Raw genomic sequence first — 144,179 nt, 5'->3', positions numbered from 1 at the left:
TATTTCACCTTTCACCCTAAACCTATGACCTCCCGTTCTAGTCTCACCCAACCTGAGGGGAAAAAGCCTGCATGCATTCACCCTATCTATACCCCTCATAATTTTGTATAAAGATCTCTCCTCATTCTCCTGAGCTCCAGGGAATAAAGTCCTAACCTATTCAATCTTTCCCTGTAACTCAGGTCCTCAAGTCCCGGCAACATCCTTGTAAATTTTCTCTGCTCTTTCAAGCTTATTGATGTCTTTCCTGTAGGTAGGTGACCAGAACTGCACACAATACTCTAAATTTGGCCTCACCAATGTCTTGTACAACTTCAACATGACATCCCAGCTCCTGTACTCAATGCCCTGATTTATGAAGGCCAAAGTGCCTGAAGCTCTCTTTATAACCCTATCTACCCGTGACGCCACTTTCAAGGAACTATGGATCTGTATTCCCAGATCCCTTTGTTCTACCGCACACCTCAGAGCCCTACCATTCCCTGTGTAAGTCTTACCCTGGTTTGTCCTCCCAAAGAGCATCACCTCACACTTGTCTGCATTAAATTCCATCAGCCATTTCTCAGCCCATTTTCCCAGCTGGTCCAGATCACTTTCTCCACACCCAGAGCAAGATCTTTCCCTGCTCCTCCCTACTCCGTGACCCTCAGTCGCCTCCCCGGTCTACAGAGGTGGCCCCTTTGCCTAGACTGAGGAGGGTCACCTGGTGCAATGATGTTGGGGTTCAGCACAACTTTGATGTTCTTCGCCGCGGAGAGTTTGGCGTACGGTTTGGGGGCAACAGCTGGGCCAGACCCTTTCCCAGGCTGCATGATGTGCACCTCTGTCCTGTAGTTCTCCTTCATCCCTTCCACGTTCTGACCAATGCCCTGTGGAGCAGGAAAGCAGTGTTTGGGATGCACATTTGACTGAGTTTTTTGAGGAGGTGTCGAAGTCAAAGTCGAGTTTATCGTCGTCTGCACAAGTATGTGTAATGCAAAACTTACTTGCAGCAGCATCGCAGGCTCGTAGCATCAGATAAGCAGCATTCACAGGAAAAATCAATTAACAACATAAATTATACAAAATTATAAAGAAAGAACACAAGTAGAGCAAAAAAAAGTCAATTTTAGTGCAAAGTGGTCACAGTGTTGCTAAACTCTAGTGATTAGGGTTGTGCTGGTTGGTTCAAGAACCGAATGGTTGAAGGGAAGTAGCTGTTCCTGAACCTGGTGGTGTGGGACTTCAGGCTTCTGTACCTCCTGCCCGATGGGAGCTGCGAGAAGATGGCACGGCCCGGATGGTGGGGATCTTTGATGATGGATGTTGCCTTCTTGATACTACCGATGGTGGGGAGGGATGTGCCTGTGATGTATTGGGCTGAGTCCACTACTCTCTGCAGCTTCTTACCATTCCTGCGCATTCGAATTGCCGTACCAGACCCTGATGCAACCAGTCAGGATACTTTCAACAGTGCATCTGAAGAAGTTTGTTAGGGTGTTCGGTGACAAGTCAAACCTCCTTAACCTCCTAACCCCCTTGATGAGGGTAGAGCGGTGAATGTTGTCTACATGGACTTCAGTAGGATGTTTGACAAGGTCCCTCATGGTAGGTTAATCCAGAATATTGAGACACATGGAATTAATGGTAATTTGGTCATTTGAATTTAGGATTAGCTTGCCCTTAGAAGACAGAGGGTAGTGGAGGATGGGACTTGTTCTGGCTGGAGGTCCGTGACCAGTGGTGTTCCACAGGGATCGGTGCTGAGGCCTCTGTTTGTGATGTATATAAATGACTTGGACGAAAATGTAGATGGGTGGGTCAGTAAGTTTGCAGATGACACAAAGATTGGTGGTGTTGTGGACAATGTAAGATAAGATATTTATTTATTAGTCACATGTACATCGAAACACAGTGAAATGTGTCCTTTTGCATTACTGAGAATGTGCTGGGGGCAGCCCGCAAGTGTCGCCACACTTCCGGCGCCAACATAGCACGCCCACAACTTCCCAACCTGTACGTCTTTGGAATATGGGAGGAAACCGGAGCACCCGGGGGGAACCCACACAGACACACGGGGAGAACGTACAAACTCCTCACAGACAGCAGCGGGAATTGAACCCGGGTCGCTGTTGCTGTAATAGTGTTATGCTAACCGCTACACTACCATCAAGGGATACAGCAAGATATAGATCAGCTACAGATATGGGCAGAGAAATGGCAGATGGAGTTTAATCCAGGTGTGTGTGAGGTCTTGCACTTTGGGAAGTCAAATGTAAGGGGAACGTACACACCTAATGGCAGGACACTTAACAGCACTGATGTGCAGAGAGATCTTGGAGACCAAGTCCATAGCTCAACAAAAGTGGCAGAAAGGGAGCCAGAATTTTTAGTGGGGTAGAACTGTTGAATACTAGATGTCATGGCTTAAATGTGAGAGGGGGAAAGTTTAAAGAAGCTGTGTTGGGTAAGTTGTTTTACACAGAGAGCAGTGGGTACCTGGAACGGGCTGCCAGGGATGGTGGTGGAAGCAGATACAATGGTGGCATTTAAGAGGCTTTTAGACAGACACGTGAACAGGCAGGGAATGGAGAGATGTGGATCATGTGCAGGCAGAAGGGATTAGTTTAATTTGTAAGATACAGCATTGGTGCAGGGAATCTCCTTACGGATCAAAGTCATGTCGGGAGGGCAGCCCAAGTCCACTGAGATGGCGGGGATGACTGATTGGTTAATGGGAATGACTGCCCCCATCTCTGAAACACTAAACAATCATCCTCCAATATACAAGCACAGGAAGAGGCCAGTCAGCATCTCTGCTACTCAGTGGCTGATCTATAACTAACACCATGCAGGTTTGCTCCTTTATCCCTTGTCCGATAAACATCTATTGATCCCAGACTCACAATGATCAATCAAGCAAGTATCCTCAACAACAGAACACTACGGACCTCTTCTTGTGCTACCATGGACTTGTCTAATTGTGATTTTGCACTAATGTCTTGTTCTGCAGTCTTTTCTTCACTTTCTTGTATAATTTATGTTCTGTGTGTTGTCTGTACCTACGTGCCTGTGATGCTGCCGCAAACAAGCTTTTCATTGTACCTGTACCTCACTGTACTTGTGTGCACGACGGTAAACTCGACTTGAATGGACATTCTGTATGACTGGTTATTTCTTTGTATCTGGTTGTGACATTTTTCTTAATCTGTATCAGGGATCCCTTTAATCTCAGTGGATCCCAAGTGATCAGATCCCTTGACCATTTAAGTGATCCATGGAGCATCAAAAAGACTTCCATTCCCATAGCAGCTTTCACATCCTTATTAAGAATGTTCTGAAGCACCTTGCAACCATTGAGCTGCTGTCGAAGGGTGGCTTCTGTTGTAATGGGAAACATCATGGACAATTTGTGCACAGCAAGCTCCCACAAACAGCAATGTGACAATATTGATAAATGTCAGCTAGGACACTGGGATGAACTTCCCTCTTCTTCTTCTTCCGAACGTACTATGGGATCTTCTCTATCCACTGGGAATTCACCCAGTGTTTTAGTTTAATGTCTTTACTGAACAAAAGCATCTTCCACAGTGTGGCACTCCTTCAGTACTGCCTGGGAACATCAGGCTAGATCCTTGTGCTCAAGTCTCTGGAGTGGGATGACCTCAGAGCCTGAGGCAGGGTTGAAACTACCCCATCAATCTCCCTCCACCCAGGGACCATCAATCCCCCTCCACCCAGGGACCATCGATCTGCCACCACCCAGGGACCATCGATCTGCCTCCACCCAGGGACCATCGATCTCCCTCCACCTAGGGACCATCGATCTTCCTCCACCCTGGAACCATCAATACACCTCCACCGTAGGACCATCATTCCCCTCTACCCAGGGACCATTGACCCCGTCCACCCAGGGCCCAGGGGCCATCGATCCTCCTCCACCCAGGGACCATCATTCCCCTCCATCCAGTGACCATCATCACTCAGTGACCATTGATCTCCCTCCACCCAGGGACCATCGATCCCCTTCACCCAGGGACCATCGATCTCCCTCCACTCAAGGACCATCGATCTCCCACCACCCAGGGACCATTATTCCCCTGCACCCAAGCCCCAGTAAGCCCCATCAATGTCCATCACAGCAGCGTTGCTTTACCATGTGGTGTTGGCCTGGGTATTCTCCAGTGTTTACGCCACCTTTGAGGTCACTCCCTGCCACTGATCCTCCTACCCCTTCCACCGTAAACTTGTCGACCCTCTTCTGTCGCATCTGGAACATCTTGGATCCTTTGTTGGAGAGAAGCGAGAGTTCCTCCATCATCACGTCCTGAGGGACACTGACCTTCTTGCCCAGGTCAAGCTGGACCACTTCTTGAAAACACGGAGAGAGCACAAGTTTTAGACCAGAAACCAGACCGACAAATAAAACACGGCAGACGCGGAGAGTCTGAAATAAAAATAAAAAATGCTGGAAACACTCAGCGGGTCAGGCAGCATCTGTGGGGAGAGGAACAGAGTTGAAGATCTTTGTTAAAGCAGGGAAAGAGCATTGCAGAGAGGGTGGCGGAGGGAGGGAGAGAACAAAGGAATTATTTCTGAAAGGGTGAAGACAGGGTTGCCCTAAAGATAAGACGTTGATGAAGTCATCTGGTTGGTAAGTTACCAAGAGAGAGAACATGAGCTCTGGAACTTAGGAGCAGTGAAATGAGAGCTGGTGGAGGCAGAAGGAAAGGAGGGAATGCGGGGCTGTGGGACATTGGTAAATTAAATTTGTTTTTTTTATTGTCACACATGACAACATGTACAGTGGAAAACATTGTTTTGCATGCCATCCATGCAGATCATTTCATTACACAGTGCATTGCGGTAGTACAAGGGAAAACAATAACAGAATGCGGAATAAAGTGTTACAGTTACAGAGAAAGTGCAGTGCAGGCAGACAATAAGGTGCAAGGGCCATAACGAGGTAGACTGTGAGGTCAAGAGTCCATCTTATCGTACTAGGGGACCGTTCAATAGTCTTATAACAGCGGGACAGAAGCTGTCCTTGAGCCTGGTGGTACGTGCTTTCAGGCTTTTGTATCTTCTGCCTGATGGGAGGGGGGAGAAGAGAGAATGTCCGGGGTGGGTGGGGTCTTTGATTATGTTGGCTGTTTTACTGAGGCAGCGGGAAATGTAGACAGAGTCCATGGAGGGGAGGCTGGTTTCCGTGATGCGCTGGTCTGTGTCCACAACTCTCTGCTGTTTCTTGCGGTCCCGGGCAGAACAGTTGCCGTACCAAGCTGTGATGCAGTACTGATGGAGGGAGATAGACGGATCCAATATCACAGATGGATGGGTTACAGCAGGACTGGGCAGCTCTGGCGCAGAGAGAGTGAGGTATCTGAAGTTGACGAACTCAACACACAGTCTGCTGAAAGAACTCAACGGGTCGAGGTATGAGTACTGAAGGCAGAGAGGTGACATGGCCAGTATAGAGAGGGAGGGAGCGGTGAGACAGGAGCCCGAGGTGCTCAGTGGACTGAGGAGGGGTGTAAGATGATGGGCAAGTAGTGCCAGGAAGGGGAGGGGAGAGAGGGTGGAGTTGGGAGGTATTGGTAGGTTGGTGATAGAAGACAGAGAGAGAGAGATAAACAGAGAGAGGGAGAGAGAGATAAGATAAGATATTTATTTATTGGTCAGAAGTACATCGAAACAAACTCCTTACAGACAGCGGCCGGAATTGAACCCGGGTCGCTGGCGCTGTAATAGCGTTACGCTAACCGCTACACAGAGACAGTGACAGAGATGGAGCGAGGTGGGGGTAGGGGAAGGTGAAGGTGGAGACAGCTGCTGGAGAGAGATAAGCAGGAACACAAAGGGCTGTAGAACTCAATATTGACTTCAGGAGGCTACAACATGTCCAGACAGAAGATGAGGTGTTGTTCCTCATGCTTGCATTGGGCCTTGTTGTAGCAGTGAGGAGGTCACAGATAGACAGATCAGAGTGGGAGTGGGGTGGGGAATTAAAGTGACAGGCAACTTGGAGCTCTGAGTCAGCCTCGTGTGACTGCATGTAGGTGCTCCCCACAACGATCGGAGAGTCACTTGCTTTCTCTGGCAGAAGTGCCGGAAGTGATGTAGTCAATTGGAAGTAAATCTCTGCTTCACCTGGGAAGTTTGGGTCCATGAAAGGGAAAAGGTAAAAGGGCAGGTGTTGCATCTCCTGCGGTTTGCTTGGGAAAGCGTTGTTGGTATTGGTATTGGTTTATTATTGTCACTTGTACCGAGGTACAGTGAAAAACTTGTCTTACAAACCAATCATACAGATCAATTCATTACACAGTGCAGTTACATTGAGTTAGTACAGAGTGCATTGATGTAGTACAGGTAAAAACAATAACAGTGCAGAGTAAAGTGTCACAGCTACAGAGAAAGTGCGGTGCAATAAGGTGCAAGGTCACAACAAGGTAGATCATGAGGTCATAGTCTATCTCATTGTATAAGGGAACTGTTCAATAGTCTTATCACAGTGGGGTAGAAGCTGTCCTTAAGTCTGGTGGTACGTGCCCTTAGGCTCCTGTATCTTCTACCCAATGGAAGAGAGAATGTCCTGGGTGGGTGTGGTCTTTGATTATGCCGGCTGCTTCACCAAGACAGCGAGAGGTAAAGACAGAGTCCAAGGAGGGGAGGCTGGTTTCCGCGACACGCTGGGCTGTGTCCACAACTTCATGTGGTCCTGGGCAGAGCAGTTGCCATACCAAGCCGTGATACGTCCAGATAGGATGCTTTCTATGGTGCATCAGTAGAAGTTGGTGAGAGTCAAAGGGGACAAACCAAATTTCTTTAGCCTCCTGAGGATGTAGAGGCGCTGGTGAGTTTTCTTGGCCATGACATCTACGTGATTTGACCAGGAGAGGCTGTTGGTGATGTTCACTCCCAGGAACTTGAAGCTCTCACCCTCTTGACCTCAGCACCATTGATGTAGGCAGGTGCATGCACACCGCCCCCTTTCCTGAAGTCAATGACCAGCTCTTTTGTTTTGTTGACATTGAGGGAAAGGTTGTTGTCATGACACCACGTCACTAAGCTCTCTATCTCCTTCCTGTACTCCGACTCATTGCTGTTTGAGATACGGCCCACTACGGTGGTATCATCTGCAAACTTGTAGATGGAGTTAGAGCAGAATCTGGCCAGCCTTGTGGGGCACCAGTGTTGAGAATAATCAGTGTTGGAAGGGGAATGGTTGGTGGGCATGGAAGGATGGACCAGGGAGTGACGAATGCTGAAAGGGGAGGGGAAGATAGATCTTAGAGCAGGATAAAATGTCGGCACAACATTGTGGGCTGAAGGGCCTGTACTGTGCTGTAGTGTTTGATGTTCTACGTTGGAATCTCACTGAGTGTGGAGGTTGGAGGGTGGAAGGTGAGGACCAGGAGAACTCTGTAGACCCAGAGGAGATGGAGAGAGAGCAGAGGTGCGGGAAATAGATGAGACGCGGTCAGGGACTCTCTCATCTACAGTAGAGGGGAAGCCATTGTTCAGAAGGAAGGAAGACATTTTAGAGGCACCTGTGTGCAAAGTCTTGTCACAACGGCTACAGAGGAGAAGGGAATGGAGGCTTTACAGAAGATTGGGCGGGAGGAGCATTGAGATAGCTGTGGGAATCTGTGGGCTCGTAATGGATGTTTGCAACTGGCCCTGTCCCCTGAGATGGAGCTGGAGAGATGCAGGGAGGGGAGGGAAGAGATGACAGTATGCAGGGTAGAAACTGGCAGCAAAAGTAATGAAGTTCTCCAAGACTGCAGGGAGCAGCAACAATCAGTGGTCGATGTGGCAGAGAGAGAGTTAGCAGTGGTGGATCCAGGTAGAACTGAAACAGGGATGTTCCACGTATCCCACAAAAAGACGGCCGTGGTTTGGACCCATATCTACAACTCCGATCTGGAGAAGGTGAGTGGAGCTGAAGGAGACGTTGTCCGACGTGTGGGCAAGTTCAGCCAGGTGAGTGAGGGCAGGTGAGGGGGGGAACTAGTCCAGCCACTGCTCGAGGATGAGTAGAGGGTCCTCAGACCATCCTGGTGTGGGCCGGAGGTCCGTATCCGACCCTCGAGATGCTGTCCTCAGCACAGCCTGAGATCTTCGCGTAATACCTCATGTTGGCACAGTCAGGGTGTTGAGTATAGGAGTCGGGACATTATGTCGTAGTTGTACCCACTCGGAGTATTGTGTACAATTTTGGTCATCCGGTCATAGAAAAGAGGTCATTAAGTTGGAAAGAGTGCAGAAGAGATTTACAAGAATGTTGCCAGGACTTGAGTTACAGGGAGAGGTTGGGCAGGCTGGGACTTGATTCCTTGGAATGTAGGAAACTGAGAGGCAAGCTTCTCGAGGTGTATAAAATCATGAATGCACTCAGTTTTTTTCCCCCGGGGAAAGAGAACCATAATCTAGAGGGCATAGGTTTAAGGTGAGAGCAGAAAGATTTAAAAGGGACCTGAGGGGCAACTTTTTCACCCAGAGGGTGGTGAGTATATGGAACGAGCTGCCAGAGGGAGTGGTTGAAGCAGGTATATTAACAACATCTAAAAGGTACTTGGACAGGTATATGGATAGGAAAGGTTCAGAGGGATATGGGCCAGATAGGACTAGTTTAGGTGGCTCCTTGGTCAACATGGACGAGTTGGGCTGAAGGGCCTATTTCTGTGCTGTATGGCTCTATGCACAAGCTTGACCTCTCCCTCAATACTGACTTACTCTGTACCAAGGATGGCGTGATCCTTACCTCTCTGGGAGAGAAAGTGCCAAAGTCGGACAACCTCCAGATGTGGGAACTACTCCTCATCTCAGTCCTAACCAGTCACTCCCCTTTCATTGAGACTTTGTCCCTTATCCTTGGACTGTCCAGGGAGGGAATACCTCACAACATCTGCTCAGTCCTATCCCTGACAGTGGTCAATGCTCAAAACTCCAAGGAATGAAGGCCATCTCCACCCAGTATCTTCTCGTGGCAGCTGCTTAACCGTACAGGTTTGGAGGGCTGAACAGTCCACTCCTACCCCTGATGTGAATGTTTGTAGGTGCATTGTTGCCCACATCTGGCGTAATGCCAGAATCCTTCTTTTGCTTTGCAAGTGAGAGTCAAATGTTCAACATTAAACGCACTCCCTCCTTGCTAGTAGCATTTACCCGCAGCCAATCGAAGCAAGGGTTAAGTTAGGCGCTTGTCATCTGAAACTCTGCAGCTGTGCAGAGAGGAGGAGAGAGCAGTAGATGCCGGGACTTCTGTCCCAGACGAGAGTCGATGAAACTGGAGAGCGGTCTGTGACCTGGGTGCAGGTCACGTAACCGGGACTGACACTACTTTCTCCTCTCCCCCTGATCTACCCAGTTCGTCCTACACCCTCCCCAGCCCCCATCACCCTGTTCCTTCCCCCCCCCCACCACCCACACCATCCACCTGTCACCCACACACCCCTCCCACTGGGTCCCCTCCCCCCCACTGTTCCCATCTGCCCTCCCCACCTCCCTTATTTGGTTCCAGGCTCCCACCTTCCTCTCCCGTCAGATCCCACCATCTGCAGCCCTCTGTCACCTCCACCTGTCCCCTCCCAGCCTCTGTCGCTGTTCTCACCCTCCCCTCCTCACCTGGATCCACCTATCACCTGCCAGATCTTGCCCCACACCTTCTCTTCAGTTCTTGGACCATAAAACCATAAGATACAGGAGCAGAATTAGGCCATTTGGCCCATCGAGTCTGCTCCGCCATTCAATCATGGCTGATTTTTTTTTAACCCCATTCTCCTGCCTTCTCCCCGTAACCCTTAACCCCCTCACCAATGCAGAACCTATTACTCTCTGTCTTAAGTATACCCAACGACTTGACCTCCACAGCCCTCTGTGGTAACAAATTCCACAGATTCACCACCTTCTGGCTGAAGAAATTCCTCCTCATCTCAGTTCTAAAGGGACATCCCTTTATTCTGAGGCTGTGCCCTCGGATCCTGGACTCTCCCACTGATGGAAACATCCTCTCCACGTCCGCTCTATCCAGGCCTTTCAGTCTCTGGTAGGTTACAATGAGATCCTCCCCTTCATCCTTCTGATCTCCATCGAGTACAGGCCCAGAGACATCAAGCACTCCTCATATGTTAACCCTTTCATTCCTGGGATCATTCTTGTGAACCTTCTCTGGACCCTCTCCAGGGCCAGCATATCCTTCCTTAGATACGGGGCCCAAAACTGCTCACAACATTCCAAATGTGGTCTGACCAATGCCTTATAAAGCCTCAGCGTTACATCCTTGCTTCTATATTCTAGTCCTCTCGAAATGAACGCTAATATTGCATCTGCCTTCCTCACTGCCGACTCAACCCGCAAGCTAACCTTGAGGGCATCCTGAACTAGGACTCCAAGTCTCTGCACTTCTTGATCTCTCCCCATTCAGAAAATAGTCGACACCTTAAAATAGCCTCCCCTTTATCTTTCAGTCTTGACCCGAAACGTCGACGGTCCATTTCCCTCCACAGATGCTGCCTGACCTGCCGAGTTCATCCAGCAGTTTGTTTTTTGCACCAGATTCCAGCATCTAGAGTCTCTGGTGTCTAACCTATTTTCAGATGCATTGTTTTGGTGCTGGACTGTGGGAAGGGTGGTACTGAGGGAGGGTCACACTGTGGGAGGCACAGTACTGAGGGAGCACTGCACTGTGGGAGGGGCAATACTGAGGGAGCGTCACACTGTGGGAGGGGTGGTACTGAGGGAGGTTTTGAACAGATCTCCTGTCTTCATCTGGAGACCTGTGAGCTTGCTGCTGTTTGACTGCACTCCCCTTCGAGGTCCAAAACCTTAGAGCGAGCTCAGTGAACCAGCTGAAACCAGCAGCCCAACAGAACAGGTATCAGGGTGAAGAATCGATCGGCTGGTTTTGAAACCATCTGGTCTGGATGTGATTCCTTCTCCCTCCCTTCTCAGCACTGCTGGCTCCAAAGGTGATGAGGATAGATTGCAGGGAATATTAGCGCGGGAATGAGATTACTTTGTGCACCGGTGTAGGTTTGATGGGCCAAATGGCCTTCTTCTATGCCTTAAACAGAATCATAAAAGATTTATATAGCATGGAAACAGGCCATTCGGCCCAACACCTCCATGCTGACCACACTGTCTACCTGAGCTAGCCCTATTTGTCTGCATTTGACCCATAACCTTCTAACCCTTTCCTATCTATGTCGTTTAAATGTAATTGTACCCGCTCTACCTCTGGCAGCTCGTTCCATAAACCCACCACCCTCTGTGTGGAAGCCTTGCCCCTCAGGCCCCCTTTAAATCTTGACAACACAAGGAACTGCAGGTGTTAACATCTGGGGCAACACACAATCTGCTGGAGGAACTCAGCAGGCCGAGCAGCATCTGTGGGGGGAGAGGAATTGTCAACATTTTGGGTCGAGAGCCTGCATCAGAGTTTTGACCTAAAACGTCAACAATTCCCCTCCCCTTTAAATTTTTCCCCTCTCATTTTAAAGCTGTGCCCTCTAGTTTTAGACTCCCCGACCCTGGGGAAAAGACATGACCATTCACCCTATCTACGCCCCTCATGATTTTATAAACCTCTCTAAGGTCACCCCTCAGCCTCCTTCGCTCCAGGGGAAACAGGGACATTAGGGACATTTAAGAGACTTAGATAGGCACATGGATGATAGAGAAAGGGAAGGCTATGTGGGAGGGAAGGGTTAGTTTGATCTTAGAATAGGTTAAAAGGTTGTGCTGACCTTTTATATGCCTCTACCAGTACCCCAGGCAGTACGTTCCATGCACCCACCACTCTCTGTGTAAAAAACTTACCCCTGACATCCCCCTTATACCTTCCTCCAATCACCTTAAAATTATGCCCCCTCGTGTTAGCCATTGTCGCCCTGGGAAAATGTCTCTGACTGTCCACTCGATCTATGCCTCTTATCATCTTGTACACCTCTATCAAGTCTCCTCTCATCCTCCTCCTCTCCAAAGAGAAAAGTCCTAGCTCACTCAACCTATCCTCATAAGACATGCTCTCCAATCCAGGCAGCATCCTGGTAAATCTCCTCTGCCCCCTCTCTAAAGCTTCCACATCCTTCCTATAATGAGGTGACCAGAACTGAACACCTGAACACAATATTCTAAATGTGGTCTAACCAGAGTTTTATAGAGCTGCAACATCACCTTCCGGCTCTTGAACTCAGTACCCTGACAAATGAAGGTCAACATGCCATATGCCTTCTTAACAAGTTTATCGACTTGCGTGGCAACTTTGAAGGATCTGTGGACGTGGACCCCAAGATCCCTCTGTTCCTCCACACTGCTAAGAGTCCTGCCATTAACCTTGTATTCTGCCTTCAAATTCGATCTTCCAAAGTGCATCACTTCACACTTCTCAGGGTTGAACTCCATCTGCCACTTCTCAGCCCAGCTCTGCATCCTATCAATATCCTGTTGTAACCGTCAGCAACCTTCTACACTATCCACAACACCACCAACCTTCGTGTCATCAGCAAACTTACTAACCCACCCTTCCACATCCTCATCCTAGTCATTTATAAAGATCACAAAGAACAGGGGTCCCAGAACAGATCCCTGCGGAACACCACTGGTCACCGACCTCCAGGCAGAATACGCTCCATCTACCACCACTATATGTCTTCTGTGGGCAAGCCAATTCTGAATCACACAGCCAAGTTTCCCTGGATCCCATGCGTCCCGACCTTCTGAATGAGACTATCATGGGGAACCTTATCAAACACCTTACTAAAATCCAGGTACACCACATCCACTGCTCTACCTTCATCAATGTGCTTTGTCACATCTTCAAAGAATTCAATCAGGCTTGTGATGCACGACCTGCCCCTCACAAAGCCATGCTGACTGTCCCTAATCAGACTATGCTTCTCCAAATGCCCATAAATTCTCTCCTGAAGAATCTTTTCCAGTAATTTTCCCACCACTGAAGCAAGACTCACTGGTCTGTAATTCCCAGGGTTATCCCTACTCCCTTTCTTGAACAAAGGAACAACATTTGCCATCCTCCAATCATCTGGCACTACTCCTGTGGCCAGTGAGGACTCAAAGATCATCGCCAAGGGCTCAGAAATCTCTTCCCTCGCTTCCCATAGTATTCCAGGATGTATCCCATCCGGCCCCGGAGATTTATCTATCTTAATTTTTTCAAAAGTTCCAGCACATCCTCCTTTTTAACATCGACATGTTCTACCTCATCAGCCTGTTTTACGCCATCCTCACAAATGTCAAGGTCTCTCTCTCTGGTGAATACTGAAGCAAAGTATTCATTAAGGACCTCCCCTACCTCCTCTGACTCCAGGGACATGTTTCCTCCTCTGTCCCAATCTGTCCTACCTTCACTCTAGTCATCCCCCTGTTCTTCACGTAGAAGTAGAATGCCTTGGGATTTTCCTTAAGCCTAATCGCCAAGGCCTTCTCATTCCCCCTTCTAGCTCTCCTAAATCCATTCTTAAGCTCCTTCCTGACTATCTTGTAACTCTCTAGAGCCCTTGCTTCCTAAACCTTGGGTAAGCTTCTTTCTTCCTCTTCACTTGATATTCCGCATCTCTTGGCAACCATGGTTCCTCACCCTACCATCCTTTTCCTGTCTCAGTGGGGATTGAGGGGAGATTCAGCCGAGGTGTATGAACTATGAGAGGCAGGGTGTACAGTCTTATTACCTTTAGCCAAAGATTTAGTAACCAGGCAGCAGCGACTCAGTTGGGGAGGGTCATAGGGCAGCTGAGTAATCAGTTCACTCCCTAAGAGGTGGTGGGTGTCCAGATCTCTCAGCTTGTAAAGCTGCAGGGGCAGAAACCCTCGCTACATTTAACTGGATGTGTTCTCGTAGGTGTATGGATCAAGAGCAATACAGCACGGATACAGGCCCTTCGGCCCAACCAGTCCATGCCGACCATGGTGACCACCCAGCGAGTCCCAATTTCCTGCATTCAGCCCATATCCCTCAAAGCCCTGCCCCTCCATATACGTATCCAAGCGCTTCTTAAATGATACTGTTGTACCTGCCTCACCCACTTCCTCTGGCAGCTCGTTCCATACACTCACCACCCTCTGTGTGAAAAAGTTGCCCCTCAGGTCCCTTCTAAATCTTTCCCCTCTCACCATGCCTATGCCCCCTAGTTTTGGACTCCCCTACCCTGGGGAAAAGACTGTTACCGTCCACCTTATCTATGTCTCTCATAATTTTAAACACTTCTATGAGGTCGCCCCTCATTCTCCTACGTTCCAAGGAATAAAGACCCAGCCTGGACAACCTCTCCCTGCAACTCAGGCCCTCGAGTCCTGGCAACCTCCTCGTAAATCTTCTCTGCACTCTTTCCAGTTTAGCCACGTCTTTCTTATAACAGGGCGACCAAAACTGTCCACAGTTTTGTTCACAGGGAGAGATGGGAAGTGGGATTGGTAAATTGGTTTATTATTGTCACATGTACTGAGGTACAGCGAGAAACTTTGTTTTGCATGCCATCCAGACAGATCAAAACATGTACGTTGGTAGTGGAGGCAGGTACGACAGAGGCACTTAAGAGGCTCTTAATAGGTACATGAATGTGCAGAGAAAGGAGGGATATGGTGCAGGCAGAAGGGATTAGTTTGGTTTAGCATTTAATTACTAGTTTAATTTGCTCAGAACATCCTGGCTGGACTGTTCTATGTTCTACATTGAGGAAGTACAAAGGGAAAACAATAACAGAATGCAGAATAAAGTGTCACAGTTACAGAGAAAGTGCAGTGCAGGCAGTCAATAAGGTGCAAGGGCCACGACGAGGTAGATTGTGAGGTCAAGAGTTCACCTTGACCTCATTAACCTACAGTCTATTTTTGTGTGGGCATGGAAAAGATGGATCGAACGGCCTCCTTCTGTGCTGTAAATAACTGGTCCGACCGTCCTTACCTCCCCCATGGGCCTCACGGGCAATGGCCGATGCCTTCTCCTTCCTCTCCCTGATCAGTGACGAGTACGACATTATTCCCAGTGCTTGCTCCGGTGACAAGAGGCTGGGGAGAGAAGGCAGATGGTGGTGAGTCACCGTGTGGGTCCAGACGCACTCTATACTTGCCTGTGGGTCTCAAAGGCTGCAGTCTCACTGTGGTAATGTAGGGGGACCAGGAATATTGATTCAGACACCTGCATCCATCAGCCCATAAGAAAAAGGAGCAGAATTCGGCCCATCGAGTTTTCTCTGCAGTTCGATCACGGCTGATTAATTTTTTCCCTCTCAGCCCCATTCTCCTGCCTTCTCCCCGTAACCTTTATCGCTAATAAAGAACCTATCAACCTCCACTATAAATGTACCCAATGACTTGGCCTCCACAGCCTTCTGTGGAAATGAATTCCACAGATTCACCTCCCTCTGGCTAAAGAAATTCCTCCTCATCTCAGTTCTAAAGGTACGTCCTTCTATTCCGAGACTGTGCCGTTTCCCAGCGTAGCAGCCATGTGGTGTGAGTTCGGTCCTTTACAGTAACAAGCTAATCTCAGTTCTATTGACCATGACTGAATGTCAGAGTCCGACAGCCCAGAAACAGGCCCTTCAGCCCACTAAAGCCATGCCGACCTTTATCCCCATCTATGACAATCCCATTTTCCCACATTAGGACCATATCCTTCTATGTCTATTGACGTGCCTGTCTAAATGCCTCTTAGATACAAGTGATTGTATCTGACTCCACCACCTCCTCTGGCAACGAGTTCCAGATATCAACCACTCTGTAAAAAAAACTTACCCCTCAGATCCCCTTTAAATCTCCTCCCTCTCAGCTTGTTCTGCCCTCTTGTTTTTGACACCCCTACCATGGGAAACAGATTCTCACTGTCTATCCTATCTGTCCCTCTCATAATCTCGTCCACCTCTATCAAGTCACCCCTCAGCCTCCTTCGCTCCAGGGAAAACAAGCCCAGCCTGCCCAATCCCTCCCCGTAACTGAAGTCCTCCAATCCAGGCAACGTCCTGGGGAATCTCCTCTGCACTCTATCCAGCGCAATCACATCCTTCCTGCAGTGTGGTGACCAGAACCGCACCCAGTGCTCCAAGAGGGGTCTAACCAGTGCTTTGTAATGTTACAACATAACCCTCCCCAATGTTTATGTTCTGTGCCCCGACCTATGAAGGTGCCGCGTGCTCCTTTCACTACTTTCATTGAGCTGCGATGTCACTTTCAGGGAACTATGAACTTGAACTCCAAGGTCCCTCTGTTCATCAACATTCCTTAGTATCCTGTCATTTACTGTATATGTCCCAGACCTATATGACTTCCCAAAATGTATCACCTTGTGCTATCTGCATTAAATTCCCACTGCCAACACTCCGCCCAACTTTCCATCTGATCTATACCCTCCTTCAGCCTCAGAGAACCTAGCCTATTTGTTTTTTCCTACTTTTCTCCCCCTCTCTCTCCTCACCTTTGCCCCATCCCCCGGTGGGTCTGCTCTCCCCTCCTCCCCCACACCTCCCCATCACTATCTCTTACCTGCATCTACCTATCACCACCCTGTGCCCACCCCGCCTCCCCTCTTCTGTCCACCTATCACTGCTCTGCTTTTCCCTCCTATATATCGGGCTTCCCCTTTTCCTATCTTCAGTCCTGAAGAAGGGTCCTGACCTGAAATGTTGACCGCCTGCTTTTCTCCACAGTTGCTGCCTGGCCTGCTGAGTTCCTCCAGCGTCATCGTGTTTTTCTCTTAGACAACCTTTGTCGCAATCTACACCACCAACTTTCGTGACCTCCACAAACTTACTAAATCGAACTGCCTGTGCTGTGGTCCTTACGAGACCAGAACTATATGTGACTGCAGACCAAACCCATGTGGTTGACCCTTGGCTGCCCTCTAACTTGGCTCAGGAAATAGGGACAACTATGGGTGGTCGACAAATGGTGGACTAGCCAGTACCCCCCACTCTCGTGTGTATAATGGAGACCACAGTCTGGATGAGGGTGTGGGGCACAGTGTGTGTTGTTGGTTGTTTCAATGCCAAGTTCACAAGAGTGGAAATTTGCATTAAGAGACCCACCAGAAGCAACAATCAGAAGAACACAACAGGAGCAGGAGTAGGCCCCTCAAACCTTCCCCTCCATTCAATATGATCCATTCAATATGGGCAGGCACAGTAGTGTAGCAGTTAGTGTAACGCTATTACAGTGCCAGCAACCCGGGTTCAATTCCAGCCGCTGTCTGTAAGGAGTTTGTACATTCTCCCTGTGTCTGAGTGGGTTTCCTCCGGGTGCTCCGGTTTCCTCCCACATTCCAAAGACGTACGGGTTAGGAAGTTGTAGGCGTGCTGTGTTGGCGCCGGAAGCGTGGCGACACTTGCGGGCTGCCCCCAGAACACTCTGCGCAAAAGATGCATTTCACTGTGTGTTTCAATATACATGTAACTTATGAAGATATCTTAATATGATCTGCCTCAATTCCACGAAAATCATCTACCTCCATTTTAAACACCTCCAATGATCCTCCAATTCTCTACCAGAGAATTCTAGAGATTCACAATCCTTGGAGAGAAGAAACTTCCACACAACTTAGTTTTAAGTGACAGGCTCCTCACTTTGTATCTATGTCACCTTGTCTGTGACTTTCCCACTGGTGGGAGCATCTCAACATTTAAATTGGTAAATTGGTTTCAGAATCCGATCAGGATCAGGTTTATTATCAATGACGTATGTTGTGAAATTTGTTGTTTTGCGGCAGCAGTGCAGTGCAAGGCATAAGATTACTATAAATTACAAAAATAAATAAATAGTGCAAAAGAGGAATAACGAGGGAGTGTTCATGGGTTCATGGACCGTTCAGAAATCTGATGGTGGAGGGGAAGAAGCTGTTCCTGAATCATTGAGTGTGGGTCTTCAGGCTCCTGTACCTCCTCCCTGATGGTAGTAACGAGAAGAGGGCATGTCCCGGATGGTGATGGTCCTTAATGATGGATGCTGCCTTCTTGGGGCACCGCCTCTTGAAGATGTCCTTGATGGTGGGGAGGGTTGTGCCCGTGATGGAGCTGGCTGAGTCTACAACCCTCTGTGGCCTCTTTGGATCCTGCACATTGGAGCCTCCATACCAGGCGGTGATGCAACCAGTCAGAATGGTCTCCACTGTACATCTGCAGAAATTTGTAAGAGTCTTTGGTGACAGACCAAATCTCAGCAAACTCCTAATGAAGTAGAGCCGCTGGTGTACCTTCTTCCTGATTGCATCAATGTGTTGGGCCCAGGATAGATTCTCTGAGATGTTGACACCCAGGAACTTGAAGCTGCTCACCCTTTCCACCGCTGACCCCTCAACGAGGACTGGTGTGTGTTCTCCCGACTTCCCCTTCCTGAAGTCCACAGTCAATTCCTTGGTCTTGCTGACGTTGTGTGCAAGGTTGTTGTTGCAACACCTCTCGACCAGCCGATCTATCTCAATCCTGTACGCCTCCTCACTGCCATCTGAGATTCTGCCAACAACACTGGTGTCATCAGCGAATTTATAGATGGCGTTTGAGCTGTGCCAAGCCACACAGTCATGAGTGTAGAGAGAGTAGAGCAGTGCAGAGGATTCAGTTGCAGAGGGAGGTACAGAGGCCCAGGTTTTGAAGCTTGTTGATTAGTACTGAGGGGATGATGGTGTTGAACACCGAGCTGTGATCCATAAACAGCAGCCTACTTCCTCAGGAGGCTAAGGAAATTCGGTATGGCCCTGTTCACCATCACCAACTTTTATCGATGCACCATAGAAAGCATCCTATCCAGATGCATCACGGCTTGGTACGGCAACTGCTCTGCCTGTGACCACAAGAAACTGCAGAGAGTTGTGGACACAGCCCAGTGCATCACGGAAACCAGCCTCCCCTCCATGGACTCTGTCCACACTTCCCACTGCCTAGGTAAAGCAGCCAACATAATCAAAGACCCCACCCACCCCGGACATTCTCTCTTCTCCCCCCTCCCATGGGGCAGAAGATACAAAGCATGTACCACCAGGCTCAAGGACAGCTTCTATCCCACTGTTATCAGACTTGAACGGATCTCTGGTACGATAAAGAATAACTCTTGACCTCACAATCTGAGACACAAGAAATTCTGCAGTTGCTGGATGTATCTGGAGTAATACACAAAAAGTGCTGGAGGAACTCAGCAGGTCAGGCAGCATCCGTGGAGGGAAATGAACAGTTGACGTTTCGGGCCGAGACCCTTCATCAGGACTAGAAAGGAAGAGGGCTGAATCTACATTGTTTTGACCCCGCACCTTGTTGTTTGCCTGCACTGCATTTTCTCTATAACTGTAACACTTTATTCTGCATTCTGTTATTGTTTTCCCTTGTACTACCTCAATGCACTGATGTGATGAAATGATCTGTATGGACAGTATGCAAAGCAAAATGTTTCTCTGTATATCAGCATATGTGACAATAATAAGCCAATTTACCAATTCATCGAGGTAGTAAGAAGAAAACAGAATGCAGAATAAAGTGTTATAGTTACAGAGAAAGTGCAGTGCAGGCAGACAATAAGGTGCAAGGGCCACGACCAGGTAGAGTGGGAGATTAAGAGTTACCTTTAGCGTATGAGAGGTCCGTTGAAGGGTCTGATAACAGCGGGATAGAAGCTGTCCTTGAGCCTGCAAGGGCGAAGGTTCTTGCTGGTCGGCAGGGACGTGTTGGGCCAAAGGGCCTGTTTCTGCTGTCTGACTCTCCGACTATCGCTCTCAGATCCAAGTGCAGTTCCACAGCTGGCTGCAGCTCTGCTAACCCCCCCCCCCCCCCCCTTTGAGGCCGATCACATTTCCCACTGTAAGCAAAGTATAAAATAGGAGCTGGAAGATGGGAGATAAATCTGTCGTGTCGTTTATCATCTTTGCCACAGTTGACAGTGAATATTTATTATGCTCTTTATTTCCTCCAATGGAATGGGAATGGAGGGAGTGGGCTGGGGAGTGTTGCTCCTGGCCACAGTGACAGCCCTCACACGTTTGCTGTGTGCACCCTGTCTGTGGCGTTCCCCGTGACTGTCACCACACCTCCTGGTCACCCACTGAAGCAGGGGTTCAGCACCAGTCTCGGCAGGCATTCCCAGTGTACTGTGGGAGGGGCAGTACTGAGGGAGGGTCACACTATGGGAGGGGCAGTACTGATGGGGGCGCCGTACTGTGGGAGGGGCAGTACTGAGGGAGTGCTGCACTATCATACACACACCACTGAGGTATTTCTGGAGGTAGGATCTTTGGAACGAGATGTTAAGCTGAGGTCCTTCTAACATCTCAGATGGATTTAACAGGAGCCACAACACTGCAGTGACAAGTAGGTTCTATCTCCCAGCTGGGCCCCAAATGAAAACCTCAATATTTCTAAAGCTGATTATCTGATGATTTCTCAGTGAACCTCTGAGGGAATCACTCGCTGATTTCTTACGTTACACCAGTGACTACCTCTTTGGTTGTAGAATGACGATGTGAAAGTTGCTATAAGAATGCATTAGGTTTCTATTGAGTCAGTTTCACCCCAGCACAGATCTCCCAGGGTAGCTGTGAAAAGGAGACAGAGGGGAAGGGATGGAGACTTTCTCCAATTCAGGATCTCACACAGCTATGACTGATCCAGGCCATGCCATCTTCTCACAGCTCCCATCGGGCAGGAGGTACAGAAGCCTGAAGTCCCACGTCACCAGGTTCAGGAACAGCTACTTCCCTTCAACCATTCGGTTCTTGAACCAACCAGAACAACCCTGATCACTACAGTTTAGCAACACTATGACCACTTTGCACAAAAATGGTCTTTTTTTTGTTCTAATTGTGTATAATTTATGTTTAATTTAAGTTTTTCTTGTGAATGCTGATTATCTGATGCTGTGTGCCTGTGATGCTGCTGCAAGTAAGATTTTCATTAACACATGTACTTGTGCATGTCACATTGAGCTTGACCTTGACGACCTGGAATGGGCAGGTTGTCTTATGAGGAAGGGTTGGACAGATTGGGCTTGTACCCAATGAAGTTTTGAAGAGTGAGAGGAGTCTTACGTTGAACATAGAACAGTACAGCACAGGAACAGGCCCTTCGGCCCACCATGTCTGTGCGGAACACGATGCCAAAATAAACTAAATCTCTTCTGCCTGCACATGATCCATCTCCCTGTACTCCCTGCATATTCATATCTGTCTAAAAGCCTCTTTAACACCTCTATCGTATCTGCCTCCACCACCACCCCGGCAGCCCGTTCCAGGCACCCACCACTCTCTGTGTACATAGAACATAGAACACTACAGCACAGAACAGGCCCTTCAGCACACCATGTCTGTGCCGACATAGCTATTCCTTCCTACCTACAGAATGCCCATATTCCTCCCATTTTCCTCTCATTCATGTGCCCATCCAAGACCCTCTTAAAAGCCCCCAATGAATTAGCCTCCACCACCCTATCAGGCAGCGCATTCCAGGCATCCACCACTCTCAGGAAAAAATGTACCCCTCACGTCTGTTCTGAACCTACCCCCTCTCACCTTAAATGCATGCCCTCTGGTATTGGATCACTCAATAATGGGAAAAAGATATTGCTTGTCCACCCTGTCTAAAACCTATGTAAAAAACTTTCCACATACATCTCCTTTAAACTTTCCCCCTCTCACCTTAAATGCACACCCTCTGGTATTAGACATTTCAACCCTGGGGAAAAGATACTGGCTGTCTACTCTATCTATGCCTCTCATAATCTTATAAACTTCTATCAGGTCTCCTCTCAGCCTCCAACGCTCCAGAGAAAATATTTCAAGTTTGTCTAACCTCTCCTTATACCCTCTAATCCAGGCAGCGTCCTGGTGAACCTCTTCTGCACCCTCTCCAAAGCCTCCACATCCTGGTGATCAGAAATGCACACTTGACTGAAACATATGAGATGGAGTCATGGAGTCATAGAGCAATACAGCACGGATACAGGTGCTTCAGCCCAACCAGTCCATGCCGACCACGGTGCCCACCCAGCTAGTCCTAATTTCCTGCGTTCGGCCCATATCCCTCCAAGCCCCGACCCCCTATGTACCTATCCAAGTGCTTCTTAAATGATACTGTTGTACCTGCCTCACCCACTTCCTCTGGCAGCTCGTTCCATACACTCACCACCCTCTGCATGAAAAAGTTGCCCCTGAGGTCCCTTTTAAATCTTTCCCCTCTCACTCTGCCTGTTCCCCCTAGTTTTGGACTCCCCTACCCTGGGGAAAAGACTGTTACTGTCCACCTTATCTATGCCTCTCTTAATTTTAAACATTTCTATAAGATTGCCCCTTATTCCAAGACCCAGGCTGGCCAACCTCTCCATGTAACTCAGTCCTTCGAGTCCTGGCAACATCCTCGTAAATCTTCTCTGCGCTCTTTCCAGTTTAACCACGTCTTTCCTATAACAGGGCGACCAAAACTGTCCACAGTGCTCCAAGTGTGGCCTCACCAATGACTTATACAACTGCAACATAACGTCCCAACTCCTAGACTCAGTGCCCTGACTGATGAAGGCCAGCGTGCTAAACGCCTTTTTAACCCTGTCTATCTGTGACGCCGCTTTCAATGAACTATGTACTACTAGGTCCCTCTGTTCCATTACACTTCCTAGTGCCCTAACATTCATAGTACAAGTCCTATGTTGGTTTGACTTTCAGATACTGAGGAGTGGGTGTGGAGAGATGATTCCTCTTGTGGGAGAATCTAAAAGTATCACTGTCACTGGGGTCACTGGTTAAAAATAAGCAGTTGTTCTGTTTAGACAGAGTTAAGGTGATATTCTTCTTCTCTCAGAGGGTTGTGAATTACAGGGAGAGGTTGTCCAGGCTGGGTCTTTATTCCTTGGAACGTAGGGGAATGAGGGGCGACCTTATAGAAGTGTTTAAAATTATGAGAGGCATAGGTAAGGTGGACGGTAACAGTCTTTTCCCCAGGGTAGGGGGGTTCAAAACTAGGGGGCATAGGTTTAGGGTGAGAGGGGAAAGATTTAAAAGGGACCTGAGGGACAACTTTTTCACACAGAGGGTGGTGAGTATATGGAACGAGCTGCCAGAGGAAGTGGGTGAGGCAGGTACAACAGGATCACTTAAGAAGCACTTGGACAGGTACATTGGGGGGGTGGGGCTTGGAGGGATTTGGTCCTCGAAGGGCAGTGGGAACAGAATCTCAATATCGATAAGGCAGAGGTAAATCAATTCTTGATAAGTGATGGGGGAGAGGTTACTGGGGGACAGATGGATAAGATAAGACCTTTATTAGTCACGTACATCAAAACACACAGTGAAATGCACCTTTTGCGTAGAGTGTTCTGGGGGCAGCCCGCAAGTGTTCACCACGCTTCCGGCGCCAACATAGCGTGCCCACAACTTCCTAACCCGTACGTCTTTGGAATGTGGGAGGAAACCGGAGCACCCGGAGGAAACCCACGCAGACACGGGGAGAACGTACAAACTCCTTACAGACAGCGGCGGGAATTGAACCCGGGTTGCTGGCGCTGTAATAGCGTTACGCTAACCGCTACACTACCGTGCCTGATGGGACGTTAGATGGGACTTGCAGAGCTGAGGTACAGTCAGATCAGCTTCACACTGCAACACACAAGATGCTGGAGGAACTCAGCGGGTCGGGCAGCATCTGTGGAGGGAAATGGACAGTTGACGTTTCAGGTCGAGACCCTTCATCAGGACTGGAAAGGAGGAGGGGAGATGGCCGGTGTAAAAAGTTGGGGAGAAGGGGCGAAGCAAGAGCCGGCAGGTGATAGGTGGATCCAGGTGAGGAGGGGTGATTGGCAGATGGGGGAAGCGGGAGAGTGGGGATGACGTCAGAAGCTGGGAGGTGATGGTGGAAGTGACAAAGGGCTGAAGGAGATGGAATCTGATGGGAGAGGAGAGTGGACCATGGAATAAAGGGAAGGAGGTGGGGAGGGGAACCGGAGGGAGGAATGTGTGGGTGAGGGGCAGATGAAGAGGGCAGGGGAGGGCAAAGAGATGGGGTGATGGGGGCCAGTGGGATAAGGGGATAAAAGGGGACAGAGGGGAGTGGATACTGGAAGAGAAATCGATGTTCGTGGCGTTAGGTTGGAGACCCACAGGTTATTGGGATGTGGGAGGAAATCCCCAGAGCACCCGGGGAAAACCCACGTGGTCACAGGGAGAACGTGCAAACTCCACACAGACCGTGCTCGAGGTTGGGATTGAGCAGTGAGGCAGCGGCCACTGCGCTGTCCTTCTCTAAGGTGATGCGATGGTTGGTATGTTCACTGAGGAAGAAACATTGTCGAGGAATCCCGGGAGAGAACTTCCTTCTCTTCTATGAGGGGCATAGATAGGGTGAATGCACACAGTCTTTTACCCAGATTTGGGGAATCAAGAGCTAGAGGGCATAGGTTTAAGGTGAGAGGGGAGAGATTGATAGGAACCTGAGGGGAAGGTTTTTCCACACAGAGGGTGGTCAGTATGTGGAACAAGCTGTGGTTGAGGCAGATACAATAACAACATTTAATGGACACTTGGATAGGTAAATGGATAGGAAGGTTTAAGGGATATGGGTCAAATGTGGGCAAATGGGACTAGCTTAGATGGGCATCTTGGTCAGCAGGGATGAGTTGGGCTGAAGGGCCTCTTTCTGTGCTGTATGACTCTTCGTGCAGTGGCATCTTTTGGCTGCATTGGGAGAATCGGGCTGGAAAGGGGCTTGAACCAGGATCCTTCTCTCAGGGACGAGTGCCACCCGTGGAGACAAAGCTGAGATCTACAGGCGCCCACAGATTAAAACCTCGTCCAGAAGACTCTCCCTCCAGCAGTTCAGTTTTAACACTGAAACAGAACCCGAGTTGGCTTTGAACACATACCCCTCAACACTGATGACCACATATTAAGGCAACGGCTTGCTGCTGTCTTATACTTATCAGGGCAATGTTTGCCTGTGGTTGCCAGCAGGGTAATCTTGTCTGAGAACTTCAGCTGCTCCTAGCTCATATGTTTGTGTACACTCCTGCGGGTTTCATCATGTGACTTCGTCTCTCTGCCTCCCCCACCCTCACTCTCCCTCCCATTGGTTCCCCAGCGCCAAACCCCAGACAATCTTCCTTCTCACAACCAATCGAAGGCCAACGCACATTCCCGCATCTGATTCTTGGCTGTCAGTCAAAACACCTGGGTCCCCCATTATCAAGAATAAAACTGGGAAGCAAATGTATTGAGTCATAGAGTTATAGAGTTATACATCATGGGGACATAATTTTAAGGTGATTGGGGGAAGGTATAAGTTTTTTACACAGAGAGTGGTGGGTGTGTGGAACGCACTGCCGGCAGAGGTTGTGGGGGCAGATACATTAGGGACATTTAAGAGGCTCTTAGATAGACACATGAATGATAGAGAAATAGTGGGCTATGTGGGAGGGAAGGGTTAGATAGATCTTAGAGCAGGATAAAATGTCGGCACAACATTGTGGGCCGAAGGGCCTGTGCTGTGCTATAGTGTTCTATGTTCTATGTTCTATAACAGGCCCTTCAGCCCAGCTCGTCCACGCTAACCAGGTTGCCTACCTGAGCTAGTCCCATTTGCCTGCGTTTAACCCATATCCCTCTAAACGATTCCTATCCATGTACCTGTCCAAATATCTTTGAAACGTTGTAATTGTACCTGCCTCAACCACTTCCTCTGGCAGCTCGTTCCATATACTCACCACCCTGAAAAAGTTGACCCTCAGGCCCTTTTTAAATCTTTCCCCTCTCACCTTAAATCGATGCCCTCTAGTTTTAGACTCCCCTACCCCTGGGGAAAGAACTTTGGTTACTGTACTGAAGGATCTTGTGGACAGATGTTTCGTCTTGTGGGAGAGTCTAGAACGAGGGGGTCACTATTTATAAACAGTGTTTGGGATTCACACGGATGTTGCCAGGACTGGAGGCCTGGAGTTATAAGGAGAGGCTGGACAGGCTGAGACTGTTTTCCCTGGAGCGAAGGAGGCTGAGGGGTGACCTTATGGAGGTTTACAAAAAAATGAGGGGCGTAGATAAGGTGGACGGTCACAGACTTTTTCCCTGGGTAGGGGAGCCTAAAACTAGAGGGCATAGATTTAAAGTAAGAGGGGAAAGATTTAAAGGGAAGAGGAATTGTAGACCCAAAACGCCATTTCCCTTCCACCCATAGATGCTGCTCGACCCGCTGAGTTCCTCCAGCAGATTGTTTGTTGCACCAGATGCCAGCATCTGCAGTCTCCGGTGTCGTCAAGATTTAAAGGGGGCTTGAAGGGCAAGATTTCCATGCAGAGGGTGGTGGGTATATGGAATGAGCTGCCAGAGGAAGTGGGAGAGGTGGGTACCATTACTCTGAAAAGATGTGGATAGGAAAGGTTTAGAAGAATGTGGGTCAAATGCAGGCAAACGAAACTGTATATATCATGGGACTTTATAAATTCATGAGAAAAAATCCAAGTTTGTCCAACCTCTCCTTATAGCTCCCACCCTCTAATCCAGGCAGCGTCCTGGTGAACCTCTTCTGCACCCTCTCCAAAGCCTCCACATCCTTCCTGTAATGGGGCGACCAGAACTGGTAAATTGGTGAATTGGTTTATTATTGTCACATGGTGCAAGGTCATAACGAGGTAGATTGTGAGGTCAAGAGTCTATCTTATCGTACCAGGGGACCGTTCACTAGTCTTATATCAGCGGGATAGAAGCTGTCCTTGAGCCTGGTGGTACATGCGTTCAGGCTTTTGTATCTTCTGCCCGATGGGGGGGGGGATGAAGAGAGAATGTCCAGGGTGGGAGGGGTCTTTGATTATGTTGACTGCTTTACTGAGAGAGTGAGAAGTGTATAAGTGAGAAGAGTCCATGGAAGGGGGGCTGGTTTTCATGATGCGCTGAGCTGTGTCCACAACTCTCTGCAGTTTCTTGCGGTCCGGGCAGAGCAGTTGCCATACCGAGCTGTGATGCATCCAGATAGGATGCTTTCTATGCAGCATCGATAAAAATTGGTGAGTGTCAAAGGGCTGTATACAATTCTCATAATGCGACTTAACCAAAGTAACAGCAAGGTTAGCATAATTTCAGCAGTACTTTACAGCCTCACTTCTGCACTGACTCCCAGTGATCTGTGAAGAAATTGAACTGCTTTGTTCTTACTATTTGTGTGTATGTGTGTGATTTTTGTTCAGGTCACTTCTGTGTGATCTAGACATCTCTTTTCATCGATTACCCTTTGTTGCAGGGCCGTTTCAGAGGATGGTTAAGGATCATCGTTGTTGGTGACACTTCCAGGTCAGGTAAGGGCAGACTTCCCGAAGGACATTACTACAATCCAGTAGTTTTGTGGTTTGGGGCGGATAGGAAGCTTTCTATGTTGCATCTGTAAAAAAAATTTACAGATGCAACGGGGGACATGCCAGATTTCCTTAGCCTTCTGCGGTGTGCTTTCTTGGCCATAGTGTCCACGTGGTTGGACCAGGATGCTGGTGAACAGTTCCTTTAGTCACACCTGACCACAGCTGACTAAGTGGTACAGTTGACTTCTCTGGCCTGGAACAATCATTCACTGTCCTTGCCAGTGGAATAGACAGACCTAGGGGTGCAGGTACATAGTTCTTTGAAAGTGGCGACACAGGTAGACTGGGTGGTGAAGAAGGTGTTTGGGATTCTTGCCTTCATCGGTCAGGGCACTGAGTACAGGAGTTGGAATGTCATGTTACCACTGTACAAGACACTGGTGAGACCGCACTTGGAGTATTGTGAGCAGTTCTGGTTGCCCAGCTATAGGAAGGACGTCATTAAGCTGCAAAGGTTGCAGGAAAGATTCACGGGGATGTTACTGGGACTAGAGGGCTTGAGTTATAAGGAGAGACTGGACAGGCTGGGAATGTTTTACCTGGAGCGGAGGAGGCTGAGGGGTGACCTTATAGAGGTTTATAAAATCATGAGGGGCAGAGATAAGGTGGGTGGTCACACTTTTTTCCAGGGTGGGGGAGTCTAAAACGAGAGGGCATAGGCTTAGGGTGAGAGGGGAAAGATTTAAAAGGGACCTGAGGGGCAACTTCTTCACACAGAGGGTGGTGAGTGTACGGAACGAGTTGCCAGAGGAAGTTGTAGAACTGGGCATAATTACGATATTAAAAAGGCATTTGGACAGGTACATGGATAGGAAAGGTTTCGAGGGATATGGGCCAAACACAGGCAAACAGTACTAGCTCAGGTAGGCAACTTGATCAGCACAGACCAGTTGGGCTGAAGGGCCTGTTTCCGTTCTGTATACCTCTATAAAGCCACAACCCAAAAGAAGAGTCTCAGTTATGAGGAGAGACTGGAGAGATTGGCTTTGTTTTCCTTGGAGCGCAGGAGGCTAAGGGGGGACCTGACAGATGTGTACAATATTATGAAGTTCAAAGATAGGGTGGTTAGTGGAAAACTTTTCCCCAGAATGTCTATGACCAGAGAGCATAGGCTTAAGGTAAAGAGAAAAGGGGAAATAAGGAAGAATTTTTTCATCAAACAGCGGGTTGGAATCTGGAACGCACTGCCTGAGGGGGTGGTGAGTCAGAGACTCTCACAGCATCTAAACAAGCACTTGAATCACCAAGGGATAGAAGGCTACAAACCAAGTGCTGGTAAATGGGATTAGTGTAGATGTACTTGATAGTTGGCATGGACGGGATGGGCTGAAGGGCCTGTTTCTCTGCTCTATGAGAACTCTGGACAAATGGTGCTGTCAAAGTGTTATCATTGGGTAATCCTAATCAAACCTAACCTTAATACTAACAAACCAAAGTTCCCAAGTCCCGCATATATCTCCCATCTTTGACCATGGCAATGCTAAAGGTCAGGGAGTTGTGGTCACTATCACCAAAATGCTCGCCCACCGAGAGGTCTTTCACCTGACCAGTTTCATTGCCTAGTACCAGATCCAGCATGGCCTCTCCTCTAGGCGGCCTGTCTACATACTGTGTCAGGAATCCTTCCTGTACACACCTAACAAATTCTGCCCCATCTCAACCTTTTGCACTAAAGAGGTGCCAATCAATATAAGGGAAGTCTAGGACACCCATGACAACAACCCTGTTATTTTTGCACCTTTCCAAAATCTGTCTACTTATCTGCTCCTCAGTGTCCCGGTGGATATTTGGGGGCCTATAGAATACTCCCAATAGAGTGATCACCCCCTTCCTGTTCCTGACTTCCACCCACACGGACTCAATAGATGATCCCTCTGTGATGTTCTCCCTTCCTACAGCTGTGATGTTATCCCTGACTAGCAATGCCACCTCCACCCCTTCTACCCCTTCCCTATCCCTTTTGAAACATCTAAACCCCGGAACCTCAAGCAGCCACTCCTGCCCTTGCGACAGCCAGGTCTCTGTAAGGGCCACAGCATCGTAATCCCATGTACTGATCCGTGCTCTAAGTTCATTCCCCTTATTCCGAACACTTCTCACATTTCAACCCAGCTAACTGACCGCGTTTATGCCCCGTCCCCTGCCTGTCCTTCCTCACCTTCTCTGTACGCATGGCATCTACTTCTACACCGACTGATCCATCTTCTAATCTAACACTGGTTTCCATCCCCCTGCCGACCTAGTTTAAACCCTCCCCAACAACTCTAGCAAACCTGCCCGCAAGGACGTTGGTCCCTCTCCAGTTCAGGTGTAACCTGTCCCTTTTGTACAGGTCGTACCCTCCCCGGAAGAGATCCCAATGATCCACAAATCTGGACCCCTGCACCAACTCTTAGTCTGCTGTATCTTCCCACTCTGTCCCTTCCTGGCGCGTGGCACAGGCAGCAGTCCCGAGATTACTACCCTTGAAGTCCTGCTTTTCAGCTTCCTTCCCACCTCCCAATACTCACTCTTCAGGACCTCATCCCTTATCTTACCCATGTCGTTGGTGCCAATGTGCACCACGACCTCTGGCTTGTCGCCCTCAAGAATGCTGTGCAATCGATCCAAGACGTTCCTGACCCTGGCACCTGGGAGACAACACCCCATCCGGGAGTCTCATTCTTGTCCATAGAATCTCCTGTCTGTCCCCCTAAGCAACGAATCCCTGTCACTATTGCACTCCTCCTCTCCCTCCCCACCCCTTCCTTTCTGAGCTACAGAGACAGACTCCGTCCCAGAGACCCGGCTGCTGTGGCTCTCCACTGGTGACTCATCCCCCACAACAGCATCCAAAACGATATATTTGTTATCAAGGGAAATGGTCACCAGGGGTATCCTGTACCGACTCCCCATTCCTTCTCCCTCCCCTAACGGTCACCCAACTACCTACATCCCTCACTCTAAGTGTAACTGCCTCCTGCTAACTCATGTCTATCATCTCTTCAGCTTCTCGAACGATCCGGAATTCATCCAGCTGTAGCTCCAGATAAGATAAATATCTGACAATAACAAACCAATTATCAGTTATTAACTCCTTCAACCAGGTGAGTTTTTAATGGCAATCCGGTAGTTCCATCACCACTAAGAGAATGAAGCGGGAGGTGGCCATTCAGCCCATTGTACCTGTTCTGCCATTTTATACAATCCATGGACTCTGTCTATACCTCTCGCTGCCTCGGTAAAGCAGCCAGCATAATCAAAGACCCACCCACCCTGGACATTCTCTCTTCTCCCCTCTCTCATTAGGCAGAAGATACAGGAGCCTGAGGGCACGTACCGCCAGGCTCAAGGACAGCTTCTATCCCACGGTGATAAGACAATTGAACGGTTCCCTTATACATTGAGATGGACTCTGACCTCACGATTTACCTTGTTGTGACCTTGCACCTTATTGTCTGCCTGCACTGCACTTTACTCTGTGTGTACTTTACTTTGTAGTTCTGACACTTACTCTGTATTCTGTTATTGTACTACCTCAATGCTCTGTGTAATGAATTGATCTGCACGATTGGTTTGCAAGACAAGTTTTTCACTGTACCTTGGTACAAGTGACAATAATAAACCAATTCCAATACCAAGATTCTCCCTCAGCTCCTCCTTCCTGCACTAGCCCCATATCTCCCTTTTTTGAATGTCCTCAGTGACTGAGCCTCCACACCCTCTGGGTAGACAATTCCAAGGATTCCCACCCTCCGGGTGAAGACATTTTTTCCCATCTCTGTCCTGAATGGCCAACCCTTTATTTCGAGACAGAGAGGCCCCAGGTTCTAGACACTCTGGCCAAGGGGGACATCAAATCTGCATCCATCCTGTGGAGAGCTGTGAGAAGTCTGTCCTTCTCCCTGAGGTCACCTCTTCTTCTTCCATCACCTACAGAACTCAGGCCTCAATTTCTCCGTACAACAGACTTAGATTTTAAACTAACTTTAAGGCACATGGAAGGACAAGGAGGCTGAGAGGTGATGGGCGACCAGAACTGAATGCTCCAGATGCGTCCTAACTCGAGTTTTAGAGTCAGTGTCTGTTTCCCAGGGTTGGGGTGTCTAAAACTGGAGGGGCAGGTCTAAGGTGAGAGAGGGGAGGTTTAAAGGGGATCTGAGGGGTACATTTTTAGATGGTCTGGAATGAGCTGCCAGAGGAGATGCTGGAGGCAGGAACAACAGTTAAGAACAGATATTTGAATGAACAGGGCATCAAAGGATATGGAATTAATGCAGGCGTGGGATTAGCATAGATAGACATGATGGACACCATAGACACAATGGGCCAAAGGGCCTGTTTCTATGCTGTACAACTCGATGACTCTAATACAGGCCTAGTCTACATGATTTTAACCCATGTGGCAAAGCTAATTTTTCCCAAAGGATTACAGACCCTGAGGAAATGTTTGAGGCAGGTACAATGACAACGTGTAAAAGGCATTTGGAAAGTACATGGATCGGAAAGGTTTGGAGGGACATGGGCCAAACACTGGCAAACAGGACTAGCTTCGTGGACACCATGGTCGGCATGGGCGAGTTGGGCTGAAGGGCCTGTTTCCGTGCTGTAGGGCTCTATAACAGGCTGAGCTGTCGTTTTGCATCCCATCCGGGAGTGCAGCACTCCTGCAGTATTGTACTGCGAGTATCAGCGTAAATTATGCACTGACTTCTCCGGGAAAAAGACTGTGTGCATTCACCCTATCTATTCCCCTCGTGATTTTACACACCTCTAGAAGATCACCCCTCAGTCTCTACGTTAAACTCTATGAGCATAGAACAGTACAGCACAGGAACAGGCCCTTCGGCCCACGATATCTGTGCTGACCACAATGCCAAATTAATCTCTTCTGCACATGATCCATCTCCCTCCACTCCCTGCATGTTCATGTGTCTACCTAACAGCCTCTTGAACACAACTATCGTATCTGCCTCCACCACCACCCCTGGCAGCCTGTTCCAGGCACCCACCACTCTCTGTGTAAAATACCTTACCCTGCACCTCCCCTTTAAACATTCCCCCTCTCACCTTAGATGCATGTCCTCTGGGAAAAAGATTCTAGTTATGCCTCTCATAATTTTATAAACCTCTATCAGCCTCCGACGCTCCAGAGAGAACAACCAAAGTTTGTCCAACCTCTCCTTATAGCCCATTCCCTCGAATCCAGGCAGCGTCCTGGTGAACCTCTTCTGCACCCTCCCCAAAGCCTCCACGTCCTTCCTGTAACGGGGCAACCAGAACTGCACACAGAGTTTATGACCCTATTTGCATAGTGCTGTTAACAACATACTGTTGAAGTGTGGTCACCACTTCATTGCTGGAAACTGAGCAGCAACAGAACGTGCTTTAGTTTCCTTGGATGAGAAAGTAATCTTGTTCTCAGGACACCATGGAGACTCCCCTTCTCTTCAGGATGGTGTCGGCTGTGTTCACAGCACTTCCCTCAGTACTGCGCTGGAATGAAGTTGGTAACCGGTATTCATCTCCCTGTGATGGGATTGAACCCACGAATTTCTGACTTTCTGACAGAGACCCTTGAACAGACAGTATTCCAAGAACGATGAACTCAGACAGAGTTTTCCATTGACTGTGCTATAATGAGTGAATACACTTCAACAACCGACTTAATTGGCTGTAATCACTTTGAGGAATTCTGATAAAAAGGGATCCAAATGCAAATTATTTTCCAATAAATTATCACACTCTTGAATGGACCTCTCATACGCTAAAGATGAACTCTTGATCTCCTAATCTACCTCGTCGTGGCCCTTGCACTTTGTCTACCTGCACTGCACTCTCTCTGTAACTGCAACACTATATTCTGCCTTCTGTTTTACTTTTTATTACCTCGATGTACTTACGTATGGAATAATCTGTCCAGATGGCACACAGACAAAGGCTTTTCACTGTATCTTGGTACATGTAACAATAATAAACCAATTCTAACGCCGATACCAATATATTAAGCCACCACACAATCTTCAAACAAGAAACAAGGACAGAGGAAAGCTTTTTACTTCATGAATTATTAACATAGGCACAAAAGAGGCAATCCCTCCCTGTCAAAACTAGGGATTCATCTCCTTCCTTGAAGCATAGAACACAGAACAGTCCATTCGGCCCACGATGTTGTGCCAATCTTGATGCCAATTTATACTAAATGTCCTCCTCCTGTGTATCATCCACATCCCTCCAGTCCCTTCATATTCATGTGTCTGTCTAAAAGTCTCTTAAACTCCACCAAACCAACTGCTTCCACTGCTACCCCTGGTGACACATTCCAGGCACCCACCACTCTCTGCGTAAAAAAGACGTTCCCCTCACGTTGCCTTTAAACCTTTCCCCCCTCTAACCTTAAAAGCACGTCCTCTGGTGTTTGACATTTCTACCCTGGCGAAAAGATTCTGACTGTCTACCCTATCTATGCCTCTCATAATTTTAAAAACCTCTATCAGGCCTCCCCTCAGCCTCCGACACTCTAGGGAGAACAACCCAAGTTTGTCCAACCTTTCTTTAATGATTGTTCAACTTTTAACAAGCATTAATCTTTCTTTTCCCTGTGCTTCTCTGTTTTAGATTCTGTGCATGGTTAAAGAGTTAAAAGTTTTCTGATCTCTTACCTGTGCTTTAGTCTTTTGTAAATCCCCCTTTTTTAATAACTTTCTTTCTTTGCCGCCTAATTCTCTTCCAAAAGTCACCTCTGGCTGCTCCGACACTCACTGTGAAATGTGTGTGGGTCCTAATTCCTTTTTCTCAGTCTCTCCCAGTCCCAGAGCCGGGACTAGTCGATTCCAAGTTCTTGTGCACTCTACATCAGACTTATATTTAGTTCAAGACATCTTTGCCACCCCTTGCCTGCGATGTGTCCACACAGCTGTCTGGTGCTTTGAGCTTACACTGAGAGCTAAAAACTGCCTGAAGGAAAAGAGCTGGTGAAGCCATAGCCTTAAAGAGCCAAGAAGGTTTAACGATGTCCAATGATGCTGCCCCATAATAAAGCATGAATGAATGTACAAACATATGAGTGAGAAACATAGCACACAGCACAGTACAGCACAGGAACAGGCCCTTCGGCCCACGATGTCTGTGCTGAGCACGATGCCAAATTAAACTAAATCTCTTTTGCCTGCACATGATCCACATCCCTCCACTCCCTTGATGTGTCTACCTAACAGCCTCTTCAACATCTCTATTGTATCTGCCTCCACCCCTGGCACCCACCACTCTTTGTGTAAAAAACTTGCCCCGCACATCTCCTTTGAACTTTCCCCCTCTCACCTTAAATGCATGCCCTCTGGTATTAGACATTTCAACCCTGGGGAAAGATACTGGCTGTCCACTCCGTCTATGCCTCTCATAATTTTATAAACCTCTATCAGATCTCCCCCCAGCCTCCAGAGAGTTTGTCCAGCCTCTCCTTATAGCTCATGCCCTCTAATCCAGGCAGCATCCTGGTGAACCTCTTCTGCACCCTCTCCAAAGCCTCCACATCCTTCCCGTAATGGGGCGACCAGAACGGCACGCAATATTCCAAGTGTTATATTGTTATTTTTATATATGAGTAGGCCATTTAGCCCCTCGAGCTTCCTCTGCCATTGAATAAAATCATGGTGGCTTTGACTGTAGACCTAACTCCTAATTTATCTACCATTTTTGTTAAAACATGCTGAACAATTTCTTTATCATTCACTCAAGCGATGTGGGCTTCACAGGCTGAGCCAGCATTTAATCGCCTGTCCCCAGTTGCCCTTGAGAAGGTGGTGGTGAGCTGCCTTCTTGTGCCCACAGTGCTGGTAGGGGAGTTCCAGGGTTTTGACCCAGCGACAGTGAAGGAACGACGATATATTTCCAAGTCGGGATGGTGTGTGGCTCGGAGGACAACTTCCAGGGGGTGGTGGTCCCTGCGCTCTGCTGCCCTTGTCCTTCTAGCTGGTAGAGGTGGTGGGTTTGGAAGGCGCTGTCTGAGGTGTTGCTGCAGTGCATCCTGTAGGTGGTACACACTGCTGCTCCTGTGTGTCGGTGGGGGAGTGAGTGACTGGTGGTGGATGGGGCTGCCTATCAAGCGGGCTGCTGTGTCCTGGGTTGTGTCGAGCTCCTTGAGTGTTGTTGAAGCCGTACTCACCCAGGCAAGTGGAGAGTGTGCCGTCACACTCCTGACCTGAGCCTTGTAGATGGTGGACAGGCAATGGGGAGATCGGAGGTGAGTTACTACCACAGGATTCCCAGCCTCTGACCTGCTCTTGTAGCCAGGAATGTGAACAAGGCAGTTGTGCGGAGTTCGGAATGGTGGAAGAGCTTTGAAGGACTTTTCATCTCTTCCGTGACATTACTTTTCATATTTATATTAGACGTAGAAGGCCATTCAGCCTATCAATTCTATGTTGGCTCTCAAGCAATCCTCATTGTATCCTATTCTCTCCCCCCCCCCCCCCCCGCCGTCAACTCATCCCATTTCACTCTCCCCACATTCCCATCCACTGCCCCCAGATTCTCCCACTCACCCACACACTGCAGGCAACGTACAACGACCGACCCGCACGCCTTTGGGATGTGGGAGGAAACCGGAGCACCCGTGGGGAAACCCACGCAGACACGTGGACAACGTGCAAACTCCACACAGACAGCGGCGGAGGTCAGGATTGAACCCGGGTCTCTGGAGCTCTGACGCGTCCCCATCAGTGACAATTGGTGAGTAATTGAGAATTACTTAGAAACTTATCACAGAAAGAAATATAGACCACATTGAACCATTTCACATCCATATGTTTATATATATACCGGAGCATTTGATTTACATATTATTATAAAAAAGTTTGCAATCTTTTATAATTCAAAAACTGCTAGACAGCAAGATGCATAGAGAGGAATGGTTTGATGCAGATTATGTATTTGTTTTGTCGTCATTCAACCGGTGAAAGCAGAATTAAAAGTGTACATCGTGTTGCGATGAATTAAAACATGTCTGTTTCAGAATGGCTACGTTTGAGACTGGAGTGCTTGTGAGGAGGAACAAACTCTTGCATCTTTCCTTCCCGGCTCTACACACTGTTTTGTTGAATGCATCTTCAGGCAAGTGAAATTAGATTGCATTCAGTAACTGGCAATCCCAAAGCAGAGTCAATCAAGTCAGAGAAAAAGGCCAACCATAACATCGGTTCAGACACTTCTGGTCATGATCTTACTTACAGGCCATTCAGCCCATGCCATCACCCAACAATCCATTTCTCCTTCCGTTCCCTTGTAGTCCCGTAACCCATTCCCCCTCACGTGCCATCAATTCCCCTTTGATTCTTTTGCTACTTACCTAAAATGTGGTGTACCCCCAAGTCTTTGGGATGTGGGAAGAAACTGGAGCGCCCAGGGGAAACCTACACGGTCACAAGGAGAACGTGCAAACTCCACACACACACACACACACACACACACAGATAGCACCGGAGGTCAGTATTGAACCCAGGTCACTGGTGTTGTGAGGTAGAAGCACTAACCAAAAGTAATGGGAGGCCCTCTCAGACTCTAAACCCTTGAGCACCTCACACCATATTTACAGTTTACGTTGGAGCGTTGGAACTGAGTTGGGAAGTATCACCACACTACCATCTCCATTGTGAAAAAGGACTTGTTCCATGGCAACCCTTGCATGGTCAGTTGAGGGGAGCACATTCCCAGACACATCGGAAACCTAACACAGCCATGGATCTACCCAGAAACTTGGGAACAACGAACAATCTGCTGGAGGAACTCAGTGGGTCGAGCAGCATCTGTGAAAGGGTAGGAATTGTCGATGTTTCGGCCCAAAACGTCGACATTTCCTTTCCCTCCCACAGATGCTGCTCGACCCACTGAGTTCCTCCAGCAGATTGTCTGTTGCTCCAGATTCCAGCATCTGCAGTCTCTCGTGTCTCCAGAAACTTAGGAATCCTGGTTCCTTGGAACTGGTCTTTGTATTCCAGCGGAGGTTAATCTTGGATTTCTACTTGTCTGGCCGCAGGGGAGACCGGCTGCCAAAGATGACCCATTACCCTGTAGCAGAGGAGTGATGTTGGGCCTTGGCAGAGGCTGGCTAGGAGAGAAACTTAAAGCAGGAACTTGTAGACATTACATCCCACCAATAATGTCAAGGAGCTTCCAGGAATTGGGAACTGAGTTCCTGAAAGCTGGAAGCAAAGGTTCGATGGACTTGAGCAAAATCGTGAGTATCTTTTCCCCCATTACGTGATCAAGGAAATATTGGAGATGGGATGGGTTCATTCGCAATCCAATCAGGCAACAATGGGTCAATTTGCTATCTGATTGGCTGCTGGGATGCAGAACAGGGGCCAATAGCAGGCGAGGGGAGTGATGATAGGATAGGAAGGGAGGGGGGTGGTCATGTGATGAATTGACAACAGCCTACCAGAGATACAGGAATGAAAACCTTAACTAGAACTTTTCTCCCGAATTAAAGCCCCGAGTGATTGGAGTCCGAAGTCAAATGGAGCTGTGATCTTCGGTCCAGGGTATGTTGTGTCCATTGTACCCGGGTATTGTCCATCCTCAATGAGACGGTGGGGGTGAGACATCTTCTTGAATGGCTGCAGTCCTTCTGGGGAAGATGCTCCCGCGGTGCTGTTGGGGGAGGGAGTTCCAGGACTTAGACGCAGTCACGATGAAGGAACAGTTTCATATTTCCAAGCCAGGATGGTGTGGGACTGGGAGGGGAACCTGCGGGTGGTGGTGTTCTTGTCTTTGGCGGGGGAGGTGGTGGGTTTGGGAGGTGTTGTTGGCGGGGCCTGCCAAGCGACTGCAGTGCGTCCAGTAGACAATGGCAGAGGCAGTGAACATTCACCGTGGTGGATGGAGTGCCAATTGACGGTGTGGAGATGCCACCAATGAGCCTTTCTCCTTCAGCTCGGAACAAGTTGGCAGTCAGCAATGGTTGAGAACTGAGCCTCATCATAGCTGGATCCTGATAGAAGCTCATCAACCTGAAACGTCCCTCTCTCGTTTCCCTCTCCACAGACACTGCCTGACCTGCTGAGTGTTTCCTGCAACCCCCAGTGTGTATCTCATGGTTCCTTTGCTGTTTTTGTCTTCTTCTATTCACACCTTTTTTCAGACAGCTCAGCTGCGATTACCAAGCCTTCAGCACCCTCTCTCAGCAGGCACCACCTCAACTTCTACCATTCAGATGTTCCCTGCCCCTTCAAACACATTCGATTTCCAAGTTTGATTGCTTCTGTTTCTCCCTCCACAGATGCTGCCTGACCTGCCGAGTATCTCCAAGCATTGTCTGGTTCGATGTCAGATCCCAGTCTCTTTGCAGCCCTGACCCCACTCCTGCTGTGTTTCCCGACTGGGGGGCACGAAGGGCTTTGTTAATCACTGCTCGCTCTGCTTCGCTCTGCTCCCAGTCCATCCCCTGGGGCAGAAGTTGTGGTAGCTGGGGGACCGGGCTCCGGAATCGTCAGACCCCAGCGAGAACTCGGAGTCGGTCAGCGACCGGCGGTACATTCTGAGCGGGGAGCGGACGTAGACAGCCGGAGAGGGGGTGTGGGGTGACAGGGGGGAGAGGCAGTCGCTGCGGGGACTGAGGGGGAACGGGGGCTCTCCTGGGCTGCTGGGGGAGCCGGTGGGGCTGGACAGCTTCTTGCGTCGGGCGGCGATGACCACGTTCTTGGCCAGGAGGTCCTTCAGTCGCCGGCTCTCCGCGACCTCCGAACCCGGCTTCCCGGCCGGGACGGACTTTGGCTCCCTGGGCGGCGTCCAGCTGTTGGGTGACAGTACTCCAGCCGATGGACTCAGGGGGCAGGGGGGAGTTCGGGGACTGTGCGGAGCAGCGTCGCTCGCTGGGTCCGACGGGATGGTGTCCAAGTAGGTCCTGGGGATGCTCATTCTCCGGTCGATGGCAGTCTTCCAAGGCGGAGTCACCGGAGATGTCCATCCCTGCTGGGAGAAGAAAAGAAAACAATTAGATTTCCCAATCCCCCGAAATACCTCGCCCAAGCAGAGCAAAGACCTCACATCCCTCTCTGGACATCACAGCTCAGCACATCACAGAAACCAGCCTCCCCTCCATGCACTTCCTGCTGCCTCGGCAAAGCAGCCAACATAATCAAAGACCCCACCCACCCCGGACATTCTCTCTTCTCCCTCCTCCCAGGAGATACAAAAGCCTGAAAGCACGTAGCACCAGGCTCAAGGACAGCTTCTCTCCCACTGTTATAAGACTATTGAACGGTCCCCTAGTACGATAAGATGGACTCTTGACCTCACAATCTACCTCATCGTGACCTTGCACCTTATTGTCTGCCTGCACTGCACTTTCTCTGTAGCTGCAACACTTCATTCTGCATTCTGTTATTGTTTTACCCTGTACTACCTCAATGCCACTGATGTGATGTTAAGGTCAGGCACAGTAGTGTAGTAGTTAGCGTAACGCTTTACAGCGCCAGAGACACGGATTCAATTCCGGCCACTGTCTGTAAGGAGCTTGTATGTTCTCCCCGTTTCTGCGTGGGTTTCCTCCGGGTGCTCGGGTTTCCTCCCACATTCCAAAGACGTACGGGTTAGGAAGTTGTGGGCGTGCTATGTTGGCGCCGGAAGCGTGGTGACACTTGCGGGCTGCCCCCAGAACACTCTACACAAAAGATGCATTTCACTGTGTGTTTCGATGTACATGTGACTAATAAAGAGATCTTATCTGATGAACTGATCTGTATGAATGGTTTGTAAGACAAATTTTTCACTGTACCTCAGTACATGTAACAATAATAAACCAATTTACCAAAACTCTTTACAGCCAAGAAGCCCCTGTGAAAAATGCAGCAGGCAATTATGTACAGGAAGATCCCACAGGCAGTTCAGAGTGTGTTTGAGGGATAAATATTGGGCAAGATGTTGGGAGGGGGGCGCCACTACTCAATGGTGGGGTTTGTAATCTCTTATGAGAGGGTTTCAGGTTGATTCCCCTTGCTGACAGAATGGCAGCGCTGGACTCCGTATCACACCAGGAGTCGGGCCTGCCTATGACTTGGGAACGGACTCCGTCCAGCCTCGTTCTCTGTGCGCATGATCAAGGGGTTAGCTGGAACGTGTCAGCAACGTCACAGGAAGGCGTTGAAAGCCAAGACAACTGGAGGCTACAGCAATGCAGCACCAACAGTCCCAGAGTAAGAAGTCAGGGATTTTTTTTACATGGATTGAATTTACGGCACAAATCAGGCCATTCAGCCCTTCTTTTCTGGGCTTGTGTTTCTGTTCCTCATCAGCCTCCTCCCGCCTCTCACTGCCAACTCCTTCTGCTCCCCTCTCCCTGTGCACAGTGACTCGATGTGGTACTGAGACCAGAACTGTTCTCAGTGACTCTGGGTCTGTGATACTGAGACCAGAACCATTCTCAGTGACTCTGGGTGTGTGATACTGAGACCAGAACCATTCTCAGTGACTCTGGGTGTGATACTGAGACCAGAACCATTCTCAGTGACTCTGGGTGTGTGATACTGAGACCAGAACCGTTCTCAGTGACTCTGGGTGTGATACTGAGACCAGAATCATTCTCAGTGACTCTGGGTGTGTGATACTGAGACCAGAACCGTTCTCAGTGACTCTGGGTGTGTTACTGAGACCAGAACCGTTCTCAGTGACTCTGGGTGTATGATACTGAGACCAGAACTGTTCTCAGTGACTCTGGGTGTGTGATACTCAGACCAGAACCATTCTCAGTAACTCTGGGTGTGTGATACTGAGACCAGAACCGTTCTCAGTGACTCTGGGTGTGATACTGAGACCAGAACCGTTCTCAGTGACTCTGGGTGTGTGATACTGAGACCAGAACCATTCTCAGTGACTCTGGGCGTGATACTGAGACCAGAACCGTTCTCAGTAACTCTGGGTGTGTGATACTGAGACCAGAACCATTCTCAGTGACTCTGGGTGTGTGATACTCAGACCAGAACCATTCTCAGTGACTCTGGGTGTGATACTGAGGCCATAGTAACACGATTACAAGAGTTGGGACATCACATTACAGCTGTGCAAGATGTTGGTGAGACCACACGGAGTACTGTGTACAGTTCAGGTCACTCGGGTATAGGAAGGCTATCATTAAGGGTGCAGAAAATATTCACAAGGATGTTGCTGGGACCAGACAGCTTGAGTTATAAGGAGAGACTGGATAGGCTGGGGCTGTTTTCCCTGGAGCGAAGGAGGCTGAGGGGTGACCTTATAGAGGTTGATAAAATCATGAGGGGCAGAGATAGGGTAGATGGTCACAGTATTTTTCCCAGTCTAGGGGAGTCTAAAACTAGAGGACATAGGTTTGAGGTGAGAGGGGAAAGATTTAAAGGGGACACGAGGGGCAAGTTTTTCCACACAGAGGGCGGGGGGTATATAGAACGAGCTGCCAGAGGAATTGGTGGAGGTGAGTACAATTACAATGTTTAAAAGATATTTGGATTGGTACATGGAAAGGTCTAGAAGGATACGGGCCAAATGCCAACAAATGGGACTAGCTTAGGTAGGCAACTTGGTTGGTATGGATGAGTTGGGCCGAAGGGTCTGTTTCTGTGCTGTACAGCTCTATGGCTCCCAGAGTGATAGGTCTGTGTACAGTAACTCCTGGTGTGACATGCAGGTCAGAACTGGAATGGGGACTTTGCCCAGTGTGCATCTGCAGAGGATAGCATTGGTGGTGTAGTGAGCAGGCAGCTGCTCTTTTGCCAGTGATTCTCAGACTGCCATCCGGGCTGACTGCACCGAGGTTCATTGTTCAGTTACGATGCACACCAGAGGCGATATCGCCTCATCCACTTGCAGGGAAATAATTCCACGACTCTCTCTAGGAGAGCAGAGAATATCTCCCTCATGTCTGGGCCTCAAACACAAAACAGGTTATTCACTGCAGTTGCTGGTGTTGGGGCTTTGCAAATTGGCTGCTGTATTTGTAGAGGAAAAGATAGTTTGAAGATCAAGCTGGAGAAAATCTTCTGTCTATCATAATTTTATGAACTTCTTTGAGGTCTCCCCTCAGCCTCTGCCGCTCCAGAGAAAACAGCCCAAGGTTGTCCAGGCTCTCCTTATAGCTTATGCCCTCTAATCCAGGCAGCATCCTGGTGAACCTCTTCTGCACCCTCTCCAAAGCCTCCACCCACATCCTTCCTGTAACGGGGCGACCAGAACTGCACACAATACTCCATGTGCGGTCTAACCAAAGTTTTATACAGCTGCAACGTGACTTCCTGACTCATGCCCGACTAATGGAGGCAAGCACGCCGTACACACTATCTACTTGTGTTGTCACTTTCAGGGAGGTATGGACTTACACCCCAAGATCCCTCTGTACATCAACACTGTTGAGGGTTCTGCTATTCACTGTCTACTGTCCCCTTACATTTGACCTCCCAAAGTGCAACACCTCACACTTGCTCGGATTAAACTCCATCTGCCATTTCTCTGCCCACTTCTGCCCATTTACTCTACCTGTGCCCCTCATGATTTTACACACCTCCATCGTCATCCCTCAGCCCTCTCTGTTCCAAACAACCCCAGCCTCTCCAATCTTTCCTCTTTGCGACAATTTTCCAGTCCTGACAATACCCTTGTTAATCTCCTCTGCAGCCTCTCCACTGCAACCACACCTCTCCTCTAACGCCGTGACCAGAACCGTACGCTGCGCTTAAGCTGAGGTCTAACTCCGGTAACCCTCCTGCTCTTATATTCTGACCCTCACCCTGTATGTCTTTTCAACCACCTCATTGACCCTCTTCTCGTTACTACCATGGGGGAGGAGGTACAGGAGCCTGGAGACCCACACTCAACGATTCAGGAACAGCTTCTTCCCCTCCGCCATCAGATCTCTGAATAGTCCATGAACATTACCTTGTTATTCTCTTTTTGCACTATTTATTTTATCATTTATTGTAATTTTTATATCTTTGCGCTGCACTGCTGCCGCAAAACAACAAATTTCACGTCATATAAGTCAGTGATAATAAATCTGATTGTGACTTGTCCTGCTCCCTTTAAGGATCTGTGGACGTACACCCCAAGGTCCATCTGCTCCTCCACACCACCCAACACCCTCCCATTTATTGTACCTCCCCTTGCCTGTTCCACTCCCAAATGCATCACCCCTCAACCATCTGAATTAAACTCCATTTGCCACTTGCCTGCCCAAATGCCCAGACCATCGATATCATCCTGCAGTCTAAAGCTTCCCCCCCTGTCAACCACACAACTAATTTTTGAATCATCAGCAAACACAGAACAGTACAGCATAGGAACAGGCCGTTTGGCCTACGATGTTGTGCCAAACTAAATTAGTAATCAAATGCCCAACTAAACAACATAGAACATCGAACACTACAGCACAGTACAGGCCCTTCGGCCCACAATGTCGTGCCAACATCTTATCCTGCTCTAAGATCTAGCTAACCCTTCCCTCCCACGTAGCCCCCTATTTTTCTATCATTCATGTGTCTACCTAAGAGTCCCTTAAATGTCCCCAATGTATCTGCCCCCACAACCTCTGCAGGTTGTGTGTTCCACACACCCACCACCCTCTGTGTAAAATACTTACTCCTGACATCCCCCTTATACCTTCCTCCAATCACCTTAAAATCATGTCCCCTCATGTTAGCCATTGTCACCCTGGGAAAAAGTCTCTGACTAAACTAATCCCTTCTACCTACTCAATGACCTATATCCCTCCATTCCCTGCATGTTTATGCATCTATCTCAAAGCCTCTTAAACACCTCTATCGTATCTACTTCCAGCCCCACTCCGGCAGCCCGTTCCAGGCACCCACCACTCTCTGTGTAAAAAAACTTGCCCCGCACACCTCCTTTGAACTTACCCCCCTCACCTTAAATGCATCCCCTCTGGTATTAGACATTTTAACCCTAAAAAGATACCGGCTGTCCACCCTATCTCTGCTTCTCAACCTTATAAACTTCTATCAGGTCTCCCCTCAGCCTCCGACGCTCCAGAGAGAACAACCCAAGTTTTGCTGGGTTGTTTTCTCCGACGCTTAAACCTCAATCAGTCATCGGCATCGATGGCAGGCAGAGTGGCGCAGTGGGTAGAGACGTTGCCTCACAGCTCCAGAGACCCGGGTTCGATCCCGACCTCCGGCGCTGTCTGTGTGGAGTTTGCACGTTCTCCCTGTGACCGCGCGGGTTTCCCCCCGGGTGCTCCGGTTTCCTCCCACATCCCAATGTGCAAGTCGGTAGATTAATTGGCCGCTGTAAATCGTTCCTAGTGTGTGGGTGAGGGGTGGAATCTGGGGGGAGTTGATAGAGAGTGTGGGGAGAATGAAATGAAATTAGTGGTGCAATTGGGTGGTCGGTCAACATGGACTCAGTGGGCCGAAGGGCCTGTTTCTGTGCTGGATAAGGTGCAGGAAACATTCATAAGGATGTTACTAGGACTGAGTTCTAAGGAGATACTGGATAGGTTGGGACTATTTTCCCTGGAGCAAAGGAGGCTGAGGGGTGACCTTATAGAGGTTTCTAAAATCATAAGGGGCAGAGATAAGGTGGATGGTCACAGCCTTTTCCCCAGGGTAGGCGAGTTTAAAACTAGAGGGCACTGGTTTAAGGGGAAAGGTTTAAAGGGGACCTGAGGGGCAACCTTTTCACACAGAGGGTGACGGGTACATGGAACGAGTTGCCAGAAGTGGTAGCGGCAGGTACAATTACCATGTTTAAAAGACACTTGGAGAGGGACGTGCATGGTATTAGTGTAAATGGGTGGTTGGTGTCTGGCACGGACTCAGTATTCAGGGTGACTATTACCAAAGGCAAGGGGCCAAGTGCTAGGTTATAGAGTCATTGACTGACACAGATGTTTCCGTGGACCAAGTCCACGGGGTAACTTAGCGCTGGCGACTAACCCACCGACCCGCATGTCCTCAGGATGTGGGAGAAAACCGGGAGCACCTGGGGGAAACCCACGTGGTCAGAGCGAGAACGTGCAAACTCCACCAGAGGTCGGGATCGAACCCGGGTCTCTGGAGCTGTGAGGCAGCAGCTCTACCCGCCGTGCCACTGTGCACCCTGTGAAACGCTGTCCTCCTGGAGAACTTATAACAGACACCTCAAAACACTTAAGAATTATCACCAATGCAATCGCTACAACCCTCCAAGTCAACTGGGAGGACAGGCACACTAATGTCGATATGTCAATGTACAAGACATTGGTGAGGCCACATTTGGAATACTGTGTCCAGCTTTGGTCACCCTGCTATAGGAAAGATGCCATTAAGCTGGAAAGAGCGCAGAGGAGATTTACGAGGTTGTTGGCAGGACTCGAGGGACTGAGTTACGGAGGGAGGTTTAGCAGGGTGCGACTTTATTCATTAGAGTGCAGGAGAATGCGGGGTGACCGTATAAAGGTGTATAAAATCATGAGGGCCATAGATAGGGTGAACGCGCACAGTCTTTTTTCCAGGGAACTCTATCTCTCCAGCCAGAATTGGACAACTGGTCTCCCATCTTTCCTTTGTACTTGGCTCTTATAAGGATGAACTCTTGATCTCCTAATCTACCTTGTCGCATCCCTTGCACTTTATTTGTAAGTGTAACACTCTCTCTGTAACTGTAAAACTATATTCTGTTTTCCTTTGTACTAACTTGATGTACAGATGTATGGAATGATCTGTCTGGATGGCACGCAGACAAAAGCTTTTCACTGTATCTTAGTACACGCGACAATAATAAACCAATTACCACCTGAACAATATCTTGACTAAAGTCAGGAGTTCAGAGCCCAGTATAAAATGTGTTAAAGAAGCCCACTGGGGCCTGTGCTAGCTCACTGGAAGATTTCCCCCATTAACCCCCACCCTCCTGATCTTTCCCCACCATCTTCAAGCATTTGGAATTGGAATATTATTGTCACTTGTACTGAGGTACAGTGAAAAACTTGTCTTGCATGCCGTCCATACAAATCAGTTCATTACACAGTGCATTGAGGTAGTACAGGGTAAAACGATAACAGAATGCAGAATAAAGTGCTACAGCTACAGAGAAAGTGCAGTGCAGGCAGACAATAAGGTGCAAGGGTCACGACGAGGTAGATTGTGAGGTCGAGTCCATCTTATTGTCCTAGGGGACCATTCAATAGTCTTATAGCAGTGGGATAGAAGCTGTCCTTGAGCCTGGAGGTACGTGCTTTCATGTTTTTGTATCTTCTGCCCGATGGGAGGGGGGAGAAGAGAGAACGTCTGTGGGTGGGTGGGGTCTTTGATTACGTTGGCTGCTTTACCAAGGCAGCGAGGAGGTTTCCTCATTCAGCTACTTCTCTAGTCCCCTCTGGAAGGCTCCTGTTAAATCTCCTCCTATGGCCCCTTCAGCTAACACACCCACTCACAGCAACTCATTGTGTAGCAACATCCCTCGCTCCACTCTGGCTCTTTCACCTTCACTCTGGTTACCAGCGCTCTGCCCAACGCAAATAGCTTTTCCAACCAAACTCGTCCGGATGTTGAACTTCCCTATTAAATCTCTGCTTCACCACAGCTCTCAGCACCAGTATCTCCAGTGTCTCTACATGTTGCTCATCCCGAGGACCATTCTAAGTAAATCTCCTCTACGTCCACTCCAAGGTCTTGACACAGGTAGACAGGGTGGTGAAGGAGGCATTTGGCACGATCGCCTTAATCAGAATATTGAGAACAGCAGTTGGGACTTCATGTACAAGATGTTGGTGAGACCACACTGTGCGCAGTTCTGGTCACCCAGGTTCTCGGAAGGATGTCATTAAGCTGAAAAGGGTGAAGAAAAGATTCACGGGGATGTTACCGGGACTGGAGAGCTTGAGTTATAAGGAGAGACTGGACGGGCTGGGACTGTTTTACCTGGAGCGGAGGAGGCTGAGGGGTGACCACATAGAGGTTTATAAAATCATGAGAGGTGTAGATAAGGTGGATGGTCACAGTGTTCTTCCCAGGGTAGGGGAGTCTAAAACCAGAAGGCACAGGTTGAAGGTGAGAGGGAAAAGATTTAAACGAAATCTGAGGGGCAGCTCTTTTTACACAGAGGGTGGTGGGTGTGTTGAACGAGCTGCCAGAGGAAGTGGTAGAGGCAGGTACAATAACAACATTTTAGACATTTAGACAGTTCCTTGGATAGGAAAGGTTTAGAGGGATATGGTCAAAACACAGGTAAATGGGACTAGCACAGGAAGATACCTTGGTCAGGATGGACGTTGGGCCGAAGGGCCTGTTTCCATGCTGTATAACTCTATGACTCTTTAAGTCCTTGGTAGTGTAGTGACAGTTGCAGCCTAAGTTTCCCCAAAATACCACTAATGAACATAATACATATTATCTGCATAGTGAGGGTGCAGAGCTCAGAGATACAGAGGGATCTGTGAGTTCTGGTACATGACTCACAAAAGGCTAGTATGCGGGTACATCAGGTAATTTGGAAAAGATAACAGAATGTCTTTATTTATTGTGAGGGTCATTGAATACAAAGGGAGGGAGGATGTGCTTTGGTTATACAAGATATGAGTGAGACCATCTGGAGTACTGTGGACAGTAACGGTCTACTTAGCTAAGGAAGGGTGTTGATGCATCGGATGATTTACTGCTCTGGTACCTGCACCAGACAGATAACTTCATGAGGAAAGCTTGGACAGGCTGGGCTTGTATCTGCTGGGGTTCAGAAGACAGGACTTGACTGAAACACATAAGATTTTGAAAGGGTCTTGACAGGGTGGGTGTGGACAGGATGTTTCCTCTTGAGGGAAAGTCTAGAGCCGAGGGTGATGGTTTAAAAAAAAAACCCAGCAAAGATGAATTTCTCTTGGAGAGCTGTGAGTCTTTCGACCTCAGAGGACAGTGAAGCCAGACGCTGAATATTTTTAAGAGAGAGGCAGCGAAGAAAATACGTGAAAGGGTGGGGTAGACAGGAAGGCTTGAGGGTCCCTCAACTGCCCTGCCCAGGACCACAAGAAACTGCAGAGAGTTGTGGACACAGCCCAGCACATCACGGACACCAGCCTCCCCTCCTTGGACTCTGTTTTTACCTCGTTGTCTTGGTGAAGCAGCCAGCATAATCAAAGACCCCACCCACCCGGGTCATTCTCTCTTCTCTCCTCTTCCATCAGGTAGAAGATACAGGAGCCTGAGGGCACGTACCACCAGGCTTAAAGACAGCCTCTACCCCACTGTGATAAGACTATTGAATGGTTCCCTTATACGATGAGATGGACTCTGACCTCACAATCTACCTTGTTGTGACCTTGCAGCTTATTGCACTGCACTTTCTCTGTAGCTGTGACACTTTGTTCTGTACTGTTATTGTTTTTACCTGTACTACATCAATGCGCTCTGTACTAACTCAATGTAACTGCACTGTGTAATGAATTGACCTGTACGATCGGTATGCAAGACAAGTTTTTCACTGTACCTCGGTACAAGTGACAATAATAAACCAATACCAACAACCAACTTCAGCTCTTAATGTTTGTAAATAGGTGCACGAGTCTACTACCCAGCTCTACCTTCCTGGCTGATCCCAATATCCTCAGGATCTGTCAATCTCAGCCCTTAATGGGTTTAATAGTGACTGAGCACCCACAGCTCTCTGGGAGAGAGGACAGAGGTTCACAACCCTCAATCCCACCTTATCTCAGTCCAAAATGGCCAAGCCTTTTTCCTGAGACCACACCTCTGGTTTTAGGTACAAAGTCTGGTTTTACATATAATCCCCTTGAGCATCAACCAAAATAAGTTCTTTTCAGGAGGAGCGTGGATAACTCACGGAAAGGAGAAGGAGAGAGGGAGAGAAAGAGAGAGAGAGAGAGAAATTGAAAGAAATAGCTTTATTAAAGTGCAGAATACAATCCAAATGAGGTACAGTAGAATATTTTAGATTACAGGAGAAATCCAGAGGAAGGAAATCACAATTCATTGCAAAATGTTCAATAAATTACAGTAGAGTAGAGTAAAAAAGCAAGAACAAGGATTTTTAGTGCAGTGAATTGCCCAGAATAGTCGGTCAGTCAAGCAGAGATTCATTTGTCTGGGTCACCAATGACTGGAGACATTGGAAGACACTACTACATGTTCCAGTGGTGAGGCTTGGGGCTCAGGTCCTGAACAGCTGGAGACCAAACCTTTCACAGACTTTCATTCTGATCATTCACAGACTTCTACTCTACCCATCCCAACAGCTCTCTTCCAAAGCCCTTACCCCAAAGCCCTCTCTGACTGGCTCAAACATGAAACCCGTCCCCTCAGTGGAGTATTGTGTTCAGTTTTGGTCACCTTGCTACAGAAAAGATGCCTTTAAGCTGGAAAGAGTGTAGAAAAGATTTACGAGGATGTTGCCAGGACTCGAGGGACTGAGTTATAGGGAGAGGTTGAGCAGGTTGGGACTTTACTCCCTGGAGTGTAGCAGACCGAAGGGTGACCTTGTAGAAGTGTATAATATCACGAGGGGGATACACAAGATGAATGCACACAGTCTTTTTCCCAGGGAAAAAGAATCAAAAACTAGAGGTGTATAAGATGATGAGAGGCATTGATCGTGTGGATAGTCAGAGGCTTTTCCCCAGGGCTGAAATGGTTGCCACAAGAGAACACAGGTTTAAGGTGCTGGGGAGTAGGTACAGAGGAGACGTCAGGGGTAAGTTTTTTTACTCAGAGAGTGGTGAGTGTGTGGAATGGGCTGCCGGCAACGGTGGTGGAGGCGGATACGATATGGTCTTTTAAGAGAGTTTTGGATAGGTACATGGCGCTTAGAAAAATAGAGGGCTGTGGGTAAGCCTAGTAATTTCTAAGGTAGGGACATGTTCGGCACAGCTTTGTGGGCCGAAGGGCCTGTATTGTGCTGTAGGGTTTCCATGTTTCTAGAGGGTATAGGTTTAAGATGAGAGGGGGAGGATTTAATAGGGACCTGAGGGGCAACTTCTTTATGCAGAGGGTGGTGAGTATATGGAACGAGCTGCCAGAGGAAGTGGTTGAGGCAGGTACATTAACAATGATTAAAAGACATTTGGACAGGTACATGGATAGGAAAGGTTTAGAGGGATAGGGGCCAAATGCAGGCAAACAGGACTAGCTTAGATGGGCATCTTGGGTTGGCACGGACCAGTTGGTCCATGGCACACAGCACTATTTCCATGCTGTGTGACTCTCTGACTCCTGCACACCTTCCTTCCCCATCTCAGTCGGAGCAGGACAGACACAGGGTGCGTTGCGAGAGAGTCGGCTGGGACCTCCGCCCGCACTGAGTGTTGAGGGAACTACTTGACCACAGCGTGCATCACCTGCAGTAGCCGCTCACTGGAAACCCGTGCTTTCCATAACGACTGGAGGCCAGGAATGGGACGAAACCGCCAACCCCCCAACTCCCCTCCATTCCCCAACCCCAGAAGCTCAATTTAGATCCCACCCTTGCACCACCCCTACTCAACGTGGGGGTGAAGAACAACGCCAACACTCAGATCAATAGCAGAGTGGGGCAGGAGGGACTCTGCCCCCTCCCTTTAAGGGGCCCTGATGTGGTTCAAGGTCCCACAGACTGGCTGGTGGGGTGACTCAACAGTGGGGGGGATCCAGGTGGAGGGATTAATTCCCAACCGAAGTAGGAATAGATCACATGGAGTGGGGAATGGTAAGTGGTAGCTATGTGGTAGAGGGGAAATTTCTGGGGCGGGGAGGCTGGAGATTGGTGGAGGGGAGGGAGTGGGGTGGAAGAAGACAGGCTGGAGAGGAGAGGTTCCTGCAAGGCCCAAAAAGTATATATTTTTTGCCAGCGCAAACCAGGAGCAAGTCAATGAATGAAAGTTAATTAACCCTTTGCCACCGGAGACACAAGAGACTGCAAGTGCTAGAAGCTGGAGCAACACACAAGAGGAACTCAGTGGGTCAGGCATCAGTCGACTGCCCATTTCCCTCCACAGATGCCGCCCGACTCGCTGAGTTCCTCCAGCGTCTTGTCTGTTAATCCTTGGCTGCTGATTGGGGATTGAGGCCACTTGGCCCATCTTGTCTGAACTGGGCGGAAATGAACCACCTAATTCCACCCTGTAACACCAGTTCTTCCATTTACACAATTAACGTTTTCTTAATAAATATTTGGATTTCTGCCTCTCCCAACTTTACACGCAGCGAGTTCCGGACCCACAACAGCCTTTGTCCGCGAAATATTTGCCTCAGCACCTCTTCAATGCTGTTATCGATTACTTTAAATCTCTGCCCCAGGGTTTGTGTAAGTGGGCATGCGTGTGGGAGAGGCTGAGCGAACAGTGGGAGAGGGAGGGGGGAGCGCGCGCCCACGTTGAAGAGACGGAAGGAGAGACAACGGGTGCACGTGTGGGGCGGAGGGGGTGGGGGATTGAGGGAGCAGGAGGGGGGGTGAGGGAGCAGAAGAGGAAGGGCGAGTGTCGGTGTGCGGGAAAAGAGGGCTCGAGGCAGCGAGAGCGCGCTTGGGTGGGGGAGATGAGCAGGGGGCGCGAGGAAAGAAAGAAAGTGCGCGAGAGGGGGCAAGAAATGGGGGAGGGGTGAGTGAGGGGCTGTGCCTGGGTGGAAAAAAGTGTGGGGGAGACATGGGAGTAGCCCACGAAGGGAAGTAATGGGGGGGCGGGAGCGCGGACCGGCACTGCACACGCCAGCCCCTGCCCCTCTGGCCTGCGCGCCCCCAAACCCTCAGGCACGCGTGCACGACTGACGTCATCGCCCCGTCCCCATTCACAGAAAAAGGCCACAGGGCCTCCACACCTGGGCCTCAAGTCCGGCTCTCCGTGCCGAGAAGGTCGGTCTGGGGGCCTGGGTTGCCTCGGCAGGCCTGGGGGTGGCTGGCGGCGCGGGTGCGTGTCCGGGAGAGGCCTGCGCCGGCTGGGAGTCTGGGCCTCGGCCCTCGCCGGCGGCGAAGCCATTGAGCCTGGGGCCTTGCGGCCTAGCGGCGACAGGAGGAGGCAGCGGCGAGCTGAGCTTGGCCACCAAGGGCCCAGACGGCGGCGGTGGGCTCCTGGCCGGCGGCGAGATGACTAAGGAGGCCGAGCTGACCTGGCGGCGGCCCGGCAGAGCCGCAGCCTTGCCGTTGTAGGCCGAGGCCTCAGGCCTCACCCAGCCACCGCTGCCGCTGCACTTCCAGCCGGCCGGCAGCGAGGCGGTGGGCGAGGGAGGCCGTGGCGGCGGGGCCGGAGCTTCCAGGGTGTAGCGCTCCATCCGAGTCTGACGCCGGGCGAAGAGCTCGGCCCCTTTGCCCCGGACCTCGGCCAGGCCTTGCAGGGCGCCGGGCCTGTGGGGAGGCCGCAGCTCGGGTGGCTTCAGGCACGAGGCCCACTCGGGCGCTGGCCTCTCCTCGCCCGCGCTGATAGCCGGGCCTGGAGCCGGAGCCGGGGCCGGGGCCTTGGCTTGGCCCAGCGTGCAGGCCTCGGCGCCTAGGGCCAGGCCTTCGTCCCCCCCTCCTCCTCCTCCACCACCACCGCCTCCAGCCTTGCGCTGCACGTCAGCGCCGTGGACCAGCGACAACAGCTCGGGGTTGGGTGCCAGCCTCGGCCTCTCGTGGAACGTGAACATGGGCCTGCGGCCCGCCTTCCGCAGCCTCGACTGCTCCAGGATGCCCGTCTTAGAGAGCGGCGGTGGTGGCGGCAGCGGTGGCCGGGCAAGGACCGAAGTCCCGGCCTCCCTCCGGGCCTCGGCCTGCAGCTCCAGGTAGGCTTCGGCGGGCGGCCCTCCCAGTCCAGGTGCCGGGGCCTCAGGCCCAGCTTCGGGCCGGCGGTTCTCCGTCCCTGCAGCTTCCTCGTCCACCTCCTCCTCCTCCATGCCGGCCTGCTGCTCAAAGTAAGGCACGCCGGCCTCCTCGGCTACACGGGCCCCGGTGCCTCCATCCAGTGGCCCGCTGAGGGCGAGCTCGTTGACTCTCTCCTTGCGCCGGTTGAAGAGCAGGACGCCCTTGGAGTTGGGGCCCGGTGGGGTGCCGGTGGTCAACTGGGCCGCAATCTTGTGGCTCTGGAGCCGGGCCCCCCTCGCTTCCTGCTCGCTCGAGCTCCTACTGCGACGGAGACCTGCAAAGGAGCAAGGAAGGGCAGTGTTAACTCATCACCAAACTCCGAAACCCGGGACCCAACACCTCCCTCGGCAACCGGATCTTTGACTTCCCAACCAACAGACCGCAATCAGTGAGGATAGGCAGCAATACCTCCAAGATTATCCTCAACGCTGATGCCCCACAAGGCTGCATTCTCAGCCCTCTACTCCCTGTACACTCACGACTGCATGGCCAGATTCTGCTCTAACTCTATCTACAAGTTTGCAGATGATACCACCGTAGTAGGCTGTATCTCAAATAACGATGAGTTGGAGTACAGGAAGGAGATAGAGAGCTTAGTGACGTGGTGTCATGACAGCAACCTTTCCCTCAATGTCAGCAAAACAAAAGAGCTGGTCATTGACTTCAGGAAGGGGGGCGGTGTGCATGCCCCTGTTCACATCAACGGTGCTGAGGTCGAGAGGGTTGAGACCTTCAAGTTCCCAGGAGTGAACATCAACAACAGCCCGTCCGGGTCCAAACACGGCCAAGAAAGCTCACCAGCGCCTCTACTTTCTCAGGAGGCTAAAGAAATTTGGCATGTCCCTCACCAATTTTTTAATTGATGCACCATAGAAAGCATCCTATCCAGGTGCACCATGGCTTGGTACGGCAACTGCTCTGCCCAGGACCACAAGAAACTGCAGAAAGTTGTGGACACAGCCCAGTGCATCACGGTAACCAGCCTCCCCTTCACGGACTCTGTCTACACTTCTCACTGCCTCTGTAAAACGGCCAGCATAATCAAAGACCCCACCCACCCCGGACATTCTCTCTTCTCCCCTCTCCCATTGGGCAGAAGATACAAAAGCCTGAAAGCACGTACCACCAGGCTCAAGGACAGCTCTATCCCACTGTTATAAGACCCTTGAACAGACCTCCTGTATGATAAAGATGAACTCTTAACCATAAGATGTAGGGGCAGAATTAGGCCATTTGGCCCATCGAGTCTGCACCATCATTCAATGTTTGCTTTTCTTTTATTCCCAACCTCATTCTCCCACCTTCTCCTCATAACCCTTAACCCCCTCACCGATCAAGAACATATCAATTTCTGCCTTAAATACGTGGCCTCCACAGCCCTCCGTGGCAATGAATTCCACAGATTCACCGCCCTCTGGCTGAAGAAATTCCTCCTCATCTCAGTTCTGAAGGGACGTCCCTTTATTTTGAGGCTGTTCCCTTGGATCCTGGACTCTCCCACTGATGGAAACATCCTCTCCACGTCCACTCTATCCAGGCCCTTTGACCTCGCAACCTACTTCGTCAGGGCCCTTACATCTTACTGTGTGTCTGCACTTTCTCCAACTATAACACTTTATTCTGTGTGCTGTTATTACTTTTCCCTTGTACTACCTCGATGTACTGGTGTTGAAATGATCCGTATGGATGGCATGCAAAGCAAAGCTTTTCCATGGTGTCTCAGTACATAAAACATAGAACACAGAAACCCTACAGCACACACAGGCTCTTCGGCCCACAAAGCTGTGCCGAACATGTCTCTACCTTAGAAATTACTAGGCTTACCCATAGCCTATTTTTCTAACCTCCATGTACCTATCCAAAAGTCTCTTAAAAGACCCTATTGTATCTGCCTCCACCACCGTTGCCGGCAGCCCATCTCTATCAGGTCACCTCTCATCCTCCGTCACTCCAAGGAGAAAAGGCCGAGTTCACTCAACCTGTTCTCATAAGGCACGCTCCCCAGTCAAGGCAACATCCTGGTAAATCTCCTCGGCACCCTCTCTATGGCTTCCACATCCTTCCTGTAGTGAGGCGACCAGAACTGAGCACAGTAATAAGCCAATGACGTGACAATAATAAGCCAAATACAGAGTGAAAGTGAAGCACCCCAGATGTTTACAGGGAATTAGAACTGATAACAATGCTCTGAGATCCAGCATAGCCATTAATAAACTTTATTAGCCTCCTATTTTAATAAAGATAAATGCACCCAGCTGTACTTATGCATGGCATGATCTGCCTGGATGACATGCAAAGTTTTTCACTGCATGTGACAATCCTAAACCGATAACAATACCAAACAAGTACAGGGCACAATTTAGCATCGAGCTGCAGAAAGTAGGACTGATCCAACACGGAGGCAGATTCCCGCTCTGCGCAATCCAGCAGGGAAGCTGCATCATAAGAGGTAGTTCAAAGAGTGAGCTGGAGGGCCTTCGGGAGGGGATATAGCGCCCGGGTATTTTGTGTCTGTGGTTTATGACAGATCAGAACTTGGGAATGAGATTTCTTTATTAGTCACATGTACATTGAAACACACAGTGAAATGCATCTTTTGCATAGAGTGCTCTGGGTGCAGCCCGCAAGTGTCGCCACGCTTCTGGTGCCAACATAGCATGCCCACAGCTTCCTAACCCGTACGTCTTTGGAATGTGGGAGGAAACCGGAGCACCCGGAGGAAACCCACGCAGACACGGGGAGAACGTACAAACTCCTTACAGACAGCAGCCGGAATTGAACCCGGATCTCTGGCGCTGTAATAGCGTTTCGCTAACCACTACACTACTGTGCCTGCCCTCATTTCTCTGCACTCTGTTTTTGCCGAGACTCCTGTCCATCACTGCACTAAAGTTTAATGACATGGTGGTGCTGGACAGATCTGGACGAGAGACTAGCTTTCAAACATGCAACTGAATTCAGTTAATCTCGAATATGAATAAGCAACAGCTAGTCTAGGTAACAAAAAATACCACATGGTCACTTTAAAAAAATCTGATTCATTGGTCAGCTTCGAGGGAGAAAATCTGTCCTTTCCTAAATTGGTATTGGTTTATTATTGTCACATGTACTGAGGTACAGTGAAAAACTTGCCTTGCATACCGATCGTACAGGTCAATTCATTGCACAGTGCATTGAGGTAGTGCAGGGTAAAAACAATAACAGAATGCAGAGTAAAGTGTCTCAGTTGCAGGGAAGTGCATTGCAGGTAGACTATAAGGTGCAAGGTCGTAACAAGGTAGATTGTGAGGTCAAGAGTCCACCTCTTCGTATAAGGGAACCGTTCAATTATCTTATCAAATGTAACTCCAGACAGCCAATGCAGCTGACTCATAAAGCCCCATTGCTTGGACTAGAAAGCCCTCATTGTATAGCCACTGCTACTACTAATCAAACACATGGAGCTGAAATGTGCTGGCTGTGCTCATTCGAAGGCCAGGATGCAGTGTGACAGCAGCTGCAATTGGTTTATTATTGTCACTTGTACTGAGGAACAGTGAAAAACTTGTCTTGCATACCGATCGTACAGGTCAACTCATTACACAGTGCAGTTACATTGGATTAGTACAGAGTGCATTGAGGTAGTACAGGTAAAAACAATAACAGTACAGAGTAAAGTGCCACAGCTACAGAGAAAGTGCAGTGCAATAAGGTACAAGGTCACAACAAGGTAGATCATGAGGTCAGAGTCCATCTCATCGTATAAGGGAACCGTTCAATAGTCTTATCACAGTGGGGTAGAAGCTGTCCTTAAGTCTGGTGGTACGTGCCCTCAGGCTCCTGTATCTTCTACCCAATGGAAGAAGAGAGAAGAGAGAATGACCTGGGTGGGTGGGGTCTTTGATTATGCTGGCTGCTACACCAATAAGGATGGGCAGTTGGAGCCTACCCCAGGTCAGACTGATAGATTCTCCATGCACTGGTGAATTGATTTATCACCCAAGTTTAATTTTTATTGCTCTCCCAATGTTTTAGTCTTTAAAATGTTAACTATTTTCAAGAATTATATTTTACTTGTCAGAGGGAAGGCAATTCTCTGTATCGGGGTTGCCTTCTGTTGAGGTCATGTGGCCAGACCTCAAGTGGTACCTTGCTGAAGCCTGCTTGTGGTCAATTATTGTCACGTGTACCGAGGTACAGTGTGTCGTAACAACAACCTCACACTCAGCATTAGCAAGGCCAAGGAATTGATTGTGGACTTCAGGAAGGGGAAGTCGGGAGAACACACACCAGTCCTCATTGAGGGGTCAGCGGTGGAAAGGGTGAGCAGCTTCAAGTTCCTGGATATCAACATCTCAGAGGATCTATCCTGGGCCCAACACATTGATGCAATCAGGAAGAAGGCACACCAGCAGCTCTATTTTGTTAGGAGTTTGAGGAGATTCGGTTTGTCATTGAGGACTCTTGCAAATTTCTACAGATGTACGGTGGAGAGCATTCTGGCTGGTTGCATCACAGCCTGGTACGGAGGCTCCAATGCACAGGATTGCAAGAGGCTGCAGAGGGTTGTAGACTCAGCCAGCTCCATCACGGGGACAACCCTCCCCACCATTAGATTTTTGAACGGTCCATGAAGCCTTGTACACTACCTCATTGTTCCTTTTTCTCTGCACCGTTTATTTATTTTGTAATTTATAGTAATTTTATGTCTTCGCACTGTACTGCTGCCACAAAACAACAAATTTCGTCATATAAGTCAGTGATAATAAACCTGATTCCATACAGATCAATTCATTACAACAGAGCATTGGGGTAGTACAAGGGAAAACAGATGATCATCCACATCTGGCCCAGGTAAGGGTCATGGATGGTGAGCAGACTCTGGCATGGTTTAGCTCTCTATGTGAGTTCCAGTCAGCACGGACAGACACCAGGCTCCCTGCACAGTTTTCACAGCTCCTGTCTCGAATTTCCTGATGTGAAATTTCAAATGGGATCACTAAATCGTAGACCTCAACTCAATGACTTCATTGTTTCTCGGGTTACAATGGAAACCATGTCGTGCAAGGCAGTGTTAGCCAAACCTGTTTCCACTTTGTGCTTTAGCCACAACATCTACAAGGCAGGGTGATGGAGTACTGGATGAGCCCACTTCAATAACCCTCAGAGCTCGACGCCACACACAGCTAAGCACTGTGGTTGACTGACACCCTGTCAACCACCCTGAACATTCATTCCCCTTGTCACCTGCTCACCATGGTTGCAGTGAGCACCATCTATATGATGTACCATAGTTAGTTGTCCAGTTACCCCAACAACACTCTACCTCCAAGACAAGGGTGGCGGAGAAAGGCCAACAATATTCTCAACTGGAAATATTGCTGCTGGGTGTTAATTTTAACACTTGGTAAATTGGTTTATTATTGTCACATGTAATGAGTTACAGTGAAAAAACTTTGGAGACACAAGAGATGCTGGAATCCGGAGCAACAAACAATCTGCTGGAGGAACTCAGCAGGTCGAGCAGCATCTGTTGGGGGGGGGGGGGGGAAGGAATTGTCGATATTTCGGGTCGAAACCCTGCATCAGGACTGATGCTTTAGATGCCTTCCAGGAAGATCATTTCGTCATATCATTGCACCAAGGGGGAATAAAGTGGAGTCTAACAGCATTGAGAGAACCTTCACTGGGTAAAGTGTGACCTCTGAAGACGGTGGATCGAGGGCAATGGGCAACGAGTATTAAATGCAAGAATCAAACTTTTGGAAGAACTCAGCAGTTCAAGCAGCATCTGTGGAGGCAAAGGGATGATCGATGTTTCGGGTCAAAAGATAAGAGATAAGATCTTTATTAGTCACACGTACATTGAAACACACAGTGAAATGCACCTTTTGCATAGAGTGTTCTGGGGGCAGCCTGCAAGTGTCGCCACGCTTCCAGCGCCAACATAGCGTGCCCACAACTTCCTAACCTGTACGTCTTTGGAATGTGGGAGGAAACCGGAGCACCCAGAGGAAACCGACACAGACACGGGGAGAACGTACAAACTCCTTACAGACAGTGGCCGGATTTGAACCTGGGTCGCTGGCGCTGTAAAGCATTATGCTAACCACTATGCTACTGTGCCTGCATTAAAATAGAATGTGAGGCTGACAATTTGTTGCAGCACTTGGGAGCTCCATGGTGGAGACTAGCACCTCGAGTCTGCTAGCTACTCAATAAAATCAAGGCTGATCTTCGACCTCAAGACCATTTTCCTGATCTCTCTGTAATTCTTAGAGATATTTGGATCAGTTTTGAATGCGGCCAGTAACTGAGCCACGATCCTTTCTTGGGTAAAGCACAAAGATTCACCACCTTTGAATGAAGAAATTTCTCATTCCAGATTGAAAGAGTTTGCCCATTGTATCTGAGATGGTGACACCCCCCCCCCCCCAAGGTTCTAGACACCCTGGCCGGGGGATACCGTTTCCCCTTCCCACTGAGCCCCTGTATTGTGGAGGGTCGTGGCTGTCACGTGACAGCACTGCCCCCTACCTGGTCGGATGACAGCACTGCGTGACGTGACAGCACTGCCCCCTACCTGGTTGGAAGACACACCACTGCCAATCAAGGTTTGGCCCCACCCCACCCATCAGCACACACCTGACCATTGGCCTTTGTAATCAATTAGTCCTTGCTGCACCGGGCCATTGGCCTTTGTAAATTACCTGGGCTGGACCACCCAGCCCTCCAGCACTATAAAGAGCGCCACATGTGCTCAGCTCTTTGTCTGCTTCAAGGGATCATCCTGCTTCACTCCAGGCCAAGGACTGTGGATGGTGCTGGAGAAATCATTGGTGAGGTGTGCACTGTTAAAGGGTTGGGAGCATCTTAGTTCATGTCCCTAGTAGCACAGAGCTGTGCCTGCACTGAGTCAAGGGGTGGCAGGTGTTATATTGTTTTTCCTTGATTGTCTGTACCTAGTTTGTGTGTGTGTGTATATTTTACCCCCACTGCAATTTTCCTGTGCTCACTATAAACTGTGCATGTGTGTGTTATCCCTGTTCCCATGTTTGTCTTTTGTAAATAAGTCATTTATCTCCAGACTGCGTTCAGAGTCCTTGCCTTCTGAGACCCTGAATCTGTTTCACAACAGTCCCTTAAGAATCTTGTATACTTCAGTGAGGACACCTCATTCCTCAAAGCTCCATACAAAAGAAAGACCGAGTTAATGCCAACATCTCAGGAACTCTGGAGGACAGCAAATCTGTTTCACTCCCTCTGGATCAAGTGTATATTGCTTTCAGTAAGGAGACCAAATTTGTACACCATATTCCAGGTTCTATCGCACCAAGGAATACGATGGGGAAGCAGGATCTTTTTAGCCTTGTGGCATACTGGTCAAGAAATATATCTATACTGATGCTATTTCTCAGCACCCAGTCCATAGCCTTCGATGCCTCTTGTGTTTCAAGTGGTCATCTAAATAAATGAGAGTGTCTGCCTCCACCACCCCCTCAGGGACTTTGTTCCAGATTGCTCAGACAGCACCTTCCAAACCCACCACCTCTACCAGCTAGAAGGACAAGGGCAGGAAAAGCATAGGAACACCACCTCCTGGAAGTTGCTCTCCGAGTCACACACCATCCTGTCTGTGCCTAAACTTCTCGCAGACCCCACCCAGCCTGGACATTCTCTCTTCTTCCCCCCTCCAGTCGGGCAGAAGATATAAAAGCCTGAAAGCACGTCCCACCAGGCTCAAGGACAGCTTCTACCCACTGTTACAAGACTATTCAATGGTACCCCAGTACAATAAGATGGACTCTTGACCTCACAATCTACCTTGTTATGACCTTGCACCTTATTGTCTGCCTGCACTGCACTTTCTCTGTAACTGTAACACTTTATTCTGCATTCTGTTATTGTTTTCCCTTGTACTACCTCAATGCACCGTGTGATAAGATATTAAGATATTAGTTACATGTACATCGAAACACACAGTGAAATGTGCCTTTTTGTCACACTGAGAATGTGCTGGGGGCAGCCCGCAAGTGTCGCCACGCTTCCAGTGCCAACGTAGCATACCCACAGCTCCCAACCTGTATGTCTTTGGAATGTGGGAGGAAACCGGAGCACCCGGAGGAAATCCATGCAGTTACAGGGAGAACGTACAAACTCCTTACAGACAGTGGCGGGAATTGAACCTGGGTCGCTGGCGCTGTAATAGCGTTATGCTAACCACTACACTACCGTGCTGAATTGATCTGTAAGAACAGTATGCAAGACAAGTTCTTCACTGTACCTCGGTACAAGTGACAATAATAAACCAATTCCAATTTCCCTCCACAGTTGCTGCCTGACCCACTGAGCTCCTTCAGCACTTCTTTTATGCTCTAGTTTCCAGCATCTTCAGTCATGGAGCAATACAGCACAGATACAGGCCGTATGGCCCAACCAGCTAGTCCCAATTTCCTGCGTTCGGCCCATATCCCTCCAAGCCCCACCCCTCCATGTACCTATCCAAGTGCTTCTTAAATGATACTGTTGTACCTGCCTCACCCACTTCCTCTGGCAGCTCGTTCCATACACTCACCACCTTCTGCGTGGAAAAAGTCGCCCCTCAGGTCCCTTTTAAATCTTTCCCCTCACCCTAAACCTATGCTGCCTAGATTTGGGCTCCCCTACCCTGGGGAAAGGACTGTTACCGTCCACCTTATCTATTCCTCTCATGATTATAAAATGAGATCATGTGCCTCTACTTTTTTTTAATCCCAGGCAACATCCTGGTGAACCTCCTCTGCACCCTCTCCAGTGTAATCACATCCTTCCTAGAGTGTGGTGACCAGAACTGCACGCAGCTGTGGCCTAACCACAGAACTCTGTCCTCAAATCCTCTCATGATAAAGGCCAACACATCATTTGCCTTCCTCACCGCCTGCTCATGAGAGGACAACACACACAATGCTGGAGGAATTCAGTGGGTCAGGCAACATCTGTGGAGGGAAATGGACAATCAACATTTCGGGTTCAAGACCCTTCACCTGGACTGGGATCCAGACAATTCATCTGAATTGTCCATTTTAAGACAAGATATCTTTTAGTCACATGTACATCGAAACACACAGTGAAATGCATCTTTTTGCGTAGAGTGTTCTGGGGGCAACCCACAAGTGTCGCCACACTTCTGGCACCAACATAGCATGCCCACAACTTCCTAACCCATACGTCTTTGGAATGTGGGAGGAAACCGGAGCACCCGGAGGAAACCCACGCAGACACGGGGAGAACGTACAAACTCCTTACAGACAGCGGCGGGAATTGAACCCGGGTCGCTGGCGCTGTAATAGCGTTACACTAACCCCACAGAAGCTGCCTAACCCGCTGAGTTCAGAGAACATAGAACATTACAGCACAGTACAGGCCCTTCGGCCCATAATGTTATGCTGACATTTTATCCTGTTCTAACCTGGTCCATTTTATCCTACAGTTACAGAGGAAGTGCAGTTCCTCCAGCAGATTGCATGTTGCTCCAGATCCCAGCATCTGCAACCTTGTCCTGTCTCTACCCTGCTCACGGGAGACCCGATTTTGATCAAGAGAAATTAAATTTGGACATTCACTTTGATGTATGAACAAACAAAAATCTCACAGCCACCGTTCAAAAGAGCTAAAAGGCTTCTCCCTATGGCCTTATATCAATATTTATCCCCACACTAACATTGCTAAAACATCTCTTCATTCTCACACTGCTTTCCGTGCAGAGTTTGGCTGCCAAGTATCCTCCAATGCCCATGTGAAGGGTGCTACATTAATGCATCTTGGCCCGGGAGGTGCGGTGCTGACAGGAGATGGCGCCACGTGTACAGGATCAGTGCATCTATCCCACATAATGAAACAGCACAAAGCAACTAACCATTTAACGCCCCTAACCTGTCAGCAAGCAAGTCTGAAGAGGCAGCGCACAGGTCCGGAGACACACAACATTGGATTAAATTCTCCCCTCCATTCCCCTGGGAATATGTACCAGCTAATATGGGTGTAGCATTAAAACAGATTTCTCCTTAGTACATTACTAATTAATAACGTTTCAAAACGAAGCCACTGCATTTCGCTGACAGCTAAAACAAACCCTTCCGAGTTAGCACAATATAATTAATCGGACAGCTTTAATCGCGGTTTCACAAACTCGCCCTCAGGATCTTCAGTTTCAATTCAATGTTATTTCGTCTCTGCCAACTTAAAAAAAAGTTTTGAAACATTCTAATGAAAAGTTTATGAAGCAGCGATTTTTAATATTTACTTTTGTAAAGATCTTTATTTACTGTCTCTGGTGTAAAAAGCAAAATGCAGGATGAATAATTCAGTGCTATGCTCTGAATATTCTCTGTCCCTTACCTTTGCCTCTGAGCTGAGATCAAACAGTAAAGTTGCCACTGCCTTTTGGAACTCAGAAACGCCCTTTTATCTTGCCAGCTTGCTATCAGATCGCCAACAACAAATGCATGTGTCTGTCAAACTAACTTTAACTTGCTGTAAAGCGCAATGAAATCACCAGAGCGGATTAAATAGCAAGAATCTCAACCAACTGAATCGAAATCCAAACTTGCTGCGTGCGGCAACCGAGCCCAGACGACGATTTTACCCCTCCAGGGTCATAGTGCCCGCCCTGTTACACGCCTCCTCTTAAAGCAACAAATAGCACAAGGCAAGTCGTTTCATATTTAATTTTGGTCTGGGCTCTCAAACGTGTTTTGTGACTGGGCTGATCAGCGCAAACAAGGTGCTTTTACGGTCAACTTGCAGGCATGTAAAGACGGCGAGGGGGAATGTTCATCGTTGTAACACCTTGCCCTTTCCCTTGTGTTTGCTTCCAACCTCACCCCTAGCAGCCCGTTCCAGGCACCCACCACTCTCTGGGTAAAATATAAACTTTCCTCACAAATCTCCTTTAAACTTTTCCCCTCTCACCTTAAAGCTATGCCCTCTAAGTATTTGACATTTACACCTTGGGATAAATATCTATCTAGCCTCAATATTGGAATTGGTTTATTATTGTCACTTGTACTGAGGTACAGTGAAAAACTTGTCTTGCATACCGATCGTACAGGTCAATTCAGTACACAGTGCATTGAGGTAGTGCAGGGTGAACAACAACAGAATACAGAGTAAAGTGTCACAGCTACAGGGAAGTGCATTGCAGGTAGACAATAAGGTGCAAGGTCACAACAAGGTAGATTGTGAGGTCAAGATTCACCGCATCGTATAAAGGAACTGTTCAATCCCTCTTCAACCAGGTTCCCTAATCCTGCCAGTTTTGCCCTTCACTCTTGACAGGAACATGTTAGTCCTGAACTCTCCTGATCTCACTTTCAAAAGTCTTCCCCTCACTAGACATCCCACCAACCACCTCCCAATCTGCCTGTATGTGGTCTATATCCCTGTCTGTCCCTGTGTCTGTTGTTTCATTTCACTTCAAAAGTTCTTCATTGACTGTAAGGTGATTCAGCATATTCTGAAAGGGATTTGAAAGGTTCTATAAAAGCACAGCTCCTCCTTTCCGTGTATGTCCACAATGTTTTGAAAAGGTCCCAAGGTACTTCACAGGTGAACCTGTCCCAGTAAAGCAGCCACCTAATAAAAGACCCCGTGACTCCCTAGATCCCCCCACCCTCCCGCATCCATCCCGCTCCCACCCCGGGAACTTTCCACTGCCCCCGCCATAGGTGCAACACCTGCCCCTACACCACCTCCATCACCTCCATCCAGGGACCCAAACAGTCCTTTCAGGTGAGACAGAGATTCACCTGCACTTCCCTTAGTATCATCGACTGCATCCGGTGCTCCAAGTGTGGCCTCCTCTACATTGGTGAGACCAAACGCAGACTAGGTGACCGTTTCGCAGAACACCTGCGCTCCGTCTGTAACCGCGACCTGCATCTCCCCGTTGCCGGTCACTTCAACTCCTCCTCCCACACTATCACTGATATGTCAGTCCTCGGCTTCCTCCACTGCCAGGAGAATTCCAAGCACAAACTGGAGGAACAGCACCTCATTTTCTGTCTTGGAACCTTGCAGCCTAACGGCATGAACATTGAATTCTCCCACTTTAGGTAAACCTGACCCCCCCCCCCCCCTTCCCCACAACATCCCCCCCCACCACCATGCTTCTTCTCTTCTGCCCTTTCCTAGCCCTTTTTACCCTCTCTCTCCTTACCTTTGACCCATCCCCCAGTGGATCTGCTCTCCCCTCCTCCCCGCACCTGCCCATCACTATCTCTTACCTGCATCTACCTATCACCACCCTGTGCCCACCCCGCCTCCCCTCTTTTGTCCACCTATCACTGCTCTGCTTTCCCCTCCTATATATCGGGCTTCCCCTTTTCCTATCTTCAGTCCTGAAGGAGGGTCCTGACCCGAAACGTTGCCCGCCTCTTTTCTCCACGGATGCTGAATGGCCTGCTGAGTTCCTCCAGCATACAGTGTGTTTTTCATCATAATAAAAGACCCCTCCCACCCCGGACATTCTCTCTTCTCCCCCATCCAAATGGGCAGAATAAAACAAAGGCCTGAAAGCACGTACTACCAGGCTCAAGGACAGCTTCTATTATAAGACTATTGAACGGTCCTCTTGTACAATAAAATAGACTCTTGACCTTACAATATACCTGGTTACGGCCTTGCACCTTATTGTCTGCCTGCATTGCACTTTCTCCGTAACTGTGACACTTTATTCTGCATTCTGTTATTGTTTTAGCCTGTACTACCTCAAGGCACTGTGTAATGAATTGATCTGTATGAATGGTATGCAAATTTTTCACTGTACATGTGACAATAATAAACCAAGTTACCAATTTAACAAAAATACAGATAGCACTAAGGCCGCTGGTGAGAACACTAAGGCTGGAGTGATAACCTCTCCATGGACAGGAGCTATCCTGGTCGTCCATCACATACGGTCGAAGTATCACCCCCAACGCACACTGCCCTTGGGCCGACTGAATTGAGGAGGAGGCGGTTACCCACCCCCTTGCAGACTGTGGATCTGCTAAGAGGGTGTAGATAAAGATGCAAGGGTCCATGTCCTGGGTCATTCTAACCAGCTGCCTAACAAGAGGATTCTCTGATCTACGGGCTGTTCCCAGGGACACTCGCGGAGACGGACATCAACCGCTGCTGGAAGGTCATCAACTCGGTGAAAGACGCCCTTTGGTCTGCCGGGAACCTGTTGGTCTCCCAGCGCAGTGAGGTGTCCGTGAGGGAATTCTGCAGACTGGCACAGTCCCGGCTGCAGGAGTCCCGTGCTGAGGGACGCACTGAAGCTCGGGGCAGCCAGTGCTGAGGTTCTGTGGGGAAGGTCCACAGTCTGGGCTCCTTCCACTACTGCACACGGAGGGGCTGGGTCCAGTGGGGAAGCCCCTCAAGCAATGAAAGGGGTATCACCTCAGGGGGCCAAAAGTGTGGCAGTGGTGCTATGTAGTAAAATGGGTTAACACTCCTGAATGTATCGGCCAAATGACACTGAGAATATAAAGAGTTTCTATTCTTTTTCTATATATATTTTATTGTGAATAAAGTTTATTTTTGGAATAAAAATGCTTCTACGTAAGTTTCAGTTTGACCAAATTGTACTAACACTCTGGACCATAGGGTCATACAGCAGAGAAACAGACCCTTTGGCTTGGCATGTTCATACTGACCGTCAAGCACCCATCTGTACCAATCCTATGTACCAGTACTTCGTCTGTAACGAGCCTCGGCAATCCAAATGCTCATCCACATATTTCTTGAAGGTTGAGAGAACCTCCTCCTCCAACTTCTCAATCAGTGTGTTCCAGAGTGTAGTCATCTTTTGGATGAAAAAACTCACTCCCATATCCCCTCTGAACCTCTCTACCACTTACTCTAAAACCATACCCTCTAGTTTTGTACACCTCTACTAAGTGTCTTACTATCTACCCTGTCTACATTCCTTATAGTTCATCAGTCAGGGCACTGAGTCTAGGAGCTGGGACATTATGTTGCAGTTGTATAAGTCATTGGTGAGGTTGCACTTGGAGCACTGTGGACAGTTTTGATCACCCTGCTATAGGAAAGATATTGTTAAACTGGAAAGAGCACAGAGAAGATTTACGAGGCTGTTGCCAGGACTCGAGGGCCTGAGTTATAGGGAGAGGTTGGCCAGGCTAGGTCTTTATTCCTTGGAACGCAGGAGAATGAGGGGCGACCTTATAGAAGTGTTTAAAATTATGAGAGGCATAGATAAGGTGGACGGTAACAGGCCATTCCCCAGGGTAGGGGAGTCCAAAACTAGTGGGCATAGCTTAGGGTGAGAGGGGAAAGATTTAAAAGGGACCTGAGGGGCAACTTTTTCACGCAGAGGGTGGTGAGTATATGGAACGAGCTGCCAGAGGAAGTGGGTGAGGCAGGTACAACAGTATCATTTAAGGAGCACATGGAGGGGTAGGGTTTGGAGGGATCTGGGCTGAACGCAGGAAATTGGGACTAGCTGGGTGGGTACCGTGGTCAGCATGGACGGGTTGGGCCAAAGGGCCTGTATCCATGCTGCATTGGTCTGTGACTCTATAGTTTTGTATACTTCATTCGTTCCCCTTCAGTCTCCCCAGCTCCAAGAAGAACAAATCCAGCCTGTCCTGTCTCTCCCTGTGACTGAACTGCTCCATCCCGGGCAACAGCCTGGTGAATCTCCTCTGCACCCTCTCCAGCACCTCCTATAATGTGGTGGCGTGGGGCAGGGCTTATTATTTTCCTTTTGCCATTATTACAGAACAGTTGGAGGTGTTGGATATCGGTCAAGGCCTTGACCATGGATGGGAATCTACCAAAGGCAGCGGATCTCACTCCAGGGACTTGAGCACTTAGTCCGGTGTCGCAATATTCCCAGTACTGAGGGAGTGCTACGTCCCTCTCGGATGGATATCAGAAGTCACAGGGCCTGATTTCTGAGACGAATCGATGATTCCTGCCCCACCCTGACTAATTCCTGATCGACCTCACTAAAAACAGATCTTCTGACCATTCAAACATTGTCGTTTGTGGGATCTTGCTGTGTGCAAAATTGACAGCTGTCTTTTCCAACAATGCAGTAGTGGCTGCACTTCTGACGTCTTTCACTGGGAGCACAGCACTTTGGAATGTCCAGAGGAATGTGAACAGAGCTACAACAATGCAAGCTTTTCTTTCTATGAACCTTATCCTGCTTTCAACAAGTTTGTATCTTATTGTAGATGCACAAGAACACTAGAAAAAAGCAGGAGTAGGCCACTCGGCCCCTCAAGCCTGCCCCACTATTCAATATGACCATGGCTGATCTTCCCCAGGCTCCTCGGCTATGTTGTAGTCCTCAATTCCTAATTTTGAAATTAAATATTGCATTTGTGCTACTGTGCTCAGTTCTGGTCGCCTCACTACAGGAAGGATGTGGAAGCCATAGAGATGGTGCAGAGGGGATTTACAAGGATGTTGCCTGGATTGGGGAGCATGCCTTATGAAAGCAGGTTGAAGTGAACTCGGCCTTTTCTCCTTGGAGCGACGGAGGATGAGGGGGGACCTGATAGAGGTGTATAAGATGATGAGAGGTATTGATCGTGTGGATAGTCAGAGGCTTTTTCCCAGGGCTGAAATGGTGGCCACAAGAGGACACAGGTTTAAGGTGCTGGGGAGTAGGTACAGAGGAGATGTCAGGGGTAAGTCTTTTACTCAGAGAGTGGTGAGTGTGTGGAATGGGCTGCCGGAAACGGTGGTGGAGGCGGATACGATAGGGTCTTTTAAGAGAGTTTTGGATAGGTACATTGGAGCTTAGAAAAATAGAGGGCTATGGGTAAGCCTAGTAATTTCTAAGGTAGGGACATTTTCAGCACAACTTTGTGGGCCGAAGGGCCTGAATTGTGCTGTAGGTTTTCCTTGTTTCTATTACTACTTGCTTGGCTCTTATTTGTATAGTTACTGAACAAGAGACGTCCAGAACAGTCGTGGATTCTCTCCGCAGTGTCCAGAGCTAAATATTTATCCCCCAACCCACATCAAATGCTACCATTATCTCATTGGTGTTTGGGAAAGTTTGTTGTGTTGCAAATTGGCTCTCATTTTCCTAATGAGACACCAATTAGTTTGTGGTTCATTGGCTGTAAAGGGATGGTGGGAGGCTGTGACAGGTGCTATAGAAATATGAGTTATTGTTTCACCACCTCTGCCACAATTTATTTTGGATCTTGCTGTGTACAAATCAGCTGGCTCCTTCCCTACATTAAAACAGTGACCACACTGCAAATACATCTGTGGGTTTAAGGGTTTCTCGTTCCAATGTTCCTGAGATAAAATGCCATAAAAGTAAAACTTGTAAGTTCACTCAACTCTTGGCCATTCATGAGCCACGTGCCAACTGACCTTGTTGCTTTAATTGTCTACTTTAAATACATGACACACAGCCTATTGGTTTAAAATGTTGATATTTTGCTGACCAGTGTTTAACAAGCGTCCTGTAATTCCGAGCTTGTCGCCAGTGATTCAGTCATAGGCCCGCAGAGAGAAGCAAACCATTGTGTCAGGAGTCACATGGCTCTTTGAATATTTATTCTCCCAAATCCTCCAGCACTCACCTCTGAGATTAAATCACCAGCTGGCTGTCGTAGATCCCTCGCTGGTGCTTCGCTGAGTGAAACATGAGGGCGCGTGGCTTAAATTAGCAGCACCGACGGTCCTTTTTTAATACTCTGTGTTCTCTCCTCCCTCTCTACAAATCCATGGAATATTTCTCTGTTTATCTCCACTCTGTGTCCAGCTCCCAGTCCAGAGAGTTCAGTGCATAATCTATGCAGGACTTCATTACAGATAAGTGTGAGGTGTTGCATTTTGGGAAGTCAAACACAGCCCAGTGCATCACGGACACCAGCCTCCCCTCCTGACTCTGTCTTTACCTTTCGCTATCTTGGTGAAGCAGCCAGCGTAATCGAAGACCCCACCCACCCGGGTCATTCTCACTTCTCTCCTCTTCCATCAGGTAGAAGATACAGGAGCCTGACGGCACGTACCACCAGATTTAGGACAGCTTCTATCCCACTGTGATAACACTATTGAACAGTTCCCTTATACGATGAGATGGACTCTGACCTCACGATCTACCTTGTTGTGACCTTGCACCTTATTGCACTGCACTTTCTCTGTAGCTGTGACACTTTACTCTGTACTGTTATTGTTTTTACCTGTACTACATCAATGCACTCTGTACTAACCCAATGTAACTGCACTGTGTAATGAATTGACCTGTACGATCGGTATGCAAGACAAGTTTTTCACTGCACCTCAGTACCAGTTACAATAATAAACCAATCCCAATCCCAAACCAGGGTAGGACTTTCACAGTGAATGGTAGGGCCCTGGGGAGTGTTGTAGAACAAGGGGACCTTGGAGTGCAAGTACATGGTTCCCTGAAAGTGGCGTCACAGATAGACAGGGTGATGAAGAAGGTGTTTGGCACGCTGGCCTTCATCTGTCAGGGGTTTAGGAGTTGGGACGTTATGTCGTAGATGTTGGTGAGGCTGCACCTGGAGTATTGTGTTCAGTTTTGGTCACCCTGTTAAAGGAAACATGTCATTTTGCTGGAAAGAGCGCAGAGAAGATTTACGGGGATGTTGGCAGGACTCGAGGGACTGGGTTATAGGGAGAGGTTGGGCAGGCTAGGACTTTATTGCTTGAAGTGTAGAAGACTGAGGGGTGATTTTATAGAGGTGTATAAAATCACGAGGGGAATAGATAGGGTGAATGTGTGGTCTTTTTCCCAGAGGAAGGGAATCAAAAACAAGAGGGCATAGGTTTAAGGTGAGAGGGGAGAGATTTAAAAGGGACTTGAGGTGCAGCCTCTTCACGCAGAGAGTGGACCGTACATGGAACGAGCTGCCAGGGGAAGTGGTTGAGGCAGGTTTAGTAACGACATTTAAAAGACACTTGGACAGGAAAGGTTTAGAGGGATATGGGCCAAACGCAGGCAACTGGGACTAGCTTAGAAGAGCATCTTGGTCAGCATGGATGAGTTGGACCGAAGGGCCTGTTTCCGTGCTGTATGACTCAATGAATGAGGGAGTGCCACGCAGTTGGTGGTGCCCCTTGAGGGAATATAAAAAACAAATCCCATGGCGTGGTTTCTGAGAAGAATCTTTCCCCAATCAGGCTAGTAATTGCTCCTGATTGGTACCAGTAAAAAGCAGGTTGTCTGGCAGTTACCATGGAGCAGTTTGTGGGACCTTGTTGTGTACAAATTGACTTCTGTCTTCCTCACAGTGCGGTAGTGGCTGCACTTCAGATGTCCACAGCACTTTGGAGTGTCTGGTGACGTGAAGAGCTGCAGAAGTAAAAGCCTTTCTTTCTCTAAACTTCCTCATGCCTTTAACATTTCTGCCTTATTGTACCGTAGATACTTGTAAAATTAACTGATTGTATTGCTGCTTCTCGAGTATTACTTGCCTAGTTATTGAACCGAGACATCTAGGATAGCAGGGGGGGTTTACTCCCCAGTATCCAGAGCCCAATATTTGTCCCTTTGCTCACAACATTTAACAAACGAAACAATTATCTCATTGACACAGCCTGGTCCATCACAGGCACAGCCCTCCCCACCACTGACAGCATCTACAGGAGGCTGCCTCAAGAAGGTGGCATCTATCGTCAAGGATCCCCACCATCCGGGTCACACCCTCTTCTCCCTGCTACCTTCAGGCAGGAGGTACAGAAGCTTGAAGTCCCACACCACCAGGTTCAGGAACAGCTACTTTCCTACAACCATCAGGTTCTGGGGTGGTGGTGGAGGCAGATACATTGAACAGGTTCAAGAGCTTGCTGGATAGGCATATGGAGGAAAGTGAGATAGAGGGATATGCGGGAGGAAGGGGTTAGGTAGTGTGAGGGTGGTCTGATGGACGGCACAACACGGTGGGGCTGAAGGGCCTGTTTTGTGCTGTATGGTTCTATGGTTCTATGGTTCTTGAACCGACCCTGCACAACCCTCACACCTACCTCAGCAACGGGACACTACGGACCCACCTCTTGCACTGCCGTGGACTTGTCTCTGATTGTGTTTCTTTTTGTATTATTGTCCTGTTTTGCACAGTCTTTTCTTCACCATCTTGTATAATTTATATATAATTTATGTTCTGTGTGTTGTCTGTACCTACGTGCCTGTGATGCTGTTGCAAGTTTTTCATTGTACCTGCACCTCACTGCACTTGTGCACATGACAGTAAACTTGACTTAATTTGACTTGGTGCTATGAAACCTGTTGAGTGCAAAATGGCTCCCATTATTCTTTTACATTGCAAGTTTTTACATCCACATCGATATTACCGGGACTGGAGGCTTAGTTATCAGGAGAGACTGACAGCCTGGGGCTGTTTACCCTGGAGCGAAGTGGAGGTTGAGGGTGTGAGATAACAGAGGTATCTAAAATTATGAGAGGCAGAGATAGGGGAGATAGTCACTCTGTTTCACATGGTAGGGGTGTCTATAAACTAGAGGGGCGTTGGTTTAAGGAGAGGGAGAAGGTTTAAAGAAGACCTAAGGGGTAAATTTTTCACACACAGAGCAATTGGTCTCTGGAACGAGCTGCCAGAGGAGGTGGAGGAGGCAGGAACAGGAGCAACATTTAAGAAGCATCTGGACAGGTATGTGAATGAGCAGGGAGATGGAGCTAATGCAGGCAGATGGGATTAGTATAGATAGGCGTGGTCTGAAGGGCCTGTTTCTATTCTGTACAACTCTGTGACTCTTCGACTATAAGATTTCTTTGTTAGTCACATGTACATCGAAACACACAGTGAAATGCAGCTTTTGCGTAGAGTGTTCTGGGGGCAGCCCGCAAGTGTCGCCACGCTTCCGGCGCCAACATAGCATGCCCACAACTTCCTAACCCGTACGTCTTTGGAATGTGGGAGGAAACCGGAGCACCCGGAGGAAACCCACGCAGATACAGGAAGAACATACAAACTCCTTACAGACAGCGGCCAGAATTGAACCCGGGTCACTGGCGCTGTAATGGCGCTACACTAATCGCTACACTACCATTCCTTTCAACACATTTCAACGGCTAAAAATGGTCAAAGGTTGCGACAGGTGCTATCGAAATGCAAGTCCTTCTTTCATCACCTCTGGTACAATTTATATTGGATCTTGCTATGTACAAATCAGCTGGCTCCTTCCCTACATTAAAACAGTGACCACACTGCAAATACATCTGTGGGTTTAAGGCTTTCTTGTTCCAATGTTCCTGAGATAAAGTACCATAAAAGTAAAACTTGTAAGTTCACTCGACTCTTGGCCATTCATGAGCCACGTGCCAACTGACCTTGTTGCTTTAATTGTCTACTTTAAGTACATGACGCACAGCCTATTGGTTTAAAATGTTGATATTTTGCTGACCAGTGTTTAACAAGCGTCCTGTAATTCCGAGCTTGTCGCCAGTGATTCAGTCATAGGCCCGCAGAGAGAAGCAAACCATTGTGTCAGGAGTCACATGGCTCTTTGAATATTTGTTCTCCCAAATCCTCCAGCACTCACCTCTGAGATTAAATCACCAGCTGGCTGTCGTAGATCCCTCACTGGTGCTTCTCTGAGTGAAACATGAGGGTGCATGGCTTAAATTAGCAGCACTGACGGTCCTTTTTTTAACACTCTGTGTTCTCTCCTCCCTCTCTACAAATCCATGGAATATTTCTCTGTTTATCTCCACTCTTTGTCCAGCTCCCAGTCCAGAGAGTTCAGTGCATAATCTATGCGGACACTCGCAGTGTAATACTGCAGGAGTGCTGCACTGTCGGACTTCTGGATGGGGTGTGAATCTTATCGAGTCATGGGGTAATACAGATGGCTTTATATGTTGTATTTTGGGAGATCAAGCCAGGGTAGGACTTATAGGTGCCCAGGGGAGTGTTATGGAACAGAGGGACCTAGGAGTGCAAGTGCCTAGTTCACTGAAGGTGGCGTCACAGGTAGACAGGGTGGTGAAGAAGGCATTTAGCACGCTGGCCTTCATCAGTCAGGGCACTGAGTACAGGAGGTGGGACGTTATGTTGGAGTTGTACAAGACATTGGTGAGGCTGCACCTAGAGAATTGTGTTCGGTTTTGGCCACTATGTTACAGCAAAGATGTCATTAAGTGCCAAGAAGATTTACGAGAATGTTGCCAGGACTCGAGGGACTGAGTTATAGGGAGAGGTTGGGCAGGCTAGGTCTTTGTTACTTGGGAGTGATCTTCTAGAGGTGTGTAAAATCACGAGGGGAATAGATAGGGTGAATGCACACAGTCTTTTTCCCGGAGAAGTCAGTGCATAATCTACACTGACACTCGCAGTACAATACTGCAGGAGTGCTGCACTCCCGGATGGGATGTTATAGAGCTTGGCCTGTTATAGAGCCCTACAGCATGGAAACAGGCCCTTCGGCCCAACTCGTCCATGCCGACCATGGCATCCACGAAGCTAGTCCTGTTTGCCAGTGTTTAGCCCATGTTCCTCTAAACCTTTCCGATCCATGTACCTTCCAAATACCTTTTACATGTTGTTATTTTATCTGCCTCAAACATTTCCTCAGGCTCTGTAATTCTTTGGGGAAATTAGCTTTGCCACATGGGTTAAAATCATGTAGACTAGGCCTGTATTAGAGTCATCGAGTTGTACAGCATAGAAACAGGCCCTGTGGCCCACCATGTCTATGCCAATCGTCATGTCTATCTATACTAATCCCACCTGCCTGAATTAATTCCAAATCCCTCTATGTCCTGCTCATTCAAGTACTTCTCCGGGAAAAGACCGTGCACATTCGCCCTATCTATTCCCCCCATGATTTTATACACCCCTATAAGGTCACCCCTCTATCTCCTACACTCCAAGGAACAAAGTCCTAGCCTGCCCAACCTCTCCCTATAACTCAGTCCCTTGGGTCCTGGCAGCATTCTCGTAAATCTTCCTGGCACTCCTTCCAGCTTAATGACACCTTTCCTGTAACAGGGTGACCAAAACTGAACATAAATACTCCAAGAGCAGCCTCACCAACACCTTGTACAACTGCAACATAACGTCCCAACTCCTAAACTCAGTGCCCTGACCGTTGAAGGCCAGTGTGCCAAATGCCTCCTTCACCACCCTGTCTACCTGTGACGCCACTTTCAGGGTGGTGAAGAAGGCATTTTCCATATACGCACCACCCTCTGTGTGAAAAACTTGCCCCTCAGGTCCCCATTAAATCTATCCCCATTCACTTTAAACCTGCGCCCTCTAGTTTTGACTCCCCTACCCTGGGGAAAAGGCTGTGACCGTCCACCTTATCGACACCCCTCATGATTTTATAAACCTCCTCAGCTTCCACTCCAGGAAAAAGGAGTATTCACCAGCTTGGTTCCTGGGATGGCAGCTTTGCCATATGGGTTAAAATCATGTAGACTAGGCCTATATAAGAGTCATTGAGTTGTACAGCATAGAAACACTTTGGCACACTGTGTCTATGCTGATCACCATTCCTATCTATACTAATCCCAGCTGCCTGAATTAATTCCACATCCCTATGTCCTACTCATTCAAGTACCTGCCCAGATGCCTCTCAAATGTTGTTCCAGGATGAGAGAACATGTCTTATGAGGAAAGGTTGAGCGAGCTAGGGTTTTTCTCTTTGGAGTGACGCAGGATGAGAGGCGACTTGATAGAGGTGTATAAGATTATGAGAGGAATAGATAGAGTGGACAACCAGCACCTTTTCCCCAGGGTGGCAATGGCCAATATCAGAGGACTTCCGTTTAAGGTGAGCGGAGGAAAGTTTGGGGGAGATGTCAGAGGTAGATCTTTCACACAGGGAGTGGTGGGTGCCTGGAACGCACTGCCGGGGGTGGGCGTAGAGGCTGATACAACAGGGGCATTTAAGAGACTCTTAGACAGGCACATAGATGTAAGAAAAATGGAGGGTTATGGGCTGTGTAGGAGGGAAGTGTTAGATTGATCATGGAGGAGGTTTCTATAGGTCGGACCAACATCGTGGGCCAAAGGGCCCGTACTGTGCTGTACTGTTCTGTGTTCCATGTTCTATGTTCTATGCTCTGTTCCAATCTCCACCACCTTCTCTAGATTTTAGAAGAATGATACAATGGATTAGATACGATAGAGGCATTTAAGAGGCTCTTGGATAGGGACATGAATATGCAAAGAATGGGAGGATATGGACAGTGTGCAGGCAGAAGGTATGAGTGTAATTAGACATCATTAGCTGAATTAGTTTGGCACAACATCGTGGGCCGAAGGGCCTTTTCCTGTGCTGTGCTGTTTGATGTTCTAATGAGAGGTGATCTCATTGAAACTTCCAAAATTTTTATGACAGGTTGGATGTGAGGATGCTTCCGCTGACTGAGGAGTCTGGAACCAGGGGCTGCAGTCTAGAATAAGGGGTTAGCCATTTTGGACAGCTGAAGAGATCTTTCTTCATTCAAAGGTGGAGAATCTTTGGAGCTCTTTCCTCTGGGGGTTGCCATTGAGTTCACTCAAAACAGATCGATAGGTTTCTAAATAAGGGACATGGAGATAGAACAAAGAACATAGAACACTACAGCACAGTACAGGCCCTTTGGCCCACAATGTTGTGCCGACATTTTATCCTGCTCTAAGATCTATCTAACCCTTCCCTCCCACTTCTCCATCATTTATGTGGCTATCTAAGAGTCTCTTAAATGTCCTTAATGTATCTGCCCCCACAACCTCTGCCGGCAGTGCGTTCCATGCACCCACCACCCTCTGTGTAAAAAACTTACCCCTGACATCCCCCTTGTATCTTCCTCCAATCACCTTAAAATTATGTCCCCTCGTGTTAGCCATTGTTGCCCTGGGAAAAAGTCTGACTGTCCACTCGATCTATGCCTCTTGTACACCTCTATCAAGTCCCCTCTCAACCTCCTTCTCTCCAAAGAGAAAAGCCCTTACTCGCTCAACCTATCCTCATAAGACAATCCAGGAGGAATATGTCCCTCTAGTTCGGGTTGGGCCTCACTCACAGTGGAGGAGACCAAGGATGGACAGGTCAGTGTGGGAATGGGAAGGGGAGTTGAAGTGGTCTGCAGCTGGGAGCTTGGGATGAGCGTGGGTGTCCCGCGAAGCGGTCGCCTGGTCTGCGCTCGGTCTCGCCGATGTAGGGGAGGCCGCATCGGGAGCACCGAATGCGGTGGACGAGGTTGGAGTCTTTAAAACCAGATTCCGGCATGTGCAGTCCCTAATGTCCTCACAGAATAATTACCACTGGTGTCATCATTTCCGTATGTTACAGTGTACAAGATGTTGGTGAGATTGTAACAGGAGTATCGTGTACGGTTTTGTTTACCCTGTTACAGGAAAGATGTCATTAAGTTGGAAAGAGTGCAAAGAACATTTACGAGAATGTTGCCAGGACTCGAGGGCCCGAATTATAGGGAGAGGTTGGGCAGGCTAGGACTTTGTTCCTTGGAGTTCAGGAGACTGAGGGGGTGATCTTAGGTGTATAAAATCATGAGGGGCATAGATAGGGTGAATGCACACAGTGTCTTTCCCAGGGAAAGGGAATGAAAGACTAGAGGCCACAGGTTTAAGGTGAGAGGGGAGAGATTTAAAAGGGACCCAAGGGACAACTTTTTCATACAGAGGGTGGTGGGTATAAGGAACGAGCTGCCAGAGGAAGTGCTTGAGGCAGGTAAAATAATAACATTTAAAAGACACTTTTACAGGTACATGGATTAGAAAACTTTAGAGGGATATGGGCCAAAATATTGGGTCAAATGGGACAAGATTAGATGGGCATCTTGGTCAGCATGGACGAGTTGGGCTGAAGGGCCTGTTTCTGTGCTGTATTAGTCTATGATTCTATCTCTCTGTTCTACTTGTTTGGTCTTGCTGGTTATCGTTTCTTATTACCTGACCCCTCCTCACTGACCTAAAACATTGACTGGTTTCTCTTTCCACAGATGCTGCTTGACTGGCTGAATTCTCACACAAGATGCTGGAGGAACTCAGCAGGTCAGGCAGCATCTATGGAGGGAAATGAACCGTCGACGTTTCAGGTCGAGACCTTTCATTGGGACATTCTCCAAAACTCTGAGGAATATAGATCTACAGATGCTCATGGTAAGACAGCACTCTTATCCCTGGAATTGGCACACTGTATCTCTTTTGGACTGCCTCCAATGCCAGGATATATTTCCTTAAATAAGGTGACAAAAACTGTGCACAGTACTCCAGGAATGGCCTCAGAAGATGTCTTAACGCAGAACACAGTGACCAGTCATTGTGCTGTTTACTGGAATATTGAAGGGATCAAGCTGAGCATGTTATCTGGAAGCTAAAGAAATTCAGCATGTCCCCGTCAATTCTCACTGATTTTTATCGCAAGCATCCATAGAAAGCATCTTATCTGGATGCATCACAGCTTGGTATGCAACTGCTCTGCCCATGACTGCAAGAAACTGCAGGCAGTGGTGGACACAGCCCAGCGCTTCATGGAAACCAGCCTCCCCTCCATGGACTCTGTCTACACTTCTCTCTGCCTCGGTAAAGCAGCCAACATAATCAGAGACCCCACCCACCCCGGACATTCTCCCTTCTCCCCTCTCCCATCAAACAGAAGATACAAAAACCTGAAAGCATGTACCCCCAGGCTCAAGGACAGCTTCTATCCCGCTGTTATAAGACTATTGAATGGTTTCCTAGTACAATAAGATGGACTCTTGACCTCACAATCTACCTCGTTATGACCTTGCACCTTATTGTCTGCCTGCACTGCACTTTCTCTGTAGCTGTAACACTTTATTCTGCATTCTGTTATTGTTTTCCCTTGTACTGCCTCAATGCACTGTGTAATGAATTGATCTGTACGATCGGTATGCAAGACAAGTTTTTCACTGTACCTCGGTACAAGTGAGAATAATAAACCAATTCCAATTTCAATTATCCCCTTCTGTCTCGTCAACTGGTCAACCCTTCAAACTTCCCTTGTTGGGTTAAAGATGGTTTTAATGAAAAAAAAAGCTCTCTTCAACATAAAATCCCATCAGGCAAGGTCATTATTCTGATCTGCATGACTGATTCGTCTCTTCCTGAAACCTTTTAAGAGAAACATTGTTTGGAATCTGTAAACTTAGATCCATAGAAGTGGATCATTCTGACTGAGGAGCTCTCATTACTGATACAAAACGGAAGAGGTGAAGGGAACTTGCTTTGCTCCACTCCCTCTTAACATCTCAGGGCATCACAAGGCATCTCGCACCATTGAAGCTTTCAAAGCTCGGCCACTCTTGTAACAGAGAAGATGATTATGAAGTAATAAGGAATTAAATTGTGTTTATTTTGCAACGTGTAGAATAAGAAGTAAAAGGTCAGATTCCAAATGATGGAAGTGTTCCATCATCAGTTAAATAAACATTCTCAACTCAGGACTTGGAGATACTCTTTCGAAATCTTCAGGTAATATCGAATTGTGGGATGTGGTTAATGCTTCAGTGAAATCGGCAACACAAGTAGATAGAATGGTAAAGGAGGTGTACGCTAGGCTGGCCTTCATTGTTTAGGGCATAGAATAGAAGTCATGTTGGTCAGGCCGCATTTGGAGCATCGTGTGCAGTTCTGGTCACCCCATTGCAGGAAGGATGTGGAGGCTTTAGAGAGGGTGCAGAAGAGGTTCACCGGGATGCTGCCTGGATTAGAGGGGGATTAGAGGGCATGAGCTATAAGGAGAGGTTGGACAAACCTGGATTGTTTTCTCCGGAGTGTCAGAGGCTGAGGGGAGACCTGATAGAAGTTTATAAAATTATGAGAGGCATAGTTAGGGTAGAAAGTCAGAATCTTTTTCACAGGGAAGAATACTAGAGGGCATAGCTTAAGGTGAGAGGGGGAAGGTTTAAAGGTGATGTGTGGGGCAAGTAGCTGCCTGGAACGGGCTGCCAGGGGTGGTTGTGGAAGCAGATACAATAGAGGTGTTTAAGAAGCTGTTAAACAGACACATGAATATGCAGGGTATGGAGGGATATGGATCATGTGCAGGCTGAAGGGATTAGTTTAATTTGGCATCATGCTCAGCACAGACAACATGGGCTGAAGGGCCTGCTCCTGTGCTGTACTGTTCTAGGTTCTATGGACAAGGTCAGACTATTAAAAAGCTTAGAGAGTGACTGGCCTCAGTATCAAGGTGGTACTTAATTGAGTGTAGCCTCAAGGAGCATTGGTAAAAGTAAAGTCTTGGGGAAAACTGGATTAGTACTTGGGTCAAAGGAAGACGGTTGTGGTTGTTGGAGATCAACCATCCCAGGACATCGCTGCAGGAGGTCCTCAGGGCCGTGTCCTAGGCCCAGTCATCGTCAGCTGTTTCATCAGGGACCTTCCTTCCAGCGTAGGGTCAGAAGTGGGGATGTTCACTAACAGATGCACAAGGTTCAATTCTATTCTTGAACCAACCAGCACAACCCTAATCACGACAGTTTAGCAACACTGGGACCACTTTGGTCACTTTGCACTAAAATGGACTTCTTTTTTGTTTGTTCGAATTGTGTCCTTTCTTGTAAAAATTGTGTTTAATTTATGTTTTTCTTGTAAATGCTGCTTATATATTATGTTTATTTTTATATTTTACATGTAATATAAACTATAATATGATATAAAATAGTCTTATTATATATTACATGACATTATATCTGATGCTAAGCGGAGAGTCTGCAGAGAGACTTGGATAGACTAGGAGAATGGGCAAAGAAGTGGCAAATGAAATACAATGTTGGAAAGTGTCTGGTCATGCACTTTGGTAAAAGAAATAAACGGGCAGACTATTACTTAAATGGGGCGAAAATTCAAAATTCAGAGATGCAAAGGGACTTGGGGGTCCTCGTGCAGGATACCGTAAAAGTTAACCTCCAGGTTGAGTCAGTGGTGAAGAAGGTGAATACAATGCTGGCATTCATTTCTAGAGGGATAGAATATAAGAGCAGGGTTGTGATGTTAAGGCTCTATGAGGCATTGGTAAGACCTCACTTGGAGCACTGTGTGTAGTTTTGGGCTCCTTATTTAAGAAAGGATGTGCTGACGTTGGAGATGGTTCAGAGAAGATTCACTAGAATGATTCCAGGAATGAGAGGGTTAACATATGAGGAGCGTTTGACGGCTCTTGGGCTGTACTCCTTGGAGTTCAGAAGAATGAGGGGGGAACCTCATAGAAACATTTCGAATGTTAAAAGGCCTGGACAGAGTAGATGTGGCGAAGTTGTTTCCCATGGTAGGAGAGTCTAGTACAAGAGGGCACGACTTCAGGATTGAAGGGCGCCCATTCAGAACAGAGATGCAGAGAAATTTCTTTAGCCAGTGAGTGGTGAATCTGTGGAATTTGTTGCCACGGGCGGCTGTGGAGGCAAAGTCATTGGGTGTATTTAAGGCAGAGATTGATAGATATCTGAGTAGCCAGGGCATCAAAGGTTATGGTGAGAAGGCGGGGGAGTGGGGCTAAATGGGAGAATGGATCAGCTCATGATAGAATGGCGGAGTAGACTCGATGGGCCGAACGGCCAACTTCTGCTCCTTTGTCTTATGATCTTATGCTCTGTGCCTGTGATGCTGCTGCAAGTAAGTTTTTCATTGCACCTGTGCACACACAGTCTTGTGCCTGTGACAATAAACTTGACTTTGACTTTGAACTATTTGCAACACAGCACATCAAGTCACTTCGGACCCAGTTTGATTTTTGATTTGGAGATATATTCCTTCATCATCACTGGGTCTAAATTCTGAACTCCCTCCCCAACAGCGCCACAGGAGCACCTTCCTCAGAAGGACTGCAGCGGTTCAAAAAGGCAGCTCACACTGCATCTTCTCAGGGGAAGTTAGTGATGGGCAATAAGTGCTGGCCTTGCCGGCAACACCCATATCCTGTGAATTAATAACAAAAAGACTTGCAGAGTGCTCGAGTAATTATCATTTGATTCTTCAATATAGATAAACATGTGCCAGTGCAGTATGATAAGAAGAAGCTAGGGTCAAAACCCTCGGGAAGTAACAATTTAAATGGGGTAAAAGAATGATTGTTACAGGGGTCCACACTGGTTTATTATTGTCCATGTACCGAGATACAATGAAAAGTTTTTGTTTGTGTGATATCCAGACCAATCATAAGTACATCGAGAAAGTGCAGTGCAGGTAGACAAATAAAGTGCAAGGGCCACAACGAGGTAGATTGAGAGATCTTTAGCGTGTGGGAGGTCCGTTCGAGAGTCTGATAACAGCGGGATAGAAGCTGTCCTTGAGCCTGGTGGTTCGCGTTCTCAAGCTTTTGTATCTTCTGGGAAAGGGGAGAAGAGAGAATGACCGGGGTGGGAGGGGTCCTTGATTACATTGGCTGCTTTCCCGAGGCAGCAGGAGGTGTAGACGGAGTCAGTGGATGGGAGGCTGGTTTGCGCGATGGACGGGGCTGCGTCGACAACTCTCTGCAGTTTCTTGCAGACTTGGGCAGAGCAGCAAGATTATTGGGCAGAGATTTACAAATCACCAAAAGTAGCTACACAGGTTAATGTTAAGCAAACTCAAATGCATGTTAAACTAATATCGAGCTTGGTTAGCTAGGCAGAGCATTGTGCAATAGAAACCTCCTGGAGAAGATGTCTTATGTTTCCAGAATCTTCCAGAGCATGATTTCTCCCTGAAAATCTGCTACATTCTGTCTTTCCCTCCTTTCTGCCATAAATTAAAAATATATGCTTGATTCCTCCTGCACATCACACCATCCACAGTAAGTCCTGAGATCAATGGTTTATATTATAGAGACATACAGCACAGAAACAGGCCGTTCGGCCCATATAACTATGCTGACCATCAAATCCCTTCCATATTAATTCCCTCTCCTGGCTGTGCACAACATTGGACTGTCATCTTTATGATGAGACGTTGAACTGATGCCTCATCCCATCTCTCAGGTAGCTAGGAAACATACCAACTTCTGGCCTGTGGACGAAAGGGAAATCATTGAAGCAGCTGAAGATGGATGTGCCAAGGACATTGCCTTGAGGCTGAGATGATTGGCTTCCAATAATCACACTCGTCTTCCTTTCTTCCAGGGATATCTGCAGCCAGCAGAGAGATTTCTCCTTGGATTTTACTGGGACTCTGTCAAATCCGGGCATGATATCATTGTCATGGAGTCAGACAGCACAAAAACAGGCCCTTCAGCCCACTGAGTCTGTGCCAACCAACAAGCACCCACTTACACTAATTGTACATTGACCCTACATACAGAGGCAAAGGATGGAGTGGTGAATCACTCACTTCACTGCTCTGATTCCAACCCAGTGTTAAAATTTGGAGTCAGGAGATCATGAATTGGCACCCCAGACGTGGGTTCAAGCCTCGGTCTGGAGGATGGGTCTTTTATTTCCTTTTCCAAAGGAGGTTTTATTCAGTGATCACAGCATATCAATATGACACCATTCCATGATTCACACAATTTACGGTCAATAGATTCAAATTATAACACAGTCATCTCTATCCAGAACGCATTCGAGCCCCTGTGGGGCCCATCGGTCCTGGAAAGCCCCTGATGTACCGTGGAGAGTCTGGGGTTGTCGGTGCAGGCTGACACACCCAGTGACAGTGCTGAGGGAGTGCCACATTGGTGTTCGTCTGAGGGCTGCACTCCCTCTCCCAGACTGGGGTAAAAGAACCAATGGTGTTACTGTGGAGAGGGACAAGGGCATTCCTCCCATGTCTTAACCAAGCAGCTGCACAGATTGACTGAGCCCTAAATTCAATTCCATGATTGATGAAGGCATACAGTGTATTGTCCTTCATCAATCGTGGAACTGAATTTAGGAACCGAGAGGTAATGTTGCAGCTATATAGGACCCTGGTCAGACCTCACTTGGAGTACTGTGCTCATTTCTGGTCACCTCACTACAGGAAGGATGTGGAAGCCATAGAGAGGGTGCAGAGGAGATTTACAAGCATGTTGCCTGGATTGGGGATCATGCCTTATGAAAACAGGTTGAGTGAACTCGGCCTTTTCTCCTTGGAGCGACAGAGGTTGAGGGGGGACCTGATAGAGGTGTATAAGATGATAAGAGGCATTGATTGTGTGGATAGTCAGAGGCTTTTCCCCAGGGCTGAAATGGTTGCCACAAGAGGACACAGGTTTAAGGTGCTGGGGAGTAGGTACAGAGGAGATGTCAGGGGTAAGTTTTTTACTCAGAGAGTGGTGAGTGCATGGAACGGGCTGCCGGCAACGGTGGTGGAAGCAGATACGATAGGGTCTTTTAAGAGACTTTTGGATAGGTACATGAAGCTGAGAAAAATAGAGGGCTATGGGTAAGCCTAGTAATTTCTACGGTAGGGACATGTTCGGCACAGCTTTGTGGGCCGAAGGGCCTGAATTGTGCTGTAGTTTTTCTATGTTTCTATGTTTCTATGTCTTAGAACCAATAATCATCTCTCTGTCAACATCAGTATCACACAGTAGAACATAGAACACAGGAACAGGACCTTCGGCACACCATGTCTGTGCTGACCATGATACAAATCTAAACTAAATCCCTTCTCCCTGCACATAAACCATATCCCTCTAATCCCTAGATATGGGCAGGTATGGTAGTGTAGTGGTTAGCGTAACGCTATTACAGCGCCAGTGACCCGGGTTCAATTCCAGCCGCTGTCTGTAAGGAGTTTGTACGTTCTCCCCGTGTCTGTGTGGGTTTCCTCTGGGTGCTCTGGTTTTGTCCCACATTCCAAAGACGTACACGTTAGGAAGTTGTGGGCATGCTATGCTGGCGCCAGAAGCGTGGCGACACTTGCGGGCTGCCCCCAGAACACTCTATGCAAAAGGTGCATTTCACTGTGTGTTTCGATGTACATGTGACTAATGAAGAAATCTCATCTCTAATATCTCATATTCATGTCTCTTTCTAAAAGTCTCTTAAAAACCACTAGTGTATCTGCCTCCACCACCGTCTCAGGCAGCCCGTTCCAGACACCCACCACTCTCTGTTTAAAAAAACATGCCCCGCACATCTCCTTTAAACTTTCCCCCTCTCACCTTAAACCTTTGCCCTCTAGTACTTGACATTTCCACCCCGGAAAAAAGATTCTGACTGTCTACCCTATCTCTGCCTCTCATAATTTTATAAACTTCTATCAGATCTCCCCTCAGCCTCCGATGCTCCAGAGAAAACAACCCAAGTTTGTCCAACCTCTCCTTATAGCTAGTACTCTCTAATCCAGGCAGCATTCTGGTGAACCTCTTCTGCACCCTCTCCAAAGCCTCCACACCCTTCCTGTAATGGGGCGAGCAGAACTGCATTGCAATACTCCAAGTGGCCAAACCAAAGTATTACACAGCTGCAACATGGCTTCCTTCCCGACTTTTATACTCAATGCCCCGACCCACGAAGGCAAGTATGCCGTATGCCTATTTCACAAGGAGCAAGACTAGGCCACTCGGCCCCTCGAGCCTGGTCTGACATTCAGTGTCTAGGTTGATCTGCTGTCAGCTCAACTCTGCAGTCCCACCCAGCCTCCGTAACCTGTCAGCCCCCCTCACTGATCAAGGATCGACCCACCTCCACCTTAAAACAATTCAGAGCCTCTTCTTTCACTGCTCTCAGATGAAGAAAGTTCCAAAGACTCCCCACCCTCTGGGGGAAGAAAAATTACCTCACCTTTGTCCCGAACTGTGACCACTCCCACCCCATTTCTCGATTCTCCCACAAGAGAAACCTCCCTTCCACACCCACCATCGAAACCCCACAGGACCTTATGTGTTTCTGTCACTTCCTCTCTCAATGTTCTAATCTCTAGTGGAAACAAGCCAGCCCGGTCAACCTTTGCTCATTAGACAATTCTGGGTAACAGTCTAATAAACCTTTGCTGAACTGCTTCCAGTGCATTAAAATCCTGCCTTACACAAGGACACCAACAATGTACACAGAATGCCAGGTGTGGTGGCATTAATGCTTTATATAATTGAAACACAATACAACACAGGAACAGGCCCTTCGGCCCACAATATCTGTGCTGAATTAAACTAAATCCCTTTGCCTGCACATGATCCATTCTCTGCACATTCATGTGTCTAGCAGGCTCTTAGACGCACCTATCAATCTGCCTCCACCACCACCCCTGGCAGCCCGTTCCAGGCACCCACTACTCTCTGTGTGAAAAACTTGCCCCACCTCCTTTAAACTTTCACCTTAAATGCATGTCCTCTAATATTTGACATTTCTACCCTGGGAAAAAGATACCGGCTGTCTACCCTATCCATGCCTCTCACAATTTTGGAAACTTCTATCAGGTCTCCCCTCAGCCTCTGATGCTCCAGAGACTACAACCCAAGTTTGTCCAACCTCTCCTTATAGCTCATGCCCTCTAATCCAGGCAGCATCCTGGTGAACCTCTTCTGCACCCTCTCCAAAGCCTTCGCATCCTTCCTGTAATGGGGTGATCAGAACTACACACAACACTCCAAGTGTGGCCTCACCAAAGTTTTATACAGCTGCAACATGACTTCCTGACTCTTATACTCAATTACCCGACCAATAGAGGAAAGCACACCTTCTTTACCACCCTATCTACTCATGTAGCCATAACCTCCCTGTTTTTGGAATCAATTCCCCTCACCGTAAATGATAATGTTAGCTTTCCTAATTTACTTGCTGTACCTGAATACTAGCCTTTCACAAGCCATGCATCAGGACTTCAATTCCAGGCATGCTTGCGAAAACTTTCTCCACACAAATTGGCTCTTCCTCCTTTGGCCGCATTGCATTTTAGGATGCAAAAGACACTATATTAATCAAATCCCTCACTTTCCTCTCAGTGAATGCAGAGTCTGGATTGGGAATGCTTGGGAAACCCTGAGGCAGAGGGAGCAGAAGAGATGAACAGCGATAGAATGCGTTCAAGCTAACCTGGTTAAATAGGCCCATTCCCAATGGTGGCAGCCCTGATTACAGCATTAGCATGACCTTTGAGCTGCTTTATGTTCCTTCCTTCCACTCAACCACCGCTGCCTACCCTGTTAGAGCCTTTTATGTTGAAACGTTTCTTCCAGACTCAATAGCAAACAGCAAAGAGGAGCTGGAGGAAACCACCTGGCTCCTCAAAACCTTTCTGCCATTCGAGAGGATCATCACTGATCCTGTGCTTCATGTCCACTTTCCCGTCCACCTCCTCTGTGTCCCTCAGTGTCTGACTGAACATTACAGCAGATTCATCAACCAGCCTCAAGTATAACATAGAGCAACCAAAGCAGGTCTTCCTCCAATGGAGGTGTATCCCTTCAATGGTAGGGCACTCCCTCAGTACTTCCCCTCCCACAGTGTGACCCTCCCGCCCCTCCCACAGTGACCCTCCCTCAGTACCACCCGTCCCACAGTGACCCTCCCTCAGTACTGCCCCTCCCACAGTATGATGCTCCCTCAGTACTGCCCCTCCCACAGTGTGACCCTCCCTCAGTACCACCCGTCCCACAGTGTGACCCTCCCTCAATACCACCCCTCCCACAGTGACACTCCCTCAGTACTGCCCCTCCCTCTGTAATTGTCAGCCCGTGTTCTGTGCTCACACACGGCTGTGGGACTTTTATTGCGAACAGCCCAGTATTTAGTGAGTGTTTATTGACAAGATAAAACCCACTGTGAGCATCTAAAGGTCACTTGTGTACGGAGGAAATGACGTAAATATCCTTACTCGCTGGAGTCTGCTGAGGAGCCGTCCGTCCGCTGTGGGATCCGCCTCTATCCATGCTCCGCAGTCTGGAACATTTCTCTTCACCAACTTCCAGTGAACAGCTGATGGAGCGAGTCCTTCCCTCCGGGATGCTGGTCACTTGCCCTGTCACCACCTTGCTGACGGTGGGACCTGTTGCACTGCATCCAAAGATGTTGTCAGAGGGCCACTTCTCCTCCACATCCACCTGTCCAACCTCCTGTGCAGCCACAACCTCCCAGATCCTGGCGTCAGATGGAGGTGAGTCTGCCCCTTCCAGAGACCATCCGGTCTTTGGTTCCTGTCTGATGTAACCGCACGAATGCACATCTGCCTCCACCTGCATCTGGCCTGAGTCTCCGACCAGCGAGCCAACAGTAGATGACAGGATGTTCACCCACCAACGTTTGTGTTGACCTTCAATGAGAAGCAAGTCCCCTCGATGAGTGTGGCAAGTGCCCTGTCTGTAAGCTTTGGCGTGTGCGTCTCCGATCTGGTTAGTGTGAAGATTCAAAGTGAGGGCCAGCAGTCGATTTCAAAGTAGTTGGAATAATTTGAGTTCAGCTGCCTGATATACCAGCACTTCAAGTGTCTTCAGGAGACAAACTGTAGGAGAGGAGGAAATGAAAGAGTGGTTAAATGGAGTTTGAGTAAAATGTTTTCTGCTTTACACTTGTGTGAATGTGTTTTAGCCTTCTCCCTCAGGAGGCTAAAGAAATTTGGCATGTCCCCTTTGACCTCACCAATTTTTGTCGATGCACCATAGAAAGCATCCTATCCGGATGCATCATGGCTTGGTACGGCAACTGCTCTGCCCAGGACCGCAAGAAACTGCTGTGGACACAGCTCGGCACATCATGGACACCAGCCTCCCCTCCTTGGACTCTGTCTACACTTCCCACTGCCTCGGTAAAGCAGCCGACATAATCAAAGACCCTGTAGCGACCGGCATCGAACCGGCTCCCGACATCGCGAACATCGTCGGAGGCCCCGATCCAAGATGGCTCGGCGCCCTCCTTCTTCCCCATCGTCGGGCTAGGGAAGCCCGCACGCGGGAAGGTCAGGTGACCCGCGTGTGACGTCAGCGCGGGAACGGTAGCGCAGGAAGTTTTGGGACATTAAAGGCGCACCGTGCCCCTGTCGTTCATTCGACTTCTGATTTCGAACCAGCGACTCTGTGTCTTCATATTGTAGTGTGTAGCTAGCCGCTACAACCCCACCCACCCTGGACATTCTCTCTTCTCCCCTCTCCCAATAGGCAGAAGATACAAAAGCCTGAAAGCACGTACCACCAGGCTCAAGGACAGCTTCTATCCCGCTGTTATAAGACTATTGAACGGTTTCCTAGTACAATAAGATGGACTCTTGACCTCACAATCTACCTCGTTATGACCTTGCACCTTATTGTCTGCCTGCACTGCACTTTCTCTGTAACTGTAACACTTTATTCTGCATTCTGTTATTGTTTTCCCTTGTACTGTGTAATGAATTGATCTGTATGAACTAGGGAACCTCGGTACATGTGACAATAATAACAAGCCAATAAACCAACCAATAAACCAAAGATGTGCTGGAATATTGATCTCTAGGGAGGTGGTGCCTCTGTTGACTCCTATCTCCTCTCACAGAGCCTTGCCATGGTTAGTGTAGCTGGGGGACATGCACTGGCAGAGGGAGAACGGGCTGTTGATGCCTTGCATCCTCCCCTTCCTGGGACACCCTCCCACTTCTCAACGGCTAACTGAAAAAGAACAGTCCAGGGGTGAGGTGACAAAGTCAGTCCATCGAAACCAAGCCATCAAAAAGCAAAATATCGCAGATGCCATACGTCTGAAGTAAAACTAAAAATGCTGGAAACACTCAGCAGGTCAGGCAGCATCTGTGGAGAGAGAAATACAGTTAATGCAGAGGAGCGTTTGATGTCTCTGGGCCTGTACTCGATGAAGTTCAGGATGAGGGGGGGATCTCATTGAAACCTACCGGATACTGAAAGGCCTGGATACAGTGGACGTGGAGAGGATGTTTCCATCAGTGGGAGAGTCCAGGATCCGAGGGCACAGCCTCAGAATAAAGGGACGTCCCTTTAGGTTGCCCCTCAGGTCCCTTTTAAAATCTTTCCCCTCTCACCCTAAACCTATGCCCCCTAGTTTTGGACTCCCCTACCCTGGGGTAAAGACTTATCTCCACCTCCACCTTATCTATGCCTCCCATAATTTTAAACATTCCTATAAGGTCACCCTTCAGTCTCCTATGCTCCAAGGGCAGGCACGGTAGTGTAGCAGTTAGCGTAATGCTATTACAGCGCCAGCGACCCAGGTTCAATTCCGCTGTCTGTAAGGAGCTTGTACGTTCTCCCCGTGACTGCGTGGGTTTCCTCCGGGTGCTCCGGTTTCCTCCCACATTCCAAAGACGTACGGGTTAGGAAGTTGTGGGCGTGCTATGTTGGCGCCGGAAGCGTGGCAACACTTGCGAGCTGCCCCCAGAACACTCTATGCAAAAGATGCATTTCACTGTGTTTCAATGTATGTGTGACTAATAAAAGATATCTTATCTTATCTTACAAAGACCTCGCCTGCCCAACCTCTCCCTATAACTCAGGCCCTCGAGTCCTGGCAACACCCTCATAAATCTTCTCTGCGCTCTTTCCAGTTTAGCTATATCTTTTCTATAACAGGGCAACCAAAACTGTACACAGTGCTCCAAGTGCAGCCTCACCAATGACTTATACAACTGCAACATAATGTCCCATTCTCAATACCCTGACTGGTGAAGGCCAGTGTGCTGAAAACCTTTATCACCACCCTGTCTACCTGTTATATCACTTTCAGCGAACTGTGCATTTGTACTCCTCGGTCCCTCTGTTACGCTCCCTAGTCCCCTACTATTCACAGTGTAAGTCCTACGCTGGTTTGACTTTCCAAAATACATCACCTCACACTTATCGAATTGTCACACTATTGAATCTCACACTATTTGAATGAACATCAAAAAACTCCTGCAGCTGCTAAAAGTCTGAAATAAAACAGAGTGTGCTAGAAACGCTCAGCAGGTCAGGCAGCATCTGTGGAGAGAGAAATCCAGTGTGAATGTTTCAGGTCCAAAATCCTTCATCAGGTTTGTCTGACAAAGGGTCTCAGACCTGAAACATTAACTGTGTTTCTCTCTCCACAGATGCTGCCTGACCTGCAGAGTGTTTCCAGCATTTTCTGTTTTAATTTTATATCAGTCTGCCGCATGGTGCTCACAATGTGGTTCCCTCTACTTTGGAGAAGCCAAACACAGATTGGGCGATTAATTGGTGGAACACTTCCGTTCAGCCTGCTTGTCACTTTCAGTCCCCTGCCACTTTGATTCTCAATCCCTCTCTGACTACTTCGTCTTTGCGCCCTTACACTGTTCCAACAAACGTAAGCTTGAGGCACAGCACATCATCTTCCCTGTCAAAAGGAGCAGTGCACAGTTGGATGGACCCAAAACAGTGTTGACATACAGAGGGATATTGGGGCCCAGTTAAATAGCTCAGGAGCCGCAATAGTTGATAGGGTGGTAAAGAAGGCATATGGCATGCTTGCCTTTCTTAGTCGAGGCACTGAGTTCAAAAGTCGGGAAGTTATATTACAGCTTTATAAAACTCTGGTTCGGCCACATCTGGAGTATTGCATTCAATTCTGGTCACCCTGTTATAGAAAGGGTGTGGAGGCTTTGGAGAAGGTGCAGAAGAGGTTTACCAGCATGCTGCCTGGATCAGAGGGCACTGGTATTGGAATTGGTTTATTATTGTCACTTGTACCGAGGTACAGTGAAAAACTTGTCTTGCATACCGTTCATACAGATCAATTCATTACACAGTGCACTGAGGTAGTACAAGGGAAAACAGTAACAGAATGCAGAGTAAAGTGTCACAGCTACAGGGAAGTGCATTACAGGTAGACAATAAGGTGCAAGGTCCTAACAAGGTTGATTGTGAGGTCAAGAGTCCATCTCATTGTATACTGTTCAATTGCCTTATCACAGTGGGATAGAAGCTGTCTTTAAGTCTGGCTCCTGTATCTTCTACCTGATGGGAGAGGAGAGAAGAGAGAATGTCCCAGGTGGGTGGGGTCTTTGATTATGCTGGCTGCTTCACCAAGACAGCGAGAGGTAAAGTCCAAGGAGGGGAGGATGGTTTCTGTGATGTGCTGAGCTGTGTCCACAACTCTCTGCATTGTGCTAGAAGGAGAGGTCGGACAAACTTGGGTTGTTTTCTCTCGAGCAGCGGAGGCTGAGGGGAGACCTGATAGAGGTTTATAAGATTATGAGAGGCATAGATAGAGTAGACAGCTGGTATCTTTTTTTCCCAGAGTCAAAATGTTTAATACTAGCGGGCATGCATTTAAGGTGGGGGGGGGGGGAAATTACTGGAGACTGCAAAGGCTGCTCACAAGCTTCTGAGATCTGGGCTTAATAATCAGGGAGGGAAGACATTTATCTTCAGCTGACATGATAAACATTGCAAGAACATCAGCTGCTGGTGTTACTCAAGTGCCACACATTCAGTTCGACATGCTGCTTATATTATTGCACATGTTTTATCATCAAAGGCAATTCTTTTCCCTTCAAATTCAAGCAAGGAAGTTATGCATAACACTGTCTGGGTCTCAGCTGGGATACTGCACCCAATCCTGAGCCACACACACTGAGAACGAGGTCCAATGTCTTCAGGAGTGTGCGGAGATTTATGGAAAGACATGGGGTTGTGGGCTTTTAGTTCCTTAGAGAGGTTGGAGAGGCTGGGGTTGTTCTTCACAAGGGAGAGAAGGTTAAAGGGAGAATTTTTACAGATACACCATAGAAAGCATCCTATCCAGACACATCACGACTTGGTATGGCAACTGCTCTGCCCAGGACTGCAAGAAGTTCAGAGAGTTGTGGACACAACCCAGTCCATCATGGAAACCAGCCTCCCCTCCACGGACTCTGTCGAGACTTCCCACTGCCTTGGCAAAGCAGCCGACATAATCAAAGACCCCACCCACTCCGGACATTCTCTCTTCTCCCCCCTCCCGTCAGGCAGAAGATACAAAAACTTGAGAACGCATACCACCAGGCTCAAGGACAGCTTCTACCCTGCTATTATAAGATTCTTGAGTGGACCTCTTATACAATAAACTCTTGATCTCTCAGTCTACCTTATTCTGGCCATGCACGTATTGTCTGCCTGCACTGCATGTCCTCTAGTTTTAGACTCCCCTACCCTGGGGAAAATACTGTGACCATCCACCTTATCTCTGCCCCTCATGATTTTATAAACCTCCATAAGGTCACCCCTCAGCCTCCTTCGCTCCAGGGAAAACAGTCCCAGCCTGTCCAGCCTCTCCTTATAACCCAAGCACTATAGATGTGTGCTTGGTGGCTGGCATGGATACGATGGGCTGAAGGGACTGTCTGACTACGGTCTCATCCATGTCCCAGACAGCTCCCGTGTGCTGGGGACTTTCCCTGGATCGCGGCAGCGATGAATAATGTGCTGGTGCGGGGGAACCTCCCATATTGTCTGCCCTGGTTGTCAAAACAAACAGTCCTGGTAACATCCTCGGGAGTCCCTTCTGCATCCTTTCCAGCTCAGTGACATCCTTCCTATAGCCGGGCGACCAGAACTGTGCTCAGTACTCCAGGTGTGGTCTCACCAACATCTTGCACAACGTCCCAAATCCTGTACTCAGTCCTCTGAGCAATGGCGGCCAGCGTGTCAAACGCCTTCTTCACCACCTGCCTACCTGTGTCTCCGCTTTCAGGGAACTATGAACCCGTACCCCTAGATCCTGGTCCTAACCTGTATGCTGCCAGCAATCCAAAAGGCAGAGAACTCAAGACCGGAGCCACTCTCTGTGAAGAAGATTCAAACGAACGGCCGATAAAAGCTTGAGAGAGAGGTGGAGTAGAATGGGTCTCACTGGAGGGCTCTGTAAGAGCCAGAATACGCACTATGGGATGAATGGCCTCCATGGCTGCTATGAATATAGAATCATAGAACACGGAAACAAGCCCTTCCGCCCAACTCGTCCATGCTGACCAAATTGTCTACCTGAGCTATTTGCCTGCACTTAACCCATATCCCTCTAAGTCTCTCAAATGTCTTTTAAACATTGCAATTGTACCCACTTCCTCCAGCAGTTCGTTCCACAGACCCACCTCCCTCTGTGAGAAAAACCTGCCCCTCGGGTCTCTTTTAAATCTCTCCCCTCTCACCTTAAATCTACGCCCTCTCGTTTTAGACTCGCCTACCCTGGAGAGAAGACTGTGACCACTCAGCTGATCGACGTTCCTCATTTCATAAACCTCCGTAAGGTCACCCCTCAGCCTCCTTCACTCCTGGGGAAACAGTCCCGGCCTGTCCAAGCCCTTTATAACTCCAGTGGCGGTAACATCCCCATGAATATTTTCTGTACCTTTTACACCAGGGAAAGAGGCCCTTCGGCCCATCGAGTCCGTGAAGACCATCCACCATCCATTTACACCAATCTTACACAGATTTCATCTTATTCACAAATCACAAGACGTCAAGACAAGGGAGCAGAAGTAGGCCATTCGGCCCATCGAGTCTGCTCCGCTACCTCACCATGAGCTAAACTATTCTCCCATCTAGCCCCAATTCCCGGCCTTTTCCCCATATCCCTTGATACCCTAAATAATTAGATACCTGTCAATCTCCGCCTTAAACACCCCCAATGATCGGGCCTCCACAGCTGTACATGGCAACGAATTCCACAAATCCACAATTCTGCCTACATTCTGATCAACTCTCCCCAGATTCTACCCCCTCCCCCATGCACAGACACACATGGGGGGGGGGTGGCGGGCGCAGGGGGGCACAATTTACAGAGACCAACTGACCCACCGACCCGCACGTCGTTGGGACGTGGGAGGAAACCGGAGCACCCGGGGGAAACCCACGCGGTCACGGGGAGAACGTGCAAACTCCACACAGACGGCGCCGGAGGTCAGGATCAAACCCAGGCCTCTGGCACTGTGAGGCAGCATCTCTACCAAGCTGCGCCACTGTGCTGCCCAAGGTCAAAGTCGAGTTTATTGTCATCTGCACAAGTCCATGTGTGCACAGGTGCAATGAAAAACTTACTTGCAGCAGCATCACAGGCACAGAGCATCAGATAAGCATCATCATATGAGTGTTTAGATGTTAGTTACGAGCACAGATCTGTTGTTTGCTTTTGGCTGGGTCTGTTGTGGCCAAACTCCCTGACACTGTTTATATTCCTGAGGAAATTACATCAATTTGGGTGGCATGCACTGGAGAGATTAAACTCTGAGTCCACAGACACAATTTCCTCATCTGTGCAGCAGATTTGCTTCATGGGGACTCAAGCAAACATTTTGCCTTGTCACTCTCCTATCGTAGAATGATACAGGGAAAAAGGAGGCCAATCAACCCTTCCTCCCTGTGACAGGCGCAGTCTCCTGCTGTCAACACCCACCCCAGGCAGCCCATTCCAGGAACCCACCACTCCCTGTGTAAAATACTTTCCCCTTTGAACTTTCCCCCTCTCACCTTAAATGCATGTCCTCTAGTATTAGACATTTCCACCCTTTGAAAAAGGCTCTGACTGTCTACCCTATCTATACCACTCATAATTTTATGCACTTCTATCAGATCCCCCCGTCAGCCTCTGCCAATCCAGAGAAAACAACCCAAGTTTGTCCAACCCCTCCACATGCCCTCTAATCCAGGCAGCATCCTGGTGAACCTCTTCTGCAGAGATCTCACTAGTTTCATTAGACTAGTTCCCGGGAAGGCAGGTCTGTTGGATGAGGAAACTGGGCGTCTCAGCTCTGGAGGCACAGTGGGTTGAGCCGCTGCCTCACAGCTCCAGAGACCCAGGTTCAATCCCAACCTCGGGTGCTGTCTGTGTGGAGTTTGCACGTTCTTCCCATGACCGCAACACACACAAAATTCTGGAGGAACTCAGCAGGTCAGGCAGCATCTATGGAGGGAAATAAACAGTCAACATTTCAGGTCGAGACCTTTCTATTTCCCTCCATAGATGCTGCCCGACCTCTTGAGTTCCTCCAGCATTTTTTCTGTGTGTTGAACCAGAGTCCACAGCACCTGCAGAATCTCTAGTGTCTCCCTGTGTGACCGCGTGGGTTTCCCCGGGGTGCTCTGGTTTCCTCCCGCATCTGAACGACGTGCGGGGACGGTGGGTTAATTGGCGGCTGTAAATTACCCCTGGTGTGTGGCCAAGGGGTAGAATCTCGGGGGAATTTGATGGGAATGTGGGGAGAATAAAGTGGGATTAGTGTCGGACTGGTGTAATTGGTGTAAATGGATTGGATGGTCAGCACGGACTCAGTGGGCTGAAGGGCCTGTTTCTGTGTTGTATCTCTCAATGACTTGAACAAGAGATGACTTCGTAACTGCGCATATGACAAGAAGACACATGGTCTATTGTCCTTCATCAATCATGGAATTGAGTTTAGGAGCAGAGAGGTAATGTTGCAGCTATATAGGTCCCTGGTCAGACCCCACTTGGAGTACTGTGCTCAGTTCTTGTCACCTCACTACAGGAAGGATGTGAAAGCCGTAGAAAGGGTGCAGAGGAGATTTACAAGGATGCTGCCTGGATTGGGGAGCATGCCTTATGAAAACTTGCCTTATGCCTTATGTACTAACTCAATGTAACTGCATTGTGTAATGAATTGACCTGTACGATTGGTTTGTAAGACAAACTTTTCACTGTACCTCGGTACAAGTGACAATAATAAACCAATACCAATACCAACAGGTTGAGTAAACTCAACCTTTTCTCCTTGGAGCGACGGAGGATGAGAGGTGACCTGATAGAGGTGTATAAGATGATGAGAGGCATTGATCGTGTGGATAGTCAGAGGCTTTTCCCCAGGGCTGAAATGGTTGCCACAAGAGGACACAGGTTTAAGGTGCTGGGGAGTAGGTACAGAGGAGATGTCAGGGGTAAGTTTTTTACTCAGAGAGTGGTGAGTGTGTGGAATCGGCTGCCGGCGACGGTGGTGGAGGAGGATACGATAGGGTCTTTTAAGACAGTTTTGGATAGGTACATGGAGCTTAGAAAAATAGAGGGCTGTGGGTAAGCCTAGTAATTTCTAAGGTAGGGACATGTTCAGCACAGCTTTGTGGGCTGAAGGGCCTGAATTGTGCTGTAGGTTTTCTATGTTTCTATGTTGCATTGAGATATACAAAATTATGGGGTCAACAGGCTAGATACAGGGAGGATGTATCCACTGGCCGAGGAGTCTTGAACCAAGGATCACACTCTCAAAATAAGCAGAGAGTGATGTAGGACTAAAATGAGCAGAAACTTCTTCACTCAGAGGGTGGTGAGTTTTCTGGTTGTCTCTACCTTGTGGAGCCTCAGTTGCCGAGCACGTTTAAAGCCAGGATCAATCCATTTTAACACGTGTATAAAGTCAAGATTAATTCATTTCTGGATACGAGGGGAATTGAGGGATATGGGGACAGTCCAGGAAAATGGTGCTGAGGCAGAAGATCGGCCAAGATCCTGATGAAGCAGGCTCAGTGGGCCGAATGGCCTCCTTGTATGGTGTCCTTGTACCATTATTGAGTTATAGAGAGGTTGGGAAGGCTGGGACTTCATTCATTAGAGTGTGGGAGACTGTGGTGATCTCATAGAGGTGTATAAAATCATGAGAGGCATAGAGAGGCTGAAGGCACTCAATCTTTTTCCCAGGGTTGGGGAATCAAGAACTAGAGGGCACAGGTTTAAGGTGAGAGGGGAGAGATTTGATAGGAACCTGAGAGGCAACTTTTTCACCCAGAGGGTGGTCAGTACATGGAACGAGCTGCCAGAGGAAGTGGTTGAGGTAGGTACAATTAAAAACATTTCAAAGTTATTTGGACAGGTACATAGATTTAAGGTTTAGAGGGATATGGGCCAGACGTGGGCAAATGGGACTAGCTTAGATGGGCATCTTGGTCGGCATGGACCAGTTGGGCTGAAGGGCCTATTTTCGTGCTGTACGACTCTGTGACTCTACTGCACAGCGACTGCACCACTGTAGGAAGGAAAGAATGGGTGGAGGCCATTCAGGCTCTTGAGCCTGTTCTACCCTTCCTTTTAGCCCTGTACCTCAGCAATGAATGCTCAGTCATTGACTTCAGTGGAACAGGGGCGGGGGGTGGGCTGTGCGGCCAGGAGAGAAAGTGGAGGGGCAGATGACCAACTGCGATCTTTTGAATGCCAGAGCAAGATCGAGGAACTGAATACCCTCCTCAGAAGCTGTTAGAAATTGGCCATGCAGCCCTTGGACAGACAGATGGGTAGGAAAGGTTCAGTGGGTTACAGACAAAACGCGGGCAAATGGGACTAGCTTAGATGGGCATCCTGGTGAGCATGGATGAGTTGGGCCGAAGGGCCTGATTCTATGACTCTAAGTATCTACACAGCACAATGGGTTGTGGGTTGAGCAAGGCTTACTGGCGATCTGCTGCACCTTCCCAGGGCACCAATGCTCAATACAAGAGGGCATGGCTTTAAAGTAATGGGTGGGAAGTTCAAGGGAGATACCAGAGGAAGGTTTTTTACCCAGAGAGTGGTTGGGGCATGGAATGTGCTGCCTGGGGTGGTGGTGGAGGCAGGTACATTGGTCAAATTCAAGAGATTGCTAGATGAGCATATGGAGGAATTTAAAATAGAGGGATATGTGGGAGGAAGGGGTTAGATAGTCTTAGGCAAGGTTTAAAGGTTGGCACAACATTGTGGGCCGAAGGGCCTGTATTGAGCTGTACTGTTCTATGATTCTATGATTCTAAATGTAGAGCGAGCAGGACACGGCTCTCCGACACACTCTGGAGAAGGGAGAATGAGAATGAAAAAAGCTTGTGTCATCAGCTGAAACTAAAACCTCTCCTCTGGGGTTTAAATCTATGGCTGGAATCTGCTGAATGTCTAATTAGCTCTGGCAGGTTGCCTGCTGAATAATTGGATCGACGAGTTATACACAACATGAGCTCGGCTCGGAACAACCTGGGGGCACACTTGGGATTTGCAAGCCCATAAAATCCCCGTCCGTTAGCCAAACAGTTCCCAGTAAATTCTGCGCTCTATTTTCCTAATGGATTTGCCGTGCCTTCACACCCTATCGGAAACCGTGCAAAGTACTGAGAAGGATTCATGGTTGATTAGCACCCTCAGGCAGCAGTGTCATTGTTTTGCTCATGTCTGAATGTTCCCGAACTTCACACCCTTTCTCCGAAAGATGAATCGATCTGTCCTGCTGTCAGCTGTGGCCTCGTGGGAGACTGCATCAGAAGGTTGAGGGTTCAAGGGCCACACCAGGAATTTAAGGCACTAAGATCTAGGCTGGGCCTCCAACACAAGCAATTTGCCGGAGGAACTCAGCGGGTCGGCCAGCATCTGTGGAGGGAAATGGTCAGTCGACGTTTTGAGTCGAGACCTTCATCTGGACGGAGATAGAAGGGAGATAGCCGGTAGGAAGAGGTGAGGGGAAGGGTTGGGGCAAGATCTGGCAGGTGATAGGTGGATCCAGGTGAGGAGGGGGGATCGGCAGATGGGGGAGGGGAGGGTGGGGACAGTGACAGAGGCTGGGGGGTGACAGGTGGAGGTGACAGAGGGCTGCAGATGGTGGCATCTGACGGGAGAGGAAGGTGGAGCCTGGAACCAAATAAGGGAGGTGGGGAGGGCAGATGGGAACAGTGGGGGGGAGGGGACCCAGTGGGAGGGGTGTGTGGGTGACGGGCAGATGGCGTGGGTGGGGGGGGGAAGGAACAGGGTGATGGGGGCCGGGGAGGGTGTAGGAACTGGGTAAATCAGGGAGGAGAGAGAAAAGCCTCTCGCCCCACTGTGCCAGCAATGTGCTGATGATTTAAAAACAAGTGGGTTAGTGAGGACACAAAGAGTCTACAGAGGGATATGGACAGGTTAAGAGAATGGGCTAGAAATTTGCAGCTGGGGTATAATGTGGGAAAACGCGAGGTTAGAAGAAGGAATGAAAATATAAATTTTTAGTTAAATGGAGTGGGATCACAGAACGCTGAAACACAGAGGGATCTGGGGATCCCAGGACATGAAAAAGAAAATTAGGAATTAGGAATGCTAATGGAATGTTGGCATTTATTGCAAGGGTGTGAAGTTTAAATGCAGGGAGGTTTTTGATGCGGTTTTATGGAGGGTTGGTGACACTGCACCTGGAGTACTGCACAGCATTTTTGGTCTTCATAGTTAAGGAAGAATGTGCTTTCATTGAAGCCGCCTGCACTTCCCTCTGCCTTGGGAAAGGCAGCTAACAAAATCAAAGACCTCTCTCACCCCAAGCATTCTTTCTTCTCCCCTCTCGTCAGGCAGAAGATACAAAGATACCACCAGGCTCAGGGACAGCTTCTACCCCACTGCTATCAGACTCTTGAACAGGCCTCTCATACGTCAAAGATGAACTCTTGATCTCCCAAACTATCTTGTCGTGGCCCTTGCACTTTATTTGTCTACCTGCACTGCACTTTCTCTGTAACTACTACACTATATTCTGCATTCTATTTTATTTTTCCTGTCTTGATGTACTTACATACGGAATGATCTGTCTGGATGGCAGTCAAACAAAAGCTTTTCTCTGCACCTTGGTACATATGACTATAATAAACCAAAAACCAATACCAAGGGTCACTGGGCTGATGCCTGGAGTGAATCAGCTGATGTACGAAGAGATGTTGAACAGGCTGGACTTATAATCATAAAAGTTTAGAAGAATAAAAGGTGATATCCTTTGAGAGGATTGAGTATAAGAGGATTGAGAGGACTAGAGTATAACAGCAAGGATATGCTGCTGAGGCTTTATAAGGCGTTGGTCAGACTGTATTTGGAATATTGTGAGCAGGTTTGGGCCCCGTATCTAAGGAAGGATGTGCTGGCGTTGGAGAGCGTCCAGAGGAGGTTTACCAGAATGATCCCAGGGATGAAAGGGTTAACATATGAGGAGAGTTTGATGTCTCTGGGCCTGTAAATGGAGTTCAGAAGGATGAGGGGGGATTTCATCGAAACATACTGGATACTGGAAGGCCTGGATAGAGTGGATGTGGAGAGGATGTTTCCATCAGTGGGAGAATCTAGGATCCGAGAGCACAGCCTCCAGTAAAAGGACGTTCCTTTAGAACAGAGATGAGGAGGAATTTCTTTAGCCAGAGGGTGGTAAATCCGTGGAATTCATCACCACAGACGGTTGTGGAGGCCAAGTCGTTGGGTATATTTAAAGCGGAGGTTGGTAGGTTCTTGATTAGTGAGGGCGTCAAAGGTTGCGGGGAGAAGGCAGGAGAATGGGGTTGAGAGGGAAAAATAAATCAGCGATGACCAAATGGCGGAGCAGACTTGATGGGCTGAATGGCCTAATTCTGCTCCTATGTCTTATGCTCTAATATATAAGATTCTGAGGGATCGACGTGATGGATGCTGAGAGGATGTTTTTCCTATTTGCAGTCATTTTACCTTCTCTGCAGACACAAGGGACTGCAGACGATGGAACCTGGCACAAAAAACAAAACTTCTGGGAGAACCCAGTGGGTCGAGCAGCATCTGTGGAGGTAGAGGGACGGTCCACCTTTTAGGTCAAGACAGTCCCGACGCAGGGTCTTGACCCGAAATGCTGATCGTAGCAGTTTGTTGTTTCAACTTTCTGTCATGGTCCAACCACTAGAGGGAGTTGAACAGCATTATGGCAGTCTTAAAGTCTCTTAAAGTCACCTTCAGAATATCACATGGATCACCTCAAAGTTTAGTCTCTGCTTCACTGGAAGCTTTCCTTCCACTACCTGGACCCTTACCTCTGGAATATCCTCCCTAAACCCCTCCCTTTCTCTCTCTCTCTCCACACTTTTAAGACTATCTTAACACCTCTTCTTTGATCAAGGTTTTGGTCGCAGAATATAGAACAGTACAGCACAGGACAGGCCCTTCGGCCCACAATGTTGTGCCGACATAGCTATTCCCTCCTACCTACAGAATGCCCATATCCCTCTCACTCATGTGCCCACCCAAGCCCCTCTTAAAAGCCCCCAGTGAATTTGCCTCCACCACCCTATCAGGCAACACATTCCAGGCATCCACCACTGTCTATCGTACACTTCACGCCGGTCACCCCGGGTCACGGGGCGGTTTACCAATACAATACACCCGGGTTACAGAGGGGTTTGCAATCCTTGTCACGATTTTCCATAACGCGAACCCTTGACAAAATTTGTTGTTTCTTTTGCATTTTGTGTTGGTTTAGTTGTTTTCCTCCTCACATAAATTCCGTAACAGAGAAATTTTACTTTTATTCTGAAAGAGCGAAATTTTATTCCATTAGAGTGAATTTTTGGCAGTTAATCCTGTAAGGGTGAATCTGTTACCCAAACTACCTGCACTGCACCTCCCGATGTGGCCCAACATGTAATTTTGTTTGATAATATGAAGAACCTGGATGTATCATCACAAGTTTTCCCTATTGCTCCTGAGCAGAATTTCGGAGTGAAGAACCCTCCCGCTTTTCCTCAGTGACAGGGAAGCAGGGTCCCATTGGAAGAGAGCACAGTTGAGGGAGGGTATCCTAGAACCCCAGGGTTTAGGTGGCTGAAGGGATGCTCCAATGAAGCAGTGACAAAGTTTCAAGATGATCAACAGACATAGAAACATAGAAATATCGAAAAACTACAGCACAATTCAAGCCCTTCAGCCCACAAAGCTGTGACAAACATGTCCCTACCTTAGAAATTACTAGGCTTACCCATAGCCCTCTATTTTTCTAAGCTCCATGTACCTATCCAACAGTCTCTTGAAAGACCCTATCGTATCCGCCTCCACCACCGTTGCTGGCAGCCCGTTCCACGCACTCACCACTCTCTGAGTAAAACACTGACCCCTGACATCTCCTCTGTACCTACTCCCCAGCACCTCAAACCTGTGTCCTCTTGTGGCCACCATTTCAGCCCTGGGGAAAAGCCTCTGACTATCTACCCGATCAATACCTCTCATCATCTTATACACCTCTATCAGGTCCCCCCTCATCCTCCGTCGCTCCAAGGAGAAAAGGCCGAGTTCCCTCAACCTGCTTTCATCAGGCATGCTCCACATTCCAGGCAGCATCCTTGTAAATCTCCTCTGCACCCTTTCTATGGCTTCCACATCCTTCCTGTAGTGAGGTGACCAGAACTGAGCACAGTACTCCAAGTGGGGTCTGACCAGGGAACTATATAGCTGTAACAATACCTCTCGGCTCCTAAATTCAAGTCGCTGATTGATGAAGGACAATATGCCTGGACCTTTCAGTTGTGTAAGTATAGTAGTCAGGACGTTATGCTGAACCTTTATAAAACCTTAGCCTCGGCTGGAGTATTGTGTTCAATTCTGGTTGCCTCTTTATAGGAAGGTGTGAGGATGTTACAGAGCCATAGTCAGACAGCAAGAAAACAGACCCATCAGCCCAACAAGAGCGGGTCAGGAATCCTCTTATGCCATGGCAATTCACATGCTCATCTAACATAAAACATAGTACAAAGAACATCGAACACTACAGCACAGGAACAGGCCCTTCGGCTCACCATGTCTGTGCCGACCACGATGCCAGTCCAAGCTAATCCCATCTGCCTGAACGTGGTCCATATCCCTCCATTCCCTGCCTCTTCATGGGTCTGACTAAATGCCTCATAAGCACCACTATTGTATCTGCTTCCACCCCCACCCCGGCAGCGCATTCCTGGCACCCACCACTCTTTGTGTAAAAAACTTGTCTCATAAATCTTCTTTAAACTTTTCAGCCTCACAGTAGTGTAGTGGTCAGCGTAACGCTCTTACAGCGCCAGCGATCCGGGTTCAATTCCGGCCGCTGTCTGTAAGGAGTTTGTACGTTCTCCCCGTGTCTGTGTGGGTTTCCTCCGAGTGCTCCGGTTTCCTCCCACATTCCAAAGACGTATGGGTTAGGAAGTTGTGGGCATGCTATGTTGGTGCTGGAAGCGTGGCGACACTTGCGGGCTGCTCCCAGAACACTCTACGCAAAAGATGTAGAGGAGTCTCACCGATGTAGAGGAGGCCGCACCGGGAGCACCAGATGCAATAAATGACTCCCTCGGATTCACAGGTGAAGCGTTGGTTGATCACTCCTCGAGTTCCATTGGGGGCAATAATTGCAGTGAGTTTGCTGTACCTCTCCCACTCCCAGGAACCCATGATATACCTCTGGTCAGACACTACTCGGAGTGATGGTGCTTGAGTCTCAGCCCTGTGCTCCAGATCTGCCTCGAAGCACACACACCGGAGCCCTGCCGGGATCATTCATGTCGAGGATAAATTTCAGTATAAGAGCCGGGAAATCAGGTTGCAGCTGTATAAAACTTTGGTTAGACTGCACTTGGAGTATTGTGTACAGTTCTGGTCACCTCATTACAGCGAGGGTGTGGGGGCTTTGGAGAGGGTGCAGAGGAGAATTCTGCCTGGATTAGATGGTCTGATCTATAAGAGGAGACTGGTAAATTGGTTTATTATTGCCACATGTACTGAGGTCCAGTGAAAACATCTTGCATACTGTCCATACAGATCACTTCATTACAACAGCACATTGAAGTAGTTCACCGAAACGTGGTTTCAACTTGGTTCACCTGACTACGCCATACAGCCCAAAAGTGTTCAGATCTGGTGACCTTGACCTATACAAGAAATCGAGATACGACCTCCGTAAAGCTACCAGGGATATCAAGAGACAACAGCAGTCCAGAAGCGAGTCCCAGACCAGCCGTCAGTTGTGGCAGGGCTTACATGCTGTGACGGGCTACAAAAAGGAATCGGGCAGCATCGCCGACAACAGCGGGTCCCTTCCCGATAAGCATAACGCATTCCATGCACATTTTGAACAGAAGGGGATTGCAATGTCACCACCCAACCCGATAGCCTCCAATGCACCTGAACCCACCACTGCAGAGGTAAGGTTGGACAAACGTCGGTTGTTTTCTCTGGACTGTCAGAGGCTGAGGGGGGACCTGATAGAGGTTTATAAAATTATGAGAAACATAGATAGGGTAGACAGTCAGAGCCTTTATCCCAAGGTGGAAATTTCAAATATCAGAGGGCATGCATTTAAGGTGAGGGGGGAAAGTTTAAAGGAGATTTACGAGGCAAGTTTTTCTTTATACAGAGAGTGGTGGGTGCCTGGAACGGGCTGCTAGGGGCGCTGGTGGAGGGCGATACGATGGTGGCGTTTAAGAGGCTTTTAGATAGACAGGTGAACACGCAGGGAATGGAGGGATACGGACCATGTGCAGGCAGAAGAGATTTAGTTTAATTTGGCATCGTGGTCGGCACAGATATTGTGGGCTGAAGGGCCTATTCCTGTACTGTACTGTTGCAGGTTCTATGTATAGGCTGAATGGCCTCATTCTACGATTCCACAATATTTTGCAGGAGTGGGCGGAGATAGACTCCCTCTCATGATCTCAGGAAGAGCACGGAGCTTCGTCCCATCTGGTCACTGCTGCAGTGTCAGATTTTGCACAGCAAGATCCCACAAACATCATGGTTATGATCTGCTTTTGCTCAGCAGTGTTGATTGAGGGTGTCACATTGCCTGAGACTCTTGCAACAGAGAGAACTCTTCCGTTCTTCAGCACAGCCATCAGTTCCTCAATATTCACCATTTTATCTGAAAGACAACACCTCTGGCAGCGCGGCACTCCCCAGGTTCTGCACTTGATGTGCCCGTCTGCATTGCAGGTCCAGGGCCCTGTAGTGAGGCTTAAACTCCCCACCTTTTGACTTCATCTGTGAGTGTTTCCCTCTTGAGCAAAGGAGTAAAATCGCCTAGTTCTAGGTCTTTGAGACTGTTCACAAAGTCTTTCCTTCTGCTGTTAACCCACAGTTTTAACAGGCAAATGGGACTAGCTCAGGCAGGCACCTTGGTCAGCATGGACAATTTGGGCCGAAGGACCTGTTTCCCTGCTGTATGACCTTATGACTCACAATTTCCATCCTCAGGTCATTGACCAGGAAGGGGGGGCGGTGCACATGCTCCTGTCTACGTCAATGATGCTGAGGTCGAGAGGGTTGAGAGCTTCAAGTTCCTTGAGTGAACGTCACCAATAGCCTGTCCTGGTCCAACCACATAGAAGCCACGGCCAAGAAAGCTCACCAGCGTCTCTACTTGCTCAGGAGGCTAAAGAAATTTGGCATGTCCCTGTTGAACCTCACCGATTTTTATCGATGCTGCATAGAAAGCATCCTATCCGGATGCATCACGGCTTGGTATGGCAACTGCTCTGCTGGTGACCGCAAGAAACTGCAGAGAGTTGTGGCTACAGCTCAGCACATTACAGACACCAGCCTCCCGTCCATTGACTCTGTCTACACTTCTCGCTGCCTTTGTAAAGCAGCCAACATAGTCAAAGACCCCACCCTCCTTGGACGTTCTCTCTTCTCCCCCCTCCCATTGGGCAGAAGATACAAAAGCCTGAAAGCACGTACCACCAGGCTCAAGGACAGCTTCTATCCCGCTGTTATAAGACTATTGAACAGTTCCCTAGTACGATAGAATGGACTCTTGACCTCACAATCTACCTCGTTATGACCTTGCACCTTATTGTCTGCCTGCACTGCACTTTCTCTGTAACTGTAACACTTCATTCTGCATTCTGTTATTGTTTTCCCTTGTGTTACCTCAATGCACTGTGTAATGAATTGATCCATACGAATGGCATGCAAGACAAGTTTTTCACTGTACCTTGGTACGTGACAATAATAAACCAATACCAATACCAATTCAGGGACCAATTAGCGATGGAGAATCTGCTAGCTTTACCAGAGCCCCTAACCCCCTATAAATGATTCCAAATAAAATAACCGGAACTACATTCCCTTCCAAATAAGGTAACTTACGTTTTGATGGCATTTCTACTGCAGTGGTGATCTTACAGGAGTCTGAAGACCCACACCTCAAGGTTCAACAACAGCTTCTTCCCCACTGCCGTCAGGGTCTTGAACCCATCTGAAAAACCCCAGCACTGCCTCCAACTCTATTTCTTTTTCTCTCTCTCAACCTGCACTAGTGTTGTTACATTTATTCTATCATGCATGCATGTATAACTTATGTTAACTGATGTTTGTCATGTCTATAACGCACTGTGCTGCTGCTACAAAAAGCTCATTTTCATGACGTTTGTACCTTGTGTATGTTTGCCCATGACAATAAACTGGAACTTTATCTACTTAACCAGACGTGGAATCAGATGCCAAGCCAATGATGGTATTGCTTAAGAGTGAACATTACATTTAAAAAAAAATTATTACGTTTTATTTACAGCGTGGTAACAGGCCCTTCAGGCCCAACGAGTCCGCACCGCCCATTTTAAACCCAAATTAACCTACCCATACATCTTTGGAATGTGGGAGGAAACCGAAGCATCCAGAGGAAACCCACGCAGACACGGGAGAACATACAAACTCCTTACAGACAGCGACGGGAATCGAAACCCGATCATTGTTGCTGTAATAGCGTCGCGCTAACCGCTATGCTACCGTGCCGCCCATGATATGTGTGATTGATGGTGTGCATGAACTCGATGGGCTGAAGGGTCTCCTTTCATGCTGTATCTCTCTCTATATCTCCATCTGTGTCTCTATGAAACCTTGGTTGACAGAACCATGGAGAGATACAGCACAGAAACAGGCCCTTCAGCCCGACAAGTCCGTGCCCATCCACTTACACCAATCCTACACCAACCCCGTTTTATTCTCCCCACGTCCCCATCAACTCCTCCCAGAATCTACCCCTCACCCACACACTAGGGGCAACATACAGCACGTCTTTGGGATGTGGGAGGAAACCGGAACACCCGGGGAGAAACCCACACAGTCACAGAGAGAGCGTGCAAACTCCACACACAGACAGTGCCGGAGGTCGGGATCGAACCCGGGTCTCTGACGCTGTGAGGCAGCGGCTCTACCCGCCGCGCCACTTTTTAATATCACTCCTCAGTCACTGAGGTGCTCAGTGATGGAAATTCTGGAACTGCCTCTTTGCTCTTTCCTTCAGCACTTGCTCTGCTTCTCTGCCTGTCCCGGGGGAGCAGCTGCTTTTATTTTAGCAAGGCCCACTTTGTTTTGGCTGCTCTCCCAGGCCCCTGGAACCTCCAGCCCAGTCCTGGGAGCCCGAGTTGAGTTCCTGCTGTGGTTCTCCTCTGTTTCACACCTCCAGCCTGGAGCTCTGAAGGGTAGAGGCTTTGTCCCTCTCTGAGGTACGTCTTAAAAAACGTTTCCTAGCCTCCAGTCACCACAAAGAAACAGCAGCCTGTAATTATATAGCGCCACACTTCTCAGGAGCAGCGCCAAGCAAAAACTAGTGCTGAGCCATGTGAGGAGATATTTAAGTTGATGACCAAAGGCTTGTAGATTTTAAGGAGAGTTTGTAGCAAGGTAGAAAAGCAGAAAAGGAATTCCAGAGCATAGATCCTTGGCAGCTGAAAGCAGAGATCTCAGAGGTTTATCAGAAGTTGCTGAGGTACTAGTACTGCACGTAGATGCAGGCACGGTAGTGTAGCGGTTAGCGTAATGCTGTTACAGTGCCAGCAACCCAGGTTCAATTCCGGCCACTGTCTGTAAGGAGTTTGTACGTTCTCCCCGTGTCTGCGTGGGTTTCCTCCGGGTGCTCCGGTTTCCTCCCACATTCCAAAGACTTACGGGTTAGGAAGTTGTGGGCATGCTATGTTGGTGCCGGAAGCGTGGCGACACTTGCGGGCTGCCCCCAGAACACTCTATGCAAAAGATGCATTTCACTGTGTGTTTCGATGTACATGTGACTAATGAAGAAATCTTATCTTATGTGACAATAATAAACCAATTTACCAATTAATGTGAGGCTTTAAGGAGGAAAACCTACCAGCCTTAATTCGTTGGACTGTACTTGACCCACCTCCTGTTGGTTCATTCTTCAGGATGTGAGTCTCACCAGCAACTGTTACCCAACCCTAAAGCAGCAGGAGCAACAACACACAGGCCCTTCAGGCCATCATGTCCATGCTGACCATTGTACTTATCCATACTAATCGAATTTACCAGCACTTGGTCAACAACCTTCTCAGCCTTGGTGATTCAAGAGCTTGTCTTGATGCTCCTTAAATATCTCTGCCTCCACCACGCCCCCAGGCAGTGCATTCCAAACTCCAATCACCCTTTGGCCCACATCCCTCTAAACCTTTCCTACCCATCTACCTGTCCAAATGTCTTTTAAACATTGTTAATGTACCTGCCTCAGCCACTTCCTTTGGCAGCTCGTTCCATATACTCACCACCCTCTGAGTTGCCCCTCAGGTCCCTTTTAAATCTTTCCCCTCTCATCTTAAACCTGTGCCCTCTGGTTCTTGGTTCCCTTTCCCTGGGAAAAAGACTGCACGCATTCACCCTGTCTATCACCCTATCTATGTTGATTGCATCTCTGGCTTAGGGATTCAAGTACTTGTCTGGATACTTCTCAAATCTGAGAGTCTCTCTCCACCACCCCCTCAGAAAGTGCGTTCCACATTCCAACCCCCCTCTGGGTGAAAAACACCCCTCAAGTCCCCCCTCTAAGCCTCTTACCTTACACCTATGTCCTCTTGATATAGACACCCTCATCGCGGGTAAAACATTCTTACATTCTACCCCTCTCGATATTTTGTACACTTCTATCAGGTCACCCCTCAGCCTCCTCTGCTCCAGGGAAAACAAACGCAGATTATCTGGTCTCTCCCTGTAGCTGAGATGTTCCAATCCAAGCAACATCCTGGTGAATCTCCTCTGCACCCTCTTCAGTGAAGATGGGGCTGATTCACCTGCTTCCTTCTCAGGAAGGTGCTCCCAGTGTGCTGTTGAGGAGGGAGTTCCAGGATCTAGACCTAGTGGTGGTGGAGGATCAGTGATGCATTTCCAAGTCCGGGAATTGGAGGGGGTTGTCCTTGTCATCTGGTCGAGGTCATGGATTCGGGAGGTGCTGTCGGAGTAGCCCGTGATGCATTTTGTAGACGGTGCGCGCTTCCGCCATTCTGTGCCAATGGGAGGGAGTGTTTCGGGTGGTGGATGGGGGACTGATGGTTTCACACTGGAAGCAATGCTAATGGTTCAACGTTGGGACTTGTTTCCACCTTGAATATTTTATGGGGAGAGGGCTTTGCCTGTCAAGTTGTAGCCGGTGTTGTGAACTTGACACCACACATTCTGTCAGTGTTAGCAAGCTTCTCTGCACAGAACCTTTACCATCAGGAACCCAGCTCAGCCTGAAAAGCTGCTACAGCGTACCTGGGAACAAGAAATCAGATCCATGCGGAAACCAGACAGAGAGCCATGGAGAGTTACAGGGGGAGATCCAAACAAGGATTGTATAACACCCTCGCCAGATATGGGACTGTCCAGTTCTGGCACTGAAGGACACGTTGCATACACTGGGAATGTGCCCTTGTGTTTAGAGGATTAAGCAGTGATCTAATTGAGGTGCTATAAGATAATTGAAGGAGTTGAAAGGATTTAGAGAGAGATGGAAGAGGGATGGAGAGAGTGCAAGAGAGAGAGAGAAAAAGAGAGAAAGAGAGAGAAGAGGTAAGATTTCTTTATTAGTCACATGTACATTGAAACACAGTGAAATGCATCTTTTGCGTAGAGTGTTCTGGGGGCAGCCTGCAAGTGTCGCCACGCTTCCGGTGCCAACATAGCATGCCCACAACTTCCTAACCCGTACATATTTGGAATGTGGGAGGAAACCGGAGCACCCGGAGGAAACCCACGCAGGCACGGGGAGAACGTACAAACTCCTTACAGACAGCGGCAGGAATTGAACTTGGGTCGCTGGCGCTGTAATAGCGTTACACTAACTGCTACACTACCGTGAGAAAGAGAGAGAGAAAGGAGAGAAAGAAAGAGAGGAGAGAGAGAGGGGAAAAGGAGAGAGAGAGAGAGAGAGAGAGAGAGAGAGAGAGAGAGAGAGGGAGAGAGAGAGAGAGGGGGAAATTATTTCCTCAGGTGGGGAATCCAGAACAAAGGAGGGTGAACCTTGAAATTCGAGGCTGGCCGCTCACAGATAATGTCGGGAAGCACTTCCACACACGATGAGGGGAGGGACCCTGAAATTCTTGCCCTCAAAAGGCTGCTGAGCCAGAAAGTTAATTGGAATTCCCAAGGCTGAGGTGGGTAGGTTTTTATTCGGGAAGGGTCTGAGGTTACAGGACCCAGGCAGGTGGCTGCAGCGGTGATTGCCATCAGCTAACTCAGTTGATCCAGTTCTAGAGGCGCTGAGAATCCTCCTCCTGTTCCTGGGGACTGGAGAGGTTGGGATCGTTCTCCTTGGAGTAGAGAAGGTTAACAGGTGATATCTTCATGGAAAAGGTTTCTGTTGAGTAAATGGGGAAAGTGCTTCACGGTGGGAGGATGGGTGCTGGAGGACACAGAGTGAAGGGATCAGCAAGATCTTTCCATGCAGTGAGTTACGATCTGGGATGTGCTGCCTGAGCATGTGGCGGAAACAGATTCAGTGGGAGCTTTCCAAAGTAGATGCCACGGCCAAGAAGACATGCCAGTGTCCCTACTTCCTCAGGAGGCTAAAGAAATTTGGTATGTCCCTGCTGAGACCAATTTTTGTAGATGCACCATAGAAAGCATCCAATCTGAATGCATCAGGGCTTGGTATGGCAGCTGCTCTGCCCGTGACCGTAAGAAACTGCAGAAAGTTGTGGACACAGCTCAGCACATCACGGAAGCCGGCCTCCCCTCCATGGACTCTGTCTACACTTCTCACTGCCTCAGTAAAGCAGCCAACATAATCAAAGACCCCTCCCACCCTGGACATTCTCTCTTCTCCCCCCTCCCACTGGCTAGAAGATACAAAAGCCTGAAAGCACGTACCACCAGGCTCAAGGACAGCTTCTATCCCGTTGTTATAAGACTATTCATCCTCACGATCTACCTCGTTATGACCTTGTACCTTATCGTCTACCTGCACTGCACTTTCTCTGTAACTGTAACACTTTATTCTGCATTCTGTTATTGTTTTCCCTTGTACTACCTCGATGCACTGATGTGATGAAATGATCTGTATGTGTGGCATGCAGAACAAAGTTTTTCACCGTACCTCAGTACATGTGACAATAATAAACCAATTTACCAAGTAAACAGGAAAAATAGTTGAAAGGGAAAAATTTGTTGGATTATATGGGGAATGCTTGGGGGATGTGGGACGAAATAGATCATCCTTTCATAAAACAGGCACAGGCTTAATGGGCCAAATGGCCTCCTTTGAAGATCTCTAGCACCTGATGAACAAATCTTTGAAGGTCAGCAATGGAGAACCATTGAGAGAGATGGAAACTAACAGGACGTAATGAGTTGGGTGAAGACAGTATTAGTGGCACAGAGTGAACATGTTTCTGGGTTAGTAGGTCAGTGAATTGGGGGGTTATCAGGAGACATGAGTTCAAATTCCCTGGGCAGACGAGATTAAATTTATTTAATACATCAAGAATGAAAGGCAACCTCAGAGGCAGCACAGTGGTACAGCACAGCTGGGAGAGCTGTTGCCTCATGGATAGAGTTGTAAAGCACAGAAACAGGCCCTTTGGCCCAACAAATCCATGCTGACCTTTTTGCCCATCTACTTTTAATCCCATTTAACCGCATTAGTATAGGTAAGGATGGCAGATTTGCACCCCTAAAGGACAGATGTGTTTTCCTTACAACATAGAAAGAGGCCATTCAGCCCATTGAGTTTATACCAGCTCACAGGCCAATCACATTCCTCCACTGATTTTCTCCAGAAGCTATTCTCCCCATATTCCCATTAACTCCCCCCCAGATTCTACCACACACGAGGGGCAATTTATAGTCATCACTTATGCTACCAACCTGCACATCTTTGGGATGTGGGAGGAAACCCGCACAGTTAAACTCCACACAGACAGCACCTGAGATCAGGATTGAACCCGGTCTCTGGCACTGTGAGGCAGCAGTTCCACCCATAGAAAGTACAGGTTTTCTCTCAGGCAAATGAACTAAATTCTAAACAGAATTATCTCCAGTGATTAAAGTGGTGAAAGTAGCTGAAATGTCAAGCTGAAGTGTCAATAACCACATTATTAGTGCAATGCACAGGACCACAAGAGGCTGCAGAGGGTTGTAGACTCAGCCAGCTCCATCACGGGCACAACCCTCCCCGCCATCTAGGACATCTTCAAGAGGTGATGCCTCAAGAAGGCGGCATCCATCACTAAGGACCCTCACCATCCAGGACATGCCCTCTTCTCCTTACTACCATCGGGGAGGAGGTACAGGAGCCTCTGTGTGTGTGTTTTGATGTACATGTGATTAATAAAGATATCTTATCTTATCAATGATTCAGGAACAGCTTCTTCCCCTCCGCCATCAGATTTCTGAACGGTTCATGAACCCATGAACACTACCTCATTATTCCTCTTTTGCACTATTTATTTATTTTGTAATTTACAGTAATTTGTTGTCTTTGCACTGTACTGCTGCCGCAGAACAACAAATTTCACGTCATATAAGTCAGTGATAATAAATATGATTCTGATTCTTCCCATACATAACTTTCTGAGATACTGTGCAAGGGATTAAAAAATGTTTTAAGTGGAAGAATATTTATTGTCTTTGAGTCCAAACCCGGCCAACATCAGACTAAAGCTGGGGTCAGCGACTTGTTAGAGAGCCAATGCTCAATGTCAAACTTGCTCAATCGTCCCACTGTTATAAGACTATTGAACAATAAGATGGACTTTTTACCTCACAATCTACCTCGTTATGACCTTGCACCTTATTGTCTGCCTGCACTGCACTTTCTCTGTAACTGTAACACTTTATTCTGCATTCTGTTATTGTTTTCCCTTGTACTACCTCGATGCACTGATGTAATGAAATGATCTGTACCGACAGCATGCAAAACAAAGTTTTTCACTGTACCTCGGTACATGTGACAATAATAAACCAATTTACCACATTACCCACTTGAGTTCCCCACAACTAAATACCGATAAAGCCACGTACAAAATTCACAGGATGTGGGAAGTTAGATATGGGGAGAATCCTTTCCCCTGGCCAGGAACCTACAATAAGGAGTGAGAGATTTGGGATTGAGATGAGGAGAAATGTCTTCATAAGACCATGAGATATAGGAGCAGAATTAGGTAATTCGGCCCATCGAGTCTGCTCCCCCATTCAATCATGGCTGATTTTTTTCAAACCCATTCTCCTGCCTTCTCCCTGTAACCCTTAACCCCCTTACCAATCCAGAACCTATCAAATACACGCAATGACTTGGCCTCACAGCCCTCTGTGGCAATGAATTCCTCAGGTTCACCACCCTCTGGCTGAAGAAATTCCTCCTCAGCTCAGTTCTAAAGGGACATCCCTTTATTCTGAGGCTGTGCCCTCGGATCCTGGGCTCTCCCTGGAAACATCCTCTCCACATCCACTCTATCCAGGCCTTTCAGTATCCGGTAAGTTTCAATGAGATCCCCCCTCATCCTCCTGAACTCCATCGAGTACAGGCCCAGAGACATCAAACGGTCTTCATACATTAACCATTTCATTCCCGGGATCACTCTTCAGGGCCAGCACATCCCTCCTTAGATACAGGGCCCAAAACTGTTCACAATATTCCAAATGCGGTCTGACCAATGCCTTATGAAGCCTCAGCGTTACATCCTTGATTTTCCACCCAGAGGATAGTGATTTAGAAGGGAAGTGGACGCCAGGATGGTGAAACTGTAAATAATGTTGATAGATTTCAAGACACAGGGGAGACAGTGGGAATGTAGCATTGGGATATCAGCTATGTAAGGTTAATGGCCTCAATAAATTGCCCTTATAGTGTAAGTGAGGGTCATGGAGTCATTCAGCACAGACACAGGCCCTTTGACCTACCTCATCCATGTCAACCCTGGCACCCATCTATGCTAATCCCACTTGCCCACGTTTGACCCATATCCCTCTGCACCTCTCCTACCCATGTACCTGTCCAAATGTCTTTTAAACACTATAATTGTACCCACCTCTACCACTTCCTCTGGCGGCTCGTTCCATATACCCACCACCCTCTGTGTGAAAAACTTGCCCCTCAGGTCCCTTTCAATTTCCCCACTCTCCTTAAACTTGTGCCTTATGGTTCTCGACTCCTCACCCTAGGAAAAAGACCCTGACCATTCACCCTATCTACGCTCCTCATAATTTTATAAACCTCTATAAGGTCACCCCTCAGCCTCCTACGTTCCAGTGAGGATAAACCCAGTCTACTCAACCTCTCCTTATAACCACAGCCCTCCATTCCAGGAAACTTCCTGGTGAATCTCTTCTGCACTCCCTCTATGGCTACCACATCCTCCCTGTAGTGTGGCTACCAGAATTGTACACGATACTCCGTGAGGCCTGACCTATATTTTGTTACAGATGCAACATATCCCATCATCGAGGACATCTTCAAGAAGCGGTGCCTCAAGAAGGCGGCATCCATCACTAAGGACCCTCACCACTCAGGACATGCCCTACCGTTGGGGTGGAGGTACAGGAGCCTGAAGACCCACACTCAACGATTCAGGAACAGCTTCTTCCCCTCCACCATCAGATTTCTGAACGGTCCATGAACCCATGAACACTACCTCGTTATTCCCTGTACTATTTAATTATTTTGTAATTTATGGTAATTTTATGTCCTTGCAGTGTAATGCTGCTGCAAAACAACAAGTTTCATGTCATATAGGTCAGTGACAATAAATCTGATTCTGATTTTGATTCTGATTATGATTCTGATTTTGATTTTGATTCTGATTTTGATTCTGATTCTGAACACTTATACTCAGTGCCTTGGCCTATGAAGGCAAGCATGCCAAATTTCTTCTTGACTAACCTTTTGCAGTGACAGAATCTGGGGGGAGTCGATGGGAATGTGGGGAGAATAAAACTGGGCAAGTGTAGCATTAGTGCAAATGGCCGGTCGATGATCAGCATAGACTCAGTGGGCCGAAGGGCCTGTTTCCATTTAAGTGAAACTCAAATAAACTGCAGATGCAGGAAATCTGAAATAAAAACAGAAAGGTCGCAGTCTCAAAACATTGACTGCTTCTCTCTCCACAGATGCTGTCTGACCTGCCGAGTGATTTGCAGAATTTTGTTTTTAGGTTAGGCCTGTTTCTACAGTGAATGACACCATCCTAGGGGTCTGTGATTGCACTGAACGGTAAAGCAAGCCTGCAGGTCAAGTGGTTTTTCCTGCTCTCACTTTCCACATTCCGATGTTTATAAGCACCGTTACGAATCGAACAAATGCAAAGCTGGTTATCCCAGGCAGCGAGCTCAATGTGTGAGGCTCCCTGAACTGCTTGAGGGGGTGGAAGTGGTCCTGTAGTTTTACAACACACACCTTGGAGCTGTGCTTCAACTGAAACAGCACTCTGTGTCGCTACAAGAGGGAGCGAGTGAATGAAAAGCTGAGAAACCTCATTTGAAAGGAATGATTCAGGGCCCATGTGCAATCAGTTAAAGAGTTTTAACAAGCTCTGATCAGCATCTGGTATGAATGTGAAGCATTTTGAGCTTGACATGGGCACCGCGTTTCAATGAAGTCACTCTATCCCTGCACAAGTCCAGTACTGAGGCTGTTATCGGAGAATGCTGGGCTTGTACCTGAGCCAACACAGTGGCAGACTCCAAATTCGGCCTATTTCACATTTTTCAACAGCGATCTTTCTTTCTCTCTTACTGATTCTCCACAGCAACAGTTTTGGACAGAAGTTATTCCAGGGCATCAGAAACCATCCTGGTTAGTCCTTCCCCTGCTGTGCCAATCCAGGGGATATCCTGACAATCTGAATAAAGGAACAGTGCTTGGTTTACCTCACTGCTACCTGGCGTTAACCACCAGTCTGACCTCAGCTGTTGGCCGGGACTTGCTGGGATGGTATCTCCCCTCCAACAAGTCCCATGACAGTGGTTGGAAGGGAGAATCTGGGTCAACGCTCAAGAGGATTCTACACTGCCGATCGCAGGAGTCGGGCAGGGGTAGGATCGAGGGAGCACTGCGCTGAGGGGTAGAAACGAGGGAGTGCTGCACTGTGGGAGGGGTGGTGCTGAGGGACTGTCACTGTGGGAGGGGCAGTACTGAGGGAGGGTCACACTGTGGGAGGGGCGTTACTGAGGGTGAGTCACACTGTGGGAGGGGTAGGATTGAGGGAGTTCTGCACTGTCAGAGGATCCATCTTTCTGATGAGATGTTGAGCCATCCCCCGATACCACTTCAAAACCTAATCTCTGTCTCCTCAGCAATACAGAATCTGCTGAAGGAACTCAGTGGGCTGAGCAGCATCTGTGGGAGGGAAGGAATTGTGAACATTTCGGGTTGAAGCCCTGCATCAGGACCAGCTCAACCCACTGAGTTCCTCCAGCAGATTGTGTGTTGCTCCAGATTCCAGGGTCTATAGTCCCTTGTCTCTCCATCTCTTCAACTTTCGTGCGTGATCCTTAATGCCGTTCTTCACCAAGACCCTATCAGTTTCAACCTCCAACCTTGATCAAGTTCTGGGGAGAGTGTCCCAGACTTCACTCTCCCTTTTGTGTGACCCGGACATCGCCCCTGGTTCTGAGCCCTTGTTCTGGACTCCCCCACCCTGTCAATCTCTTAACTCCAGGTCATGCAAGCCCAGTCTGAGCAAACTGTCATAGAACAGTACAGCACAGGGACAGGCCCTTCAGCCCACAATGTCTGTGCCGACCATGATGCCAAATTAAACTAATCCCTTCTGCCTGCACATGATCCACATCCCTCCACTCCCTGCACGTTCATGTCTATCTGTAAGCTTCTTGAATGCCTCCATCGTATCTGCCTCCACCACCACCCCTGGCAGCCCGTTCCAGGCCCCGCACATCTCCTTTAGACTTTCCCCCCTCTCACCTTAAGTGCATGTTCTCTGGTATTTGAAATTTCCACCTTGGGATAAAGGCTCTGACTGTCTACCCTATCTATGTTTCTCACAATTTTATAAACCTCTATCAGGTCTCCCCTCAGCCTCTGACAGTCCAGAGAAAACAACCCATGTTTGTCCAACCTTACATCTGCAGTGGTGGGTTTGGGCGCATTGGAGGCTATTGGAGTGGGTGGTGACATTGCAATCCTCTTCTGTTCAAAACGTGCAGAGAATGCGCTACACTCATCGGGAAGTATGCGGTGTTGGCGATGCTGCCCGACTTTGTTTTGTAGCCCGTTATGTAATCCCTGCCACAACTGACGGCTGGTCTGGGACTCGATTCTGGACTGGTATTGTCTCTTGATGTCCCTGGTAGCTTTACGGAGGTCGTATCTCAATTTCTTGCATAGGTCAGGGTCACCTGATCTGAACGCTTTCGGGCTGTATGGCGCAGTCAGGTGAAGCAAGTGTAAACCACGTTTTAGTGAACTACTTCAATGTGCTGTTTGTTAGACCATAGAACCATAGAACACTACAGCAGAGAAAACAGGCCATTCGGCCCTTCTAGTCTGTGCCGAAACTTTATTCCGCTAGTCCCATTGACCTGCACCCAGTCCATAACCCTCCAGACCTCTCCCGTCCATGTATCTATCCAATTTATTCTTAAAACTTAAGAGTGAGCCCGCATTTGCCACGTCCGATGGCAGCTCGTTCCACACTCCCACCACTCTCTGAGTGAAGAAGTTCCCACTAATGTTCCCCCTAAACCTTTCCCCTTTCATCCTAAAGCCATGTCCTCTCGTACTTATCTCTCCTAATCTAAGTGGAAAGAGCCTACTTGCATTTACTCTGTCTATACCCCTCATAATTTTGTAAACCTCTATCAAATCTCCCCTCATTCTTCTACACTCCAAGGAATAAAGTCCTAACCTGTTCAATCTTTCCCTGTAACTCAACTCATGTTGTAATGAATTGATCTGTATGGATGGTATGCAAGATGTTTTCACTGGACGTCGGTACATGTGACAATAATAAACCAATTTACCAGCCTCTCCTTGTAGCTCAGACCCTCTAATCCAGGCAGAATTCTCCTCTGCACCCTCTCCAAAGCCCCCACACCCTCCCTGTAATGGGGCGACCAGAACTGCACACAATACTCCAAGTGCGGTCTAACCAAAGTTTTATACAGCTGCAACATGACTTCCCGGCTCCTACACTCAAATTTATCCTCGCTAGGAATCATCCCAGCAGGGTTCCGGTGTGTGTGCTTCGAGGCAGATCTAGAGCACAGGGCTGAGACTCGAGCACTGTCACTCCAAGTAGTGTCTGAACAGAGGTATATCATGGTTTCCTGGGAGTGGGAGAGGTACAGCAAACTCACTGCAATTATTGCCCCCAATGGAACTCAAGGAGTGATCAACCAACGCTTCACCTGTGAATCCGAGGGAGTCATTTATTGTATCCGGTGCTCCCGGTGAGGCCTCCTCTACATCGGTGAGGACCGACGCAGATTGGGTGACCGCTTCGTCAAGCAGCTTTGCTCCGTCGGCCGCAACAGCCAGGATCTCCCGGCGGCCGCCCACTTCAATTCCACATCCCACTCCCACACTGACATGTCTGTCCACGGCCTCCTCTACCTGCCACACTGAGGCCAGGGAAGGTTAGAGGAACAACTCCTCATATTCCGCCTTGGGAGTCTCCAACCTGACGCCCTCAATATCGATTTCTCTAACTTCAGGTAACGCCTCCCCTCTGCTCCCCTCCCCCTTTTATCTTCCCTCATTCCTGTGGCCCCCTCACCCCTCCTTCCCCTCACCTGCCCTCACAACCTGCCCATCACCTCCCTCTGGTTCCCCACCTCCTTCCCTTTATTCCATGGTCCACTGCCTTCTCCTACCGGATTCCTTCTTCTTCAGCTCTTTTCTGTCTATCGCCTCTCAGCTTCTCACATCACTCCCTTGCATGCCCCCTCCCCGACCCACCTACCTCCCCCCTCACCTGTAACCTGCCTGCCTGTGCTCCTCCCCCTCCCCCACCTTCTTATTCTGGCTTCTGCCCTCTTCCTTTCCAGTCCTGATGAAGGGTCTCAACCCGACCCGAAATATCGACTGTTTGTTTCCCTCCACAGATGCTGCCTGACCTGCTGACTTCCTCCAGCATTTTATGTGTGTTGCTGAGGAAATGGCTGCTAGCTGTCTCCCTCGGGATCTGTCACAGCACAGGGGATGGTTCAGAGTGAACGCCTGGTTTGCATTCTGGAAGGAATTTAGCATCCGAGTCTGGGTCACTCAGTTCCTTTTGTCGCAAATGTACAAAACTCTGGTTAGGACGCACTTGGAGTATTGTGTGAGGTTCTGGTTGCCCCGTTACAGGGAGGGTGTGGGGGCTTTGGAGAGGGTGCAGAAGAGGTTCACCAGGATGCTGCCTGGATTAGAGGGCATGAGCTATAAGGAGAGGTTGGACAAACTTGGGTTGATTTCTCTGGAGTGTAGGAGGCTGAGGGGAGACCTGATAGAGGTTTTATAAAATTATGAGAAGCATAAGAAGGATCGTTTTCCCAGGGTAGAAATATCACATACTAGAGGACACGCATTTAAGGTGAGAGGGGGAAAGTTTAAAGGAGATGTGCGGGGCAAGTCTTTTTACACAGTGAGTGGTGGGCGCCTGGAACAGGCTGCCAGGGGTGGTGGTGGAGGCAAATATGGAATTGACATTCAAGAGGCTGTTAGATAGACACATGAATGTGCAGGGAGTGGAGGGATGTGGATCATGTGCAGGCTGAGCAGATTTAGTTTAATTTGGCATCGTGCTCAGCACAGACATTGTGGGCCGAAGGGCCTGTTCCTGTGCTGTACTGTTCTATTGTTCTCCTGCTCTCAGCCACCTCTCCCGTGGGCTAAATGTTGGCATCCACAGGAGGCAGGTGTGGGTCTTTATTGGTTGTAAAATTCTCTTTAACCTATTAGCCAATAAATAGAGCAGTCAGAAACAAGGGTTTCACACGAGGAGTATCAGACATCTGGAGCAAGTTAGCAGGGAAAGTCAGAGGTGAGCGACCAAAGGAGTTCAGAGGATAACTGGGTCACTACCTGGGAAAGAGAGGTCCCCCTCCCCTTCCCCCTCCCCTCCTCCTTCTCCCCCTCACCCCTCCGCGCCAACCCTCCCCACTTCCTCCTCTCTCCCCTCTCTCTGCCCACCCCTCCCCTCCCATTCTCCCCGCCCCAGCCACCCACTCCTTGCCTCTACCCTCCTTTGTGACTCCTTCCCACCGTCATTCTCCTACAAACCCTCAGCTTCGCCACCCACCTCCCTGCGCTCTCACCCCCCCCACCCACCCCTCCACTTCGTCCTCGCCCCCTGCCCTCTCCCCATCCTCTGCCACGTTCTCCATCCTCATCCACTCTCCCTTGTTCTCCACCCCTCCTGCCCCGCTCCACCCCTCTCCTCCTCGTCCCTTATTCCCCACCAACCCCCCCAGCTCCTTCCACTCCTCCTGCTGACCAGGAAAAAGGCTGAATAGAGTGTGCAGCTATTGAGAGGAAGTGCATTACAATGGAGCCTTACTCATCCCCTGAAGTGCTCTGCAGTGGATGAAGCAAAAATCTGCAGCTGATGAAAATCTGAAATAAAAACAGAAAATGCTGGAAATACTCAGCAGGTCAGGCAGCGTCTGCAGAGAGAGACACCGAGTTAAAACTTCTGCTTGTGGATAGAAATATTCCCAATGAGAAACAGAATCCTTGAGTTGGAGACACGGGACTGCAGATACTGGAATCTGGAGCGGCAAACAATCTGCTGGAGGAACTCAGCGGGTCGGGCAGCATCTGTGGAGGGAGATGGACAGTCGACGTTTCGGGTCGAGACCCTTCATCTGGACTGAAGGATAGAGGGGAGAGGGCTGGTATAAAGAGGTGGGGGGAAGGGTTGGGGCAAGAGCTGGCAGGTGATCTGTGGATCCAGGTGAGGAGGGGGGGGAATCGGCAGACGGAGGAGGGGAGGGTGGGGACAGTGACAGAGGCTGGGGGCTGATCGGTGGAGGTGACAGAGGGCTGCAGATGGTGGGATCTGATGGGAGAGGAAGGTGGAGCCTGGAACCAAATAAGGGAGGTGGGGAGGGCAGATGGGAACAGTGGGGGGGAGGGGACCCAGTGGGAGGGGTGTGTGGGTGACGGGCAGATGGCGTGGGTGGGGGGGGGGGGAGGAACAGGGTGATGGGGGCCGGGGAGGGTGTAGGAGGAACTGGGTAGATCAGGGGGAGAGGGGAAAAGGACAGAGGGGGAGCAGGTTACCTGAAGTTGGTGAATGCTGTTGAGATGTCCACCCATCTGCCTATCCCCCCTCCTCACCTGGATCCACCAATCACCTCCCAGCTTCTGACGTCACTCCCAATCTCCCCCCTCCCCCACCTGCTTATCACCCCCCCACCCCTCACCTGGATCCACCTATCACCTGCCAGCCTTTCTCCACCCCTTCCCCTACCTTTTTATACCGGCTCTCTCCCCTCTACTCTCTCAGTCCAGATGAAGGGTCTCGACCCGAAATGTCGACTGCCCATAATGATTGAGTTTCTCTTCACAGATGCTGCCTGACCTGCAGGGTAGCTGTAACGCTTTCTGTTGTTGGTCAAGCACGGCTGAGGTACATTGAGAATTCAGGAGGTGATGTCGGAGTAGCCGGGATGAGTAACTGCGGTGCAATTTATAGGTGGTGCACACTGCAGTCACTGTGCGGCGGTGGTGGAGGGAGGGAGTGTTTAGGACAGTGGATGGGGTGCCCATCACTTGGGCTGCTTTCTCTCGGATGGTGTTGGGCTTCTTGAGACACTTTTGTGGCCGCACTCACTCAGGCAAGTGGGGAGTGTTCCGGCACACACCTGACTTGTGGCCTGTTGATGGTGGAAAGGCCTTGGGGTGTCAGGAGATGAGTCACTCACCACAGGACACCCCTGGCCTCTTGTGGCCACGGTGTTTCTGTGGCTGGTCCGGTTGAGTTTCAGGTTACTGGTAACCTCCAGGATGTTGGAGGTTGGGGGATTTGGCAAAGGCATTGCTCTTGAATGTTAGCTGGAGGTGGTCTCTCTCTCTCTCTCTCTCTCTCTCTCTCTCTCTCTCTCGTTAGAGAAGGTCTCTGCTCCACAAACAACTTCTGACTCTCAAAGTGAGTCATCAGGAGATCAGGTCAGGGATGGGCTTTAAAGGGGGAGCAGTGAGATGCTATTAACGGAGGAGCGAGAGGCAGAGAGGAGGACAGGTTCAAGCTCACGGTAACATGATCTACTTCAGTCGACGGAGTGAGAAGCAGTCTCGTTTCATTACGCTGTTAATTATTTAAGGTACAGTAAAAGAACAGTTCACAGACTGAATGGCACAATAGGGCTTGAGCCTTGTATTGTTTCTCAGTCCAGTTGGTTACTTGGAGCAGGATCCCTGCTCTCCTGTATTCTGGTGATAGCTGGTCCAACTACACCAGGTGTCTCAAGGCACGAAGAGATACCGGCAATGCTGCCTCTGCAAAATCCTCCAAGGCCATCGGAAAGAGAAGTGAACCAATGCCAATGTCCCCTCCCAGGACAATGTCCCCAGAATTGGTCCAGATGGCGACACATTGGGCAGGAGATGTCTTTCACCTGCCCGACATCAGAGTCCAGAAGCAGATCTCCTACTCCATGCCCTGCCACAGGAAGAGATTACCAGGCTGCAGTCCCACAACAGCCACATCAGAACCCACGGAACTAGAGTGAAAACGATCACCCTCCATCCCCAGAGGTAGCTGGAGAAAGGACGTCGTCTTTGTCTCACCTTAGACCTACACCCTCTAGTTTTATTCCCCTTCCCTGGGAAAAAGACTGTGTGCGTTCACCCTATCTATCCCCTTCATGATTTTATACAACTCTGTTGGATCACCCCTCAATCTCCTACCTTCCAAGGAATCAAGTCCTAGCCTGGCCAACCTCTCCCTGTAACTCGGGCCCTCGAGTCCTGGCAATATCCTTGTAAATCTTCTCTGTACTTTTTCCAGTTTAATGATGTCGTTCCTGTAGCAGGGTGACCAAAACTGTACACAGTGCTCCGGGTGCAGTCTCACTAATGTCTTGTACAACTGTAATGTAACGTCCCGGCTCCTATACTCAGTGTCCTGACCATGCCAGCGTGCGAAACACCTTCTTCACCACCCCGTCTACCTGTGACGCCGCTTTCAGCGAACTATGTACCTGTCCTCCTCGGTCCCTCTGTTCCACAACACTCCCTAGTGCCCTACCATTCATAGTATAATCCTACCCTGGTTTGACTCCCCAAAATGCAAACTTTGCACTTATCCGAATTGAAAGCCATTTGCCAATCTTTGGCCTACTTACCCAGCTGATCAAGATCCCCCTGTAAATGTTCATAACTCTCTTCACTATCTATAATACCACATATTTTAGTGTCATCTGCTGACTTACTAACCAGGGGGAGTTTTACTTTGTATTTAACCCAAGCTGTGCCTGGGAGATTGGGATGGTGAGTTGGCGTGTTTAATAGGTCCTTCCTTTAGTTATAACATCACTCACTTTGACAGCAGATAAACACAATTAAACTGAGAGAATGATAAATGCATCTATTCACTGGAGTGTTCAGTGTCACTGTTGGTGTAATGAGTGTGATACCTGTAACCTGATATAGATGATTGCTGCCAACTGTTTCTGTGTGTTCTCCACAGATGAATGAAGGAATTGTAGACTAGTCAAGTCTGTCATCCACTCTATGCCATCAGCACAACCGCCCCTCGTCCAACTGTAGCCAACACTCCTGTGTCTCCACTCCACCCCACACCGTCCCCACTGACCCTCCTCTCCTGTCAGTAGTCCATTTCAATCTGATTTCACCCTCACTCTCAGCGACACTCTGTAGAGAACGGCCTTCATTCTGAAAAGATATTTGGGCTGGTGCTGACTTTTCAGAATTCAAACCTCTGTAATTCCCTTGAATGATCATCTACAGTTGCCAGAACCACTAATTCTCTGGCTCTTTTAGTTTGCAAAATGGTTCTTCCAGATCTGCTCTTAACTCATTGAGCATCAGAGTCTCTGCCACTTAGAGATCCAGTTACAGCAAAAAAACAGCTGCTGGGGGAACTCAGCGGGTCGGGCAGCATCTGTGGAGGGAGATGGACAGTCGACGTTTCAGGTCGAGACCGGGAGCCGATATAAGGAGGTGAGGGGAAGGGGAGGGGCAAGAGCCGGCAGGTGATAGGTGGATCCAGGTGAGGAGGGGGGATCGGCAGATGGGGGAGGGGAGGGTGGGGACAGTGACAGAGGCTGGGAGGGGACAGGTGGAGGTGACAGAGGGCTGCAGATGGTGGGATCTGATGGGAGGGGAAGGTGGAGCCTGGAACCAAATATGGGAGGTGGGGAGGGCAGATGGGAACAGTGGGGGGGAGGGGACCCAGTGGGAGGGGTGTGTGGGTGACGGGCAGATGGCGTGGGTGGGGGGGGGGGGGAGGAACAGGGTGCTGGGGGCCGGGGAGGGTGTAGGAGGAACTGGGTAGATCAGGGGGAGAGGGGAAAAGGACAGAGGGGGAGCAGGTTACCTGAAATTCCCCACACTCCTCCCACTGGTTCCTCCCATCAGATCCCACCATCTGCAGCCCTCTGTCACCTCCACCCATCCCCTCCCAGCCTCTGTCACTGTTCTCACCCTCCCCTCCTCCATCTGCCTCTCTCCCCTCCTCACCTGGACCCACCTATCACCTGCCAGCTCTTGCCTCACCCCTCCCCCTCACCTCTTTATACCAGCTCTCTCCCCTCTACTCTCTCAGTCCGGGTGAAGAGTCTCGACCTGAAACGTCGACTGTCCATCTCCCTCCACAGATGCTGCCCGACCCGCTGAGTTCCTCCAGCAGCTGGTTTTTTGGGTCTAGTTTCCAGCATCTGCAGTCTCGTGTGTCTCCATCCATCCAGTCACTGCACCTTCACCTTCACCTCAGTTAAACCTTTTTTGCTGGGGATTTGTAGTTCAAGTCCTGCTGCAGAGTCCAGGCTCAAACTCAAATTCTTTCACGAGTGACATTAAGCAGAAGTCTCAGTTACTTTCTGCAGTACAGGTAACTGATCCCATGGTGCTGCTTTCAGAGGGAGCCAGGAGCTCTCTCCATTGGCCAAGGTCAATCCTTCACCACAGCTGGTAGAACTGCTGCCTCCCAGCTCAACCCTGACCGCCAGTACTGTCTGTGTGGAGCTTGCACGTTCACCCTGTGGCCGTGTGGGTTTCCCCCCAGGTGCTCCGGTTCCCTCCCACATCTCGACCACGTGCGGGTCAGTGGGTTAATTGGCCGCTGTAAATTGCCCCCAGTGTGTGGGTGAGGGGTAGAGTCTGGGGGCAGCTGATTGGAATTAGGGAGAATACAATAGGTTAGGGTAGGATTAGTGGTTGATGGTTGGCATGGACTTGATGGGCTGAAGGGCCTTTTTCCATGCTGCATCCCTCTATGAGTCCAACTTTGCTAAAAACAGATGATTTGCTCGTTATCACATTGCTGCTTGTGGGCAGAATATTCTATCTCATTGGCTCTAAAGCCTTTTGGGATATTCGGAAAAGGGATTGGAAAAAAGCTGGAAATGTAATAAGCTGCTTCATATTAAAACAGCTCTATGTGTAAATCAAGAGCCTGTCATGGTTCCGAGTGCTGGTTCTCGATTCTGCCCCTTATCCCCATTGATGGGGCCTTGTGTGCAGCACATGGTTTCCATGCACTACTATCTGCCTAATGACACACACCTGAGTTCCATCAGGAGACTAGTATAAGAACCCTGGTTTCACAAACACTGGTTGCCAGGTTAATGGTCTATCTCTGGGTGTATATTGTCTCCAGGCTGCTTAGAGCTGTTAACTCTAGAGCAGTCCTGGTTTCTCTGAGAAAACCCTGTTTCTGTGATGGGTCTCAGAGTCCCAAGGCGAGATTCCTTTGGTTCTGTGTTCGGTACCGAGGAAGTATACTGACTCCAGTCTCGTTCTGGTGTTCTGCATTTGAGTTCTCCACAATCTCGCTCTTTGTGTGACATTGTGACAGAGCCACAGGATTTACAGCACAGGAGCAATCAACCCTCACACTTGCATCGGTCCTCGCTCTTTGTCTTGAAGCCTGGTTAGGAAGCAGTGAGAGGTTTACCATCACTGGGCAGTGATGGAGAGGGGAGAGGAGGACTGACTCCAGCTAGGATGTGGGAACACTCCTTGCGAAGGAAGTGGGAGCCAGCTCCATTGACAATGGGATTTGGACAGGGTTGGGAGGATGAGGAACTCGCTGGATGGAGTGTGGGACAGCGTACAAACACCCAGCACCACCACAATGGGCTGAACAGCCTCATTTTCTGTCTGTGATTCTAATTCCTTCACAGCAATTTACAGAACACATCATACTTCCTAGAGCATTACCTCATTTGAAAGGTATTTGGATACAATCTCTCCACCAATCTGCCTTGCAATAAAATCACTTCATGTTCCAATGATTGTCTTTGCAAATTTCCAATTCTCTCTGTTTCCTGCTCGCTGATTTACACAAATAACCTTTCGCTGTTTACTCTCAATCCAACTCCGGTTATCTGCCCTGCGCTCGTTATCCAGAACATTCTCGTGGCTCTGTCCCACTTGCAAACAGCACCCACTCTTCGGGAACGTCATCGGAATCCAACTTGGCAACACATTGGCTTTTTTAAAAATTTGTCATCCTTACCTTCCTATCACCAGCACCTCCTCCAGCCTCCCAGCACTGCAATCACTGCCCTCCTCCAATTCTAGCTCGTTCCCCAAGTTACAGAGTCATGGAGACATATGTACAGCACAGAAACAGGCCCTTCAGCCCAACTGGTCCATGCCAACCAAGATGCCCATCTAAGTTAGTCTCATTTCGTCACATTTGGCCCAGATCCCTCTAAACTTTTCCTATCCATGTACCTGTCCAAGCGCTTCTTAAATGATCCTGTTGTACCTGCCTCAGCCACTTCCTCTGGCAGCTCGTTCCATATACCCGCCACCCTCTGTATGAAGAAGTTGCCCCTCAGACCCCTTTCAAATCTTCCCCCTCTCACCTTCAACCTATGCCCTCCAGTTTTGGATACCGCTACCCTTGGAAAAAGACTGTGTACATTCACCCTATCTATGCCCCTCGTGATTTTACACCTCTACAAGGTCACCTCTCAGTCTCCTACGCTCCAAGGAATAAAGTCCCAGCCTGCCCAACCTCTCCCAATAACTCAGGTCCTCAAGTCCTGGGAACATTCTCGTAAATGTCTTTGCACTCGTTCCAGTGTAATGACACCTTTACCAGAACAGGGTTATCAAAGTGTACACAATACTCCTCCTCTCCACTGTTGCAATTGTACCTGCCTCTACCACTTCCTCTGGCAGCTCGTTCCATATACTCACCACCCTCTGTGTGGAAAAACTTGCCCCTCAGGTCCCCTTTAAATCTTTCCCCTCTCACCTTAAACCTGTGCCCTCTAGTTTTGCAGTCCGTGACCATTCTGTGACTATCCACCTTATCTCTGCCCCTCATTTTATAAACCTCTATCAGGTCACCCCTCAGCCTCCTTCGCTACGGGGAAAACAGCCCCAGCCTGTCCGGTCTCTCCTGATAACTCAACCCCTCCAGTCCCGGCAATCACTCTTATGAGAGGCACAGATGGAATAGACAGCCGGTATCTTTTTCCCAGGGTAGAAATGGCCTGCTTCTGCTCCCTTGTCTTGTGAAATATCTAATACCAGAGGACATGCGTTTAAGGTGAGATCGGGTAAGTTCAAAGGAGATGTGTGGGGCAGGTTTTTTTACGCAGAGCGCGGTGGGTGCCTGGAATGTGCTGCCAAGGGTGTGGTGGAGGCAGATACGATAGGGGCGTTTAAGAGCATCGAACAGGCACGTGAATGTGCAGAGAATGGAGGGATATGGGCCATGTGCAGGCAGAAGGGATTAGTTGGCATTAACTTAATTAGTTCAGCACAACATCGTGGGTGAAGGGTCTGTTCCTGTGCTGTGCTATGATCTAAAATGGCCATAGGGGATTAGAAGGCAGCTCACCACTACCCTGGAGATGTTAGGGATGGTATTGGAATTGGTTTATTATTGTCACTTGTACCGAGGTACGGTGAAAAACTTGTCTTACATACCGATCATACAGGTCAATTCATTACACAGTGCATTGAGGTAGTACAGGGTAAAAACAATAACAGAATACAGGAGTAAAATGTCACAGCTACAGGGAAGTGCACTGCAGGTAGACAATAAGGTGCAGGGTAGATTGTGAGGTCAAGAGTCCATCTCAACATATAAGGGTTCAATAGTCTTATCACTGTGGGGTAGAAGCTGTCCTTGAGCCTGGTGGTACGTGCCCTCAGGCTCCTGTATCTTCTGCCTGATGGGAGAGGGGAGAAAAGAGAATGACCCGGGTGGGTGGGGTCTTTGATTATGCTGGCTGCTTCGCCAAGGCAGCGAGAGGTATAGACCACGGAGGGGAGGCTGGTTTCCGTGATGCGCTGGGCTGTGTCCACAACTCTCTGCAGTTTCTTGCGGTCCCGGGCAGAGCAGTTGCCGTACCGAGCCGTGATGCATCCAGATAGGATGCCTTCTATGGTGCATCGGTAAAAGTTGATGAGTGGGCAATAAACGCAGCCATACCCAGGTTGCAATTGCAAATTAAGTAAAAAATATAACTTGCCTCTGCCTGTTTGTCGCTCTGAGCGGAAGCTTCAAACAGGAACTACAAGAATTGCATTAACATCAAAAATGAAGAGGAGGGATGGGCCCAGCTTGTGAGGGCTGAAGGTAAGGCGCAGCCTTTTCGCAATCTCGCTCCGCCAGAAGTGGCAAGTAGATGAACTGACTCCTTAGATCCCCACTGCCACAGAAGCCAGTCTCCAGCCAGTTTGACTTACTCCCCGTAAGATCGGGAGTTGGCTGAGAGAACTAGATAAAGCAAAGGCTAAAGGTGGAGACAACATCCCTGTAGTGTAGTGGTTAGCACAACACTATTACAGTGCCAGAAACCCGGGTTCAATTCCGGCTGCTGTCTGTAAAGAGCTTGTACGTTCTCCCCGTGTCTGCATTGGTTTCCTCAGGGTGCTCTGGTTTCCTCCCACATTCCAAAGATGTACGGGTTAGGAAATTGTGGGCATGCTATGTTGGCGCCGGAAGCGTGGTAACACTTGCGGGCTGCCCCCAGAACACTCTACGCAAAAGATGCATTTCACTGTGTGTTTCGATGTACATGTGACTAATAAAGATATCTGATATCTTATCTTACTGAAGACCTGAACTCCAAAACTAACTGCGTCCCTAACCAAGCGCCCCCAGTACAGTTATAACACTGGCATCTACCAGACATGTGGGAAATGACCCAGATAAGTCTTGATCAAGAAAAAGCAGAACAAATCCAACTGATTACTGATTACCACAGAAAGCATCCTGTCCAGATGCATCACACCTTTGTACAGCAACTGCCCTGTCTGACACCGCAAGAAACTGCAGAGAGTTGTGAACACAGCCCAATACTTCATGAAAACCAGCCTCCCCTCCATAGATTCTGTCTACACTTCTTTCTGTCTCGGTAAAGTAACCAACATAATCAAAGACCCCTCCCACCCCAGTCATCCTCCTTTCTCCCCCCTTCCGACAGGCAGAAGATACAAAAGCTTGAGAACACCAGGCTCAAGGACAACTTCTATCCTGTTGTATCAGACTCTTAAGAATGGACCTCTTAAATGAACTCTTGATCTCTCAATCTACTTGTTGTGGCCCTTTCCCCTTATTGTCTGCCTGCACTGCACTCTCTCTGTAACTGTAACACTTTATTCTGCATTCTGTTTTCCTTTTATACTACCTTGATGTACTTATGTAGGTATTGATCTGTCTGGATGGCACGCAGACAAAAACTTTTCACTATATCTCAGTACATGTGACAATCATAAACCAATTACCAATCACCAGACAGTCTACTCTCAACCATCAATGGTGAGAGAAGCTCTTGTCGGTAGTGCAATCAAACAGCACTTGCTCATCTTTCATCAACCCACTGGGGTCCAGTTTGGGTTTCACCATGATCTCTCTGGTCCAGACCTCATCACAGTTATGGTCCAAACATGGACAAGGAGCTAGATTCCAGAGATGAGGTGAAAGTGACTGCCCTTGATATCAAGGTTGCATTTGACCAAGTGTAACACCAAGGACGTAAACAGGGCTGAGGTTGAGAAGGGTGAAAGCTTCAGGTTCCTAGGAGTGAACATCGCCAATAACCTGTCCTGGTCCAACCACGTAGACGCCACGGCCAAGAAAGCTCACCAGCGTCTCTACTTCCTCAGGACCCTAAAGAAATTTGGCACGTCCCCTTTGACCCTCACCAAATTTTATTGATGCACCATAGAAAGTATCCTATCCGCATGCATCACAGCATGGTATGGAAACTGCTCTGCCCAAGATCGCACAAAGCTGCAGAGAGTTGTGGACACATCACGGACACCAGCCTCCCCTCCATGAACTCTGTCTACACTTCTCGCTGCCTTGGTAAAGCAGCCAACATAATCAAAGACCCCACCCACCCCGGACATTCTTTCTCCTCTCCTCTCTCATCAAGGAGAAGATACAAAAGCCTGAAAGCATGTACTAATAGGCTCAAAGACAGCTTCTATCCTGCTTTATAAGACTGGTGAACAGTCCACTTGTACAATAAGATGGAATCTTGACATCTACCTCGTCATGGCCTTACACCTTATTGTCTGCCTGCACTGCACTTTCTCTGTAACTGTGACACTTTATTCTGCATTCTGTTATTGTTTTCCCTTGTACTACCTCAATACACTGATGTGAAATGATCTGTATGGATGGCATGCAAAACAAAGTTTTTCACTGTACCTTGGTACATGTGACAATAATAAACCCATTTACCAAGGAGCCCTGGATAAACTGGGGTCAATGGGCATCAAGGGGAACCTACCCCAGTGGCTGGAGTTAGACCTCACACAAAGGAAGGTGGTTGTGGTTGTTGGAGGTCAATCACCCCAGCCCCAGGACATCACTGCAGGACTTCCTCAGGGCAGTATCCTTGGCCCAACCATCTTCAGTTACTTCATCAGTGACCTTCCTTCCAATATAAGCTCAATAGTGACGACGTTCGCTGATGATTGCACAATGTTCAATTCTATTCGTGTCTCTCAGGAAGTGAAGTAGCCTGTGCCTGCACGTGGCAAGACCCAGACAGTATTCTGGGTCGATAAGTGACAAGTCACACCACAAATCTGGCGGGCAATGACCATCTCTGGAGGAGACACAAGAGACTGTAGATGCTGGAATCTGGAGCAAATATCAAACTGCTGGAGGAACTCAGAGGGTCGGGCAGCATCTGTGGAGGGTGAAGGAAATGTCAACGTTTCGGGTCGAGACCCTGCATCAGGACCCAAAATGTCAACAATTCCGATAAGTACAAGGTGTTGCATTTTGGGTAGACAAATGAGGGTAGGACTTACACAGTGAACGGTGGGGCCCTGGGGAGTGTTGTAGAACAGAGGGACCTCGGGGTACAAGTACATGGTTCACAGAAGGTGGTGTGACAGGTGGACAGGGTGGTGAAGAAGGCTTTTGGCAGGCTGGCCTTCATCAGTCAAGGCATTGAGTAGAGGAGATGGGATGTTCTGTTGCAGTTGTACAAGACATTGGTGAGGCCACATTTGGAATATTGTGTTCAGTTTTGGTCGCCCTGCTACAGGAAAGATCCCATTAAGCTGGAAAGAGTGCAGAGGAGATTTACGAGGATGTGGCCAGGACTCGAGGGACTGAGTTATGGAGAGAGGTCGAGCAGGTTGGGACTTTTTTCATTGGAAGATACGATAAGACAAAATAAGATTTCTTTATTAGTCACATGTACATCGAAACACACAGTGAAATGCATCATTTGCGTAGAGTGTTCTGGGGGCAGCCCGCAAGTGTCGCCACGCTTCTGGTGCCAACATAGCACGCCCACAACTTCCTAACCCGTACGTCTTTAGAATGTGGGAGGAAACCGGAGCACCCGGAGAAAACCCACGCAGACACGGGGAGAACATACAAACTCCATACGGACAACAGCCGGAATTGAACCCGGGTTGCTGGTGCTGTAAAGCGTTACGCTAACCGTTAGGAGACTGAGGGGTGATCATGTATAAGGTGTATTAAATTATGAGGGGCATAGATAGGCTGAATGTGCACAGTCTTTTTCCCAGGGTTGGGGAATCAAGAACTAGTGGGCATTGGTTTAAGGTGAGGGGGGAAGGATTTAATAGGAACCTGAGGGACAACATTTTCAGGCAGAGGGTGGTCAGTATATGGAACAAGCTGCCAGAGGAAGTGGTTGAGGAAGGTACAATATTAACATTTAACAGGTACTTGGACAGGTACATGGATAGGAAAGGTTTAGAGGGATATGGGTCGAACGAGGGTAAATGGGACGAGCTTAGATGGGAATCTTGGTCGGCATGGACCAGTTGGGCTGAAGGGCCTGTTTCCGTGCTCTATGACTCTAATTCCTTACACCCCACAGATGCTGCTCGACCCGCTGAGTTCCTCCAGCAGTTTGTTTTAAGGACCATCTCTAACAATTCTAACCACCTATCCAGAGACATTATCATCACCAAGTCCCCTCCTGTCTACACCTTCGCGATCAGTATTGACTAGAAATTCAATCTGTGGCTAGAAGCTGAGCCTCCTGTGGCAGACGTCCCATCTCCAGGCACACCAAGGCCTTTCCACCATCTACGAGACAAGTAAGGAGTGAGATGGATTAATCTCCACTTGCCTGGATGATTAAAAAAAATAAAGGACTTTTCAGTTCTGGTCCCTCATTATAGGAAGGATGTGGAAGCTTTAGAGAGGGTGCAGAGATGATTTACCAGGATGTTGCCTGGATTGGAGAGCATGTCTTATGAGGATAGGTTGAGTGAGCTAGGGCTTTTCTCTTTGGAGAGGAGGAGGATGAGAGGTGACTTGATAGAGGTGTACAAGATGATAAGGGGCATAGATCGAGTGGACAGTGAGAGATTTTTTTCCCAGGGCGACAATGGCTAACACGAGGGGACATAATTTTAAGGTGATTAGAGGAAGGTATAAGGGGGATGTCAGGGGTAAGTTTTTAACACGGACAGTGGTGGGTGCGTGGAACGCACTGCCAGCAGAAGTTGTGGGGGCAGATACATTAGGGACATTTAAGGGACTCTTTCATAGACACAAGAATGATAGAGAAATGGAGGGCTGTGTGGGAGGGAAGCGTTAGATAGATCTTAGAGCAGGATAAGATGTCGGCACAACATTGTGGGCCGAAGGGCCTGTACTGTGCTGTAGTGTTCTATGTTCTATGACTTTGCCTCAATCAATAAGTAGGTTTTCATATTAAAAGAAAGCCTGCTAGTGGGCCAGGCAGCATCTTTTGGAGATCCAACATAAAGAGAGTACACAGTTAATGGCAGGATTCTAAACAGTGTTGATGAACAGAGGGATCTTGGGTCCCAGGTCCATAGCTCCCTGAAAGTGGCTGCATAGGTTGATAGGGGTAAAGAAGGCCTATGGCATGCCTGCCTTTATCAATCAAGGCTTTGAGTTCAAGTTACAGCTTGAAAAACTCCGGTTAGACTACATTTTGTGTTCAATTCTGGTCACCTATTTAGAGGAAGGATGTGGAGGCTTTGGAGGGGTGCAAAGGAGGTTCACCAGGATGCTGCCTGGTTTAGATGACATGTGCTACGAGGAGAGGTTGGACAAGCTGGGGTTGTCTTCTCTGTAGTGGCGGCAGCTGAGGGGAGACCTGATAGAGGGTAGTGTAGCAGTTAGCGTAACGCTATTACGCTTCCCACCGCTGTCTGTAAGGAGTTTGTACGTTCTCCCCGTGTCTGCGTGGGTTTCCTCCGGGTGCTCCAGTTTCCTCCCACATTCCAAAGACGTCCGGGTTAGGAAGTTGTGGGCGTGCTATGTTGGTGCCCCCAGCACATTCTCAGTAACGCAAAAAGACAGATTTCACTGTGTGTTTTGAAGTACATGTGACTAATAAATAAATATCTAAAATTATGAGAGGCACAGATAGAGTAGACAGCCGGTATCTTTTTCCCAGGATTGAAATCTCTCATACTAGAGGGCATGCAATTAAGGTGAGAGGGGGAAAGTTTAAAGGAGGTGTGCGGGGCAAGTGTTTTTACACAGAGAGTGGTGGGTGCCTGGAATGCACTGCCAGGGGTGGTGGTGGAGGCAGATACGATAGAGGCGTTTAAGAGGCTCTTAGGGACATGAATATGAAGAGAGGGGTGTGATCAATATCTGGGGAAGAGGGACTAGATTAATTAGGAGTCATTGGTTTAATTAGTTCAGCACAACATCATGGGCCGAAGGGCCTGTCCTGTGCTGTACTGTTCTATCTGTGGAGGCAAAGGAATGGTCAGTGTTTTGGGTTAAGACCCGACACCAGGACTGATTCAGTTGAGTTCCTGCAGCAGTTTGTTTTTCGCTCCAGATTCCAACATCTGCTGTCTCTGGTGTCTCTGAGGCCTTTATACAGCTGACCCACTGCAGAGTCAGTAATAATACAATGTTGGGAAACTGACTTTCTTTCAGGAGGCAGGTTGGAACCGATCCCCGGGGAGGTGAAGCAAAACCTTTGCTTCGAGCAGCCGTGATGTCCCAGACCTCGCTCTGCATGTTGGCTGAGTTCACAGGGCAGATGTGACCCAACATGTCTGCACAGCCACCCCCATGAATCACTGAAATTCACCCTAGGCATTGACTTAAAGGCAAAAAGGAGTTTACAGGGCCAGAATTATCACTCAAAACTTTTTAGATAACAGAAAACAGATGCAAATTGAGTGATTTTTATCTATCTTGCTTCCTCAGGTCAGTATGAGCAGTGCGCAGGGAGAGTTCAGCCAGGGAGTGGGGAGTAGAATAGTCATAGAGTAATACAGCACGGAAACAGGCCATTCGGCCCAACTGATCCATGCTGACCGCAGCATCCTCCCTGCCAGTCCCAGTTGCCTGCGTTCGACCCATAACCCTCCAAGCCCCTCCCCGCCTATCCAAATGCCTGCTAAACATTGCAATTGTACCTGCCTGGACCACTTCCTCTGGCAACTCCTTCCAGGCACTCACCTCCCTCTGTGTAAAGAAGCTACCCCTCAGGTCTCTTTTAAACCTCTCCCCTCTTGTCTTGCATCTGCGCCCTCTAGTTTTGGACTCCCCAACCCTAGGGAAAAGATTGTGACCGTCCACCTTATCCATACCCCTCATGATTTTATAAACTCCTCTGAGGTCACCCCTCATTCTCCTACACTCCAAGGAATAAAGAACCAGGGAGGCCAACCTCTCAGGCTCTCTAGTCCAGGCAGCATCCTCCTAAATCTCTCCTGCACCCTCTCCAGCTTGACAATATCTTTCCCATAACAGGGTGACCGTTTAGACGAGAGACGGTCTGTTCCAGGATTCAACAGGCAGGGAAGAATTCAGACTGCAGATGCTAGAACTCTGGAGCAACGCACCGAGGGAGCTGAGGGAACTCTTCTGGGGTCTCGGCTGTCCACTTGCCTCCACAGACGCTGCCTGGCCCGCTGAGTTCCTCCAACTCCTCTGTGAGAAGGATCACTCAGTCGCCTTACTCCAAGCACCCCTTCATTCGGACACCGACCTATCTCTCCCGGTTGTACAAGGCACCTCACCCCCAACTCCCTCTCTGTCTCCCCGCCCATCTTATCCGCTTTAGTTTATTTTGGGTGCACTTAATTAACTGCATGCTCCAGAACCTTTTGTTTGTTCGGGTAATACCTCTGGGCAGAGTCCTGCTTGAGGGTGGATGGTACATGAGGGTCAGCATGGATACGGCGGGCCGAAGGGCCGGGTTCTGGGCTCTCTCATGCTGGCAGGCTCTGAGGCGTGTGTGTGGACTTTCTATCCGGAGATCGCCCCGTCCTCCCAAGCGCATCTCCCTCGCACTTTCCGCCAGCGTCCCCACACCGTGCGCCCCCGTTATATCTTACCTGGTTTGCTTGCAAGGGGACTTGTAACCCGGAGACAGACAGAGACACACACACGGTGGCTTCTGCAAGGAGCCAGAGTCTCTCACTCCTCGCAGCCACTTACACAGGCGGGGAGGAGAGAGCGGGAGGGGAGGGAGGTGAATCTGAAACAGTATTTCTTTTGTTGACCTATTTAGGGAGTCCAACTGGGGGAAAAAAAATCAAACGAGTTACAGCTGACGAAAAGTTGCTGGTATGTTCCTCTCTCTCTCTCTCTGGTGCACATATCTATTCGTTAGAAAGCAAACTACCTTAGAATTTGTAAAAGGTTCGGGTTACAATGTTTGAAGAACTCAAAACCATTGGGGGGTGGGGGGGGGGGGGAAGCGGACGAGCGGGAACTTGTCTTGAGGTTAGTCATCGCTCTGTGCCTCGCCAAGGTTTCCTGGTGGTAGCTGCTGGTTTTATACTTTCCAAGAGGTGCGTTAACTGCCTGCTGCATCAGTAAGACTATATCTTTCCCAATTTTAGTGAGACCGTATCTGTCCCAGTGTTAGTGGGACCATATCTTCCCAACATTAGTGGGACCATATATGTCCCAGTATTAGTGGGACCATATCTTCCCAACATTAGTGGGACAATATCTTCCCAACATTAGTGAGATCATATCTGTCCTAACATTAGTGGGACCATAGCTGTCCCAGTATTAGTGGGACCATATCTTCCCAACATTAGTGGGACCATATCTTCCCAATATTAGTGAGATCATATCTGTCCCAATATTAGAGAAACAAAGGACCGCAGATGCTGGAATCCAGGTGAAAAAGATGATGATGCTGGAGGAACTCAGCAGGCCAGGCAGCATCTGTGGAGAAAAGCAGGCGGTCAACACTGACCGTTTGCTTTTCTCCACGGATGCTGCCTGGCCTGCTGAGTTCCTCCAGCATCTCGTTGTTTTTCCATCTTTCCCAGTATTAGTGGGGCCAGTCCATCTTTTCCTTTGGTCAGCTCAGGGGAAGAATGTCAAAGATGGGGAGAAGAGAGACCCCATCTTGGGACTCTCTGGGAATCACAGGCTAGGATTCACAGTCATAGAGCAAGGGAACAGGCCCTTCGGCCCACTGAGTCTATGCCGACCATCAACCATCCATTGACACAAGTCTCCCCACATTCCTATGAACTCCCCCCCAGATTTTACCCCTCACCCACACACTGGGGGAAATTTACAGATTAACACACCGACCCCACACATTGTTGGGACGTGGGAAGAAACCAGAGCACCCGGGGGAAACCCAAGCAGTCACAGGGGGAAATTTCAAAGGAGATGTGCGAGGCAGGTCTTTTACACTGAGAGCGGTGGGTGTGTGGAGTGCACTGCCTGGGGTGGTGGTGGTAGAGCAGTCTCCAACCTGACATGGAACAACACCTCATATTCCGCCTTGCGAGTCTCCAACCTGCTGGCCTTAACATTGATTTGCCTAACTTCCGGTAACCTCCCCCCCTTCTTTTTCTACCCCCCCCCCAACTCCTTTGTCTTCTCTTATTCCTGTGGCTCCCTTCCCCCACCTTAATGACCTGCCCATCTCCTCTCCTCCCCCCCCCCCCCCCCCCCCCCATCCTTTATTCCAGGGTCCACTGCCCTCTCCTACTGGGATTCCTCCTTCTTCAGCCCTCGGGCTCTTCTACCTATCACCTCTCAGCTTATTACATCTTCTCCCCCTCCCACCTACCTTCCCCCCTCACCTGGACTCACCTGTTCCCTGCCTGCGTGTGCTCCTCCCCCTCCCCCCACCTTCTTATTCCGACTTCTGCCCTCTTCCTTACCAGTCCTGATGAAGGGTCTCAGCTCGAAACGTCGACTGTTTATTTCCCTTCATAGATGCTGCCTGACCTGCTGAGTTCCTCCAGCACCTTTTATGTATTGCCCCAGATTCCAACATCTGTAGAATCTCTTGTGTCTCCTAGACAGCCACATGAATATGCAGAGAATGGAAGGATATGGACATTGTGTAGGCAGAAGGGATTCGTTTAGTTGGGCGTTTGATTACTAATTAATTAGTAATTAGTTCAGCACAGCATCATGAGGTAAAGGAGCTGTCCCTGTGCTGTACCGTTCTATGTTCTATGGAACCAGAGCACCCAGGGGAAACCCACGCAGTCACAGGGAGAACGTGCAGGCTCCACACAGACAGTTGAACATTGCTGTCTGAAGACTATGGCAGAGAGCTGAGGGCTTGTGAAGTGTGGTCACCGGTGTAACGTAGGAAGACTGATATCCAGTTTACGCACAGACAGACAGCTTCCTGATGGATAATGGGACTTCTCTCACTAAGGGAGGACTTACCCATTGGTTGTAAAACCTCAGGAACATCTGGGAAAATTTAAGGCTGTTACAATAGGACCTCCCACACTAATGGATCCAATTGGAACATCTGGCTTCTTTCATCTCCACACAGCTAAGGATCTCTCACCTGAATCACCCTTTTACGGAGAGGGGCAGGAGCTTTAGAGGAGATCTGAGGAAGAATTATTTTCACCCAGAGAGTGGTTGGAATCTGGAGCACACCGCCTGAGGGGGTGGTGAAGGCAGAGACTCCCACAACATTTAGGTACCAGTGGGGCAAGCACTTGAATCACCAAGGTATAGTGGGGTACAGACCAAGTGCTGGTAAATGGGATTAGAATAGATGGGTACTTGATGGTTAGCATGGATGTGATGGGCTGAAGGGCCTGCTTCTGTGCTGTAAGACCCTATGAATCTTAGGAGGGAATTCAGAGATTCATTTCTATAGTGACTTTTATATCCCTTTCTGGAAATCCTGAAACACTTCCTGACCAATGAAATACTTCTGAAGCGTCACTGTTGTAATGGTATTGGTATTGGTCTATTATTGTCACTTGTACCGAGGTACAGTGAAAAACTTGTCTTGCAAACTGATCGTACAGGTCAATTCATTACACAGTGCAGTTGCATTGAGTTAGTACAGAGTGCATTGATGTAGTACAGGTAAAAACAATAACAGTACAGAGTAAAGTGTCACAGCTACAGAGAAAGTGCAGTGCAATAAGGTGCAAGGTCACAACAAGATAGATTGTGAGGTCAGAGTCCATCTCATTGTATAAGGGAACCGTTCAGTAGTCTTATCACAGTGGGGTAGAAGCTGTCCTTAAGCCTGGTGGTACGTGCCCTCAGGCTCCTGTATCTTCTACCCAATGGGAGAGGAGAGAAGAGAGAATGTCCTGGTGGGTGTTGTACACAGCAAACTCCTAACAGCAATGGGAATAAGGAATTGTGTAATCTATTTTGGTGACATTGATCGAGGGACAAATTTTATCCCTGGGATACTGGGAAGAACTCTCTCATTGTGGGCAACGCAAGTAGATAGGGTGGTTAAGAAGCCATGTGGCATGCTGGCCTTCATCACTCGGGGCATAGAGTATAAGAGTCAGGAAGTCATTTTGCAGCCGTATAAAACTTTGGTTAGGTCACACTTGGAGTATTGTGTGCAGTTCTGGTCGCCCCATTACAGGAAGGATGTGTAATGGCTTTGGAGAGGGTGCAGAAGAGGTTCATCAGGATGCTGCCTGGATTAGAGGGTATGAGCCCTAAGCAGAGGTTGGACAAACTTGGGTTATTTTCTCTGTGTCAGAGGCTGAGGGAAGACCTGATAGATGTTTATAAAATTACGAGAGGCATAGATAGGGTAGAAAGGTCAGAGTCCTTTTCACAGGGTAGAAATGTCAAATATTAAAGGGGATGTGTGGGGCAAGTTTTTTACACAGGCTTGGTAGGTGCCTGGAATGAGCTGCCAGGGGTGGTAGAGAAGAAAATACGATAGAGACATTTAAAAGGCTGTTAGATAGACATGTGAATATGCTGGGAACGGAGGGATGTGGATCATATACAGGCAGAAGGGATTAGTTTAATTTGGCAACATGTTCGGCACAGACACCGTGGGCTGAAGGGCCTGTTCCTGCACACCCTTCCCTCCATGGACTCTGTCTACACTTCCTACTGCCTCAGTAAAGCAGCCAGCATAATCAAAGACCCCTCCCACCCTGGACATTCTCTCTTCTCCCCCTTCCTGTGGGCAGAAGATACAAAAGCCTGAAAGCACGTACCACCAGGCTCAAGGACAGCTTCTACCCCGCTGTTATAAGACTATTGAATGGTCCCCTAGGACAATAAGATGGACTCGACCTCACAATCTACCTCGTCATGGCCCTTGCACTTTATTGTCTGCCTGCACTGCACTTTCTCTGTAACTGTAACACCTTATTCTGCATTCTGTTATTGTTTTCCCTTGTGCTACCTCAGTGCACTGATGTAATGAAATGATCTGTATGTGTGGCCTGCAAATTAAAGTTTTTCACTGTACCTCAGTACATGTGACAATAATAAACCAATTTACCAATTCTGTGTTCTATGTTCTTCAAAGTAATGGCCATGGGATTTTTTTATGTCTTCTGAGATTGGAAGGGACCTCAGTTTTACACCTTATCCAGAGGGCCAACAGTACAGCACCTTGACAGCACTATTGACGACAGTCAGCACTCGAGGGCTCAGACCCACAACCTCTAGGCCTCAGAAGTAAGAGTACACCAATATGAACCACAGCTGACAATGCTTCCTACTGTTAATAAATGCAATCATCTACATGCTTCTGAAGTTAGGTGAGCTGGAAAGCCGGCTGGAAAAAGTCTGGGTAACAACTTTGATTGATTTAAGCTTTATGACATATTTTATAACAAACTGTTTTCGCTTGTAGGAGTCCCAGAGGCGTAAGTCTTAATGAGGTGCCTGCTCCATATCCTCACAGTGCAGTTTGCCAGGATGTTGAAACAAAGCAATGTTCTATTTTCGTTCTCTTAGCTAATTACCTGGCTCTATAGACTGGAGTTTCATTTCTCTCCGTTAGATTTTCCATTTTAAACTAACACTAGTTGAATCAGATGTAATTCCCACTGCAGGGAAGACTTTGGTTAAATCTGGTTTGCAAGGAATAGAGGGATATACAGTAGGTCATGTGCAGGCAATGGGATTAGTTAACATTGGCATGGCCAGCACAGACATAGTGGGCCGAAGGGCCTGTTCATCTGCTGTACTCTTCTGTGTTCTATGAATCAGAGTCAAGTGAAGTCGAGTTTACTGTCATGTGCACGTGCGGTGAGGTACAGGTACGACGAAAAACTTGCTTGCAGCAGCATCACAGGCACGTAGGTACGGACCACACACAGAATATAAATCATACGTAATTATACAAGACAGTGAAGAAAAAGACGGTGCACAATATTGCAATAAAAACACAGTCAGAGACAAGTCCACGGCAGTGCGTGAGGTGGTCCATAGTGTTCCGTTGCTGAGGTAGGGTTAGGGGTGTGCAGGTCGGTTCAAGAACCTGGTGGTTGCCGGAAAGTAGCTGTTCCTGAACTTGGTGGTGTGGGACTTCAGGCTTCTGTACGTCCTGCCTGATGGTAGCTGTGAGAAGATGGCACGGCCTGGATGGTGGGGATCTTTGATGATGGATGCCGCCTTCTTGAGGCAGCACCTCCTGTAGATGCTGTCAGTGGCGGGGAGGGATGTGCCCATGATGAACCAGGCTGTGTACGCTACTCTCTGCAGCCTCCTGTGTTCCTGTGGGTTGGAATTGCCATATGATGCTCACAATGTATCATCCTTCACTCCATGGTCAAGGGTTCAAATCCCACTCCATTCTCTTGAGCACAAAGCCATGGCAGACATCTCCCACTCCGGTACTGAGGGAATACTGTACTGTCTGAGGTGCTGTCTTTTAAGTGGATTGCTAAACCAAGACCTTAGCCTGGAAATTGGCTCGAATAGCTTCTGTTTTCCATTTGCAGAATCGACTTAACCCAGAGTAGATTATGCCTGTGATCATTTCCAGGTGAAATTGCTTCCATTATGACATGCGACTGGGCACCTCTGTGTGCTATTCACGTTAAGTGCATCTGACACTTTCCAGCATCAAAGTCAAAGTCAAAGTCGAGTTTATTGTCACATGCACATGTCCATGGGTGCACAGGTGCAATGAAAAACTTGCTTGCAGCGGCATCACAGGCACATAGCATCTTACAAGCAGCATTGATAAGAAAAGCATAAATTAAACATAAATTATACACAATGTTTACAAGAAAGAACACAATTAGAGACAAAATCTAATTTAGTGCAAAGTGATCAAAGTGGTCATGGCATTGCTAAACTGTAGTGGTTCAAGTTGTGCAGGTTGGTTCAAGAACCAAACCCAATGAGATCACTTGTTGGACAACATCCATTTTGCTTGCTGATGTCTCCCTTGGGCCTTGGCCAATATTAATGCCTCAAAAAACAGCACTGAACCAGTGACATCTTCCTCCCCGTTCCATGACCACCAGGGCAGCAGCTGCAATGGGATCACCACCACCTGCAGGTTCCCCTCCAAGCCACAAACTGCCCTGACTCGGAGACATATCATTGGCCCTTCATCATCACTGGGTCTAAATCCTGGAACCTAGTAGAGCCGCTGCCTCACAGTGTCAATCCTGACCTCGGGCGCTGTCTGTGTGGAGTTTGCACACTCTCCCTGTGACCACATGGGTTTCCCCCGGGTGCTCCGGTTTCCTCCCACATCCCAAAGGCGTGCGGGTCGGTGGGTTAATTGGCCACTGTGAATTGCCCCCAGTGTGGGGGTGAGGGGTAGAACCCAGGGGGAATTGATGGGGAGAACAAAATTAATAATGACTAGTGTGTGGTTGGCAGCCAGCATTAACTCAGTGGGCCGAAGGGCCTGTTTTGGAGCTGTATTTCCATGGCTACATGCCTCTTTGAGCACCTTCACAAGAAGGACTGCAGAGTTTTGGTAACACAGCTTTGTGATCACTTCAATGCATCCATTTTCACATCTATTCTGGCCGGAGTGGGAAAGTAATTGGGAAGGTGTGCCTGCACATTGGATGTCACAGAGAGAGTGTCCAGAGCCTGGATGAGTGACCCAGAGCCATGAGTTCAAGTCCCAACACAGCAGCAGGGAAATTAAAATCTGATTGGAGAATGTTGAACTGTCGGGTTGTCATTAGGTAAAAATAACTGGTTCAACACTCACAAAGTGCTGGAGGAACTCAGCGGGTCAGGCAGCATCCATGGAGGGAAATAAACAGTCGACGTTTCAGGCCGAGACCCTTCATCAGGACTGGAGAGGAAGAGGGCAGAAGCCAGAATAAGAAGGTGGGGGGAGGGGGAGGAGCGCACGCAGGCAGGGGACAAGTGAGTCCAGGTGAGGGGGTGGGGGAGGTAGGTGGGTGGGGGGGGGGTGAGAGGGAGTGATGTGAGAAGCTGGGAGGTGATAGGTGGAGGAGGCAAAGAGCTGAAGAAGATGGAATCTGATAGGAGAGGACCGTGGACCATGGAATAAAGGGAAGGAGGTGGGGAACCAGAAGGTGTGGGTGAGGGGCAGGTTGTGAGGACAGGGGAGGGGAAAAAGAAAGGATGAAGGGGGCCGGAGGGATGAGGGA

General features: G+C 48.7%; 2 protein-coding genes across 3 annotated transcripts in view; both read right to left on the bottom strand.

Moving 5' to 3' along the window:
• Positions 1–14,997, bottom strand: part of LOC127569136 (myozenin-2-like) — a 26,383-nt gene extending 11,386 nt beyond the window's left edge. The window contains exons 1-3 of the mRNA XM_052013512.1: positions 14,903–14,997; positions 4,136–4,350; positions 704–869 (exon numbers count right to left, since the gene is read on the bottom strand). Coding sequence (XP_051869472.1) covers positions 704–869; positions 4,136–4,350; positions 14,903–14,975 — 454 coding nt within the window. The 5' untranslated portion in view covers positions 14,976–14,997. The remainder of the gene's footprint in view (positions 1–703; positions 870–4,135; positions 4,351–14,902) is intronic.
• Positions 14,998–36,072: 21,075 nt separating this feature from the next.
• LOC127569295 (synaptopodin) lies at positions 36,073–136,942 on the bottom strand. 2 transcript variants are annotated; one of them, XM_052013801.1, is made up of 4 exons: positions 136,692–136,942; positions 87,720–88,343; positions 52,029–53,320; positions 36,073–39,243 (listed from the first exon to the last, which is right to left on the bottom strand). In XM_052013801.1, exons 2-4 carry the CDS (start codon positions 88,081–88,083, stop codon positions 38,677–38,679), a joined length of 2,223 nt encoding a protein of 740 aa, XP_051869761.1. In that variant the 5' UTR covers positions 88,084–88,343; positions 136,692–136,942; the 3' UTR covers positions 36,073–38,676. The 2 variants fall into 2 exon arrangements, with proteins under 2 accessions (XP_051869761.1, XP_051869762.1); XM_052013802.1 differs by having other exon boundaries at positions 36,073–39,240.
• Positions 136,943–144,179: the final 7,237 nt, after the last annotated feature.

The sequence above is a fragment of the Pristis pectinata genome, chromosome 4 (genome assembly GCF_009764475.1).
Source record: "Pristis pectinata isolate sPriPec2 chromosome 4, sPriPec2.1.pri, whole genome shotgun sequence".
Taxonomy (NCBI): domain Eukaryota; kingdom Metazoa; phylum Chordata; class Chondrichthyes; order Rhinopristiformes; family Pristidae; genus Pristis; species Pristis pectinata.
The sequence above is the reverse complement of the archived record's forward strand: the minus strand, read 5'-3'. Positions and strand labels throughout refer to the sequence as shown.

What these genes read in the sequence shown, in the direction of transcription:
- LOC127569295 (XM_052013801.1), bottom strand. Translation starts at nt 88,083, where the DNA reads ATGCAGGTGGAGGCAGATGTGCATTCGTGCGGTTACATCAGACAGGAA. An exon ending in TCCTCAGCAGACTCCAGCGA is followed by an intron (nt 53,321 to 87,719) that starts GTAAGGATATTT and finishes GCTCCTTTGCAG; the next exon opens with GTCTCCGTCGCAGTAGGAGC. An exon ending in GAGCCGGACTTGAGGCCCAG is followed by an intron (nt 39,244 to 52,028) that starts GTGTGGAGGCCC and finishes TTCTTCTCCCAG; the next exon opens with CAGGGATGGACATCTCCGGT.